Source organism: Alligator mississippiensis, chromosome 16 (assembly GCF_030867095.1).
Source record: "Alligator mississippiensis isolate rAllMis1 chromosome 16, rAllMis1, whole genome shotgun sequence".
In the NCBI taxonomy this organism is placed as follows: Eukaryota; Metazoa; Chordata; order Crocodylia; family Alligatoridae; genus Alligator; species Alligator mississippiensis.
Window position 1 is genome coordinate 20,020,490 of NC_081839.1, and position 121,896 is coordinate 20,142,385.

Here is a 121,896-nt window from a genome sequence, read left to right on the forward strand (position 1 = left end):
CCTGCATAAGCAGGAAAGAGTGCTGGGTCTAGATGACCCCAGCTAGATACTCATCTAACCTCCTCTTGAAGACCCCCAGGGTAGGGGAGAGCACCACCTCCCTTGGGAGCCCGTTCCAGACCTTGGCCACTCGAACTGTGAAGAAGTTCTTCCTAATGTCCAATCTAAATCTGCTCTCTGCTAGCTTGTGGCCATTGTTTCTTGTAACCCCCGGGGGGCGCCTTGGTGAATAAATACTCACCAATTCCCTTCTGTGCCCCCTTGATGAACTTATAGGCAGCCACAAGGTCGCCTCTCAACCTTCTGTTGCGGAGGCTGAAAAGGTCCAGGTTCTCTAGTCTCTCCTCGTAGGGCTTGGTCTGCAGGCCCTTACCCATATGAGTGGCCCTTCTCTGGACCCTCTCCAGGTTATCCGCATCCTTCTTGAAGTGTGGCGCCCAGAATTGCACGCAGTACTCCAACTGCGGTCTGACCAGCGCCCGATAGAGGGGAAGTATCACCTCCTTGGACCTATTTGTCATGCATCTGCTGATGCATGATAAAGTGCCATTGGCTTTTTTGATGGCTTCGTCACACTGCCGGCTCATGTTCATCTTGGAGTCCACTAGGACTCCAAGATCCCTTTCCACCTCTGTGCCACCCAGCTGGTCATTCCCTAGGCTGTAGGTGTGCTGGACATTTTTCCTCCCTAGGTGCAGCACTTTGCATTTCTCCTTGTTGAACTGCATCCTGTTATTTTCTGCCCACTTGTCCAACCTTGTCCAGGTCTGCCTGTAGCTGTTCCCTGCCCTCCGGCATGTCTACTTCTCCCCATAGCTTTGTGTCATCCGCAAACTTGGACAGAGTACACTTGACTCCCTCGTCCAAGTCACTGATGAAGACATTAAAGAGTATTGGTCCAAGGACCGAGCCCTGCGGGACCCCACTACCCACACCCTTCCAGGTCGAGACCGACCCATCCACCACGACTCTCTGGGTGCGGCCCTCTAGCCAATTCGCCACCCACCGGACTATGGAGTCATCCACATCACAGCCTCTTAACTTGTTCACCAGTATGGGGTGGGATACCGTATCGAAGGCCTTCCTGAAGTCTAAGTATACGACATCCACCCCTCCTCCTGTGTCCAGGCGTTTCGTAACCTGGTCATAGAAAGAGACTAGATTGGTCAGGCACGATCTGCCCGCGACAAACCCGTGCTGGTTTCCCCTCAGCATAATTTGCCCTGCCGGGCTCTCACAAATGTGAGCCTTGATAATTTTTTCAAAGACTTTGCCAAGGATGGAGGTGAGACTGACTGGCCTATAGTTGCCCGGGTCCTCCTTCCTCCCCTTTTTGAAAATGGGGACCACGTTAGCCCTTTTCCAGTCCTCCGGGACTTGGCCCGTGCGCCACGAGCGTTTGAATATTCCTGCCAGTGGCTCTGCAATGATGTCGGCCAGTGCCTTCAGCACCCTCGGATGGAGCTCATCCGGGCCTGCCGACTTAAAGGCATCCAGTTCTTCCAAGTGACTCTGCACCACCTCAGGATCTACGTATGGAAGTCTGGCGCCTTGCTGCTGCCTCTCTACAACCCCAGTGAGAGACTTGTCGTGCCCCTCACTTAGGAACACTGAGGCAAAGAACTCGTTGAGGAGTTCAGCCTTGTCCCCCCTGTCTGTCACCAACTGTTTCTGCCCATTTAGCAGTGGTCCTATTCCTCCCTGGGCCTTCCTTTTACTCCCAATATATCTAAAAAACAATTTCTTGTTGTCTTTTACTTGGGTTGCCATCCTCAGCTCCATGGTAGCTTTGGCCCGTCTAACTGCCTCCCTACAAGCACGAGCAGAGGAGGTATATTCATCTTTAGTAGTCTCTCCCTGTTTCCACTTTTTATGTGCTCCCCTTTTGGCCCTTAGGCTGCCCTGGATTTCTCTGGTCAGCCATGGAAGCCTCCTGGCCCCTTTCCCTCTTTTGCCTCGCTCGGGGATCGTCTTGCTTTGTGCCCGAAGGATCGTTTCCTTAAGGCACAGCCACCCTTCTTGGGCTCCCATCCCTTCAAAACTCCTACTCTGCAGTGCGTCCTTGACTAATCGCCTGAGTGCATTGAGATCAGCTTTCTGAAAGTCTAGCACTTTCACCCTACTAGTTACCTTACCCACTCAACGTCTTATGAAGAATTCTATTATTAGGTGATCACTGTCTCCCAAATGGCTACCGATCTGGAGGTCCCCTATCATGTCATCCCCTGTTGCCAATACCAGATCCAGTATGGCATTCCCCCTAGTGGGACCATGTACCTCCTGTGTCAGGTGGAGGTCCTGTACACAGGTTAGAAACTTGCGTGAGCGGTGGGACTTTGCTGTCTGCGTCTCCCAGCAGATGTCCGAGTAGTTTAGGTCCCCCATGACTACCGCCTCTTTAGCTTTTATGGTCTCCGAGAGTTGCCTCAGGAGCCCCGCATCTCTTTCTTCCCCTTGGTGTGGGGGTCTGTAGCAGACCCCTACCACCAAATCCCTTTCTCCTTGCCCCCCATGTAGCCTAATCCCAATCCTTCTACTTCCTCAACCTTGGATTCTGTCTTGATGAGGGTTGATGTATATTGCTCACTGACATAAAGTGCAAGCCCCCCCTTTCTTCCCCGACCTGTCCTTTCTGTACAATCTATAGCCCTCAATATTTACCGCCCAGTCGTGGGATGAGTCCCACCAGGTTTCTGTTAGCCCCACTAAGTCATAGGTGTTTAGTGCAAGCAGGAGCGCTAGTTCATCCTGCTTGTTCCCCATGCTCCTAGCATTAGTATATAGGCACTTGAGCCCTGCGACTGGTGCCTTTCTTGCCCCCCCGCTCTGAGTCCCAAGGGGTCCTTTGATTCTTACCTTCTTGTTTCTTACCTGTTCTGTAGTGCTGGCCTCCCCATGGCTTTCAGGTTTCCAATGCTCTCTTTCTTCAGGCTGGGCTGTCCTTGTGGGTGCCACATGGTTTGGTGATCCACAGCTTCCCCTGCCCTCGTACTCCCCTCCCCCCGATGAGCCTAGTTTAAAGCCCGCCGGAGGAGATCCGCCAACCTAGAAGAAAACACATGCTTACCTTTGGGGGACAGGTGAAGCCCATCCCAGCTGAGCATGTCCCTTGTCGTGATGTGCGGGTCATTGTCCAGGAAGCCGAAGCTTGCCTCGAGACACCACTGCCGAAGCCGCCAGTTGGTTTCTCAGATGCAGTTCTCCTGCCGTCTTCCTCGTCCGGTCACTGGTAGGATGGAAGAGAATACCACCTGTGCACCGAACTCCTTCAGCACGCCACCCAGAGCACTGTAATCTGCCATCAGGTGATCGGGGGTTCTCCTGGCCGCATCATTAGTACCCACATGGACTAGGACCATGGGGTAGTAATCAGGGGGCTTGATCCTGGCCTGGATTACCTCCGTCACATCCCGAATCTTTGCTCCAGGGAGGCAGCATACCTCTCGTGCTGAGGGGTCCTGGCGACAGATGGGTCCTTCTGTACCTCTCAGGATGGAGTTGCCTATGACGAGCGCTCGTCGCCTCCTCCTCTGGGTCCTCGTGGATCTCTTGACCTGTTCGGAGTGTGAAGAACGTGGTGTTTCTTCTTGCCCAAGGGTTTCCTCCTCCCCTTCCATCTCCTGCATGGTCGCCAGGGCCTCGTACCTGTTCACCAGTTGGACTGGAGAAGCTGGTACCGGTTCGCTGCGAGCTGCTCCGGTCCTGGCTGTGACCGTCTGCCACTCTGCTGTGGAGGGCACTCCCCGGGCTGCTTCTTCCTTGCGTGCCTGGGCCTGCAGGGAAAGGAAATAACTGTCAATTTCATCCTCCGCCTCCCTGATCCCCCTCAGCCTGCTAACCCCCTCCCGGAGCTCCCTCACTTGCGCCTCCAGAGCCCTAAGACGGGCACCTGCCGGACAGGTGTGGGGGCCCCCAATCTCTGCCCCCCCCCGGCCCTACTGGGGATCCCCTGCAGGCCAGGAGGTAGGGGGACATCAGCTCCCCCATGGGCTCGGTCTGGGTGGAGGCCTCAGACCAGCCCCGGGTAGCCTTGTCCCCCTGGGCAGAGGCCCTAGCAGCACTCCTCGTCGACACCATTCTATAAGCTGCTATTTGTAGACCTGTGTGGTGTCTATGCCCTACCCCTACAGGAGTCCCACTCCTGGCCCTCCCGGCCTGCCCGCTGGCGCAAATGCCTGCGCAAACGCCGGCGTGCTCTTACAGAGCGCGCCTGTTTGCGCGCTCTGTTCACGCCGCGCGGCTCCCTACCGGCTCAGCCATATGGGACCCGGGGGGCTTCCCCTCCGGATCCGGCTCAGCTGTGCCAGGTCCCTCCACCCCACTTACCTTTGGGGGATCAGCTGCTGCTGCCCCCGCTGCTGATTCCTCTGCTGCTGCTGCTGCCGCCGCCGCCGCCTCCGGTCAGTCAGTTGGTAAAGGGGCACACGTGTGCTGGACTCCTCTCCTTCCCGCTGCTGGTTCCCGAGTGCCCTGCTGCTGGTTCCCGAGTGCTTGCATAGTACTTACCAGTGCCGGCACGGAGGTGCTGGTAGGCAAACGCTGGAGCAGCAAGCTTGACAGGCAACACCGGGCCAGGACAGTTTACTGGAGCTTCTGGAGATTCTGAAGATGTGAGATTCTCTGGACCTGCAGGAGAAGAGCCTGAAAGAAAATGACAAAGGTGCTTTTGGGCAGAAACCATAAGTAAGGAGCTAAGTTCCAAACATGGGATGAGACATGACATAGGTGGTAAAGACCCCAGTTGGGAAAGGACTGTACCTTGTGAGCAGCCCTTGGGCACAGAGACAATTCAGTTGCTGGTGGAGACAGAGTTGTCCCATGTTGTGAGCAATAACAACATGAGACGGCAACTCTGAAGAGGCAGTGACTGTACCAGGGGAATAACCAGGTGGCTAAGGGTGGCCAGTGATTTGTTGGCTTACTACAGCCTGGATTGTAGCTAAGGGACCCCGGGACACTGCAAGTGGGGCCACAAGAGGCCATCCTGTAAAGAGGAATCCTAGAAAGAGGAAGATTGGTGAAAGGATACCAACTCCTTACTGTATATTACTATTTTGGTTTCCCATTATGACAAGTGTAACAACTCTTTACTTAAAGTTACTAGTTCCATTGGCAGCTTAATAAAAGTAGAGAATGAGACCTGAGGACTGCTAATTGTCATTCACTGAGCACTGAAGTTCAGAGGGCAAACAAGACCATCACACGCCCTAACTAAAAGATCTGTTGACCGACCAATGCTGTTAAGATCTGAGGGCGGAGATGGACATAGTGTAGGAGGTGGTGGAGCCGTGTACTTAGACCCCGACATCAGGGCTGCATACCTAAAGTATGCCTCCCATACTATATTTTTCCAACAAGTAATACGTCAAGATGTGGCAGGCAAGGGTGAGACAGGCTGCTCTTACAGAAGAATACCTTGCTTCTGTTGCAAAGGCAAAAGGAAGATAAAAGAGGAAGTGTTGAAGAAGAATAGACTGATGTGTAAAGAGAGGAAAGGAGAGCAATTACTGAGGGCAACTTTCTCTCGCAGAAGAAAGGAAAAAAAAAAGACTAAACAAATGTGTAAATGATTTGGGGCTACTGTGTGCACTGGCACACAGAGGCTATCCTCAGGAGGGACTGAGCCTGGGAGCTGTGGGTCCAAGAGCACGAGCTTCCTCTGTCTGAGCCAGGTAGCCAGCCCCTGAGATTGGTAGCCTCAGCCAACTCATAAACTTTGATTGCCCATGGGGAGGGAAAGAGCAGTGACAATGATTTAACAGCTGTATGAGAGGATAGTTCAGGCAGACAATGTTGAAAATTTTTGGGGTATTACTGGCAAGTTGACGGAGCAGCGCTTGTGAAAAGTCTACTAGTAGTCTATGGCTTCTCAGATGAATCCAAATGGGCCTTACCTGATTTTGGCCCCTTACAATTTTGCCAAGTTCTTTTTTGTAGTGCTGTAGTAGTCAAAGGGCACAGTCACATTTTGGGACTGAGTGCTCTGGGCCCTGGGTGCTTTACAAAAAAACATGAACATAGTGCCTGCCAGCTGCCCCTAAACTGTGCAGTCAAAAAGACAAATGCAGGTAAAGCACAGCAGAAGGGCCAACAAGATACTAAGAGAGATGAGGAGCAATTAGCATATGCCATGTGAGTTCCATGATTCATCCAGTTTTATTTACTTATATATTTACTAACCTTTTCTCCATATGCCCTTCAACTAACCGTTGCAAGTTTATGCCCATATGCCCCTCAAACTAACAACTTCCCCACACGTACTGTGCATAACCCATTGTTACTTGCTCTGCTAGGTGACTCGCCCATTCATAGACAATTAGGGTTGGAAGGGACCTCAGGAGGTAATCTAGTCCAAAACCCTGCTCAAAGCAGAACCAGCTCCAACTAGACCATTCCAAGCAAGGCTTCATCTAGCCAGGTCTCAAAAACCTCCAAGGATGGAGAGTCCACAACCTCTCTTGGTAACCTGTTCCAATGTTTTCTAACCTCCTAGTGAGAAAATTCTTCCTAATATCTAACCTAAGCTTCCCTTGCTGCAACTTAAGACCATCGTTCCTTGTTCTGTCATCTGCCACCACTGAGAACTTCTGCCATCCTCTTTCGAGCTCCCCTACAGGTAGTTGAAGGCTGCTATTAAATCCCTCTCAGTCTTCTCTTCTCTAGACTAAATAAGCCCAATTCCACCAGCCTCTTCCCAGGAGTCACGTGCCCCAGCCCCTGAACTATTTTTGTTGCCCTCTGCTGGACTCTCTCCAATTTGTCCACATCTGTGGGGGGCCCAAAACTGGACACAGTACTCCAGATGTGACCTCACCAGTGCTGAATAGAGGGGAATAATCACTTCCCTTGACCTGCTGGCAACACAACTACCAATGCAGCTCAGTATGCTGTTAGCCTTCTTGGCAACAAGGGCACACTGTTGGCTCATATTCTGCTTATTGTCCACTGTAACTCCCAGGTCATTTTCTGCAGAGCTGCTGCCCAGCCAGTCAGCCCCCAGCCTGTACTGGCTATACGTGGGATTTGTTCTGACCTAAGTTTGGGACTTTGCACTTTTCCTTGTTGAACCTCATAAGACTTCTTTTGGTCCAATTCTCCAATTTGCCTAGCTCACCCTGAATCCTAGCCCTACCCTCCAGCATACCTACTCTTCCCTGCCCCCATCCTTTACCATATTAAGGACAGCCGAGTCCTGAAGAGATGCGATTTACTGTTCCCACAAAAAGCAGCCTTCAGCAGACAAATCATTCTACATATATCAAGACAGGCCATGGCAGCAATATGCTCAAAGGAACACAAACTGCATGTGAATGTCCTTCCTAAGTAGCATCCCATGCTCAGCAAATACAGACCTCCTGCAAGGAAGGGAAAACATGAGTTAAGATAGCATTCACACCCAGTTTGCTAGGGCATGGATCTTTCCTTTAGGGAGCAGCAATGTCTCTTGTCTCTACTTCCCACACAAATATCCTGTTGAATAAAAGCCAGAAGAGAAAAATATGCCAATTTTATACACCGAATCTAGACTTTTTCTAATCCAAAGACCCAGTAATGCACTTACTGCTAAGAAAACAACTCCTGTCAAAACAGTAAAGCACTGACTTGAACATAGGTGGCTAGAAAATGCAAGTGTCCTCACAGTTCCCCTTGTCTGGCCAGGGTTCTTCCAAGATAATAAGACAGACAGCCCAATGTATGCTGCTCTCAGAAAGTTGGGTAGAGAGCTAGGGAGAGTTATTAACTGGGATTCAGAAGCTTCCCATTTTTAGTTTAAGACAAGCCTTTCCTGTTACTTTGCATTTGAAGATTTGGGAATATGCTCATTATTTCTTAGTTTTGGCATCTAATTCCTTGAAGAAAAGGATGTTGGGTTCATGAAACCAGAAAATGTCAGGTCTGACCAAAAGAAAAAAAATCCAGCAACACACAGAGCTCTGTGTATTCGGAGAGGAATTGGCAGGGCTGAGTGGTGGCAGAAAACTCCAAGCAGTACTAAGGGACGTGCCCGGAGTGGAAAAATCATGCTAATTGTCTGTGAGAGGGACCTAAAACTAAACCCAAAATGAAGAGAGAAAGAGGCGCCTTGTCCAGAGTCCTCAGCACTCCAGGTTTCACGCGTTTGATGTGCCTTCTTCTTATCCACACAGGTAAGAGAACACTAGTCTCTGAAGAATTTGTGAACGGCGAGTGGGTTTTGCAGATGTCTTGATATGTGTGGTGAGGTTAAAGAAGTAAATACCAGTGTGTTTATGAGCTTACTGTGCTTACCCATGCATGAAGAAGTGGGATTTATTTATTCATGTAGCATCTTTTAATGTCTTTTCTTCTCCCAATGTAGCAGGTCCCTGTCTTTGGAAAAAGATTTCAACGTTTTCAATGGGAATTAAGCAGTTTCTTATGGTACAAATAACTTATCTGTGCCACCAAAATCAGGATTTTGAATCCTGTTTTTGAGTGTTCTGTCTGAGTGAGTTTTCAAAGTGGGAGAGTTTGGTGATACAGTTAATCTAATACTCTTTTTGAAAGACAGTTCAAGTTGATTCAGCTTTTTTGAAGTTTGATCCAAGATAAAAGTGGTGGGAAGTTTTAACAACTGCGATTCAGATATAGACACTGATGCTGGGCATAAATGTTGGCTTGAGCCCCATGATTGTAGAAGATATAATGGACTATTTAAAAGGCAATTAGTTCCTATTATTATTCTAGAAATGTGGGGAAAGGAGTTTTATTTGAAAACCCTGCTCCTGCAAAAAGTCCTCTCTGTTTGAATCTTTTTCCAGCTCCTCAGAGAAGTGGAATTTAATGGGATCTATGTGCTAGCTTCAATACTGTATGACCTACCCAGCTGCCATGGAGATGAACTCTCTCTCTCATCATTGTTTCTTAAGCAGCCCACACATGCATATTGGAAATGATCTGGAATACACTTAGATAGGTTGGCAGGCATCTGGGCTGGGTTTTGGTTTCCTTTTTATTTATCTTTGAAAAGAGAAGATAAATATATTTTATTTATCTTTGTCCCCACTGGTACTGTGCTGTGCTAATGCTAACCCACTTGCAGGCAGTTTACAGTAGCTTGTTAGTGGTAAAAGTCCCAGTGTTTGTCTCAGCTGACAGGGTTGTTCATGAGCACATTTGGAACAGTTTGTTCCACACTTTTCAGCTGTCAGAGATAAATAAAGAACTGCATGGCTGCAGAAGGTCCTGTGCTCTTTTGTAAAAACAGCTCTATAAACAGCACTCTACCATAACAGTGATGAATCTTGAGCAAAGGCTGAGAGACTTTCAAGGAGGGGCAAGCAGGGTAAAGTGTGCATGCTCAGTGAAAAGGGCCCTTAGGTCTGAAACAAGGAGTAGGTAATACTGAACCTGTGCTGCCTGGGAGTCAGCTTTAGCACCTCAAAGTGCTTTACAGAGTCTCTAAATGCTCTTATGGCTCCTACTGCCCCAGGCACTCCATGAATCCATCCGCTGGGATTAAGGAAAGAACCAGATGCAAAATAAAGGCTTACATTACCTTTACCTGGATGTTAAATTCACCTTCTATCTACATCCACTGCCATTAAGTGTGTAGTACTTCGCTGGGTTCTGACTGGTGTTAGGGCAGTGCTTGGTTAATATGTCTGGCTCTGCTCTTTTAGGTGTTAGTCTTGTTTCTTTCTGCACAGTTGTGAATAGGTGCTATTGTCAGTAATGTAGTTGCCACTCAGCATGAGGAGCCATGGATTCCACCAAGAAAGACAGGCTCAGTAAGATGCCTTTTCCTTCAGTTGGGTCATTCAGGGTGCAGATTTGGGGGATGGGGAGGGGTCATCCCCCTGCAGGAGCACAGAAGTGGTTTTTAAGAACACTTAAACACATATTAAAGAGGAACAACACTGCAAAAATGCGACTTCTACTCTAGATTTCCAGCAGTGCTGAGTGTGAGTTCCTCATCTGTTAAACCAATTTGCTCTTTATATATTAATGGAAGCATGGCACAACCGGTAGAGTGTTTTCAGCAAATCCAGCCATTTGCTGTGCTTTCAGTGCCAGTGCCTTCTTGTGCTGAGATATAACAGGGGGAGCTGCTCTGGGCCCATGAGATCCAAGACCAAACTTTGTGAAAGTAGTACTCTTGGAGATAGGTCACTTTGTTTCTTTTGTGATAATATGAACATACTGTAAAATGGCAGCTCCATATCAACTCTGCATACCTATGAACATGGCTAGCAAGGCTACCAGAATGCCTTCCTCCCTCCTGCTAGGCAAAGGCCTAAGTATAGCTTGTCTACACTAGCATAAAGAGCCTTTACACCTGGGACAAAAAGGAGCTGACTCATAACAGCCCTGCATTGATGAAACTTACTTGAATCTAATATAGCATTACTCTGGTAGAAATCAGGATAAAATTCTCTTGATAGAAGAAATATGAGTTTAAGTGTTGCGAATCTGCAGCTTGTCCTGGGGTAGCGGTTTGCTTAAGGCAAACAGGCTTTTGCCAGCCTCGCCACCACCTAGTGGTGAGGCTCTGTAATAGCTATCTCCTGAATGCAGTTACCTCAAATGTTGTCTGTTCTGCATAAGGGTGTCATTTATGTCGGTGTACAAAACTAGTGTAAATTATATTAGTGTGATTGTCCTATGCATCTTTCTCCAGGGGCTACCAGTGGTGGTGGGGGTGTGTTATAGACAAGCCTGAGGGGTACTCTCACCAGGGGTGTTCATTGCTTAGGGAGGGCCTGTATTATGTGACCCTAAAATGCAACAGTTGTTCTGTCGTGACAAGTGACAGAACAAGAAGCAACGGTCTCAAGTTGCAGCAAGAGAAGTTTAGGTTAGATATTAGGAAAAACTCTCTCACTAGGAGGGTCGTAAAACACTGGAACAGCCAGACAGGTTGTGGAAGCTCCATCTTCGGAGGTTTTTAAGACCCAGCTAGACAAAGGCAAGGGGCTGGGATGATTAGTTGGGGATAGTCCTGCTCTCAGCAGTGGTCTGGATTAGATGATCTCCTAAGGACCTGGGCTGAGCTGGGGCCCCTAGGGCTTCTGGGCTCCTAGCTTCTTGGTGGTAGTTAGAACTCGAGGCTGCTTAGGGATCTTGTGACTTTCAACAGAAAAAGCTGATATGAAGTGATTACACATAAATGCATACGTTGCAGACTACTTTTTTCCATGGAAAATTTTGAAATTGGGAGCTTTCATTCTGATGCAAAACAAACTGTTTTGGGGTTCCAGAATTTCTTGGAGAAATTCCAGATTCTGATCAGCTTTAGTGTGAATTATTATGCAAGCTATAGGATATTTATCTGCACTGAGGCAGGCAACATTCACATAAATGCCACATAATTTTATATTAGGGGAGCACCAATAGAGATCTTGGGGCCAATATCCGATATTTAAAGAGATATATTGGCCGATACGGATCTGATTCCCAATACAGCTGCCTCCAGCTGCTAAGTCCATTGTTGGGGGAGGGCAGATCAACACCCACCACAGTGAGGGAGGAGGCAGGAACAGGCGCTGTCCAGTTGGGGCGGGGTGGGTGTGGGATGGAGCCATGGCTTGTGGCAGGGGGAGTCTCTCCCGCCACTGCTTGCACCCCGGGAGGGCATGGGAGGACATGCCCTTTGGATTTGCATGAGGTGGGGCGGGTTGCAGCTATGGGCTGGAGCCGGAGCTGCACGGGGCTCTTCTCAGCAGGGACTGGGCTCAGAGCGGGCACTGGTGGCTCTGGTAGGGGGCTGCAGCCACCCCAAATTTTGCTGCAGCTCCACTCCCAGTACAGCCACTGCCAGCCACCCGGTGCAGCTTTGGCTTTTCCTGGCACATGGATGGAGGCAGGGCATTGAGCTGGGGGCTGTGCCAGGTGGTTGGTGGCAGAGCTGCAGCAAAATTTGGGTTGGCTGCAGCCCCCTCCCAGTGCCCACTCAAAGCCCAGTCCCCACCGAGAAGAGCCCCGCACAGCTCCAGCTGCAGCCCACCCACCCCATGGAAATCCTAAGGCACACGGCCCCTCCCCCAATGCCCTCCTGGGGTGCAAGCAGCAGTGGGAGCTGCCCCCCACCCATGAGCCATGGCTCCATCCCGTGCTCACCCCCCCCCCCCCCCCGGCTGGGTAGCACCTGCCCCTGCCCCCTCACTGCACAGGGCATTGATCTGCCCACCCTCGCCCCTTCCACCACAATGGACTTATTAGCTGGAGGCAGCTCTTCAAGCTGCTGGGCTGTGCTCCTTGCTGCCTGAGTTACAGCCCCAAATACTTTCCTTTGCTGGATGATGATTGCTGAACAAGGTAGGTATCTATTTGACATAAGGGCTCTTCTAAACGGCACTGCCACCTCTGATTACTGCTGAAGCCCACTCTCCCTACTGTTTCTGTGCAGCTCACCAGGTCCATGCTGTTGTTTTGTAAATCACAAACATTGAACTTCCTGACACTGCAGCTTGTAAAACTTGAGCCAGAAAGGAATTGGCTCAACAGCTGAGTGCATTGCCTTCTGCTTTTGGCACCCTTTACTGCTCCAGACCCTGAGGTCAGTTCTGGGAGTGCAGCCCCTACACAGACAGGATAAATGCTGTAATTGTACCCTCTTGTTCAGACCACTTAATAGCAGGCAAATGGCCACCAACTGTGCTTGCCCTCCACGAACCACATGGGGTGAAATTTAGCAGTTGCCTTCCATCCCCTTCTTTAGGAAGCAGTGCTAGGATAAGGGGCCAGAAGGCTGTACCAGAGAGGTCTGGCATGACAAAAGGACACCGCTGTACTTTTGTTGTTTCTACATTCCCACACTGTCTCCTTTTTACTACTCCTATAACTGTTTCTCACCCTTTTGTCTTCCTCTTCACTTATTCTCTCTGCATCGCCTTTGGTCTGTGCCCTGACACCATGCCCTACCACAGGCCTGGCCTTACTTCTAACATGGGTGATCAGGGGTTGGGCATGGCAACTCTGACTGCCTAAATATAGTGGATGCACACCTGAGCCTTCTCTAGGCTAGTCTCTTGCAGCTTGGACTGAAGTTTTCATCTCTTTGCAAGAGATGGCTGGTGCTCAGGTAAGTTTTGTAGATAGGACAAGTAGGGGGCCACTTGTCAGATGCATGAGACAGATGGGCATTGAGGCACATATGCCTAGCTGTTGGCCCTTGTGCTAGCTTTCAGTAGGTGATGAAAACTGAGACATACCCCTTGTCTTTAAGAGCAGGCAGGATGTGGCTGAGGCAGGCTGCAAGTGTGGCAGGAAAGCAATTAGGGACCATGCTTGAGAAGCAGCCTGAAGGTGTGGTCAAGACTGATTGTAGAGTCATTTGACCCAGGAGGAGGGCTGGGCTTAGACTGGACATAAGCCTAGGCCCTGAGCTGAGCTAGTAGTAAGATCCTGGAGACTGCTGAGGGAACATCTCCTGAGCAGGATAGCTGTAGCTCCTGAGTGCCAGCACAGAGAACAGCCTGCAGCAGTTTGGAGGTTTGGGAAGGGACTATGTGGAGGAGGTCATCCCTGGTGACCTAGTAAAGGGGTCTAGGAGCCCAAAAGGGGGCTGAGTGCAAGACCAGAGCCCAGAGAGGGGCTGAGTGTGATACCAGAAGGTCTAAGAGCCTGGAGAGGGGCTGAGTGAGGGACCAGGGGATCTGAGGGCTGAACAGGGCTAAGTGTGGGGCCTGATAACCCAAAGTGGGGCTAAAAGCAGAGAGATAGAACATCAGAGAGTGATGACAGCAAAGCAGGGGGCATGGTAGGGGCAGACAGAGTCACCCAATCAGTCCTTAAGGCAGGGGTTGTCAGCTAGGGTACACATACCCCTGGGGGTACTTTGAAAGGTCCAGGGGGTATGCAGGGATGGAGTGCCACTGCCTCATAGGAGCAGGGCCAGGGTGGAGCAAGAACAGGGCTGCACAGACACCACACTGCCACCACTTGCCACGTTCCTGCTCTGCATCTGGCCGCTTGCCACCCCTCCCCCATGCCACATCCGGTCACTTGACCCCCCTCACCACATCTGGCTACACACCACCTCCGACCCCACACCACTGGGGCTGAACAGTGTGGGCTCCAAGTCGCCCCAGCTCCCAGACAGCACACAGCACCCTTCCAAGCTGTGCTACACCCATGCCATAGGGCAGCTGTCGCACTGGTGCTGGGAGGGGAGGCAATCCCACCTGCCCTGCGCTGCGTGGGGGGGCTCTGCCACAAGCCCTCAGAGGCCCTGATTGCTGCTGCCAGAGCCAGTGAGTGCAGGGCTTTTTATGCAATCCCCTCTATATATAGTATGTAAACACAAATCATGACAAATACTTTTAGTAGGTGTTTGACTTTTAGTGTATGATTTGGTTTTTTTCTGGTTCCACGATGGCAACCCTCCCCTCCCAAAAGGAGTATTTCCAGAGTGGGGCAAGGGGAAGGATGTGCAGTGGCAATGGTTAGGGAGCAGGACTTCTGGTAAAGTGTAACTGTGAAGTGGTGGGGCTACCTATGCAGCCCTTGACAACTCACCAAAACTCATTAAGCAGCCCTCCAGCCAAAATAATTGCTAATTGGCAGCTTGTTCCAATGGTTAATCCTTCACCATGTAAAACACATGCATTATCTCTAATTTGAACATGACTGGCTTATTCTTCCAGCCACTGGTTCTTGTTATGCCCTTGTCCATTAGGTTAATTGCCCATGCCTGTACTAACAAATTATTTTGGCTGAAGGGCCACTTAAGGAGTTTTGGTAAGCTGTCATGGGCAGGGTCAGCACCCCCATTCTTCCCCCCACCCCCTCAACAGCTCACCAAAACTCCCTAAGTGGCTCTGCCCCACACTTGGCTGGGCAGATGGGATGGAATTGCAGGCAGGCAGGGAGCAGCATCTGGGAGTAGAATGAGCAAGGAGGGCCGGGATCAGGTTCACTGGGCAGCGACAGTGAAGGGCTAGGACCCAGAGCAGAGCCATGATCCCTTGCCTGCATGTCCCTGTGGCAGGTGCTGGTTTCTCAGGCAGGGTCATGGGGGGAGCAGATTGTGACTCTGCCCTGGGCCCTGGTACCACACTGTCACCAACCAGTGATCCTGGGGTTTCACAGATTCACAGTAGTTTAGGGCTGGAAAGGGACCTTGTGAGATCCAGCCCTCCTGTTATGGGCAGGAAAGACTGTGGGGGTCAAATAACCCCAGCAAGGTGTGTGTCCAGTCTTCTTTTGAAGATCTCCAGGGTAGGTGCCTGTACCATGTCTATTCCAGAGTCTAGTCACATGAACCGTTAAGTTTTTCCTTATGCCCAGTATGAAACCTTCTTTTAGGAGTTTATGACTATTGCTCCTGGTTTTCCCCTGGGGCACTTTGGTGAATGGTTGTTTGCCTAGCCCCTGATGCTCTCCCCTGATATATTTGCAAGCTGCTACTAAATCCTCCCAAAGTATTTTCTTTTCTAGGCTGAACAGTTCCATATCTGTCAGCCTTTCCTTGTATGGCTTGTTCTTCAGGCCTCTAATCATATGAGTGGGTCTTCTCTGGACTCTCTCACATTTCTCCACACATCATTCTTGAAGTGTGGGGCCCAGAACTGGATGCAGGATTCCAGCTGCAGCCTCACCAACGTTGAGTAGAGCAAGAGAATAACTTCCTTAGTTTTGCTTGTGGCAGGCCAGTAGGGGGCACTCCTGCGTTGAGCCACCCACCTCACTGCACCTGACCACCTTCCAGGCTCTGAGTGCCTCCCTGGGGGTGCCTCATGTCTGGCCAGCCCCTTCCTGGAGCACACCCGCTAGCCTGGGGGTTCCACTGCCACCATGCAGGGCTCTGGCCTGATTCTGGCTCTGTGCACCCTGGGTAACACAGGCCTAGTAGCCCTCAAGGGTACTTGATTCACTTCAAGAAGTTGGGATGCTTCCCTCAGTCAGAAGCACAAGTAGTGGTCTCCCTTAGTCAGCTGAACTAAGGGGACCCCAAGACATAATCTAGACCCACTCCCAAAAAGTCTCCCACAATAGGTACAAAGGAGAACTTTATTGGTTACAGAGGGTAGGGTTAGAATAGGGTACAGGGTAGAGCAATATCAGAGAAATCCCATAGAGCAGACTCCCATGGTTGGGTAGCCTTTGATCACACATCTGAGTTACTGCAAGCTAGATATCTAGTTAGATCTCAGGTAGCTTACTCACAAGTATCATCCAGAGGCAGTTGGAGATTCCCTCTGGAGGCAGGCAGTTCCTTGATCATGTGATTTCAGAGAGAGAGAGAAAGTTTCAGATGGTCCAGCTCTTCTCTGTCTCTGAGTCTCCCTCATTGCTGCTGCCCCATCCTCCTGGGCAGTCCTTAACTTATGTAGCCCTTGTAACCTCATTTACCTGGTCCAATGGAGGCCAGCACCTGTTGGCTGTCAGCCAACTGATTTGAAATGCATCACTAGTTGCCGGGCAGCCTGGCAATCTCTAGCCCATCAGGGAGATAGCCCCTCACCCAGGTATGTGATACTAGTCACATAGGCAGGGGGAGCAGGTTTCCCCCCTCCCTCAGGAATGTATCCAGCTCAGGTTACCTAGAGATAGGGTAAAGGTGTCTCTCCTCTGCTGGGCGCATCCTAATCAAACTGTCACAGAGCAGAGTTTTTGGGGAGAAACAAAGGTGGCCTTCTGCCACACTGCTCGAATGCATCAGTTGATGCATCCCAGAATATTGTTTGCTCTAACTATAGCATCACACTGGTGGCTCATTTATTTTATGGTCAATTATGACCCCCCTCCCCCCCAATCCCTTTCAGACATGGTGCTAGCTAGCATAGCACCACCAAGCCTGTAAGTTTGTTGTGGATTTTTCCTCCCCAGATGGAACACTTTACACTTCTCAGTGTTGAACAGCATCTGGTTCTGGTCTGTGCATCTAACTAATCTGTCTAGGTCCACCTGGATCTTCAGCCTACCCTGAGGCATGGCCACACTTCCCCACAGCTTAGTGTCATTGGTGAACTTTACCAGTGTGCTTTTCATCCCTGCATCTCTTCTTAGGGGTGGCATTCCCTTATCCAGAACTGGTGTTTCTGTTGATGTCTCCGCTGGTGTTGTGAGAGGTGCATACCTGTTGCTCAGTCCCAAGGGAGGAGCAACCCTGGTACTGCGTGTCTTGGGACCTGAGACAACTGTCTTCCAAGCATTCCCTGGGTGGGGCTCCCAGCTGATCTTCCTGTTGTCCATCTTCATGTTTCTGCAGAGACCAGCCTGGAACCCTCCCAGGCAGGGCACACTCAGTTGGGTGGATGGGATGGGGCCACAAGTAGGCAGGGAGTGAATGGGTAGGGCTGGGATCAGGATCATGGGGCCATGACAGCATGGGGCCAGAGCCAGGGACAGAGATATGATCTACTCCCCCCGTGGCCCTGCCTGCGGAACCAGCACCCATCGTAGGCACATGTGGGCAACAGATCATGGCTCTGTTCCATGCTGTCACCACCCTGCAATCCCAATCTCCAGCTGTTCTTCTCCCCACCTGCCTCCAGCACCATCCCATCCACCCAGCAGAGCGTGCCCTGCCCATGCAGGTCTCAGGCCAGTCTGTGAATACCCTTCCAGCCTGCTCCATCTGCCACCCCCATTGGTGGCTGCAGGCAGACAGGCCTGGGTGCTCAGGCAGCAGGACCAGGTCCAGCAGCAGCTAAAAGGAGCTGCTGGGAAGCAAGTCCAGCCACCACATTGCCCCAGCCCCACTGCATGCCTGGGAGCACCAAGACTGGCTGCATGTGCTATGGCCTAGCCTGTCCCCCCCAGGACCCACCATGAGCTGGATAAAATCCCTTGATAGGCTGGACCTGACTTGCGGGCCAAATTTTGCCCACCCGTGTGTCAGTATCAGCTATCGTCTCCTTTAAAAAAAAATTCTTATATGTTAAGATAAAGCCACTTCTCAATCTCCTCTGTGATGAACTGAACAGACTGAGTTTTTTTAAACCTCCTCCTGGAAGGTGTTTTCTCCAGCCCTGCTAAGAGGGCTGTTAGGTGCTGAAATCAGAGCTGTTCCTCTCTAATGATTATTAGTCTTATGGTGGTCAGTGAACTCAACATTTTTCCAGGGACTTACACTACAAGACCCCCACTTATCCAAGCACAAGGGTGAGTGGAGGAGGGCCAGCTGCCTTGGAACTCTGTCCTCAGCAACCCCTTTCTTTCAGTACAAGTTGCTTCCCATCATATCGGCCCTGCAACATCATGTTCCTTATTCTCCTTTCTCCACATGAGTGTGTTGTCCAGCCCTCCCTCACTCCTTCCCCATGTCAGTCAGGACCTGCAGGGACACTCCTTCCTAAAGCCATCCCTGTGCCCTCCTCTGTCCCCATAGGACTTAACAAGGGAGACCCCATGTTGGGGCTGGTTGCTCTCTGTCTGTCTTGCTGCTCTAACTTCCAACAAGCTTGTGTTGAAACCCTGGGAGCACACCATTGTTTCCTGAGATTCTTCCCCATGGCTCTTCCCCTGGGCCTGAGCTCAGACGGGAAGCTATGAGGAAGACATCTATGAACGTGCTTTCTCTTGCTACCCATATTCCCCATCTCAGAGTTGGATGGCACCTGTTTGCAACATGTTGTCTTGTTTGTGCTTGTGGATGAAAGGAAGGGTGGAAAGGAGATGAATATGTGGCTTGCTAGGTTTCTCTTTCTGAGCATGTGTATCATGTTATTCACTATCATACAGAAAGACGTGTGTGTGTGTGGGGGGGGGGGGGGGGGCTAGGGTCCATGAATTATTTGGTACACATTTCTGGAATCAACACCCAGCAGGACCTTTGGCTTCATCACCCACACACTGGAGAACAGGTTGGGGTGGGAGTTGCTCCAAGATTTAGTGAGTAAGCACCTGTGGAAACATTTGAGGTTGGAGCCAGATGGCAACTACTCTGCCTTTTGAAGTAAGGTCCCTGCATTGCCGGGTCAGGCTTTGATTCTTATTTACAGGCTGCCAGGAATAGGAGTGGCAAAGACACAGAGGAAGAAGGGCTAGATTTGCAAAGGAACTTAGTTGCACAGAAGGTTTTTATAGCACCCTTGAAAGGAATTAGATGCCCAAATACTATTGGCTTTTAAAAGCTGTTACGAACAGGCTAGTTCTCTCAATCCCCCCTCAGTACTGGGTACCCAAAGATGGAGAAAGATGCCCATCTCACATCTAGTTCCTTCCTCACTAGGATGCATCATGAATAATAAAAGGATCAGGCAGAGGAGAAAGCCAAGATGAGATACTTTAGATAGTGAAGCATGCACCGAGTGTAAAATCTTAAGGGTTGGGGGGGTGCTTGAAGGATGGACCTTGCCCTAGTGACAGTTAGCAGCAGCACCAGTTTAGTTGGGGAACAGATGCTTTAAGTTAACATGCCCTTCAGCTCTAGCACAATCTGCTATTGAGCAAGTAAAACATGTTAATTAGGAACTTGTTTTTAAATCAGACCTTGTATTAGTTCACTGGTTATAACGCAATAGCTTTCTCTGCTGGTTGCATTGAAGAGGGAAGGCAGGAGATGGCTTGCATACTAATAGGTCTCATGACTTGCAGACTTGTTGAAGCCCTTCCTTGTGCTCCTGTGCACAGCTCCTAATCTAACACTTAATTGTCACCCAGATGAATCATTTTCCCTCTGCTGCATTTCAATAGGGGTTTTGTTTGCCTGGTGGATTACAGCATCCAGGCTGCAGGGCCATAGCTTGCTAAAGCAGCTTACCACATACTGAATATTTCTTCTTTTCACAACATCATATCTAGAGGTATGTGCCCTGTGCTGTCCATTTGCTGGGTAGTGTTTCCACAGGTCTTTTCCAGAGCCTGAAGTAAGGAGTGCAGTTAAGCTGCACTCCTCTCTGCACTGACAGGGTGGAAGCAAGCAATGTACAGCAGGGTTACAGAGGGACTGCAACAGTAAGCATTGGGTCAGGCCGAATTCCCTGAAGATATTTCCCACAAGTTACAAAAGGGCCCCCGATGCATCAGATTCTCCATAATACAGGAGATGTCGTACACCAGACAGCTAAGAAAGTTATCCCTCCTGTGTAGTTAAAAGGCCTTCAGCAGAGGGTCAATGTCCCTGCTTGCTGTAACTTCTTTCATGTCAGATTCCCAACTATGCTCAGGCCCTTATTCATTAAGGAATGTTTTCCTCTCCTGCTTTATACAGGAATTTAACCCTTACATCCCCTTGTCCATTCTGTAAAAGAGACTGGATCCACTACAGTAGCATAAGCCATGTAGTGTGTGGAGGATGCTTATTCCCTGCATATCTCCATGCAGGGCCACCCCTGAGGATGGCAGGAAAGTTGTTTCTTTCACACCCCTGTTGGTTCTTCTCAGCTGCCTAGAGTTAAATACATAAAATCAATGCCATGTGCAATTTAAGCCCATTTTAGGTTTTATTCCCAACTGCAACTCCACTTATTCCAAGCATATTCACTAGAAGGGATTCACTAGATATTTTCACTCTGTTGTGTTACTATTCCCCCTGGGCCAAGCACATAACCCTGCATAGGGTCCCAGAAATAGGTCTGATACAAGATTCACCATCTTCTTAGCCAAGTTCTTGAGGCACTTACCTAGAAAGCAGAACACTTGAGTTGTAGGGGCCTTTCTGAACAGAAGTTTTGAATCAGAACTAAGAGTCTCCTACCCAATCCCATAAGCTCTTACACTTACCTCCTGGTTGTTTCTACTGCAATTCAACAAGACAATACTTCTCTTTCCCCTGACAACAAGGGGCTGCAGCCCTTATATATTAGGTTCTCAAAATGGCTGCCACCATCAGGCACCTGCTGGATGCCTGACTCAGCCCTTAAAGTGGCAGGCACTACAAGTGCTCAGCCACAACTAGTTTGAAACAAATCAATTAAGTCTGATACCGCATTCAATCTGATTTATCTTAAACCAGTTTCAGCCATTTTGAAACTGGATTATGTGTACTGAACTTCTGTTTCAGGTTTAAAACAACTTCTGATGACTTATATTTATGTGTAACTTCTGTTCCTAGCCCTGGTTTTAAGCTAGGCAATGTCAGGAGCATTCTTTACCCTTCCTATTAAAGCTAGCCCCCTGGGACCCAGAAAGGAAGATATATAGAACCAAGGGGAGAGCAAGCCAGAGGAGTTTGGCTCTTTAGCTCAGTGCAGTGGGTACTGCTGTAAGAGAAAGATGGCCTGACTTCTGGCCCTGTCTCCTACCCTTATGCTGTGCAAATCTTTTATACAATAATTACTCCTCAGATATCTAAATCATGTCTTCATTCTCCCTCTTCCCATAACATATTTTCATTCATTCTTTAGTCTCTCTCAAGCTCCCTTCCCTCCCTACTCCTGTTATTAAAGCACCATTTGTATCCTATTTCCCAAGTTCCAATCCTATACAGCCATGACCTCTGCCACCATGAATGTCAGTTTCTGTTAAAGCAGAAGCAAGATCAGTACTGCAAACCAATTGTCTGAGGCTGTACCAGCTAATTTCCAGTTCCCTGCTCCGAAGTCCTTTCTACTGCTTCTATCTTTTTTTTTCACAGAAAAGTTTATAGCATTCAATCCTTAATTTAGTTCTGTCTCTGCTTCTTTCACTAACCAAGGGAAAAAACCATTGTTGTTACAGATATTTTTTAAAACTGTACATGGAAGGTGCTCAGGTGTTTTGGTGATAGGTACCAATGTTAACCTTCTGTCCTATACTTTGATCATGTTCCGAAATGCACTAATCCCTTCAGCATCCATCAAGGGCCAGAAGCAGCTTTTCTCAACAGAGCACTTTATCCTGGACATTACATAAATGTGAAGAATTGCCTAGTTTCTCTCTGTCTCTTGGCCTGTTTATTAGGGCTGTGCGAAGCTTTGGGTGGTGATTTGATTGGAGGAGATTCGGCCTGATTCAGTGGCTGAATCTCTGAATCTGAGTCGAATCAGGGGACCAATTAAAAGGTCCAAATTGATTTAAAGGTCTCCGAATCTTCAGAAAAGATTTGGAGAGCTTTGATGAGTCGGACAGTCCCCAGTGGCTGCAGCAGGACTCAGAACTGGTAAGTACTAGGGGCAGGAGAGGGGGTGCTGGAGGAGGAGGAAGGGGACCATAGGGGGACTCCTGCCAGCTCCCATCCCCTCCCTGCTCCCCCAGCCTTCCTATGGCTGCTCTTCCTGCCCAAGCTCCTGGCCCTTTAAAGAAAAGCCCCGGTGCTCACTGGGTGCTGCTGAGCAAGGGGGTGAACCCCACTGCCCCACCCTGCATGGAGGGCTCTGCCATGAGCCCCCCTTCCCTCCTCTTGCTCCCCTGGCCCCCCATGGGTGCCCCGCCTGGGCCAGCTCCAGACCTTTAAGAAAAAAAAAACAGAGAAAACCCTGGGGACTCACCACTTCTTCAGTGGCCTCCGGGCTTCGGCAGGCTCATGCAGAGCCTGCCGTGTAGCACAGGGAAGTGGGGGGGCAGCGGGGATCGCCCCCCACTGGCAGGAACAGTGAGTACAGGGTTTTTCTTGGGGTTTTTTTTTTCTTAAAGGGCCAGAGCTGGGGTGGGCGGGGCAGCCATGGCAGGGCTGGGACAGTGGGAGGGGAGGCAGGGGGCTTATCCAGTGTCCCCCACACAGTGTGGGGCAGTGGGGATCTCCACCCCCCCGCCCGGCAGCACCCGATGAGTTGGGGCTTTTTTTTTTTTTCTCAAAGTGCCGGGAGCTGGGGTGGGTAGGGCAGCCATTTCCAGGCTGGGAGAGCGGGTGGATGATGGACCTGGCCTGGGTGATTCGGCAATTCAGCAGGAACTGAATGTCTGAATTAGATTCAGCTGAACTGATTCAGGGCAGTGATTCCAATCATTCAGTCGAATCACTGTCCGCCGAATCGGCTGAATCCAAATCCAAAGCAAATACTAGCTGCTTCTCACAGGCCTATTGTTTATGTGTTGTGCTGCAGTATCTTTATATTGCTCCAACTACAAAGAAAGAGTTGCATGCCTGGTCACGACCTATAATGTCCAAGAGTAGGGGAACTCAGCTCTCATTTAGGTACTAAAGGAAGTGGCTGCATCTTCTAAGGAGTTCACTGCAAGCAACAGGGCTAGGAATTTTCCAGTCCAAAAAATAATTCTGAGATCTTGAAAAATACAATTGTTTTGCAGCAAAATGGGGAAGAAAAAAATCTATGGCTCCTTATGCCAACCAGGTTTCATAATCTAGCCAGGCTCTGGGCTATCTGGTGATAGGATGGCACTGTCTACAAATCAGTCAGCCAGGCTCAGGCCCAGTTAGTAGTCCCAATAGGTTAAAGAGAGTCTTTCTCTCTGCCTTGTCGTGGCAGTCTGTGTGTCTGGCTGGCCGTGCCACCTGTGCTGGGTTCTACACCAAATGCTTATGCACTTCAGTCTTTTTCATGGTTCGTGCATCTCTAGCCAGCCCATCATCCTCTAAGTTTGCTCAAATATACCTAGTCTTTTCCCTTCAGCCCCTTTGAGTTAGGATAACCTAATGCTTAATATTTTATCCCCTTAATCACAGTTCATTGTGCTTCTGTGACTGCACCTGGTAGGGATTGTTTGTTATGTCTTTAACTTCCACACATCTAAGGATGCTAAATCTCAACACAAGTGTGGGGCCCTCGATCCCCTCCCAGAATGGACTCACAGTTCATTACTCTTGCCATTCCACTGAGGCAAACGATGTCTCTTGGTGCTTCCGCGTCATGTTGTTTGCTCCTTCAGGTAGGGGTTTGGGTCCTGTGGTCTAAAGGCTCCTCTGAGCCATTAATCTGACGAGAAGATTCTTCCCTTCTCCCTTCACCCCTGTTGGGGCATGATTCACTCAGGCTCCACACTTCTGCAGCTGTGGTCCTGGGTCTCTGTTCCCTCTCCAGCTGGTGTGGGGTGCGTCCTTATGACATCAGCTGTGCACCAGCCAACCCAGATCTGGCATGACCTTGTAAACCTCAGCAGCTGCAGTGTCTGGAGCTGTCCAGAGAGCACTGCTAGCATCCTTGCAGGTGAGTCCCAGCCCCAGGGGCGGGGATCAACTGCTTCTGCACCCCACCCTTGAGGGCTGGCAGGGGTACCTCTTGGGGTCTCATCACCCCTGCATCAGTTGTCGGGGTACTCCCCACTATGACAATTTTTTTTAACTGTTTGTTTGTTTTTTTAAATTAATTTTCATGGACAACTGTGGATTTTTTGGTTTCCATGAAATCTTGAACTGCTGTCTGTAAACCCTCCCCTCCTCCTCCCCAACAACAAAAAATCCCCCACAGATATGGAGGTGCTGAGGCAAGGCTAACGTCAGGGAGGAGGAGAGCTGTTTCAGACAAATGACAGTGTTGGCATAAGACCAAATGGTTATAAACTGAGCATCAATAAATATAGCCTGGAAGCTAGAAGGAAGTTTCTAACTACTAGAGAAATGTGGTTCTGGAACAGCCTCCTAACAGGAGAAACTGGGGCAAAAAACCTAATCATTTTTAAGATGGAAGTTGATAAGTGTACAAATAGGATTGTAACATGTTGTGCCTGTGATGGCAGGAGACCGGACTCAAGGACCCAGGAAGTCTCTCCCTGTCTTATGCTGTGAATCTAGGCTGATAGGTGAGTTCTGAAAATCAAGGCTGCCTAGGGAGGTCATTAGAAGTGGCAGCTGGATATAGCCTGATCTCAGCACTTACCTTTTGCCAAAGAGGATCAGGTTGGTCAACTGTGTAAGTTATTTTATTATAGGAAAAAAAGGCTGACAGCATAAAGGAAACAGCCTCCCCTCCACAGCCACAGGGCAACCCTGCTTCCTTTGAGTAATAGGGCTGTGCAAAACAGCCCTGTTCTGCTCCAACTTCAGTTTCAAGGTCTGGATGGAATAGTGTTTTGTATCGAATTTCACTTCAAGTCAAAACAGCCTCACTGTTTCGCTTAATCAGAACAGTGAGGCTGTTTTGACGCTGTTTCGATGTTTTGCCCGACCATCGCGCTGGGGAAGTCAGTCCAGCTGGGTTGAGTTCCCATCCACCACGCTAGATTGAGCTGGGGATGGGCTGATTTCCCATCCCCAGCCTGATCTAGTGTAGGGGATGGGAAGTCAGCCCAGCTGGGCTGACTTCCTTTCCCGAGCCCGATCCTAGCCCCGGGGATGGGAAGTCAGTCCAGCTGGGCTAACTTCCTGTCCCTGGCACTAGGTCGGGTGGGGGACAGAGCCAGCGCCGGGGATGGGAAGTCAGCCCAGGTGGACTGACTTCCCATCCCCAGTGCTGTCATTGAAACGTTTCAATTTTCGAAATATTTTGACTAGCTTCTTTTTGTTTTGAGGCTGTTTCACAGCCCTTTGTTTCATTTCAATTTTGCTGATTCAACCTCAAAATGAGTCGAAATAGTATCGAAACAAAATGGCCGGCAAAATTTCACACGGCCCTACTGGGTAACCCTCTGAGTGCAGCAGCACTACTCCCAGCCTTACCTGAGGTGAAGGCAGTTCTTCTTGATGCCAAGCTGGGACAGGGCAGGGAGGTATAACTTTCCCTTTCTGGTAGCCAAACTACAGTTTGTTCAGGGAGGAAACTTTGGATCCTTACTGATTCTTGTTGGCCAAGAAACACAGCTGTCTTCAATAGTGAGCCCTCAGAACAGGATAGAGCTGGGACCCACGCACTTAGCACTACTTTCTTGTATGCGTCAGTAGGAGCCGGTCTCAGGATTGTTATGCTTTGCTCATGTGATGAAAGCCCTTTAGAGGTGGTTGCAGAAACATTTTATTTTGCATAATTCAAATCCTGCCAAAACTGTCCATTAAATGAGAATGGGACAAGAGGCACAGTCAGGCCCAAAGTGAGGATTTCATTCCAAGATGAGCCAGAAGCTTCCTAACGCTAAACTGCACAAATCATGAGGGAAACATGGTGCAAACACAACCACACATAGGATCGTAGGGTCCCTAACTCCCTTGATTTGCAAGTAACACTCCTGCTTGTACAGCCAGGTATGCTGTTGCCTTTTTGGCAACAAAAGTACACTGTTTGCTCATATTCAGCTTATGGTCTACTGTAATCTCCAGGACATTTTCTGCAGTACCACAGCCTACCCGTCATTCCCTAATCTGCCTGCAATGATTCCATCCCCCTATGCAGGACTTTGCACTTGTCCTCGATGAATCTCATCTTTTTTCAGTCTATCCAGGTCTTTCTGGACCTTGGCCCTACCTCCAGAGGGTCTGCAACTCCACCCAACTTGGTGTCATCCACAGGTTTGCTAAGTGTGCACTCAGTCCCATCATGCAAATCATTAATGAAGATGTTGAACAATACCAGACCTATGACAAAGCCCTGGGGATCCCCATTTGATACCTCCTCCCAACTAGACATTCAGCCACTGAGGATTTCTCATTGAGCACAATGATCCCACCAGTTATGTATCCACCTTGCATGTGCATGCAAACAGAAACATACACACCCCTTTAGGTCTTAACTCCTAGGTTAAACAGACTGGCACTGATAATGGACAGGCCTCTGAGGTCAGGTAGGCCTAATCCCTGCCTCGGTGTAGTCCTTCATGCAGCATTAACCTTTGACATACTATAAACTGACAGCGCCTCAAGCAGGAAGCACTTCTGGTTCTCCCATTCCCAGAGCCTGGCTTCTAAGGCCAAGAGAGACTTGGCCTTCTGAGACGGCCAGAAACTAGCTAGCCCAGTCAGGTCCAGGCACCTCTAGGCATGGAGGCAATAAAAATTGGAACATCTGCCAAACCACTGTGCTCCCTCCTTGGGGTACCACTGGAGTGGAGCATATAGTGGTTATTGTAGTTATAAAATATAACTTAGAGAGACTCCCTTGTTTACAAGAGTTGGGAATTATGAGATGCTCCCTCAGTTGGGTAGTAGCTGTTAGAAAGACACAAAGGGCCTACAGAATTTTGCCTAATGTTCCACAATAAAACTTGTTTAGTTCTTCACATTCATGTCTGTCTTTATTGAATCTGGTGATCAATAGGGGTATGCGAAGTTTCAGTTGCCAATTTGATTTGGAGGAGATTCGGCCCAATTCAGAGAAGATTTGGCTTGATTCAGTGGCTGAATCGCCGAATCTGAATTGAATCAGGAGACCAAAAAAGCTCTCTGAATCAATTCAGAGCCTCCAAATCTATTTGGAAAAGATTCGGAAAAAGACTTGGAGATTCAAAAGACAGTCTTTCAGGGGAACAGAAAGTGAGAAGAGGGAGGGGGAGCAGAGGGGAGGTGGGGAACTGACATCTGTAGCTGGCCAGTGACTGTGAACTTTCCCTGAGTCCCCTTCCAGTTATAGTGCTCTGGGGGAGGAACATAGAAACAGCATATAAGCCTCTGTTTGCAGCCTTTCTGTCCCTTTTGTGAGCTGTTTCTGCCTGAGCAAAAGAGGTGTGGGCGGCTAGCCCAGAAACAGGTGGGTAGGCAGAGATCTAACCACTATCAGGAAGGCCCCCTATTACAGGCTATCATCCCTGCTGTTTTCATCCAAATCTGCCTTAACACACATGTGACACGAGTTTTGATTTAAGCAGTTTGAGGTTCAGTTTCCCAGAAACCCCTGCACCTATCTCCATGAAACTTGGCAGGCTTCATGCCCTCAGAAGGGGATACCATCCCTGCTGTTTTCATCCAAATCTGCCAAAAAAATGACAAAATTATAGGTATTTCAGTGATCCCCCATTATAGTCTATGACTGAATCTTCCGAACCTGATTTGGCCTAATTGATTTGGGACAGTGATCTGAATTGCCAAATTGAGTCACTGTCCTCTGAATCAGCCAAATCTGAATTGAATACTTCCCTATTCGCACAGGCCTAGTGATCAATACATAGTGTCAGAGTGGAGAACGAGAAAACTTGAAAGAATTTGAGTACCAAACTGAAAAAGAAGTTGGAAACAGAGCAAGCAAAGCAACACAGCCACATGGGAGGACAAAGGACTCTGAGTGATCTTCTTGCACAGTAATACTCTAAATAGAAGGACAGTTAATCATGGAAGTGTTGCAACTTCCATCTGCCCTTCTGTTAGGCAATATAGCAGAGAACTGGAAGGTATTTAGACAAAAGTTTGAATGGTATCTAGCAACCAAAGGAGTAGAAAAAAAAAGATGCAAGTCAAATATTTAGTCTTCCCACATATTGCTGGGGAGGAAGCCCTAACTATTTACTACATCTTTACCTTCAAAGACTGCTAACATTCACAGTTAACTGCAATACTGTCCAGATTTTAAGAGTATTGCATGCCAATGTTTTGAGACCCTTGAGAGACACAAGTTTTGTTTTGTTTTTATGTGCAAACAAACATCAGAAGAAAGAATAGATCGGTAAGTTACTGAACTAAAGAGGCTATGTAAGAATTGTACTTTTGGGAACTTGACTCTATCTCTGATTAGAGATAGGATTATATGTGTCATTACAGACATTGCATTACAAGAAATATTATTACAAGAGGAAGACCTGTCCCTAGAAAAGTCTATCCAAATTTCAGGGAAGCAGGAACTGTGAAGGCTGCAGAACTAAATGTGCCATCCATGGGTCATCCATGGCATGAAATAATGTGGTCAGAAAAAGCCATGTCAAAGAGAGAAATTTTCCATTGGCTAGAAAACTGCTAAAGGAGAGAGCTTATAAGCAAGTGTGCAGCAAGGTTGGAAACTGATTCCACCTGTGGCATTTGATGAGCTATGCCATGTGTTGTGGCACAGCTGATTGCTGTAAGGGCATACCACATGTCAGCAGATGTCACCAGGTGCTGTTCCTTGACTTGAGGTGCATTTGCAAGTGTGGGGAAACCTCTCCCTTGCAGACATGCCCCCATAGTGGGAGGCAGGGGACTCCCCTATAGGGCATTTCTTCAGAGCATGCCTTTGAGGTGGGAGTTCCCCCATCCTTGCTCACACATGCTAGGTGAATCCATCTTCAGGGGATTTCCCTGGCCCATGTCTGCAAGTGCAGAGGGTGGTAACTCCCATAGGGGTTCCTCACTCTGCACTTACAGCTTATGTTGCACCAGTGCAGGGCACAGGCTGCAAATGCAGAGGGGGGACCCCCTACTGGAGGTCCAGAGGGATCCAAAGGGATTTTCCTGGTGCACCTATCACTGCTGTGCTCCAACAGGGGCACATGTCTAGAAGTGGGGAGCCTCCATTTGAAGACACATGCCCCATGTTGGAGTGAAACCCAAACTTGCCTGCTTACTTAGACATGCCCTGGAGATGTTTCTGGATAAGTGGGGAAGGTAAGACAGGCACTCCCAAGGCTTGAGGGACCTGATTCTGCCCAGCAATCTCCAGGGTACACAAGACTGGGCTTCTCAACCCTGTGGAGCCCTTGCCTGGGATAGCTGGAGAACGTAGGCAACTTCAGGCTGCCTGTGCTCTGCCAACATAAATAAACAGACATCAAACAGACATCACCTGCAATAAAGCAACTCAGTTTATCAGTACCACCTATCATGGCCATAGCACAACAGGAGGCAGGGACATCTGTTTGCTTTTACTTTGTGCTGCCAAAAACTTTTAAAGGCCACATCCAGAATTGGGAGATGGTCCCTCAGTTTGTTCATAGCTGTTAAGACACAAAAAGGGTTTGCAGAGTTTTGCCTGCTGCTCCACAATAAAACGTGCTGTTTATTTCTTCTCACTCATGCCTGATGGTCACTACAGTTATGGGGCCTCCAACAGGAGCGCTAGATAGTTGTGTGATTAAAGCAGGCCTGTTAGTTGCTGACAGCTCTAACAGGGATGCTGTATTTTGACAGCTCACTTCTAGCCAGGTTTTCAAGGGGGCTCAGCACCTTGGGTGCACATTGAGAGGGTTGAGCACCAAAAATTCTGTCCCTAGTTCTTTTTGCCTTAGTTTCATCATCTCCAAGTAAAGATGAGCTCTTTTTTGAGGCATGTTGCAATTGTGTTGATGGTACACATTGGAAGCTCAGAAGCAAGAATTTGCAAACTTGAAGAAAAATGTAGCAGAAAGAGAGGTGCTTAGTTCAGTCTGCTGCTCAAAAGATTGTGTGTGGAATAAGGGCAAGAAAAGTCAGAATCAGAAGGTGAGCAAAAAAATCTCACCCTTATCTGACGAGTGTTGAGAGTCCTGTTCTGTGCTTACCCTTCTGGAAGTATGGCCCTGGGCAGGCTAAAGGGTCAACAAGTGACCATTGTCCCCTCCACAGAATAGCTCCTAATTTAAAGGAGCCTAGGGAATCCAGTACCCTCAGGCTTGCAAGGGAGGCAACAGAGGGGACCAAATCTGTCCCTGAGTACAGGGATGACCCTTCTCTCAGAAGATGCTCTTTAGGCAGAGTTTATAAAGGTTCTAATACAAATGTTGCCTTGAACTCAAGCCCTACCCGCATACCAAACCCTTAGCTTGGGGTGGGCAAAATACGGCCCGCAGGCCAGATCCGGCCCACCAGGCAATTCTATCCAGCCTGCAGGCCCCCTAAAATTTAGAAAATTTATATTTATCTGCCAATGGGGCTGCCTGTCAAAGATGACAGGAGCAAGTGGCAGTAGGACCCAAGGCAAGCTGGTGGCAGAATCCAGCAGCCACATCAGCAAGACTGGCCCGCCCCCACCCTTGCAGCTCCCCCTCCCCCCCATCTCCCTAGTCCCCAGCTGGAAGCCTCTGCCTAGCAGGGCAGTTTGTGTATGGCCTGGAACCATGGGGCTGCATCACCAGAGTATATATATATATGTGTGTGTGTGTGTGTGTGTGTGTGTGTGTGTGTGTGTGTAATAGAGGGATGGAGTGTGCATGTGTGCAGTGAGGGAGGGACAGTTTGTGTGTATGTATGTACAATGAGGGAGGGGCAGTGTGTGTATGTGGAATGAAGGAGGGACAGAGAGTGTGTGTTTATGTGTGCAGTGGGGGAGAGAGTCTGTGTGTGTGTGTGTGTGTGTAGGGTGAGTCCCACATGTACACTCCATCATGCACATGCACCCACATCCCCCCTCACACTGCCTTACATGCAGACCCCTGCACCCACACCCCTTCACATACCCCAGCCACCATCCCCCTCCACACATGCCACAACTCTCCCCAGCCACCCCCACGCACTCACAGGCCCCCACAAACCCCATACCCACCCACACCATATATCCACACACACAGCTAAATTGCACATGTGCGCACACACATACACTCTGTCCCTCCCTCATTGCACATACACACATCCACATACACCCCCTACACCTATCCACCCCCCCAAATCTCCCCCATACACCCACACCCTCCCCCACACCACACACACCCACAGCCCCCCACAAACTTATACAACCCCCATTTCCCCCCCCAAAAATACAAGAGTAAGACTTCATTTTAAGCTATTGTGCAATCACCTCTGTGTACACTGCACAAGCACATGTAAATCAGGTCAAAAATATTTTTTGAAATCAAACTAATGAATGTTGTAGATGTCTGCTTTTTAGAATATAATTTGGTATTTTTCTGATTAGCGAAAGCCAAGATGGCAAAACCTCTTGCTGAAAGGAGTACTTCCAGGGCCAAGGGGAGGGACATATGGTGACAAAGGTCAAGGGTTACAGGGTGGAACTTACAGCCCCAAGATGGTGACCAGGGGATGGGGCACCAGTCAAGGGGCGGGGCTACCCATATGGCTCTCAACAGCTTGCCAAAACTCAGTAAGTGGCCCTCCAGCCAAAATAATTGCCTGCGCCTGTTAGGTACACACCCAGGGAAAACAGGTCATTCTGTACATCCTCATTCTGACTGTTTCTGGATGCTTACTTGGGAGAATTTAGCAGAGATCACTTAATGCAGCCCTGCTAAGACAATGGTCTTCTTTTAAATTGAATTCAGACCCCTTGCTGCCTGGGACTCACTCGGGCCCCACTCAGCACATCCAGATGAGCAGGAACGTGTGCTTTGCAGCACCTCAAAGGCTTTTGAGACACCACAAAATGCATGCAGCACACATGAAAAAGTTCTATGTGCTGCATATTTGCAGCCTAGAGACAAAATTAAATACTGGGAAATCCCAGTATTTTTTAAAAACTTCAAAAAAGAGCAGGGCCATACGTGTGGCTGCAGCATGCACCACCCGAGACTGGTATCTGGCCAGACAGAGCCATGCTCCAGCTGCCAGACAGGCTCCGTGCACCTAGATCGCTGCCACTGCAGCCCCAGCAGGCCCCCAGGACCCCAAGTAAGTCTTCCAGGTCCAGCCCAGGTGCTGGCCCCAGCCTCCCCTACCCCACCCAAGGCAGTTTGCCACATGCCAGAGCATGCATGCAGGGGCATTCCCTGGGGACAAGTAGCAGCATCACAACTATGTGCCACTGTTGTTTGTCCCTGGGGAAACGTATGTGTGTGCTCGTGGGAATGTGCCCACTGTGTGCAGCTCAATTTTTTCTCTGTAGGCACTTCAGTTTTTTCCTGTTGCATGCAGTTCAACCTCTCCCTGGTGCACATGGCTCAGTCTCTCTGCTACAGTTGTCTCAGCCTCTCTACTGTGTGGCTTAGACTTTTCCCATGAGGCAAGACTCAGTCCCACCCCAGTGCACAGAGTTTAGTCTCTCCATTGCATGATGCTCGGTCTGTCCCCACTGGTGTGTCCAAGTTTCTTTCTGCTACATGCAGCTCTGTGTGTCCCTGCTGGAAGTAAGTCCCAGTCTTGCCTTAACTAGCCCTTTTGTCTTTTTTTTCCTAGGTCTGCTGGAGGGCATCAATATCACCAGCCCAGTCCTGCTGATCCATGGTGCAGTTGGCAAACCTGCCCTGCTCTCCGTTAAATATACTAGCACCAGCTCTGACAAACCAGTGGTCAAATGGCAGTTGAAGCGAGACAAGGCAGTCACTGTAGTGCAGTCTATTGGCACAGAGATCATTGGCAACCTGCGGCCTGGCTACAAGGACCGGATTAAAATCTTTGAGAATGGTTCTCTGCTGATCAGTCAACTGCAGTTGTCAGATGAGGGCACCTATGAGGTGGAGATCTCTATCACAGATGACACCTTCACAGGGGAGAAGACTATTAACCTCACAGTGGACAGTAAGTGCAGGGCCCTTGGCCTAAAAAATTAACACAGCTGCCTTCCTCAGTGTGGATATCCTTGGAGGCTATGTATGCTTCTCTTTATAGCTATGCCTTTAAAAGATTGCTCTAGATTAGGTGTCTGTGTCAGCCAGCATGGTGCTGCAGTAAGGTATTTGCATCATCGTTGCCTAAACTTAATGTTAGAATCTAGGTCCTGGCACTGAAGTCATGAAAATGGCTTGGACAAGACTAGACCATTCTCTGAAGAGAGCTTTTATGGATTACAGCAATTTACAATTTTAAGCATAAGGCAAAGAAACAACAGAAATCTTTGCCTAAATTAAGACACAACAGAAATCTTTGCCTAAACTAAGACACAACAGAAATTTTGCATACGTTTTATATAGCCCTGAGGGCAGAGTGCCTCCCTGCAACTGGCCAGGCATTCAGTAGTCCCTGGGGCCCACAGTTCTTCTTGGCAGATGGGGTGGAGATCCCTAGTTATCGTTTTTGTTTGCTCTTTTGTGTGTGCTCTGCTCTTCCCCCTTGGTTGCCTTGACAATGTCACATCTTTTGCCCCTCTCAGAATGTCTTTCTGACCTAGTTTTCATCCCTCTCAGTCTGTTTATCTGTTGGTTCTATAGTGTCCCTGGTTTTCCCACGTTTTGTCATTTTTATGGTATGGATGGTACTTCTTACAGAGTGCCCACTTAAGCAGTTTGAAAGCTAATCTGTTGCAGTCCCTTGCTTCCTTAGATTGCATAAGTCATCAGATCAACATTTTTTTCCCCATTGGCTATAGAATTAAAGGGCCCAAAACTATTACAACTGTGCCATGCCATTTGCCAACACCTTCTGGTTGGAGTGCTAGGGGCAAAAATTAATTTTAAGTTGGGGCATGCTAATTATATTAATAGGACTACATGATAATAGGGATTGAACTGACGACCTGGTAGCTGCCTTGCAGTCCTGTTTGTACTCTGTACAAGTGTTTGTACTTGTCAGATTTTCCGTTTATTGCAGATATTTGTTCAGAAATAAGGGCTCACTGACTGCTATAATTAAGGTTCATGGAGATAACACATCATTTCCTGCTTTTTGGGGGGGGGGGGGGGGAGTGCTAACTCTTCAGTTTTCAACATGAATGCAGACAAATCAGTCAAAACCAATTGGAAAGCCTCAGTCCAAATGAAAATGATGGCCTTGGGTACCAGCTAAATCTTCATGTAGGTTGCAAGAGAAGGTCAGAACATGGCAGACATGGTGGGTTTAATTCTGGTTCACCCAGTGGATGTCTAATGGGTAGGTGTTAACAAGGTCCTAATGTAGAGACCCAGAATTAGAGGTGCACTTTACTTCTGTAGAGAGGCATGGGTCAGAATTCTAAAACCCCGGGTAGTGGTGCATAAGTGTCAGTTATACATCTGTCAGGTATTCAGGTTGTAGCCATATTGCTCTAGAGGAAAAAGCAATCAGAACTCGTGGTGGAGGTGATATCTTTTATTAAACCAACAAGTTTTTTGCAAAAAAACATTCTTTAATTGCAAGCTTTCGGGTACAAACACCCTTTATCAGGCACGAGAGAAAAGATTGTAAAAGTTCTCCTGGGTAGAAGTGAAAGTTCATATTTTGTAGGATTTCACAGAGAAGTCAGTAGATGGGAAGCTCCTCTGGGAAGGCAGTTCTTAGCTGGTGAAAAGTTTCTCAGGTCTCCTGTGAGGTTTTGTTATGATGCAAATTACCTTGAACTAAGGCAGGAGCAGTATCTCAGGTGTCAGATGGTCATGGCTGCTTCCTGCTTGGGAACATATGAAGATTTCAGTTTGAAAACCAGCTAAAATCTGATTGCTAAACAAAAATCTTGTTGGTCTAATAAAAGATATCACCTCTACCACAAGTTATACATCTGTGCATCTAAATGCAATTCTAATTCCCTTTTCCCCCCAAACTGAATTGCAGTTATGGAGGAACTGAATTGCAGGTAAGAAGGAAATAACTTCCTCTCCATAAATTAAGCTGCAGCGCTGGAGGGCAGAGCAAAGTGAACCAAAACAGGCTGAGTACTAACCCCATGGAAAGGTGAAGGTCACGTGACTGATATGTTGTGGGTTCAGCAACAACACTCTGGACACTGCTGTGTTGAACTAACTGTTATTTATTATTATAACTCTCTGGAATCACATGCAGATGGATCTTAACAGTTGTATCAGTATATGTATGCAGATCTTATACTTGCTCTGCCTCTAACTTGACCCAGTCCAGTCCTGTGGAGGGAGAAGAACCATGAATGCCTCTGGGTCCTCAAGGCAGAGCAGGTGGAGTCCCCAGAGCTGCAAAACTGCCACAAAGCAACTGAACCCTGCAGTGCTGAGCATGGGGGCTTTAGCCTTAAAGGGGCAGTGCAAAGAAAACACAATAAGACGCAATACCACTTCCCCCTAGACAGAATAGTTGCCAGCCATTTGGGAGGGCTCTGCTTCCGCTGTGGTCTTCCCATAGGACTGGACTCAGTGAGGGGTTCAGCAGATGATGGCCCTGTCAGTTTATCTGGAGACTCAACAGTGACACTTCCTTCTGACAGAGAAGGCAAAGGGTTTGCATTGGTGGAAACAGGCAGGTACTTCTCCAGTGAATCCATGTCTGCTGGCAGTGGATTGGTGCTAGGAGATTGCTCAGGTGTAGGGTTATCAGTAGGAGAACACCCACGCAGCTGGTTCACATGATGTCTCCAAACTTGTCTGTCATCAGTCTGGACTGTATATGATATGGGTCCTGTGTTGCTTACAATTTTAGATTGAACCCACTGTGGGCCACAATTCCTTATTGTGGAATGAAAAGACGTAAGGTACCAGATGCTAATGCAGAGTCCAACTCCCTTTCTTTCCTAAATTGCATGTCTCTCACAAGGTCTGGGTTAACACGGTCAAGGCACGTCTTGAGACAATGACCCATGAGAAGCTCTGATGGGCTGGACCCTGTTGTAGGGCAAGGAATTACATGTTGAGCAAACAGAAATCTGGCCAGTCTGGTAGGCCAGTCTCCTACAACAGTCCTTTCAGTGTATCTTTTGTAGTCTGCGCCATTCACTCAGCTTGCCCATTGGCCTGTGGCCTGCGAGGTGCAACGGTAACAGTTTGAATGAGGCTGCGGCTGGCAAAATCTTGGAACTCTGCTGAAGTGAATGCCCTGCCATTATCAGAAATGATAGTGTTGGGCACCCCGTGGGTTGCAAACAGCTGACGGAGAGCTGTTATAGTGGCAGTTGATTTAAGAGCTGAGACAGTAATCATCTCAAGCCATTTTGAGTACGAGTCAACAACAATTAAGAAATTCTTACCTTGAAAACGGCCAGCAAAATCAGTGTTGATGTATGACCAGGGTTCCTTTGTCATTTCCCAAGAGAATACCAGTGCCTTCAGTGGATTATGACAGATTGCTTGACAAATGCTGCACTCCCTCACAACCCTTTCTATGTCATTGTCCATACCTGGCCACCATATATAACTTCTAGCCAGCACTTTCATCCTCACAATGCATGGGTGTGCTGTGTGCAGCATTGTCAGTATGATTGGCATCCTGCTTCTGGAATTATGACACAATTTCCCCACAAGAGGCAACCCTTGTGGGCAGACAGCTCATGCTGATGTGATGAAAATGGCCTGAATACCTCAGCCAATTTGTATGTAGGCCAGCCCCTCTCAGTTGAGAACATGGGCAAGGATAGGGTCTTTTGCAGTCATCTTTGCTATCTGATCAGTTTGAAGAGGAGCTTCTGGCATGGATTGCAGCATGAGGACTTCTGCTGGTGGAGGAGTAGCACTATCAGGTATTTGTAGTGATAGGCAGCTCAATGCATCAGCATTTGCAATCATTTTCCTAGGCTTGTACACAAGTGTATAGTCATATACATTTAGCATGATGCTCCAGCATTGCATACAGGGAGACAAAATAGGAATTGGTTTGTTCGTAGTAAAAATTCCAAGAAGGGGGTTGTGGTCCATTTGGATTTCGAATTTGTGGCCATAAACATAATTGTGAAATTTTTTAACTTCTGCAGTGATTGCCAATGCTTCTTTATCAATCTGTGCATAATTCCTCTCAGTTGAAGTCATTGTTCTTGAGTAAAAAGCAACGGGTGCATCCGTGCCATCAGGCAATGTGTGACTGAGGACAGAGCCAACTCCAAACAGCAAGGCATCACAAGTAATAGACAGTGGCTTCTGCTCATCATAGTGAACAAGGACAGAGTCTGATGTCAGCAACTTCTTGACACCCTGGAAGGCTTCGTTGTGCTGGCAAGTCCACTTCCACTGAGCTCTTTTATTCAGTAAGCAATGAAGTTTGGCAAAAACCTTCCCTTCTGAAAGGACAGAGAGTAACTGGTTAATGCCAGGCACTGAGTGCGGGTCCTGCTTAAGTGCTTTATTAACAGTGCATTTGTAATCCCTACAGATGTGAACACTGCCATTAGGGTTTAAAACAGGAACAATTGGTGTGGCTCAGCTTGTATGTATGATTGGCTTGAAAACCCCTTGCGCGATAAGCCAATCTAATTCTGTATCAATTTTTGGCCGCAGTGTGAAAGGTGTATTCCCAGCCTTCATAAAGATGGGGGCTAGCGCAGGATCCATTTGGAACATCACAGGTGGACCAGAGTAAATTCCTAATCCCTCAGAATACCTGGGGAAATTCCCTTGCAAGCCCTTCCAGACTTTCTGTGCAGAGATTGTGTACACCTTGAATACTGATTCCCAATGGTGAGAACCAATTTGTCCCAGAAGACTTTTGTGGAAGCCCTTAGTGACAATGAGGGGTAAATGCTGTCTTAACAGTTCCATACTGGACATCGACACTGCAGCTACCCAAAGTTTCCACAGTCTGTCCATTGTAGTCACACAGGTGACACTCAGGTTTCACTAGCTTGGGGAGAGGGTGCCGAAACAACTGGAAGAATGTGTTTTCATCTATGAGGGATACTTCTGAACCCGAGTCCACTTCCATTTTGCAATTCTTTCCATTTATTACTACTGTTGCAATCATCTCAGAACCTTGGGTTTCGACAACACCAACATTTCGAATCAAATATGGTTTTTGTACCTCATGTTCTGGGGAGGACTCTACTCTGTGAGTGGTTTGGGAATGAATACACTTGCCACAGTCTTTGTCTCCTGGAAATGGTCTTCGAGCAGCAAACCCTCTTTATGTGGCCCTTCTTTCAGGCATGACACTCCACATTCCTAAACCTGCACTCCCTTTGTCTACGTTGGCCGCCGCAACTCAAACATGTCTGTGGATTAATTGGCTTACGGGGTGCTGTTGGTGAGGGTATAATCCACTGAATTTGCTGGTGATGATCTAATTCTTGAACTTTTTGGAGTAAGTGGACATTGCTGGAGAACGTCTGGCAAATTTCTCTCACATTATGGGATGGTGCTTAAGCTGCCAACGCTTTTTTTTGTGCAGTAGCCAAGATCAAATTTGGTTCAGAGAGCAGGCAACGTTGGATTGCTTCATCTTGAACCCCATAGATGAGACGGTCGCGAAGCAGGCCATCCAAGAGATCACTGAACTCACAAAATTCGGCAAGGCAACAGAGCTCAGCCAGCTAATCTGCTATGCCTTCATTGGCCTTTTGGTTCTGTTTAAAAAAAATGAAATCTCTGCAGGGTAACAGATGGCCTTGGGTAAAAATGTGCCTTTAGCAGGGCAATTAGTTCAGCATAAGACTAGTGTTTGGTAAGGCAGGTACTGTGAGCGAATGAACAATGGCAAATGTTTTGGTACCACAGACTGTCAGGAGGATCGCATGCTTCTGTGCTGGGTTTTCCACTTCGTTAGCTTCCAGATAATGGGATAGCCTGTCAGCATAAGAGTCCCAAGAAGAGTTTCCCCTCGGGATTGAGTTTATCTTTGGGGTTTATCTGTTTCAGATCAGATACTTATCTGTGACTTACTTGTATCTGGAGTACTGGTATAAGGTTTTATGGCATTTACCCAGAGGGTATTGTTTATGTTACTGGTTTAGATATCGTATAAATATATATATATATACATTGTACATATGTTTATATCCATGTTCCTTTCCCTTGTGATAAGTTAATGTAAATGAATGTGTATATAGTTAAGTCCCCTGACTGCCCTGGCCTGGTTCTATAGGGACAGAGGGAAACTGAGCAGTCTGCAGTTCCCACCCCACAGCACACATGCCAGCTAACAGTCCCCTTCAATTGGAGAAGGTGAGTATATACCCAACTTACCTGGGCTACATTCTGGGGGCTCACCCGGGATTTGTTAGCAGGTAATTTTATATTGTAAGGTGCTGTGTGTGTCCCTATAGAGACCCAGACAGAGAATCATGTTGGATCCTGCTAGTCCTCAACAACCTGGGGGAGAGGATGGGCAAGGATCCTCTGAGCAAGGAAGGGACGACAGCCTCCCCCAGTGTTACCTTTGAATGGATTGTGGCTTTGCAGCAGGTCATCAGGGATGTAGTAAATTCTTCAAATGACCGAGCTGCATATAAAAGACTGAGGAACTTCTTAGGAAATCTCCCAGTCCCTGCAGGAGAGGAAGGGTTTGAGTCCTGGACTGCCCACATACAGGAAACTCTGATGACATGGCAGATACCAGACGAAGAGAAGCGGCAGCGTCTTTTTGACATACTAAGGGAGTCTGCCTTTGGAGTCATCTGGACTGCTAAGCTCCAGAATCCTGGTATCACCACACAGCAGTACCTTCAAATCCTACAGGACGTTTTTAGACAGCCATCTCATGGCAGGGAGCATACTATGAACTGCTTAGCATGTTCCAGCACAAAGGCGAGGCTGCATCCTCGTATTTGTTACGCTTGGAGCAGGTGTTGCAAAGAGTGGTTGCACAAGGGGCCATTAGCCCGAGCGAGGTAGATCATGTGAGGCTCTGGCAGGTCCAAATAGGGTCCCGATACAGTCTGGCCCTTATTAGGAATTTGAATCTGGCTGGTCAGAAAACCAACCCTCCTGGGTTCAGCCAATTAGTGAAAGAAATAAGAGAGGAGGAGGAGATCCTTCACCTCCAGGATGCCATGTGGGTCCAGGAGGAAGTCTCCTCACATCAGGGACCTGTTAGTTGGGTAATGGCAGTGACCCCACAAGAAGAGGGCCCCTCAGAGGTTGAAGAAGAGTCCTCCCAGCCAGTGTGGGCAGCCACGGTCTCCAGGGCTCCTCCTGGGAGGCAGCCCCGGACCCGATCCTTTGCCCCACCCCGGGCCAAGACCAAAGCTGGGACTAAGATGCTGCGGATCTGTTATAAATTTGGGGAATATGGGCACTTGGCCCGAGAGTGTACACAGCCGGGCAACCTGGACCTAGTTTTTCAGTGGCTAAAGGCCCAATGGGGGGCAGGAAACGAGGGGCAGGTGGAGCAGGGGAGTCAGCTCTGCCCCAGAGCCTGCCAAACTCCCGAGCCCTGGTCTCAAACTCACTGCCTGAAGGACTAATAGGCCCTAGGCCAGAGGTCCCAGTGGCAGTGAATGGCCAAAGGTATATGGCCATTCTGGATAGTGACCATCATATTTGAGTTCTTCTATAAAAAAACACCTTCAGCACGTGGTGTTGCATCCTCTTACTGGGCTGGGTCTATGTGGGCTTAGCCAAAACCCATACCCATGCCATGGGCACTTAGAAATTTGTATTAAGTTCCCTGTGTCTGTGGCTGGGGTAGAGAAGGAGGTGAATTCTATTGCCCTAATGTGCCTGGACCCAGGTTGTATAAAGGGGGCCTCCCTCCTCATTGAGACCAGCTCCAGTATATTCCAAGTCCTGGCCCGATATTGTAGGCAACAGGCTGGCCCGGACCATCAGGAGCAGTTACCAATGCACGCTCTATGTTCCGAGGCCTATACCCTCTGGGAGAGAAAGTGTATGGGGAAATCCCCCCAAATATTGGGAGCTTTGCATTTCTCTGGGATGGGCCCCCAGAAGATCCCTGCCCAAAGCCAGTGGGCCCTACTCAGTACATGCAGGTGAGGGGGAGAGCCCCAGCAGCTAGGGCCCCTTGTGGTGGAGACCCTCTCTGGAAAAAGGGGATTGGGAACTTTGAGAGTCCTCAATGGAGTATTCAAGGCTTGAAAATTGGAAGGGGAGCAGGTCACTGTAGTGGTGGTAAATCCTTCCCTAAGAGATTTAGTCATGCACCCAGGGCAAAAAGTGGCCACTGTACAGGAAGCAGAGGTGGTGAATCTCGCAAAAAAGGACAGTGCCCTGCACATCAATCCTAACCGTTTTTTCTTTGGGGATTCCCCCGCACCTGAGGAATGGAGGGCCCAATTATGGAAAAAACTACAGGGCTGGGCCAATGTATTTTCCCTGCATGACTGGGATGTAGGGGAGGCAAAAGGAGTTGAGCACCAGATATGCCTCCATGATCCCAGACCCTTTCGTGAAAGGTTGCGTTGCATACCACTGACTGAGATGGGGGAGGTCTAGCACCATCTGCAGGAGCTCCTCGACCAAAAAATCATCACAGAATCTAAAAGTCCCTACACCTTGCCAATTGTGATCGTGCACAAAAAGAATGGGAATCTGCGGATGTATATCGACTACCGTGTATTGAATGCCCACACGGTGGTTGATCAATATACCATCCCTCGAGTGCAAGAGGCCCTGGATTGTCTTGGGGGCAGCAAATGGTTCACCATACTGGATCTCCGCAGTGGATATTACCAGATCCCATTGAGAGAGGCAGATAAAGAAAAAACTGCATTTATCTGCCCACTGGCATTTTTCTTTTTGAGCGCATGCCGCAGGGCATCTCAGGGGCCCTGGCCATGTTTCAGCGCTTAATGGAGAAAGTAGTCGGAGATATGCATCTAACCCAGGTGCCGGTGTATTTGGATGACCTCATAGTGTTTGGGAAAACCCTTGATGAGCATGACAAAAGACTTCTCTGCGTGCTAGACCGTCTTGAAGCTGCTGGGCTTAAGTTGGCGCTTGACAAGTGCAAATTTTGCCAGGCTTCTGTCAAATATATGGGACACATCATATCCCAAAACAGAGTTAGCACTGACCCAGAAAAGGTCAAGGCAGTGACCACTTGGCTACGTCCTTCCAACTACAGGGAACGCGGGGTTTTACAGGAGGTTTGTACCAGACTATGCAGCCATCACTAGGCCCCTGAACTATCTCACCCAAGAGTACCAAATAGGGAAGTCTTCTAAGAAGAGGGGTGGGCAGGACCCGACCCAAGGGGTTCAGAAGGTATGCAGCCCTACAGAGCCTTTCGGGTTGCGGTGGGACGCTCAGTGTGAGGATGTGTTCCACAAAACCATTCGGCACCTTACGGAAGTTCCTATGTTGGCATGTCCTGACTCAAATCAGCCATTCATCTGCACACAGACGCCAGTCTATCAGTATGGGGGCTGTTCTGTATCAACTGCATGAAGGATGGCAATGCACCAGTAGCTTATACCAGTTGAAGTTTGGCGCCCAGTATGACCCGATACCCAGCACACAAGCTTGAGTTCCTGGCTCTTAAGTGGGTCGTCACTGAGAAGTTCAGGGATTACTTGTATGGAACTACATTCCAAATATGGACCGATAACAATCCCTTGCCTTACATACTGATCAGCGCAAAGCTGGATGCAACCGGGCATCAGTGGGTGGCTGCTCTGACAGACTATTAATTTAGCCTGCACTACAGGGCAGGGCGGCAGAACATTGACGCTGACTCCCTCTCAAAACTGGCATCCCCAACTGACCAGGATGGGCTGCTTCCAGAGATGGTCCAGGCCCTCTATGATCTGCCTGCGCAAGACCCTGTGGCTGAGGGAGTCAATGCAGTCTGTGCAGCTGAGACCCTAGGAATACCACCCAATGGGATCCCACAGGCGTGGATACAGTATACGACCCTGACCCCTGCCATTCTTCCCCAGATGACAGCAGCTGAATGGTGCCGGGGCCCATGAGCAAGACCCTGATGTGAGGGACATGTTATGGGCCCGATGGAAACCACTGAGCACCCTCCCACCATTGGGCAAGTCACCCCTGTGGCCCGTCTCCTGGTGAGAGAGTGGGAAAAGCTGCGGCTCTTTGACAGGGTGCTGTACTGTGAAGTACAAGACCCAGAGGGAAGGATGCTGCTGCAACTGATCCTTCCTAAGGAGCAGTGAGAGCTTGCGCTCAGGGACCTGCATGATGACTTTGGTCATCTGGGTATGGAACGCACCCTGGCTCTAGCTAGGGAACGTTTCTTCTGGCCACAGATGGTGGAGGATGTGAAGGATAAATGTCTCAACTGTGAGAGGAAGACCCTGCCAACTTGAACAGCATACTTGCACACCATAGAGAGCTCACAGCCATTGGAGCTGGTGTGCATGGATTTTTTATCCATAGAAGGGGAGGGAAATCAAAAGGGCAACATACTCATAGTGACTGATCACTTTACCCGATATGCCAAAGCTTTTTCCACCTGTGACCAGACTGCTCGGACAGTGGCAAAGGTGCTTTGGGAGAAGTACTTTTTGGTGTTTGGGCTGCCCACACGAATACACTCAGACCAAGGCCGACATTTTGATAGCAAACTACTAAGAGAGGTGTTTGCCATTGTGGGGATTCGAAAGTCCTGAACTACCCCTTACCACCCTCAGGGGAACCTGCAACCAGAGCGATTTAACAGAATACTCCTGAATATGCTTGGCACCTTAAGACACAAGCAGAAGGCCGCTTGGAGCCAGTATTTGGCTTACCTGGTACATGCATACAACGCTACCTGTAATGACGCCACTGGGGTCAGCCCGTATCTATTGATGTTCAGGCGACAACCCCGATTGCCCATAGACTTGTGTTTCAGGGTGGAGAAGGCCTATGAGCAACACTTAACCCATGGGCAGTATGCCCAACAGCTGCGGAACTGGTTGAGGCGAGCGTACCAATTGGCAGCCAATGTGGCAGGGAGGAATCAACAGCACCACAAGAAGAGCTATGATGCTCGCGTACAGGAGCAGGGACTGTCCCCAGGGGACTGGGTGCTTTTACAGTCTCAGATTGACTGGGAGACATAAGATTGCGGACCAGTGGAGGGCCCTACCAGAGGTTGGGACAATCTTGGGGATAGCTCTGTCAGGCCTTCAGTCAGTGCAGATGTAGTTAGGGATCTTCTGGAAGGGCTAGACATTTTTAAATCCTCAGGTCCAGATGCCCTCCATCCAAGGGTGTTGAGGGAGCTGGCAGGGGTCATCGCGGAGCCCTTGACCTGGCTGTATGAGCATTTGTGGTCATCTGGCCAGGTGCCCGGGGATTGGAAACTGGCTAATGTGGTTCCAATTTTCAAGAAAGGGAGGAAGGAGAACCCAAGTAACTATAGGCCTGTAAGCCTCACCTCAGTGCTCAGGAATATCTTGAAGAGAATTGTCAAGGAGTACATCTGTGGAGGGCCTGCAGGGGAGATCATGCTCAGGGGCAATCAGCATGGGGTCATCAAAGGCAGGTCCTGCCTGACCAACCTGGTTGCCTTTTATGACCAGGTGACTAAATCTTTGGATGATGGTGTCACTGTGGACAGTCTTTCTAGACTTTAAGAAGGCCTTTGACACCGTCTCTCACCCCATCCTCATCAATAAATTAAGCGGCTGTGGCATTGATGCCTACACAGTTGGATGGGTGAAAAATTGGCTGATGGGGCGCACCCAGAGAGTAGTGGTGGACGGGTTGTACTCAAACTGGCAAGATGTGAGCAGTGGGGTACCCCACGGCTTGGTCCTTGGGCCCGCACTGTTTAACATCTTCATCAGCGACTTGGATAAGGGGGTGGAAAGCACGCTGTCCAAGTTTGCTGATGACACTAAGATGTGGGGTGAGGTGGACACACTTGAAGGGAGAGAGAGGCTGCAACTACATTTAGACAGACTACAAAAGTGGGCAAGCGAGAATAGGATAGGGTTCAAAGTAGACAAATGCAGGGTGCTGCACCTTGGGAGAAGGAATCCACAGCATACACACAGGCTGGGGAGTTCCCTTCTTGAAAGCAGAGAGGTGGAAAGGGATCTCGGAGTCATTATTGACTCCAAGATGAACATGAGCCGCCAATGCCAGACCGCAGCCAGCAAGGCCAGCCATACCTTGTCGTGCATCCAAAGATGCATCTCAAGTCAGTCCAGAGAGGTGATACTCCCCCTCCAGGCGACTTTGGTCAGGCCGCAGTTCGATTACTGCGTCCAGTACTGGGCACTGTAATTCAAAAGGGATGTGGCCAGCCTAGAGAAGGTTTAGAGGAGGGCCACCTGCTTGGTGAGAGGGCAGCAGGACAAGCCCTATGAGGAGAGACTGAGGGACCTGAACCTGTTCAGCCTCAGGAAGAGGAGGCTGAGGGGGTACCTGGTGGCTGCCTACAAACTCATCAGGGGGGAGCAACAGCAGATAGGTAGAGCCCATTTCTCCCCAGCACCACCTGGGGTGACGAGGAACAATGGTCATAAGCTGATGGAGAATAGGTTTAAGTTAGAGATCAGAAGGCAATATTTTACAGTTAGGGTGGCCAAATCTGGAACCAACTTCCCAGGGAAGTGGTCTTCGCCCCTACCTTGGGCAAATTCAAGAGGAGTTTGGATGATCAGCTGTCTGGGGTCTTGTGAACCCAGTATTCATTTCTGCCTGTGGCAGGGGGTCAGGCTAGATGATCTGTTCAGATCCCTCCTGACCCTAGCTACTATGAAACTGTGAAACTATAGTTTGAGAAACGGGGAACTTACTGGTACATGAGATTGCCCCAGAGGCCAGGCCTGGTTGAAAGCGAGTCGTACACAGAAACCTCTTGCTGCCTATAGGGGAACTGATGGGGCCTTGCCCACCGGCTCAACAACCTCCACAAGCCCAGCCCCGACTCTCTTGCCAGGAGGGTGCACCTGCATCTGACCCTCCAGCTGCCATAGTGCCAGAAGATTCTGACTCCGACTGTGGTGGGTGATATCTGTCCTAGTTCCACCCCAACCTGGGGCCCCCTACTCCAGAAGGTGAACTGGGTCTGGGGCCTGTCGTGCCTGTAGCCCCACCCACTGGAGTTGCTGGGGAGGGCGATCCACCTGCAGGCTCACACAGAGAGACATCTTCACTGCTTCCATCCACCAACAGAGAAGGCATCGTGGGTAACATGAGACCCACACTGCCTGGGCCTCCCGGGAGCCCAGAGCCTGACCACACTCCTCGTCCCAGACATGACCGCAGGCCTGTGAGGCGGTTACGTATGATGCCCCTGGCATACCGGAAGAGGTACCCATCACCGCCCCATGGGCCCAGTGAGAGTTGGGCTTGGGGATGTGACCTTCACCGGGGGCAGTGAAGATTCCCACAGGGGAGAGTGTAGCAGGCTTGTCTTTTGGAGCTTGGGTTGAGTCCCAGGCTTGAAATCTTGCTGTTTTGATTGGTGGAGCTCATCCCCCAATCAGGAGGCAGCAAGAGTTCACTCATGCCCCTTTCCTGAGGGGAGAGGGAGAGGAGTTCCCCCTCCCCCCCACTGGACCTGATTGAAGACTGCAACACTCAGGTCTGGAAGATTTCAGGGGCGGAGCCCTGGAGCATATAAAAGGAGCTGCGTGCCCAGCATGAGGGGAACACATCTGGGAGAGAGAAGAGAACAGAGCGGGGCTTAGAAGAGCTGAGGAGAGCTGCAAAGCAGAGCAAAGCAGTAGCCCAGAAACGCCCCTGAAGACTTTCATCAGCGGGGAACAGCAGATGGCTCCAGCAGCTAGGCTTTCAGTGTGCAGCACGGCACATGGCATCCAGACCTTGGGAGCTGCGTGAGACAGCTCAGGTCTGCAACCTCTGGCGTGCGGCCAGAGACACGGTGCACAGGATGGTGCACAGAGTAGGACCTTTGGAGCGCTTGGGCGGCTCAGGTCCTCAACCCCGGGAATGAGACTGGGAGCTTGGTACAGGAGGCGCTGAATGGAGGATCTGGGAGCAGACCAAGCCTGGTGCTGCGTGAGGCAGCCTGGGCCTCCGACTCATAGCAAAAGGCTGAGTCCAGAAAGCCAGACAGTGATTGGGCTACTGAGCCAGCAGAGAGGGCCAAGCCAGAGACCGCAGAAGCCCTGCATAGCAGAGCCCTGTTCCAGGGGACAGTGACCCCTCCCCCCCGAAACCCACTGCAGGTGAGAGAGCAGCCTGGCGCAGAGAACAAGGACCACCCTCCAAGCCTGGGAGCCATGAGTTGCAGGGAAAAGAGGATTCCCACAGGGGACGGGAGTCCCCGCCCCCCCCCCCCGGTTTAGTTAAGGGCTCCTGAAAGGGGAGGTCCCACTGAAAGGGCCCCCCTAAAGTTACCAGCTTATTTATAGGGCTTGGGAAAAGCCCAAGGGCTTTGGAGAAGGGAAGTATGTACCCAAGTTACCTGGGCTACAGCTATGCTCCACAACCAATTTCTGGAAAAATCCACAATATTTTTCAGCAGCCTCATGATCAGCAGATTTTTTTTCTCCAGACACATCAAGCCTCCTGATACCATGGTGAAGTTTGAAGCAAGACAGCCATCCATCTGAAAAAACACAGGCCTCAGTCATTCCCATTTGTTGATAGTCTTTTGCTTTTTCAATCAGCATTGGGCCAGAAATTGGAGCTCCCTCCGAATGTTTTAAGGCAAACCATTCATACAATATCTTGTCTAATTGTTCCAATTTTGGTTTGTGCAGAGTACGGCATTGCTCAATTGCTTTATTTGTCTCAGAATTCGTCATGAACTTGAGTAACTCTGCCCTCTGTACCTTGACGTCATAGATCATAGATGAGCCAACATTGAATTCCTGCATCAACCTGTTCCTGTTTTCTACTTTTTCCAGGCACTTAATTATGTCCAATTTCTGCATAATCTTCAAAACAACATGCTTTCACTTCTGTCCTCTGTTTGTTGATTGATAGCCATAGTTGAGGATAGGCGAGATATTCAGCAATAAAGTCACATCAAAAGCACAGGCACAAGCTCAATGCAATCACAACATGATCAAAAGCACAAGCACAAGCTCAACGTGTTCACAACATGATCACAATGGCAGATGGAGGATGAGACTGCTGCTAGCAACACCACTCAGCTGCGTCCCAAACAGCAAGATGGTGTCTATGATAGATGCCAGTTAATAGAGAATTCCGGATGGTAAAGTGCCAGATAATGCAGTTTTTACTGTAGTACAGTTTCATAGTTTCATAGATGTTTGGGTCGGAAGGGACCTCAGCAGAGCATCGAGTCCAAACCCCTGCCCTGGGCAGGAAAGAGCGCTGGGTCAGGTGACCCCAGCCAGGTGCATGTCTTGCCTCCTCTTAAAGACCCCCAAGGTCCATCCCAGATTCTGGCAACCCTCACTGTAAATAAATTCTTCCTGATATCTAACCTAAATCTGCTCTCCATCAGTTTGTGGCCGTTGTTCCTAGTTACTCCAAGGGGTGCCCTGGTAAATAGAGCATCTCCTATTCTTTGCTGTCCTCCCCAATGAATCGATAGGCAGCCACAAGATCACCTCTCAGCCTTCTCTTGCAGAGGCTGAAGAGATCTCGGGCCCTCAATCTCTCCTCGTAGGGCTTTGCCTGCAGGCCCCTAACCATACGAGTGGCCCTACGAACCCTCTTGAGGTTGTCCACATCCCTCTTGAAGTGTGGTGCCCAAAACTGGACACAGTGCTCCCTGCAGCTTGACCAATGTCACATAGAGGGGAAGTATCACCTCCCTGGACCTGTTCGTCATGCACCTGCTAATACATGATAAATGCAGTTAGCTTTACTGATTGCTTTGTCACATTGACGACTCATGTTCATCTTGGTGTCAGCAATGACTCTGAGATCCCTTTTTGCTGTTGTGCTGCTGAGAAGGTCCTCCCCCAGCCTGTAAGTGTTCTGGTGATTCCTTCTCCCTAGGTGCAGCACCTTGCACTTGTCCTTGTTTAACTGCATTCTATTCTGTTACGCCCACATTTCCAACCTGTCCAGATCTGCCTGGATTCATTTCCTATGCTATAGTGTGTTAACTTTACCCCATAATTTGGTATCATCAGCGAATTTGGACAGAGTGCTTTCCTCGCCTTAACCAAGTCCCTGGTGAAGACATTGAACAGCACGGGTCCAAGGAATGAGCCTTGTGGGACTCCACTGCCCATATCTTTCCAGGTCAATACTGATCCATTCACCACCACACCCTGGGTGCGACCCCTAAGCCAATTTGCCACCCACCTGACCGTGTAATTATCTACTTCACAGCTTCACAGTTTATCTGTGAAAATAGGATGAGATACCATATTGAAGACTTTCTTAAAATCCAAGTAGATGACATCTACCTTGATTCCTGTATCTAAATATTTTGTGACTTGGTCATAAAAAGAAACAAGGTTAGTCAGGCAGGATCTACCTGCTATGAATCCGCGCTGGTTGCCTTTCAACATTGTTTTTTTCTGCTGGACTCCCACGAATGTGATTCTTAATAATTTTTTCAAAGGTTTTCCCAAGGATAGAGGTGAGACTAACGGGTCTACAGTTACCCAGATCCTTCTTCCTCCCCTTCTTGAAAATAGGGACCACATTGGTCTTTTTCCAGTCCTCTGGGACCTGACCTGAGCGCCAAGAGTGCTCAAACAGCCATGCCAGTGACTCCGCTATGACACTTGCTAATTCCTTCAGCACCTTTGGATGAAGATCATCCGGGCCCGCTGACTTAGTGACACTTGGAAGGGCTGGATGTGTTTAAGTCAGCGCTAACAGTTGGGCTGGTTTCCCTTTTGTGGAATGATTCAGTTGGGAGATTTGTCCTGATCCATGTTCAGGAACACAGAGGCTAATTGAAGAGCTCAGCCTGGTCCCCCACTATCTGTCACTAATTGCCCTATTTTATCCTGTAAGGGTCCTATGCAACCCTGCACCTTCTTTTTACTCCCTATATATTTAAAGAAGGACTTTTTGTTGTCTTTAATTTTTTTTCTGACTGCCTCCTTGCAAGTGTAGCTCAGGTAGGTGTACTCCGCCTTGGTAGCTACCCTGTGCTTCCACAGCCTATATGCCTCCGTTTTTGCCCCTAGGCTTTCCTGGATTTCCCTGTTCAGCCAAGAGGGTTTCTTGGCCCCTTTGCCCCCTTTTCTGTGCAATGGGATTGTCTCCATCTGAACCTGTAGGATTTCTCCCTTTAGAAATGACCACCCTTCCCATCTTACCAGTACTTCAGTGCCTCACTAGCTAATCTCCTGAACGCACTGAAGTTAACCCTTCTGAAGTCTAGCACTTCTGCCCTAGTGGTTATCTTTCCCACCCTACCAAGGATGGTGAAGTCGATTAAGTGATCGTTACCATCCCCTAGGTTACCTTCTGTCAGTAGATTCCCCCACCAAGTCATCCCCTGGAGCTAGCACCAAGTCCAGTAAGGCATTTCCCTTAGTTGGAACCGTATGCCTCCTGCATTAGGTGAAGGTCCTATATGCAGGTTAAGAACCTATGTGAATGGTTGGATCTAGCTGACTCCTCCTCCCAGCAGATGTCAGGGTAGTTTAGGTTACCCATGACCGTACAGTAGTTTAAGTTACCCTTGACTGCACAGCTTCTGAGAGCTGTCTGGAGAATTCCAGGTCCAACTCATCCTCCTGATGTGGCAGCTTGTAGTAGACCTCAACTGCAAAGTCCCTTTCCCCCGACCCCCTTGCATTCTGACCCACAGTACCTCAATTTACCTCTGCTCCTATCTTGATTATGGAAGATGTATATTGCTCTTTAATATAGAGAGCAACACTCTCCCCACCCCCCCCCCTTTTTTCCCTACTCTATCTTGTCTGTATGGCCTATAGCCCTCAATGCTTATTGCCCAATCGTGGGTAGGGTCCCACCAAGTTTCAGTTATCCCAACTAAGTCAAAGTTCTTGTTTGCAAGCAAGAGTGTGAGTTCCTCCTGCTTGTTTCTATAGCAAAAATACAGCAGCACATGAGAGAGGAGTCCCCACAGGAGCTGGGCGGGGAGAGGCAGTGCTCCAATCCCAACAGTTGCCAGACCCTATAGGGCAGCATTTGCTCTGCTCTGCTGTGGAGGCAAACCCCTGTGACATTTGATCAGCATGAGACCCAAGTACTTTTTACAGTGACTGTTAACAACAATTCTGCAACCTACTTCTGTTACTGAATATATCAATATCAACAGAAGGTATTGCCGTTGCACACTGTAAGCACAGATGCAGGCAGGCAAGATCCACAGAGAGTTACAAGGGATGAGGCAGGCACGAGCAAGTCCCATGTATACTCCTGTGGCCAAGTGGCCAAACCTGGTCCCAGTAGAAACCTGGGTCTTGTGGGCCAGGCCCTTGTGCAGCTGGGAAGGGGTACACTGAGAAAGGGGGTTTTCTTATGGTCTATACACTCTGCTTCTAACAAGTCAAAACATGGGAATCAAAACACCATGGGTGTGGCTTCAAGAACAGATACTGCAATGCCTTCTCCAGCCCCGGAACTGACCCTTTAGCTCTTTAAAGCAAGTCACAGCATCCCTCAGAGCACCTAGGCCTCGGAAGTGCCTGAACTGAAATGTGTGATACTGTCCAGAGCTGCACTTGCTGGGATCAAGTAGACTGGGAGTAGGTGACAAGGGCTTTCTTTGCTCAACCTCTCCAGGGAGGAAAGAGATGTGACCAGGGACTGAGCAGATCGGTATCCAACCAGCTAGCAACAAAACCTGAAAGTGTGAGCCTCACCTCATGCTGCTCCACGGATTACTGGCACCTCCCCCCCACTCCACAATGGAGCAGCACTGCCAAGCATGGCTTCTACTTCCACACATTTCCTTGGCACCAGTTCCTAGGAGCCATCCTCCAGGAATGGGCAAAAGGTAAAGTCTGCCAGTCAGGCCAGTGGCAGGAACCACATTTCTGACATTACTGAAGTCTGCAGAGGGCAGGGTCCTGGTAATCTGCTTGCTCAGGACAGCCTGGGATTGGCAGGGAATGGAGCTGCCACCCCAGGAGTCTCTTTCCTTAGTATCTCTAAACTTTCATTAGCATTGTAGGGTTCATTGTAGGGAACTACACAACTACAGATTAGGGACTAAAGGGAAGGAAGCAAGCCCAGGCTAGGGGCAAATTGGGCATCCAGGCAGGAACTAGCTACTAGATGCACCTAAGCAGACAGAAGCAGAAGGCTTGGAGGGAATCCCTACGATGGCTGTAGGTGAATGGGCAATGGTCTAGAGAGCAGAGTGGACTCTCAAGGGAGGACTGGATGGGGGGAGCCTGAAGGATGGTGGAGGATGTTCCTTGGAACATGCCACAGGCCTGCATTTATCAACCCCACCAGGATTTCCAGGGCCTGACTGTTGCCTCATGGTAGACAAAGGTCCTAACTTAGTTTCTGGGTGCCTTCATCCCACACACCCTGGACTTACCGTGTTCCTTGCAACTCTGTCCTGCTTGGGAGTGTGAAGAAATCCCACTCTGTCTGCCTCTGGGTTGGGACATTCATACAACCCTCTAGTTTCACTCTGGCTACCTGGTTCAACCTGGTCACCTAGGCAACCGGGCTGTAAAAATTTCTGAGGGGGGGGAGCTTCCGCTCACTCACTTCCTGTGGCAGTCATTTTGAGACACAGAAGCATGGCCTTCCAGAGTGAGTCTCTCTCTGAATGAAACAATAAGTGAAAACTGGTTAGTAGATTAGAACAAAGTATTGCAGTTGCATATTAAAGGCCATATTTGCAAGCCTCAGTTGATTAGAAATTGCTCAAGGTGCTTTCTCTTAGCTTCCTTTGTTCTACACGCCCCCCCCCCCCCCCCGATCAATAAAGAGCTATCTGGTTCAATGTGCCTGGCTGTGAATTCCTTAGGGGAGAGACAGGCCTTTTTCACCCCTTTGCTCTGCTGGCTAAAATGGGATAGGCAATTTACTTTCCTCTGGTACAGGACGCTACCTTTAGATGCTTCAGGCTGAAAGAAGTACTCTGAAATACCACTGTGGGCAAAGCACCCCCAAGGCTTGCAGGGTTTGTGTACCCTGGCCTACACAGAGCCCTAACAGAGACCAGTGCCCAAGTGGTGGCAACTTTACCCCAGGCTTGTGGGCATTTTCCAGGAAGGGGGAATCGCCAGATATAGGCTCCCCAGGGGATATTCCCAAAGCGTAGTTTTGGGCCTGGCATCATGAGGTTAGGGGCTCTGCATAGTAGCACCCCCTACAGTGCTGCCACAGGGAGCAATGGAAGGGACCTGTGTGAACATCCCCTCTAGCCATGGCTCCTATATTTTCCTTTGACTTCCTCTTGAAGCCGTTCCTATTCTTAGAAAACCCAGAGGTTCCTGGCTGGAAGCCCTGGTCCTCAGCCCAAAGTGATACCAAATGCCAGACTGGGGTCAGGAAGGAATTTTTCCCCTGGGTCAGGATGACATAGGCTATGGGAGGTTTCCCCTTCCCCTGTAGCCTAGGGCAGGGATGTCCAACTTCTGAGCAGCCAGAGACCATATGCCACACCAGCTGCAAGCCCCTGGCTGCATGCCATACAGGCTGCATGTCATAGGGGCCACAAGCCATGCAGGTTCCATAAGCCGTGCAAGCCCCCCACTTCTCCCCCCACCCTTGCCATATAGGCAGCATAAGTCCCTTCCACCTTCTGCTGCCAGCACTTGCTTGGGCCTTTTACCATGTTGCATGAACACCACAAGGCCCCCTTCTCCCACTGTGCTGCTGCATGGAAAGCAGGCTCATTGGGGCCCCTTCTACTGTGCGGTCCTGCCTCAGAGACCCCAGCCACTACAGTAGCAGGAGCAATGTGGGGTGTGATTGCCTGGTGGGAACCCAGAGTTGGGGGGAGGGGGAGGTCACATGTTAACTAATCCCTTGCAGGTCTCATGCGGCTCACAGGCTACCAGGTAGAGAGCCCTGGTCCAGCCCAATGTTCCTGTATCCCTATGTGATTTGCTCTCATTTTTCTATTCCATTAGTGTGCCAATACTACTGCTCACACATCTTTAACTAAAGAGCTGGTTGTAATGCCAGTCCTTCCTTTCCCATCACACCTCACTTGTTATGTTTCAATTTCTTGTTTCTCCTTGCTCTTTATAAGCCTGCAGTCCATTGTCAGTCCCTATCACCTTATTTTTACCAAGTATTTGTCTTTGTATTTATTAAAACACAGTAACTCTGTCCTTCCAAAATCTGACTGGCTCTTTCTTGGTATATAGAGCATTACAAAATACTTGGCCTTGGTTAGTACTGGAGATTTTCCCAGTGTTCACTGTGGGGAAAAGCAGCATGTTTTAAAAGAATAGAAACATGATTTTGAGGTGTTTAATGTTTTGTGGTGTCCCATCTTCATGAGTTCTGCATTAAATGCATGTTTGGGCAGAGTGGTGCACAAGTAATGGTCCCCAGAGACCAAACTGCAGCTGTAGTGGCCAGTGTTTAGAGAGTGGAGAGGAGAAAATGCTTCACAGACACAGGAATGGAGAGATAGTCTCTCCTTGCAGGGAGGAGGAGGAGAGAGCAGGCTTCCATGGCTTGGAAACAGCAAGTGATTGGAATGTTGTATCACATGGACTGAAATTGGCAGAAGGACAATAAACAAAACCTGCCTGGCCTGGCGTACCAGGAGAGAAATTGTTGCTATCGCTACGTACCTGGAAGGCAAGAGCACTTAAATAGGGAGGGGAATTACTGTTTATGATGATACAACCAGCCGAATGAAATGGGGAAGAAAAGGGGAAGTGTTTTGATGTTAGAATCCAGACTGCACAAATATTGGCCAGGAAAGTGGGTTGGAGTCTCATTAAATGGCTCTTTTAAAGCTAAACTGGAGGCAATGTTAACTCATTGCAAGCTGGGCCACATCAGGGGTGGATCCAGGAGGGGGTTACCATATAAGTGATCCTGGAGTTTGTGTTGGTGAATTCCAGAACATTCCAGGGATAGGGAGTGAATGTCCCTTGCCCCTACCACCCCCCGCCCCCTTTCCCTCTGCCATTGAATTCGACAGCAGGTAAGAGGACGACTCCTTCATCTTCTCATCTGTAACAACTGCATGGAATCCAGAGGGAGGATCACAGCCTGCTGATGCACCAAAAGGTTGACCTGTGTGTACATATAAAGCAATGTAAAGCTCCATCTGTGGTTGCTGTGATTTTTCCAGAAGCCAACTGAGTTCTAAAAGTGAATTTATCTAAAGTTACTCACCAGCATTGGTGGCATGAAACGTCACCTATGGCCCATGTTTTCTCTTCAGTAATTTGTGTGTATCTGTTGGCTGCCGTTTCATATAATTCAAAGACTTGGCATTGTAAAAAAATGGTAGGGAAGAAATACCCAGAATGGACAGAGCAGAAATGTTTTGAGATGTTTCCCAAATCTTCCACAAGAATCAGTAGGTTTCTAACACTTTGTGCCATTTTTGTGGGTCTGGTTCCCATGTCACGTGGCTTCATTTGGCCTTGATGCTCTGGAAATTATTAATTTGTCATTTTGTTTTAGAATGGTATGAGAAGGCTTCCTGACCTTGGTACCCACTATATTTAAAAAGCAAAATGCTTTTAAGTATGTGTTATTGCTTCTCACTAAACACCATTACTACCTGTTGTAATAATTTATTGTTAGACATACGACATACATTCTTATGGTCCTATAACACATGTCCAGCCAGCCCCGTGTATGAATGCAAGAATATTCAGTATGTCCTTAGATTACTAGTTGATTTTACCACCTCAAGGTTATTGGTCCAATAAAAAGATATCACCCCCTCCTACCCCCATATCCTTGCCTCTTGCATATTTCTCCATCTGGCAGAGTTCATGATGTGTATGCTATAGGTCTTATCCTGCCATCATACAGAAGACCACTCCCAACTCATAGGAGGATGTGTCAGCCACAATGATAGTTGGTTTGGTTGGGCTGAAAACCAAGAGAGGTGCAAAGGGTATTTTTGATCTCCCCATAAGCCTTCTTCTGTGCAAGTCCCTATGTTCACTCTGTATTAGAGTTGCAGGGAGCACAAGGAGCAATGGTTTCAAATTGCAGCAGGGGAATCTTAGGTAGGGTAGTAGAAGGAACATTGTATGTGAGTGGTTAAACACTGGAACAGACTACTAAGAGAGTCTTTGGACTATCCATCCTTGGAAATTTTTAAGGGTAGGTTAGACAAACACTCGTCTGGGATGGTTTAGTCAAGCATGATCCTGCCTTGAGCAGGAAGCTGGCTAGATGATCTCCTGAAGTCCCTTCCTGCCCATTTTTCCTATGATTATATCTGCCAAGACCCTGCGTTGGCTTCAGGTTTGCTGAAAGTTTTAGTGTTTTGCAGCTGGTCAAATGTGTGCTCAACTGCTGACATGAGGTGATACTCACATTCCACATTCTTGGTGATCCCCAAGATGTCAGTGCAGATAAGCACACCTCCAGAAGTCTTGGCCACAATAACCATGGGTGCACACTAGTTGAAAGGGGCACCACCTGACTTAATCATTCCCTTGTGGGCCATGTCTTGGAGCTGCTTCTAGACAGTCCTCATCAACAGTAGTGGAAATTGATGAGGCACTGTGGGTGCAAAAGGCTAAGCATTGTTTCTTGAGATTGATCATGTTGTTTCACTTTCTCCAGTCTCTTGAATGGCTTTAGGAATTTTTGGACTAGTTTTATCTTTGCAGTTTGAGTCTTGAGCTTATTTAGCTTTTGTATGAGATATGTTTCTTCACTCATCTTACAACCTAGCAATGCTCATTCGAGGTCTTTGGTTATATAAATGTTTTCCCATGTAAATGCTATCTTGCACTGGAGCTGCTCATTCTTCAACCTAGTGGTTTGCAGGGATCTCTTCTCAGGTACACATAGGTTCTTGTCAGAAGGATGAAGTTTGACACATGCCAGAGCAGACCTATACAACTCAGAAATTACTGTGACATCAGCTCCTGCTTTGATTTTGAAGCAGATGGTAATGTCTCAGAGTATAATGTCTACAGTCTAGGAACTTAACTCATATACAAGAATTAGAATGTATCCCTAAAAAGCAGTCTCATTCTAGTAGCTAGCTCAGAAACATGAGAGTTGCCCCCTGAGCATTGTATATGTCCTTAGTGTGCCCTATTGGCATCTGCCACATGTCATTCTGACTTGGGTATTCATTATGTGGATGCTTAGAGGTAAGTGTGTACCAAACACATTCATTGGTTTTCGTTGTTTTATGCTCACCCTTAGTGATGTGGTCACTGTCAGACTGTTCTAGAAATCTGTTGCAGACTTCGGTTGACAATTGCTGCTTGACAGCTGTTATTGGACAATGACACATCAGTGTTGCATACAATGGGGAAGTAATCGTTCCTTCCACCTTTTGTCTGCTTTAACTATCAACCCTTTGGGGTGGGAGCTGTCTCTTGTTGAGCGTGTCTGTTCTGGGCTGGACACAAGATGGCTCAATCCCATTTGAGGTTTCTGTGCACAACTATAGTACAAGCCAGTGACACTAACAACATGTGAGGGCTGGTAAAGAATTCAGATGTTCTGTGTCACAGTGACTGAGTATTGAGAATGTGGGAATACCTATGTGAGCTGTCTCTCTTCTCCAAGGGGAGAGGCAGCTATCAGGAATTTTTCCATATATCTGTTGCAGTCTGATTTATTGGCTGAATTTTTATTTTACTTTCAGTGATGCCACATTCTCTGCCTGGCACTGGAATCACAAATCAGTTGATAGCAGAGCATACAGTGAATCTGAAAAGAAACTCCCAAAGAACTCTGAAGTCACCAACTGTAACCAATAAACAGGGTTCTGCTCTGGGTATTCCAGTCCCTCTTTGGGCCTGTATGAAAAAAGCTACTAGAGCAGAAAAGTATGTCACACTACTGAAAAGCACTTCCTCTTTGATAGGGTTAATCAGAAATGTTTCTGTTTTTTGTTTCTTTCAGTTCCAATTTCAAAGCCTCAAGTTGTTGTTCCATCATCTACTGTGCTAGAGCTCAGTGAATATTTCACCATGAACTGCTCCCATGAGAATGGTACAAAGCCCACATACACCTGGCTGAAAGATGGCAGGCCTCTCAGCAATGACTCACGGCTGCTGCTCTCTCATGATCAGAAGGTGCTCACCATCACCAGAGTCCTAATGTCTGACGATGACATTTACAGCTGTGTAGTTGAAAACCCAATTAGTAGTGGGCGCAGTGCCCCAGTAAAGCTAACGGTATATAGTAAGTATTTCTAAAGCATGGACACTTTGGGGAAGGTATAAAACTTGTGAAGTGACATGTTTGTTCCACAGGCTTCAGAAACTCTCCAGAGCTGGGTAACAAGGGAATACAATCTGATGGTTTTAAACAACACATTTAAGGGAGGTGGCTTTGCTGTCCCCATGTAAATCTGCTTGGATTGTCACCCAACAATCTTTATTTCCTCATGCTCACTAGACATTTGTTAAACTGGCAGCTAATATCTTAGACCAAGTGTTCCCAAAGTTTGGCGTCTGGACTAAATCCAGACTGTGAGCCCCTTTGATGTGGCCCACCATCCAGCACTGTCCCTTTGAAATGACCCTCCTGGGGCAAAACTGTTCAGTCACATTGAATAGTGTCCAGGGCTGGAGCATAGGGAACAGTAAAACTATTCTTGCAATTGCTTCTCCAGATCCTTGGGAATCACTGTGGCACTGGGCATCAGAACTTACAGGGACCAAGAGGCGCAGAGAAAAGAAGCTGCCTGGCCACAGTGCAGAGGCATCATAAGGGAGGGAGCTAGAACAGAGCATCTGGATCTGTATGGACTGAGAAGACCAGGCTTGGAGGGATGGGAACATCCTGTGAGGCAGGGGAATTAGGTTGGTTGGGGGACTAATGAGAAGGGAAAAGAAAATTTTCCTCTTATTAAGGAATCAGGAGTGAACCTCTGGCATGTGTCCTGCCTTCACTAGGAGTAATTCCCTTCTGGACTTTTTGTTGGTGCCCATTCCTGCAGTGTTTGACTGCCTATACATATGCTTAGAGGTGGGGGGAGTGGGGTGCCATTGCATTTTAATTAAAGCTGTTTCCAGGCAGCCGTTCTAATTAAAATGCCACAGCATCTTGTGTATTAAGCCCCCGTGCATTTAAACATGACCATGGGATACTTTATGTAAACCTCATTCTCTAATTAGAATGCGTCAGCTTAGAATCAAAGGATCATAGAAAATTAGGGTTGGAAGGGACCTCAAGAGGTCATCTAGTCCAACTCCCTGCTCAAAGCAGGATCATCTCCAACTCAACCATCCCAACCAAGGCAGCCTTTGAGCCTTGCAAGCTGTAATGCTGTAGTTTTCACAATGTGTACAAACCCTGAGTGTTCCATACTTTTGCAAAACAGAACCCAAGCCTCTCACTTGACATCCAGAAAATGGGGAATCCATGGGGAATCCACCAGGCCAGCTATGATGAGTTTGGTGCAGCATCACACAGATGGTCTCTGGTCAAGGCAGGGAGAGAATTCAGTTGTTCATGGCAACCTTCAGCTGAATTAGCTGAGATGCAACACACACATGCACATGCATATATACTCACACAGGAACAGTGATAATAGCCCAGTAGTGCTGCATCCCAGTGCACATGTATATGTGCACACTTACATGTACATGGATTCACACACACATGTTTGCAGGCACTAACAATGCCAAATGGCATATGCTATGCAACCTCCTTTGTGAGCACAGAGATAACAGCATAATGGCGCTGTACCTAAGTTTTTTTCCACCGTAAGCTTTATTTAAATAGCATAACAACTTCTGTGCTATGAGTGATCCTAGTGCAATTAAACTGATAAAACAATCCATTCCTGGCACAAAGTTCCAGTGGTACAATTCTGGTAGGCAGGTCATACCTCTACACCTATCTTGGAGAGACAGACCTGCCTTAAACTTTGTGCATAGCCCACACACAAATATAGTAATAGCAAATCTCCATTGCCTCTTCTGGCCAGTGTGGTGGCTGGTGCCAGGGCTGTCCACACCCAGGACTGTGGAAAGCTGCATGTTCCCACCACATGCTCTCTGAAGTGGGAAAGACAATAGATGTGTTTACCTCCACATAACTAGATTCAGATTGAGTGCCATGCACATAGTACTTACTTGAATATAAGAAGATTTTTCCCCCAATCAGCATGTGGAAAAAAACTGCTCATCCTAAATTCACATACAAGAAAACCACATTAAATATTTTACCAATCGTTGAACTGCTGCTAAAAGCAGCATGTGCTCAGTAATGAAAAACAACTAAGAAGTTGATTAAATGTAGCCAACGCTGAGCATGATTATAAAATACATGGCTCGTATAGGGCAAATATGCTGATGGGAACTTTTTTTGTGTGTGGCCTTTAAAAAAAAAATGGAGGCAGTTATTCCCCCAGGAGGGAAAAAGCAGAGGACCTAGAGGGGACACCCTCCCCTGGTAGCAAAAACACTAATTGGAGCCTCTTCCAGGCTGGCACCAGGAGAGCCAGAGGCAGCCATGACACCCTCCCCTTGGTATAAAAAAACTATGATCTTAGTCAAAAGACCAAGATGCTGATGGGAACCTTTTTTTTAAAAAAAAAAATTTAATTCCATTTATCACCCTACACTTACAAAGCTTCACATATTGAGCACCCTTGTTTTACCCAAATTTCATGTTGCAAAAACAACATATCCAAAAACATACAACTATATATATTAAACCGTTAAACAACATACATCAATTTCCCACAAAAGAACCCCTTACAGCAGCATTTTTCAACCCATGGGGTCATAAGAGTAAAGGTCACAAGAATATTTCAAAGGGTCGCGAGCTGCAGCAGGGCAGAGGGATGGTGGGAAGGCACCTGCCCCTTCTATTGGGGAAGCAGGGCGGGGGATTGTTGCATGGCCGGGCTGGTGGCACCAGGGCCAGTGCCTCTGCTCATGGGGGTGGGGCAGCTGGGAGATGCTGCTCAGGGGATGGGAGGGGCCATGACCAGGCTGCCTGACGTGGTGCCCTCCATCCCATGCCAGGGCCCAGACTTGCTCCACTACTGCCTGCATGAGCCGGAGGCAGTGCATCCACCACATTCCAGCCCAAGCAGGGTAGGGGCAGCTGGGGGCCCTGTGGCAAAGCTCAGGGGAGTGGGGGGAAGACAGGGGGCTGCAGGTTGGGAGTGAGGAACACCAGCGTGGCCCAGGGGACTGGGGGTCGGGCATCAGCAGGGCCAGGGGGGTGTGGGTCGAGTCAGGACAGGCTGTAGATCTTTGCAAGTGGGTCCTGGTAGGAAAAAGGTTGAGAACCACAGCCTTACAGAATTCTTTTTCTTCATACAGAAAACCATGAAAAACTATTTCCTCAGCAACCACCTGAAACTCTCTGCCCCTCCCATCACTCCTATCTGTTGGCTTAGTAAAACAAGTGGGTCCATTCTTTTTTACTTCACCCCTCTCCACCTCTTTCTCTCCAATCTCTTCCTTGTCCCCGTCAATGTAGTATTTCAGTTCATGCAGCCCAAGCTTCAGGCACTCTCTTTCAGTGAAAGCCAGCTGCTTAAAAAAATGGAGGTTTCTTACTTCCTATAAACTAGTTTTAAAACATGCTAATAAAGTCCTTAATAACATTTCCTCTGGTCCCTTTGGTATGAGTCCATATAGGACTATCTCCTGCACTAACAAATTTATTTTGGTGATGCTCAGAAAGTGGCAGACACTTGCCCACACCCCCTTGACATAGGTATACTCCCAAAATACATCCCCACCATTTCTTTGTCCCTGACCCTCTTTCTTGGACACCTAACCTGAGCTTGTCAAGCCCCATCTGTGTTGCACTTCTCTCACCAGTAAGACATTTATTACAATCATCCATGCTAAGACAACATGTTCTCCTTTTAGTTGTTTACCCGCCACAGTTCCCCACACCTTCTTCATTTGTCCTTCAGTGAAGTTTCTCACCAGTGCTATCATGTCTCTCTCCCTTACCACTTCCATCAATTTGTTATGATCCTTCAAGGCCTCCAGCCCTACCTTGCCTACTGCATGAAACCTTCCATCCTGATGTAATGATTCTGTGGTTGCCATGCCCATGGACTCTTCAGAGAGGTCTGATATGCTCCCCATTTCCTCAAAATTGCAGGTGTATGAAATTTGGTGATATGCGCTGCTTTCCCCTCTCCTTCCACTGTTGGCTTGTATATCATGTAGGGCTGTGCAAAACTTTGGGTGCTAATTCAATTCGGAGAAGATTTGGCGGCTGAATCTGCAAATCCAAATCGAATCAGGAGACCAATTAAAAGGCCTGAATCGATTCGAACTCTCTAAATCAATTCAGAAAAGATTCGGAGAGCTTCAGAGATTTGGGCAGTCCCCGTTCGCTGCTGCAGGGAACTGGACACGGACTCGATGCTGGTAAGTAGGAGGCAGGAGCGGTGGGGCTGGAGGAGGGGGTAGGGGACCATGGGGGACCCCTGCCAGGCCCCATCCCCTGCCTGGTCCCCCAACCCCCCTGAGTGCCCACCACCCACACCCACTCTCCCAGCACCCCCATGGCTTCCCTGCCTGTCCCCAGCTCCTGGCTCTTTTAAAAAAAAAAAAAAAGCCCCACTCACTGGCTGCTGAAGCATCCTCAGGGCTTCTGGGGCTTCTGGCAGTGCCCCCCACGCACCATGGGGCAGTGTGGGGCAGCGGGGATTGCCCCCCTGCCTAGCAGCAGCCAGTGAGTGGGGGGGGGAGAGGTTTGTTTTGTTTTTGGTTTTTTTAAGAATCAGGAGCTGGGGCTGGGCAGGGCAGCCATGGTGGGGAGAGGCTGGGAGAGCGGGTGGGGGTTGGGGATCTCATGGCAGAGCCCCCACATGGCGTGGGGCAGCAGGGATCGCCCCACCATGCCTGGCAGTAGCCAGTGATTGGGGATTTGTTTTTTTTTGCTTTTCTTTTTTAAGAGCTGGGCCTGTGAGAGTGGGTGGGGGATGGGGGCTCATGGCAGAGCCCCCCACAACATGTGGGGCAGTGGGGATCTCCCCCCCACACCTGGTAGCAGCTGGTGCATGCTGGGCTTTTTTTTTTCAAAGAGCCAGGAGCTGGGGCTGGGTGGAGCAGCCATTGACGGGGCTGGGAGAGCGGGCGGCGGATAAGACCGATTCGGCCAATTTACCAGCAGCTGAATCTCCGAATCGATTTGGGACAGTGATTTGAATCACCAGATTGAATCACTGCCCCCCGAATTGGCTTAATCCGAAACTGAAGTGAATACTAGCCTCTTCACATGGACCTAATATCATGCTTACATATTTCACATAGATGAAGAATGCCAAGTCTGGTAGTCTCCTCCCCACCACCATCTCTCTTTCTTTGAACAGTTCAAATCTAGCCACCCTTTGTCTTTTGGCATTCCAGAAGAACACACACATTTCTCTCTGTACTTTTGCTATCTGCCACAACTTCTGGGAAAATACAATTCTTGTATGTAGAATAATCAGCAGGAGCACATTCTTAAAAAATGCCACTTTTCTAGCAAAGGACAGTGTCCTTCTCAACCATAACCAAAGTATTCACTATATCCTTACTGTCATCTCTTCCCATGCTGTATTACCTTTCCTCTTGGCATCCATCTGGATCCCTAGCACTCTGATTTTCTATCTACCATTTGAAGGTCCAACTTCTCCAAGTCCCTAAAGTTCCCCACTCCTGTTATGGGGCTTTTCAATCTATTTAGTTTAGTCCCTCAAAGTAGTCTCCATACTCTGATGTATGCTTTAGCACCATTCCCATCCAAGGTCTGTCTCTAATGACTACACTTATATCATCCATGTATAATACACATTTGACCTCTCCCTCTCCCAGTATCTTTACTCTGCTTATGTCTTTGTTTTTTCTTATTCTTTGGGCATCTTATTCTTTGGGTTCCATGCTGCGCACAATAGTAGTGGTGACATGAGGCACCCTTGTCTCCCCCCTGAATGGATTTTAAAGGCCCTGTTCAGATGCCCATTAATTTAGACTTGATTCTCTGCTTCTCTATACAATAACCTTATCCAACATAAATTGCTCTGGGAACTCTATTTTTCCTACCACTTCAAATATGTAATCATATAATCATGATCCATTCTGTGGCATTGGCTGCTCCTGGGGCAGGTGCAGCAGGGAGCAAAGTGCAGCACACAGCAACAGCCACCTTCACCCTGCAGACAGGCTGGGGGGGCACATGCCTCCTAGGCTTCCACTTGTCACACCACCTGGCCTGGCTGGGGCCCCACTCACCCAAGCCCCTGCTCCTGCCTGGGCCCCACTCCCTTCCTGACCGCTGGGGCCTCAATCACCCCACATGCCATGGCTGTGAGAGATGGAGTGGAGTTGGGGCAGGGGCTGGCCCTGCACAGCTGGGGTGGGGCATGGAATGGAGCCATGAGTGGCTTGTCTGGGAGGGGGCATGCACCCTGGGAGGGCATGGGGGCCATGTGCCCTGGATCTGTACATGGGGTGAGGGTGGGCTGCCAGTGGCAGGATGCAGGTGGCATTGGACTTGCACTGCTCTCAAAGCAGAGGCAGCGAGGCACAGAGGCAGAGCAGAACCCAGCCCACAGTGGCAGCCCACCCTTACCTCACACACAGATTGAGAGGGCACATGCCTACCCCTTGGCTTCCCTTGGTACACGCAGCAGCAGGAGCTCCCCCCCTCCCCCCCCCACCGGCCCATGCCCCTGGCTGTGCTGCCAGGCTCCAATTGACCCACCATGACCCAGCCTGGCTGGAGCTCCATTCACCCTACCCCGCCCCACTCCCTCCTGCACTGTGGGGGTCTCGATCTGCACCCCCATCCCCCTTCCCCTTTACAAAGAAAGTAAACTGAAATTTACCTGCCATGCTGGACAACCACATGGGCTGTGATCCTGGCTGCATATGTACCAGAGTGTGCACACTCTTCCCCCCGCTGCAGCATCCTGTGGCTGGGCTGCCCTGCAGCCATACCTGCTGTCCTCCATGCAGGGGGTGCTGAGCCCTGGTAGCCTCCCCCCCCCCCGCGCCGTGTATGCTGCTTCCCCTGTTTCCACTACAGGTTTCCTTCACTTTACATGCATTCCTGGAAAACGGCGCGTAACTTGAATTCGCATAAAGGGAACCTACTTTACAATGTAACAACTAGGGATAGGTTCCAAGACCATGAGTACTGATCCCCAGACCTGTTTCTACCACTTTTACAAGACAATTTTTGTACTCACCAACAACAAACAGTACACACAAGCACAGGGCACTATCGTAATGGGGATGGCAACTACAGAAACACGTCGTGGACAATGAGCGAGGAGCATAGATCCACACAGGAGACTATACTTAGGTGCACATCACTCCCACAATGCACCGCACAAAGCAGCTGACTGCAGGCTTCCATCACACCGATCACATAAGAGTGAATTTACCTCGCATATAATGAATTTTTGGTATAAAAAGGGTCATCCCATAAGAGCAAATTTGAACATACAGAATCCGCATAAAGTGAGGGGAACCTGTATTTCCTCGAATACTTCCTCTACATCCCTGTCTACCTCACCCAAAACTTCTCATAGAATTTCATAAGTAGTCCATCTGCTCTTGGTGATTTCCCTCTTTTGAAGGTTTTTAAGTACTCCTCCACTTCCTTTAAACTTGTCTTTTCTTTCATCATCTTTGCTTCCTCCTCTACTTTTTCTTCAATCTCTTCTTCTTCCTGTTATTTCCTTCTTCTGGCATAGCTCTTCATAAAATCTTTCTGTTGCCTCTAACACCTTCTGCTGTCCTCCTGGCTACCACCTTCTTCCTACACAACTTTTAATTCTTTTGCCATCTTCAATCTGGCCAAAAAGTATCAGAACCACTCTTCATTTTCTCCCACCCAGGGTACTTATGCTAAAAACATTGTCTCTCATCTTTCCTTTAAACAAGCTTTCCATCTCTTGCCTTGTTTCTTCTAGTTCTTCTCATACCTGTCTTCCTTCTGTGGCTTCCTTTAGCAGCTCCTGAATCTTAGCTCTCTCAGCTTTTTCATTCTTTTCCAAATGGGTCTTCAGCCTTCCTTCCTAAAGAATTCTCCTGTCCCCTTCTTCACCATTATCCACCATTCTCTGATACTCTTAAAATATTTCTTCAGTGTTGCCCGCCCCTCATACTGTCTTGTGTATGCTTGACATATTTCCTCAACAGTTGCACCTTTAACTTCTGCACTCCCCTTCCTCTTATGGGACTCTTACCAAGTGTGGGAGTGCGCCTCCCATGCTCTGAGAGAGTCCCAAATGGGGACTGGCAGAAAGAAAGCTGTTGAGAAGAAGAAGATTGATGGCCTGAGAAGGGCCGAGAAGAAGATTGATGGCCTGAGAAGGGCCATGGGAGCTATTCACAGGCAGGCAGATGCTTGGGCAGTGTCAGACGAGCAGTGGACAACAATGCCCATGCAGTCTCCAGCATGCTTTAGAAACGTTTTCTTGCTGCGCGCGAGGGAGCAGTCAGCTGTTTCTGGTTTAGCCAGAAGCAGCAAGCCAGCTTCAAAAGAAAACCAACAAACAGCTTAGGGGAAGCAAGCCGGGGAAGACTGGCAGAGGCAGTCATGCCTGTGAGCCAGGGAAGACTGGCATCAGAGCAGCCAAGCTGGGGAAGACCAGCATCAGAGCAGGCAAGCAAGGGAAGATCCACACAGACTCAGGAGCCAGGAAAAGGAAACTGGCTGGCCAAGGAACCAGGAGTGGCCTGGCATGGGCAGTCTACCACAACAAGAGGATAGACGCCGAGCAGTCTAATTCCAGTCACTGGGAGAATTGATTGGCTGACAGGACTCCGGAGCAGGACCCAGACCATGGCATTCCTAGAAAAAGCACATGATAAGGAATAGAGAAACAGTATCAGAAAACACCTAATCGTGAGTTTATTGGTAATATGGTTTTCTTTATAAATTATGATAAGACTTTATTGAGTTTATTAATTAGATATAAATACATTAGTACAGAATTGATATAGCAGGACTTTGAACTATGTACATAGTAAGATCTGGTTGGTGCATGGCTGGGGTGAAGGGGGAGGTAGGAGCCCCGAGGAAGCAGCCATTAGTCTCACCTGAAAACCCTAAGCAGTGGAAGCCTCCCAGTTTAAATAAAATAAAATCCAAGTTGTGGTGGGTGAGAACAGGGGCCTAGCATACAGGTGCAGACATTAAGTTCAACATTGGCTCTTATGAATAAGTTCCCAGAAGGTGAAGACTAGAGCCCCACGTACCTGGTTGCACGCCGTCAAGTGAGCACTGGTTACACCAAGACTCAGTTTTGCCTTCAGCATCTGGTGATCAATAAATGCTACACACAGTTTATTTTTTCCTTATCTCTTTTTGTTTTAATACAAACACTAAGTCAATTCTTTATTTCTTTTCCCTAGGGTCAGTTTTAGTGAAAACTTTCTCCCCTGTCCACACATCTCTTAGTGACTCTTTAATTATTTATTTGTTACGGATCTAGATGACCTGTCTCAAGTTTCACTTCCTCCTTCCCCTGTTCTGTTCTGTTACATGCTTCTATTATGCAGTTGAAGTCTCCTGCTATAATCCATGGTCTCCCTCCAACCACAAACTGCTGGCTTTCTAAGCCAGAGCCTTCCTCCCCTCCCACTCTGGTGATGCATATACACTGAAAACTTCTAATTCTGTATTCCCCGCTGATATTATCATTCGCTGCAGTCTGCCACTGATGATGTCTTCCACCTGCTGTGCTTTCACCTCTGAATTCTTGAATGGTATTGCCACTCCAGACACTTTGTTTTCACTTGTTCCTCACCACCAAGATGGTCACCATCTCCACCTCTTCTCAAGAAGTTTATAATCCCTCTCCCACAGTATATCACATTCTTGTAGGCAGATTACATCTGCCTTTACTTGATATAACATTGGTTTCACCTGTTCCCTTCTTTAAGACACTCCTGGCATTAATTGAAACTATAGTCAGTGAAATTGTGCTTGTGTTAAACTGAATGCGCCTGGCCCTTTAAGTATCCTCTGTGTTGCTGCTCATCATGGTTTAGTCCCCCTCATCCCCTTCACATGCCTGTTGCTCTTACAAGCTTTTGCAGATAAGAAAGCTTCCATTTTTCCATCGCCCCACCACTTCCCAGTTTCTGCTTTCCACCCTGAGCTAGAGACCAGGGGAGTTAATAGCAGGAAGCTGCTTTCTGGCTCTGACTCTGGCTCTCCTCCTTCTTTATCAGGTTTCTTTTTCCTGACTTTTTGTCCCTACACTTTCTTCCTTTTCCCCCGCCTGTCTCTCTGGCTCTTTTCCTTGCTCCATCTCCACTTCTGTTGACTGGCTCCTTCTTCTTTCTTCCCCTCCCCCATCTCCATGTCTTTTGATCCTTTTATTGCTGTTCTCTCCTCCCCTTCCATATCGTCTCCAGTTCTCTCATGTGCAGTCTCTATTACAGAAATTCTACTTCCCTCCATCTTCATTTTCCCCACCCGTGGACTTTCCTCAACCATTTCTATATTAGTCTCTCCCTTCTCCTCTTCCTCCATTGTACCTTTCCAATTCTTGTGGATCCTGGAGTGGGGTGTCACCAGTTAATGTTGGCCTTATCAGTAGTTTCTACTTTGAACCAGCATCCTGCAGTCCCTCTTCTGTATCTTCCTGCTATGCCACTCCCAGTGGGCTGACCTTTTGTTGCTTTTCTTAATGTGCATTAAATTAATAATGTGCAGTAACAAATGTGCATGGTTTTTAATTGACCCTTCATGTGCACTAACCTATTTTACTGCCCATTAGTGGACTCACACATTTTTTAAATGATGCTTTAAAGTTCAGTAAAATAGGCTACTGCACATTAAAGCGCGTGTGTAGACACGCCTACCAAGTCATAAGCAGGGATCATGGGTGTCTGTTTAAAAATCCCTGACCCCCGCAGCCCTGCCAGTGCTTCTCACTCCTAACTCTCAGTTCTCCATCTCCACCAGTGCCCCACTCCCAACCCACAATCCCCTACCCCTCCTAGCCCTGATGGTGCCCCTCACTCCCTACCCTGTTGGTGAGGGTCACCAACAGGGTCACCCCTGGCCCTGTTGGTGACCCTCACTTCCAACCCATAGTCTCCCATCCCTCCCAGCACTGCTGGTGCCCCTCACTCCTGACCTGCAGCCCCTGACACTGCTGGTGCTCTCACTCCGAACCCCCAGCCCCCAGCCCTGTTGTTGCCCCTCACTCTCAACCCACTGCTTCAGGTCCCAGCCCCCCAGAGTGTGAGGAAAGGAATGGGGTTGGTGTGTGGGGAAGGAGGGGTATAGTTGATATGTGGTGGGGTAGGGGGGCGCAAAGGCACTATGTTGGAGGGGGGTGGGGGAAGGCATGGGTCCCTGCAGATTTCTGTGCCCACAGTGGGGCACAGAGTATGGAGTTGCAGCCTGGCCGGACCCGCACTGGGCAGGAACAACCCAGTGGGTGGGAACCAGCATAGGAGGAAACGCTGCATTGCCATGGCTGCCAAGGTTCAGTTCAGGTGGGTTCAGGGTGGGTTGAGCAGTGGGTGCTAGTGCATGGGAGTAGTGCACACACGTGTGTTGGGTGGTGGGGGTGGGGTGGGTTGAGCAGTGGTTGCAAGTGCACAGGGGTGCTGCACACACATGTGTTCAGGCACATGTGTGTGCACAGTGGGGCAGCAAATGCCTAGCCCAGCAGGAAAGTTGCAGCTGGGCGGCTCCTGCCCCAGCACTCGGGGCTCCAGCCTCAGCTCCTGGCCCCTTCCCCTGGGGGCTCTGCCCACCTGGTCCAGGGTGATGAGCAGCTCCCTGTGAGCAGCCAGCCCAGCCCAGCTGAACCCCCAGGGAACGGGCCAGAGCTGGAGCTCAGGGGGCAGCAGCTGGTCCTGGCTGGCACCCGCTGCCCAGTGCTGTCCCCACAGCTCCCCACGCTGCCGGCTTCCCAAAGTGGGGCAGCAGGGGCAGTAGAACAGAAGGAGCCACTGGGGCCTGGTGGGGCCAAGATGGGGCTGCCTGAGAGTGGGGGCAGGTGCAGGGCACAGGCTGCCACAGGCAAGGGGCACTGTTGGGAGGAGCCAGGGGAGGTGGGATTGGGATTGGGGCCGCCCTGGGCCAGGGAGTGGGGCAGCACCCAGGTCAGCTTGTCCCCCTGGGGACCAACCATGACCAGAGCCCCTGCACCCCACAGGCCCAGGCTGATCCTCATAGTGCTGGCTCTGCTTCAAACCTCAAAGACCATTTCTGTGGTAGAGGAAATGAAGATACAAGTTTGGAATTTGATAGGGGGCAGAGACTGTTAGTGAAGGTGAAGGTGATGCCCAAATCAAAATGCAATATGGTGGATTTAGAACTGCACACAAGGCACTTCAGCTGTGAGTCCAGAATCTCTGGTGTGGCAAAGCTGATCAGGTAGAAGTGAATTAGGAGTCAGAATTGGAGGCAGCTTGTGCTTCCTGGAAGACTTTGTGGTTGTTTTCTCCACTTCTAAATTTAGTCCTTCAGTTTATGAATGTGCTTACTGATTGTGGCACATATAAAACATAACATACCATTCATTTCACTTCGGTTCTCACCTCTTTCTAGTTTACTGACTGTTCCTTATTTTTCTTTCTGACCTTGTTCCACAAAATTATTGCAGACTTGGACAAATTGCCATACTTAGCAGGTACAACACTAAGAGATTCCCTATCAATTCTAGCAATTAGAACAGGTAGGGCATGTCCAAATGAGTGCATGTGCCTTTTGCAGCATCCAAAACCAGTTTGAGATGATGCAAGAGGCACGCTGGGAACAAAAAAAGTTCAGCTCAGGGTCAAAATTTGATACCTAAAGATCCAGGTATCAAAAAATAAACTGGGGGAAAAAAGCAGGGCAGGGCACAGTCATGGACCATGTCCTGAGGCAACCAGAGGCTCATGTCCTCCATAGAGACACTCTGGAAGCCACCCACAGTGTCTCTATGGCTGGCCCTTGCCCCAGTGCTGAAGCACGCTGCCTGCCCGTGCAGGGCAAACAGTGGTGTGAGCTGCAGCGACCTGGACCTGGGCTCCATTCCAGGTAAGTAGGGGGGACAACCTAGGAGGGGTGGGTCCCCCACCCCCCGTAGGGCCCACATGCCCCCAGCTCCCCCACCAACACCACCGCCTGACTCCAGCCCCCCTGCACTACCTACAGCTTACTGTCAGCACCAATCAGGGCACTCAGGGCCTCATGGCAGTCCCCCACGCAGCAGGGTGCAGCACAGCTTGTCCCTGGCCTCCTGGCTCTGCCACATTACACAGGTACCGCCCTGCTCAGTGCCATGCCTTGCAGTACCAAGCGCTTTCAGGCAGCTCAGGGCCACTCAGGCTGTCACCTGGGGACCTGCGCTGGTCACAGGGCCCTGCATGCATGGGCCCCATGTGCCATTGGGCTGGACTGGTTCCATGCATACTGGACCTGGCTCGTCATGGCAGGAAGTCCCCACAAACGGGGAGGGGACCCAGGTGACAGCCCAAGTGACCCTGAGCTGCCCAAAAGTGCACAGCCCTGAGCCAAGCCGCACCTGCGTAATGTGGCAGAGGCAGCGTGGGTGCCAGGCGGGCATAGATGAGCCACGCTGCTCCCTACTGCCCTGTGCCACATGCTGGAGCTGTGCCATGAGGCCCTGAGCACCCCAAATCACTGCTGCTGCTAAGCTGCAGGCAGTGTGGGGGGGCTGGGGGTGGCGGGGGGCTCTTGGCCCTGTGGGGGGACTGGGAGGAGCCACCAGCTGAGATCCATGGAGGAGCCACTAGCTGAGGTCCCCAGTGGCTCATGGGATGAGGGTGGAGTACAGACTCAGCCACTGTGGTGCCCCAACCATGCCCTCGCCGAGTAGGTCCCACCACTTGGTGTCTGGACGGGACATGAGGGCAGCATAATGGATAGTGTGGCACACGAGCATGTAGGAGGTGGCACTGATGGACGGTGGAAAAAGCAAACCACACTGGTGTCCTTGCCCTGCAGGTGGGGCAACCCATGTGCTGTGGGGGTGGGAGGGGACCCACCCCTCCTAAGCAGATCTACCCAACAGTCTCACCACACCCACAGTCCTCCCACATCCCTCCACACACCAATCCACATCCCCCAACCCCCTTCCTGCAAAACCCACATCCCCCATCCATCCCCCCATCACACACCCATCATGTGATAAGAAAAGCGGAAGTAAACATCAAAACATAGATATTTAGAATTTAACATTGTAAATATAGCAATAAAACATTCCCCAGCTGATATCTCTCTCTCATATATATGAGACCTGAGAAATATATATATATTTTAGTTAGTGGTCTTTTGTTCTAATGTGGAAGAACATAGATTTTGAGGTATTTTAACAAGTCAGTTTGGGATAATGCTTCAGCAGTCCATCTGGCACAAGGGATAGTATACCCAGCTACCAGGTGGCTGGGCCCCAGAAGCTCTTGTCTATTTGTAGCATTCAATTACAGTGGGTCCTCAGGCCCACCTGGCTGACTAGAAATCCCTATTGTATGTGGGTTATGGGTGAATGATACCAAAAAAAAAAAACCTGATCTTGGGACAAGAAAGGCAAAAAACAGGACAGGAGTGATGTGAGGGTGAAAGGGTCAAAATGTGAAAATGAGCACTCCTGAGGGGGATGCCAAGCGCAGTCCCCTGGGCCACCCCAGAAACGCCGGTCTATTTGCATCTTCCAGAGATCGTGGGCCTTAAGACGCACCTAGTTACCTAATAGCACCCACTACTGTGTGGGGCCAAAGTTTGAAAGATGAAAAAAAAAAATAGTTGTGTGTGGGACAACTGAGGAAGAAAAGGGTAGGAGTGACATGGGGGTTATAGGTTCAAAATGTCAAAAGAAGTTCACCAGGGGGAACACTGAGCAGAGCCCCCCAGGCTGCACCCACCGGTCCTCAAAGGCATCCAAGGAGCTAGTGGACACCACCCACTGGTGCTCTGCCCAGAAACGTGCACGGACAAGGGAGAGGAAAGTGGCCCCACAGTCTCTCCCAGCCAGAGCCTCCTTCCTGGTCTAGTACAGGGCCCACTTGACCAGGGCCAGGAAGAGGTTGACCAGGAGGTCCCAGGACTTGGTGGGGAGACCAAGGACAAAAAAGGTGGGGGGTGAAATTCAACCAGAACCTTAAGAGGAGGTCCTGGAGGTGGAGGTGGAGGGGCTGCTGCCTGGCGCACTCAAAGGTCATGTGCGCCAGCGTCTCCCTCTGCCTGCAGAAGGGGCAGGAGACCAGGGTGTCCATGATGCTCACCACATGCACAGCCGTGGTGATGGCTCCATGGTGGAGCCACTAGCTGAGGTCCCCAGTGGCTTGTGGGATGAGGGTGGAGTACAGAGTCAGCCACTGTGGTGCCCCAGCCATGCCCTCACTGAGCAGGTCCCACCACTTGGTGTCTGGGCAGGACGTGAGGGCAGCATGATGGATAGTGTGGCGCTCAAGCATGTAGCAGGTGGCAGTGATGGACGGTGGAAAAGTAGACCAGTCTGGTGTCCTCCAGCCAGCTCAGGTGGTGGAGCAGGGAACACCATGAAGCTGGGCAAAGTGCTGGCCCCACAACAAGCTCCAGTAGGCTGGAGAACAAGCCGGGGGGTGGGGGGGGGGGGAGCTGCCACCGTGCAGGACCTGGTCAAGAAAGGCAAAGGCGTCAGGAGATTGGGCACATTTCACCTCCCAGACCAGACGGCGGGTTGCACGTGTCGTGGGTAGACCCATGTGCTGGGCCAGTGCAGCGGGGTCCACCCACTCCCACGTATCATAGTCCAGGAGGTCTCCAATACGGGTGACACCAGCCAGGATCAACCTCTGTCACAACCAGGGTGCCTCTGCCATCGACACCTCCAGCTGGGGGTTCCAGAGGAGGAGCTCAATGAGCAGGTGGGCACCGTGAGCGACTGTTGCGGGGGACCTGGAGGCAGAGACCAGCCTCCAGTCCTGGAGAAGGTCCTGGTAGAGATCTGGCAGCCCTCGCAGGGAGAATACCCACAGACTGAGGAGCTGCCAGTCATATCAGGGCTCCCGAAAGTGGCAGAGGAAAACACGCCCCAGGTGGCCCCATGCCATGTGGCCACTGACACCATATAGCAGTCACTGCAGGACCTGAAGGTGGAAGGCCAAGACCTGGCTGCACAGGCAAACCAGACCCTGGTTACCCCCGCAAAGGGAGGCTCAGGACCTCTGCAGCGACCCAGTGCTGTCCCAGCCAGAAAAACTCCAGCACCCATCTCCAGAGTCCCACCAGGACCTCACAGGGCACAGGCAGGGTGTGTAAGCAGTGCCAGAGCATGGACAGAACCAGCTAGTTCAGCACCAGCACTCTCCCACCCAGGGAGAGACATCTCAGGAGCCCTGCCCATGTCCAGAGCTGCTCCACCACCCTTGCCTCCAGCTGGTGCTAGTCCTCCAGCAGGGAGGTGTCTATGGGGGACAGATAGATCCCCAAGTAGACCATCGAGCGCGCGCTCCAGCAGATCCTGCAGAGCATGGGTGGGAGTGAGTCCACCTGCCACCCATCACCCACTGCCAGGCCAAAGCTCTTGACCCAGTTGGCTCAGGCAGAGGAGGCCACTGAGTACAATGCCTGGCAACCTCCACCTGCTCCAGGTCGCCTGAGTCCTGGACCATGATGTGGTCAGCATACGCTGACTGGACCAGCTGCACCACCGGCTCCCAGAGCATCGACCCCACCACCCGTTTCTGCAAGAGAACAAGGAAGGGCTCTAGGACCAAGGTGTACAGCTGGCCTGACAGCAGGCAGCTTTGATGCACCCCTCTCCTGAACAGGATGGGCTCCATTAGGGTCCATTTGGGCTTGACCAAACTTTCTGCAGAGGTGTACAGCACCTGGAGAGCCCACGTGAAGCGGGGCCCAAAGCCAAAGGCCTGCAGCATGCCTGTGAAGTACCCATGATCCACTCTGTCAAATGCCTTCTCCTGGTCCAGGGATAGGAGGGCGAAAGACAGGCCCTCCCAGCGTGCTAGCTCCAGGGTGGTCCTGAATCAGGTAGAGGTTGTCAAAGATGGAACATCTGGGCACCATGTACATCTGGTCAGGATGGATCACGTCCCTCAGCATGGACCGCAGGTGCAGCAAGATGGCCTTCACTACCACCTTGTAGTCTGTGCAGCGGAGGGACATGAGATGCCAATTCCTTAGGTTGTGGGGATCCCCCTTCTTCAGCAGGAGAGTCAGCACGGCCCTCCAGCACGACAGGGAGAGCTCCCCACTTCTCTTGGATTTGGCCCAGTCCCCGCCAAGGACCAGGTACTTGCAAGGGTTGAGGGTGCCGATGTATGTGGCCACCTGGCAGAAGAAATCTGCCAACTCCAGGTCCCTCGCAGGGGCATACATATTCAGAAGGTTCAGGACCAGCCCCTTCACCTAGACCTGGAGGTGCAACAGGCAGCCCAGCACCACCTCAACATCCTGGAAAACCTCTGGCTGCAGGCCTGGGGAAAACAGGGTGGCCACCCCGCATGAGGTGGCTGAGAGGTGACTAAAAAAGACCCTGACTCCCCACTCCAAATGCCAATTTGGCTCATCGGCTGGAGTCATCCGGGTCTCCTGTAAGAATGCCATGGGGTACCCTCCCTTCTGAATGAAGGAGAGCACCCGGCACCTCTGGAGACCCTTTCTGCAGCTGTGGACATTGAGGGTCACAATCTTAAACAACCTCATGGCTGGCAGGGTGGGGTAGATGGTTCAGCAGGGACCTCGTGCATCTCAACGCCCGGTGCGGGGCCCGCCAGTTTGTGTGGTGCTCTCCTATATGCATAGAGGGCATCTCTAAACTGCAGGCCCCACCTATAGATCCAGGCATTGCAGCTTTTGGGCACCTTGCCTTCCCCCACCAGTGCCCTCGCAGTGGCAAGGATGCTGTCAAAATCTCCCCGGCAGTCCACGGCTAGCTGTACCTTGCTGGCAGACAACCAGGTGTAGTCATGGTCAAGAAATGCAAGTAGCTCATCCCTGGGGACCGCTGGGACCAAGAGGTTCCTGGGCATCCTCCTCCTGGTCCTGGGGCTCAGAGGGCTCCTTAGGCACCATCTGAACCCCTCGGTTAACCAAGACCCCGGACTCTGGTTGGGATTGGGAGAGTTCTGCAGCCCTCTGGGACAGGGGTGGGGGTAAGGCTCCTTCACAAGATGGTGAGGTAGACCTGGAGCTCCAGGGGGTCTGTGCAGGGTCCACGACAAGATCAGCCCATTGATTAGGGGACCCCACCATGACCCCGTCTGGTGTGGGACTATGGGGCAGTTTTCCTGGGAGGGGGAGGGAAGAGACCTGCCAGGCACTAGGGTGGCTCCAGCATCTGCCTCGGGCACCTGAGAAAGGGGATCTCCTCCCTCAGGACTCACCAGGGTGAGCCCCAGGGCCTCTGTATCCCCAAGATCAGAGGGAGGAGGCTCTGCTGCCAGGCCTTCCTTTGGGTAGGCCTCAGCACCCATGGTTTCAGGGACTAGGCCCTGGTCAGAAGTATGAGGAGCTTCCTCCATGGGCTCCTGTTCAGGACTATATAGCATCCATGAAACCTCCTCCACAAGGACCACCCATTTGATCTTTCCTGGGGGTGGTGTTTCAGGCACAGCTAGGGAGGTCCCCTGTAGGCTGGGTTGCTCCTACCCCGGCATGTGGTGGTCTTGGGAGGGGGAGAGGGAGGAGTCCTCCACGTCAGAAGGCTCTAGCTGTGCCCGGGCCTTCCTCTTGCCTTTATGCCCAGAGGGGACCTGTACCCACTCAGCCATGGGGTGATTCTCAGGTGGACAGGTTCCAGCAAGAGAAGATGAGGGTTGGGGGGGTGGGGCAGCCATGACAGGGCTATGACTAGGGGCAGGGGGGCCCTGCTCCCTCTGTCCCCACAGTTGCTGCTGCCCTCTCTGGGACTCCGCTAAACTTGGTTGGGGGTCAGGGTCCCTTGAGCTCATGGGGGGCTCATAGTTGCGGCTGGGGTGCCAGGGGAGCCTGAGGGGGATGGGACACTGGTGGTAGGGGCACCCCTCTTTCCAGTGGGACCTGCAGATGCCCTCCCTGCCTGGCCAATGCAAGTGCCCTGGGGCATGGCACCGGAAGCACTGCAGGTCCCCCAGTGTATAGAAAAACCTTACTAGAGCCCCCTGATAAAAATTTGCCAGGTACCGCTCAGCCTCCAGTCATACTCCTGCCGCTGGCAGGATCACGACCCGGCAATGGAAAGAGCGTGTGTGGCGGAGGTCAGGGTCTAGGCACCCCAGTGAGAAGGCCACCACTGGGGAGATAACTCTTCCCAGGGTTTGGAGCTGGGGGAGCAGGGCCCAGTTGGGGATATAGGGAAGGACAGAGCTGAGGACCACCTTGGTCCCCAGCTCTTCTAGAGGTTTGAGCAGGATGTATTTGTCCTCCACCACAAGCCCCCTCACCACCGCCTTTTGTGTAGCAGCCTCTGAGGCAAGGAAAAAGACCCCCTTGCCATGAAAGCAGGAGGCTGCCACAATCTTGGGGGCCCCCCACTACCTGATCCAGGGCCTGCATCCAGGTCTCAAAGTGCAGGTTCTCCTGCTTGGGCAGTTGGCACTTCACCTCAGGCCTGCAGGCAAGTGCTGGAAAGGGGGCCCCGCTGCCCAAGCTGGAAGGGCCGGCGGTGGAGGGTCCAGGCCCCCCTGCTTTGGGTCTACCTGCAGCTGCCTGTGCATAGCTGCTGTTCCCCATCCTGGGGGGGATCACATTGGTGAGGCTGGGGCTAGGGCTAGGGACAGGCTGAGTGGGTTTGCTGGCTGGTGTAGTGCACCTGGTCCCCTCAGGCATTGGTGGTCTAGGCTGGGGGCAGGGCCCTTGCTTTTCCCACCCCCACCTGTGGAGGAGGCTGAAGCAGAGCCCTTCCCACTGCCCTTGGCCCTAGTTGTCGATAATAGGAGAGGGGGCTTGGGAACCCCTCCAAGGGGGACCTGGCCAGGGGAGATCCCCTGGCTCTGTTGGCTCCCTACCGGAGTCCCACCTGCCCCTGCAGCAGAGGTTGCAGGCTTCTCCGCCCCTGGAGGACATTGGTTGGACTCTGCCTCCGGGGTGGAGGCTGCAGGAGCAATGTATACTCTTGAGGGCTTGGCTGGGATCCACCCCCATAGTGGGGGCTGCAGGAAGCTCTGTGGGGGCATCTTCCCCCCACCCCCCAGAAGTTTCCTGCCCTGCCATTGTTTCACATGAGGGCAGGGAAGACAATAAAGAAAAACAAAATATCCTGTGGGGCTGGTGAATCTAGTAGGGGCAGGCTGGGGTGTGGGAGAGAAGGGGGATAGGGAGGAGGAAGTCTGAAGCTCACTGAGCTACAGACCCACAGGAAAAAAAAATGGGAGGCCTATGCTTTTGAGAATGTGGGGGGAGAAGGAACACAAGGGCTGGGGAAACTCGAGCTGGCTTACTCAGCCACACAACAAACACCAGGTTGAGGGGAGTGGACCACAGGACTTACCACACAAGGGCAAAAACATACAGGGAAAGATGCTGAGGCAGATGTAAAAGATGGCTGGAGCAGTGGAAGGGCCTTGTTTGTGGAAGATCTGTCCAGCAGCCCCTCAGGCCTCCAGCCAGGCATTTCGCAGCAGAGCAGCAGGCAGGAAGACAAATCAGGATTGGATGCAGTGAGGTAGCTATGGGGGTGGGCAGGAGCAGCCAGTCCATTAGGAAGTGATCCAGTGCAGGTGTGGTGTCAGGTGGTGCAAGGCGGTGCAGCAGGAAATCTCCCTCTCTCGTGAGAGGGGGCAGCAGCAGAAACAATGGCAGTGATAGTAGGAGCCGTTCAGTTCAGCCACTCAAGGTGTGCTTCTGGTGAAAGTCAAGGTGAAGGTGGGGGTGGCCTGCCAAGGTAGCTGGGGCAGGCAAGGTACCTTTAGGCTCTGGCAGTGATGGTGGGGGAGGGGTCCATAGGCAGTGCAGGCTCCTTCCCCAGGCTGTCCCCCGACTGTGGCTTGGCAGCAGGCTGGGCAGCAGGCCAGAACAGGGATGAGGAAATTGGGGTGCAGTGCTGGGGTGCAGTGCAGTGGGCCCCTCCCTGAGGGGCATGCAGCAGAGGACCCCCCCCCCCTTGGGTAGGGGTAGCAACAGCAACAGCCCAAGGCAGAAAGGGGTGCAGCCAACTTACTCCAAAAGCTCTGAGACCAAGTCAACAGCTAATAGTAGCCAGAGGCAGGAAAGGGCCTGGCCATTTTCTTCCCAGAAGCTCCTGAGACCAAGCTTGCAGCAACAGGAACAGCAACAGCAGCCTGAGACAGGAAGAGGCATGGCCAACTTCCTCCCAGAGGCTCCTTCCCCAGAAAGTCCTGAGAGCAAGTAGCCCTGAGCTACTTGCCAGGGTAGCTTTTTATACTGCCAGGGCCAGCACAGGGTACACTTTTATAGTGCTGGGGCCAGGCTCTAGCTTTCCCTGGCTGCAGATCCCAGAGGAGCTGGGCAGGGTTATTTTGCACCAAGTGGCACAACTTGCCCCATACCAAAATGCTTGTCCAGGCATGTACGCTGAGGTAAAAATCCCTGGCTCAAATTTGTGCCACTCTTATTTGAGCTGCTGCAAGCGCATGTGCCTGCATGTGTGGATGCGCCTGTAGAGGTTAATGGCTGACCCAGTACCACTTCCATGCACAGACAAACAGATCAGTCAGACTTGTAACAAAAGCCATATTTTGTAACATATGTGCTCACTGGGGCTCCCCTTTTTGTTGATATAATCCAGACATCTTGAGAAAATAAGGCAATATTTGTTCTTCCCTTTAACGGGTCAGCTTAGTTTGCTTTGTCCAGGAGATTCTAGGGCAGTAGCTTAAACCAGTTCTTCAATGATCCTGAAAAGATCTCGGCTGCGAATACACGGTTTTTCTGAGGGGAGATCTTTTACTCCCTTAACCACCTCACCTGGCACCAGTACTTATTTCATGATTGTATTAGTAGATTTTAAAAGTTCATCTACCCTTTGGCTCTTTCATATCTGAACTTGTCTCAGAAGCATGTGGGAAAGTTAGCTTGGGTTCGTATAAATACATAACAATCTATAATAATAATGGGCTTATGCTGTCTGTCCGGAGCACTCTGATTGGTGTCTTGGCAGCCAATCACAATGCTTACCGAAACAACCCATCAGAGTGCTCCAGACAGACAGCCTAAGTGTGTTATTATTATAGATCCTGAGGCATTTCAAACAGATATGCAGGCAAGTCAGAGCTAAAATGAAGCACCAGGGCCCCCCGCCACGGAGCGGGCAGGATCTGTCAAAGGAAAAAAAAAAAAGGGGGTGATGGGCTGGATCCTTTTTTTCCCCTGGAGCCTGCCCGCCTCCCGTGGCCGTGGGGTGAGCTGCTAGTGGCCCCTGAGCTGCTGGGGCCCCAGTGTTTCCCTCTGTGGCAGCGGCTTCCCCTGGAACTGCCCGGGGGCACTGCTGCCATGAAGAGAAGCACCAGGGCGCCCCGCAGCTCATGGGCTGCACAACTCACTGGCAGCTCACTCCCCAGCCACAGGAGACACAGGCAGGCTCTGGGAGAAAAAAAAAAGATCAGGACCCTCACTGCTTTTGTTTTATTTTTTCCCTCAGTGGAGCCTGCCCACATGAGCTGCCACTGGGTCGCGCAGCTCCTAAGCTGCAGGGGAGCCCGGAGTTTCCTGCCACAGTGGCAGTGCCCCACTGTTAGCACAGTGGGTGCTAACTGCATGGGTGCAGCCCCAGCTCACAGGCAGCACCTGCCAGATCCAGCAATGCATGGGGCACTGGAAGCCCGGGCATGCTCGGGAAAGCTCCGGCTTGGTAGACTTCCAGCACCCCATGCACTGTTGTTGCTGGATTCCCACTGCCTGGGACCATGTAGGAATGGGCTGGCTGCCTCAGGAAGGTGACAGGAGGGCATCTGGGTGTGCTGCTAGCTGGAAAAGGCAACATGGATGGTGCACAGGGCACCAGAAGCCTGCCAAGCCTGAGCTTCCCCAAGCATGCCCAGGCTTCCATTGCTCTGTGCACAATCCCTACTTCCTTTTCCAGATAGGGCCCTTATACACATGAGGAATATTGCTTTTAATTTGTTACATAGCAAACTAAAATACATGGGATGTGTTTTAATTTGCTATGTAAAAAAGTCATTTAAATCAAAATGCACCACCAAACGTGTACACTGTTATGAAATGTAATCATAACATGCCGCCGAACATGTACACTATTACACAATTAAATTGTTAAAAAGGTCAATTAAACCACTAAAAGGGGCAATTTCCTCACATGTACAAAAGCCCTCTTATTCTATGAGTATAAACAAGTCACAAGGTCAGACTTTTGACAAAATGCGTATTTATATTCCTAAACCTGTGTCAGCTTTACGTAGCCTATTTGAGGGTGAGAAGGTTTGATTCTGTTTAAGTATTCGGTCAAAGGATAACTAAAAGTCCTGTATTTAAAGAATTACTTTTGCAATAAAAATTTAATTGGAAATGTTTTGTGGATTTCAACTAGTATATGAATTACACAGGATTACATGGTTTTATAATTATTGTTCATGTAATTAAAACTACAGCATGCACCTTATGTGCAATTCTGATAATTTGTAATGCATGTTATCAGTCTTTGAGAGTGGTGGCCTCAGGTTCAGACTGGCAGGCTTTGTAGGTTGCTCAGCCTTTCCCAGCAGAAAGGCTCTGTTGGAATCTTCCCATGATACTTATGGTTCAGGGCCCTGGTAATGTGGTAATTGTATCACGCCCTATCTAGCAACACCATCTGGACCACGTAAAAAGGATGTGACTAGCATGGAGTAGGAGTATCTCCAAACAGTTGTGATGCAGTTTTCCAGGGGATAATGGAAATCCCACAGCATTTTAGTCTGAGTGAGTTGTATGCTATCTCACACTGGGTGCAGCAGCAAATGCAATTAATGTGAAGTAATAAACTCCAGAACTTATTGCTATTCAGATGTATGCCCAGGACTGCAGCACGCTGGGCTGGGCCAGAGCAGTCCCAGCTGGCAGAGGGGCCCTGGGGGTCAGCTTGCCAGTCTGAGGTTGCTCCCCCTGGCTCAACGGGCTGCAGAGGGGCTGGCTGGGGTACAAGGGTACTTCAGTGCAGGGCTAGCCAGCTGGCATCTGGGGTAGTGTCTACACATGTGCTGCTAGCTTTTTACTCTACAGCAGAATAGTACTTGTATTTACCAGTAATATCCTACTGTGGACTAAATTAGTTTACTCCAGCCTAATAGAGGCACATGTGTAGATACTGAGACATTTACTTTGCAGCTAACTAGTCTACTCCACGGTAAACATCTTGTATAGATGTGGCTATTGGGTAGTTTGGGCACAAAGCCCTCTCTGTGCTGTTCTTGTGTACATATCTTTTGTAGTGCTGTCAGACTACTTTTGTATTCACATGTGGCAAGGATGGAGTCAAATAGATATTGCACATCATGTGGCTTTGTTCCACAATACATCCTTGTTGAGCTTGTTGCCAGTAGCATGTGTAATTGGAGCACTCCTCCTTGGCCATGGGCTGTGGCAGAGTTTGGATCCCTCTATTCCTTGCATTTGCTTATGGAGCAAGTCACTTGAGGTGAAACAGCCACAGAAGTGCTTCCCTGCAGAAAACAGGGTCATTCACACTCCTCTGATTTTTGTTTGCACATCAGTATTAAGTCATCATTATGAGGAATTCTTAGTTAATGAGGAAAGGAAAGCCTCTGGAAAAGTGTGTGAAAGTGCAGAAAAAACCACTGATCATCTAGTCTGACTAGCAAACAAAATCTTACCTAGGCATACAGGCTTGGGGCTAATCATATATTTTTAACTAAAGCCTGTCTTCAAGAAAGGCAGATGGTCTTGAGCTGAAGACATCAAATGATGCAGAATCCACGTCTTCACTGGAAGGTTTGTGCCAGGGGTTAATCACCTCCCTGTTAAAAATCTCTGCCATGTGTGTAACATGAATTTGTCAGGCTTTATTTGTTAGGGTGCAGTTACACATTACAGTTAGTAGGTGTTCACTCTAAGAAATGCTAGTTTGTACTAAATTTAGCACATGTTAAAGTTAACAGTTGCATAGTAATGGTTAATACCCCCTCTAACATGCGCAGCTCTGACCTGCTGCTGGAGGGCTGCTGAGCAGGGGTGTGGCTAGTAGCTTTCAAGTCTGCTCTGCCCCTGCACAGCTTGCCAACTCTGGCTACAGTAAAGGCAAGGTGGAAAGGTAGGAAGTGGGTGAGGGAAGAAAGGGGGTAGGGCTGAATTGTCCCCCAATCACCCTCCTGCAGCTTGGATCACCCCTCCGCTCCCTAATGTCCCACCCCCACCCCTTGGATCCCTGCTTCTGATCACCCCCCTACCACTCCCTTGCTGCTTGGATCACCCACCCCCTGCTCAGATTACTCCCCCCACCATTCAGATTGCCCCTTGCCAACTGGTCCCCCCTCCATGCCTGCTCCCAGGCTCCTTGTAGCTCATACCACCCCTATGTGCCCAGTGAGCCAGCTCCCTGCCCCTGTCAAGCCCTGGAGCCTCCTGCTCCCCCCCCCCCCCCCCCCAGCAACTACCTAGCAGCTCCCTACAAGGCAGAAAAGATAGTTCATGCTGGGAGCAGTGCCTCCTGGGATGCTGGAGAACTGCAAATTGGTCATTTTATTTCAGTGAAGCAGCCAGAAGTTAAGGTAACTTTAGTTAGATAGCAGGGTTCAAAAATAATCTTTGCCCAATGTGTCATAACTTTAAGATGCCTAGAGGGACTTAGCATTTGTTAATGAGCCTTAATGTGCAGACATAGGGTTGTAAATGCCTTTAACATGGTCTAATTGTAATGTGTAACCTCCCCATTAGATTGGATAGTGCTTGATACCGCACATGAAAGTTCTTATATGCTATGACAGAGTCCACAGGAGAGCCACGTGTATGATTAGAGGTCAAGAGAGCAGGCCTTATGAGGAGAGGCTGGGAGGCATGGGACTCTTCAGCCTATAGAAGTGAAGACTCATGGGGGACTTAGTGGCAGCCTATTATCAGGAGTGTGCAGCAGGATCTGGGAGAATGTTTGTTCACCAGGGAACCCAAAGGGAAGGCAAGGTCCAACGGTTACCAACTGCTAGAAAACCATTTTAGACTGGACATAAGGAAAAACTTCTTTAGTGTCCGAGTCTCCAGAGTCTGGAATAGACTCCCCACAGAAGTGGTGCAAGCACCTACTCTGGACACGTTCAAGAAGCATTTGGATGTGTATCTTGTTGGGGTCATCTGACCCCAGCTGACTTCCTACCCTTTGGGCAGGGGACTGGACCCGATGATCTCACGAGGTCCCTTCCAGCCCTAATGTCTATGAAATCTATGATTAAGTCACCTCTCAATCTTCTTCGTAACAAGCTAAACAAACGGAGCTTGTCTCTCATTCTGAGGCATTTCCTTCAGGCATCAGGTCATTTTTGTGGATATTTTATATTTTCAATTTTTAAACATTCCTTTTAAAATGGGAATACCAGAACTGTACCTAGTGTTCCAAAATTAATCTTACCAGTGCCATATATGGAGATAAAATCGCCTCTTTATTTAACTCATTACCTGCCCACCCCTCATTTATACATTGAAGGATTGTATTGGGCCGTTTGCCACACTGACCTCACATTGAGAGCTTGTGTTGAAATACTTTTCAGTTCTGAGTCCTATATGTTTTTTTAGAATCTCTGCTTTTGAGGAAATAGGCCTCCATGCTGAAGAATGCCAGGCCTGCATTCTTCCTTCCTAGATATACATCTTTGCCCTGTTCTGTATAAAAATCTGTTTTGATCTATGTGATCAATTTACAAAGGGATATTAATATCAACTTGACACACATGATCTGAACTCAAAGCTCTCCAAAAGTTAACAGATGCAAGTGATTCCCAACCCAAGCAACCAACCAAATGTCAGCCACTCTGCTGATCTCTTCCGTCATATGAAGAACCCTGCTGGTCCCAAATAGTATGGCTCCATTTTGGAAGTAGCTGAAGAAAAGAAACCAGGAGTCTGCATTCTCTTTAAGTCTTCTCTGGAGTGAGAAAAAGTCGGTGTTGTGCTGAACTTGTCTTCAGAACTGCAGGGTACATAGAGCTTGACTTACACCTTTGCTTGCTGTAGCCTCTTTCTTTTCACTCAAGCTGTTTCCTGTAGCCAGGACACAAAGCCTGATTTATGCTCAGGGCTTCTCTGGCAATGGTACAAAGCCAGGGGAGGGGTGTGAGGGGAAAGATAGAATGGGGGGCCTTCTCTTTTCTTTCTGGTAGAAGAGCCTGTCCAGTCCCAAGACCCATTCACCCTTGGCAGCGTCATGCAATCGGACTCAGAGTAACTCTTGGAACACAGACTGTTACATTTCTTTCATTGCCAGCCAACAGCACCCTGGGTTAGCATGAGGGATCAGGGCAGGGTCTCTTCCCACATTCTTAAACATAATGGAGTAGTCAGACTGAAGTATTGTCTCTAGAAAGAAGTGCCAGTTGTAAATCATGGGTAATAGGGGACTAAGCAGAGTGTTTGCAGAAGGATGGGAGGATGGCAGGATTGTCTGGATGCTGCTCTCACATGGAAGGATCATCATGCTGAACTGATGCTCTCCACAGCCAAGTCTGGCTGGAAGACAAGTGAGATGAGACTTTGTATATTTTGAGAAATTATGGCATTGAGCCAGGCTCTTGGGGGCAGATAAAGTCTCAAGAGAACAGTGGTTTGGGTCTGTCCCCCTGGAGCCTAGCACTTCTGCCATGTCTTTTCTTTCAGTAAAGAAAATGAGGGCAGGAACACCACCCTTATCTCTGGAGTGAACTGAACGGTGCCTGCAGGAGGGGGAAGAGTAATCACAAGTTAAACAGTCTACAGCAAGGGTCAGCGACTTCTTGGTTCCAGCCCAATGACATGGGGCTTTGGCAGCATTCAGCAGGCAAGGGTGGGGGGGTCTTCATTTGTGGGCAGTTTCCCTGTGCCACCATTGGGAGAAACAGTAGCTGCAAACAGGTCCTAGTGCCTGCTTGTCCACCTCTGAACCAAGGTGGGTCATTCCAACCTGCAGCCACAAAAAGGCCACCTATCACTGGTATTCAGGCTTTTTAACGAGTTATGTTAATGGTATTATCTATGTCATTTATGACAATCTAATAGAAGAACACATGCACACACACAGAGAGATATATATATATGATGCCTGGCTAGAAATTGTCCCATCTTTAACCCCCTCTAAATATATTTGCAATTATTTATTGACTAACTTATGGGATTGTAACTGTGGATTATAACTGTGGAAGATGCCTACTGTTGTTTAAATGATTAATTATTTGTATTCCGCTAGTGTCTAGAGGCTTGAAGCAATATCAGCCTGCTTTGTGCAGGATACAGTACAGAAACAGAGTGAGCTCCTGCTCCAAGGAGTTTTGAATTGGACAGAGGGTCGCTTACCCAGTTTTGGCAAGCTGTCAAGGGCCGCATGGGTAGCCCCGCCCCTTGACAGGTGCCCCGCCTCCTGGTCACCAGCTTGAGACCAATGTCCCAGGGTCAGCGCTGACGGGGCTCAGAGTGGGGCACAGGCTGGCAGGGGCCTGTGGAGCCAGGCTGGGCTGCACCAGCAGGGAGAAGGGGGAGCTGGTTTGGCTCCATAGAGCCCCTTCTGGCTGGGACCCTGTACTCCTGCTGCCCTGCTCTGGGCCCTGCCAGTGCTTGCCCTGGGACACCAATGTGGACCCTGTGCTCCCGCTGGCTCCTGTGCCCGCTCACTCCCAGTGCCCCCCTCATCCCTGGGGGGTGCAGTGTGCAGCCCTGACCCCATGCTCGCTGGCAGGGAACAAGCTGGTGCTGAGTGCGGGGGGGGGAAAGCAGCACCTCCCCTGCCCAGTGGCCAGCGCTCCCTGCTGCAGCAGCACAAGGGCTGTCCTGAGCAGGCACAGGCAGTTCCACATGGGCTGTGAGTGGCTGCAGTGCAGGGCACTGGCCACAGGGTGGGGCGGGGCTGTTTTTCCCCCCCCCGCACTCAGCACCAGCTTCTAACCTGCCCCCGCTGCCAGCCTGGGCCCTACGCGGGCTCTGGGCTCAACCATCGGGGTTGTGCCATGGTGGCAGCAGCTGCTCAGTGCAGAGGAAAGCAGCCCCCGCACTTGCTCTGCTGGGCAGTGTTTGCTGCTGCTGCCTGTCCGGAGCTCACACACTGGGCAGCACAGAAGCAGCGGTGGCAGCCACACTGCAGCCTACTGCGGCGCGAGCTGTGGCCAGGCAGAAGCAAACACTGCCCAGTGCAGCAAGCGGTTGGGGGGGGGGGGCACAGCTGCTGCCACTGCGGCACAACCCTGGTAAGCCCAGCGCTGGCGTGGGGCCCACCCAGGCTGGCAGCAGGGGTGCGTTACAAGCTGGTGCTGAGCGTGGGGAAAAGGGTCCCCTCCCCCGCCCTGTGGCTGGCACTCTGTGCTGCAGCCACTCAGAGCCCATGTGGGGCTGCCTGTGCAGGGAGTGTGGGCCACGGGGTGGGGGAAGTGCCACTTTTCCCCACGCTCAGCATCAGCTGTTCCCTGCCCTTCCCCCCACTTACCTGAGTTTCCTGTGCTGGTGCAGCTGAGCAGCCACATAGTCCCAGGCCAGAAGCCCCTGCTGGGGCTTCCAGCTGGTGAGGCAGGGCCAGGTGGGCCCTGCTGTTACAGGCGCTTTCCGGGGCTTCCCCTGGGTCCTACTGCCCCTGGTTCCTGTCATCTTTGACAGGAACCAAAGACAGATCAATATTAATTTTCTGAATTTTTTTAGGGGCCCCGCGGACTGGATAGAATGGCCTAGTGGGCCAGATATGGCCTGCAGGCTGTATTTTGCCCACCCCTGGTCTACTTCATAGACTTCATATGAGCCAACAATATGCCCTTGCACCACCTCTGGGAGAATTCTGTTCTAGACCCTGGACACTTGGATTGTAAAGAAGTTTTTCCTTATATCTAGTTTAGTTTGTGGCCGTTACACCTTGTTATCCTTTGGGGGGCCCTGGTGAACAACTATTCTCCCAGGTCCTGATGTACTCCCCCTATATACTTGTAGGCTGCTACCAACTCACAGGAGGAGGAGTGGATATCGTATGCTTAGACTTCAGGAAGTCCTTTGATACGGTATCCCACCCCATACTGGTGAACAAGTTAAGAGGCTGTGACTTGGATGACTACACAGTCTGGTGGGTGGCTAATTGGCTGGAGGGTCGCACCCAGAGAGTCATGGTGGATGGCTCGGCTTCGACCTGGAACGGTGTGGGCAGTGGGGTCCCATAGGGCTCGGTCCTTGGACCAATACTCTTTAATGTTGTCCCAGGGGAGCGGGGGCACCGGGAGACCCCCGCGGCGGCCAAGGGGTCTGCTTACCTCCCGCAGGGCCGGAAGACCCGAAGAAACTCCACGCGCCGGCGCTGCCGGCACGGGCCATCAGCCGGGCGTTTATCCGGCTGCGGCTGAGCGGCGGGGGCGGGGCACGCCAGTCGGGAGGAACAAAAGGCAGCCCCACCGAAGCAGCGGGGCGGCTGGAGGGAGAGAGCAGGAGCACGGAGCTCCAGCGAGCAGGGGATCAGCCGCCACCCGCGGAGTGCGGGACGCCGCCGGATAGAGGCGGAGTAGGCTGCGAGCAGCGCAGCGGAGAGCCCAGAGGGGCAGAGACAGGGGGAGAAGTCAGCCCCAGAGGTGGGACAGCAGCCGGCGGGGAACTCGCCACCCGAGGCAGTGGGAGGCGTAGCAGCTACCCCGAGAGCAGGGCCAGCTGTAGCCGGTGTTGCGGAGCAGGCTGCGAGCAGCGCAGCGGAGAACCCAGAAGGGAAGAGACAGAGGGAGAAGTCACCCCCAGAGGCGGGGCAGCTGCCAGCGGGGAACCCAACACCCGAGGCAGCGTGAGGCATAGCAGCTACCCTGAGAGCGGGGCCAGCTGTAGCTGGTATTGCGGAGCCGCCGAAGTGGGTAACGGCAGCTGAGACTATTGGGGGAGGCAGAGAGGACGGCTGCCTCCCAAGGAAGGAGGGATCAGGGCAGCACCCTCCAACTGGGTGAGGCATACCTGGCCCGAAGACAGCCTGTAGGGGCTAGGGTGCCCGAGCCGAGAGAGAGGACGAGACGAGGACGGGTGAGAGGCCAGGACAGGAAGACCTGAGGTGGCGTATGGCCGGGGTGTAGGGGAGGACGGAGCCCCGAGAGTACCTGCGAAGAGGCGTGCCGGCACCAGGGGATACCCCAAGGGAAGACCCCCCACTGAGAGAGTCATCAAAGTCGTGGCAGGTGAGTTCTGGGGTCCCCCTTAATACCAGCCGGGGTAAACCCTGGGGCGTACCAACGAAGCTCAGGGGCACAAGATCCCGAGCCCGGGCTAAGGCGGCGCGCGAGCTCCTAATCGAACGGAGGCGGGTACAAATGTCTTCATCAGTGGCTTGGACGAGGGAATGAAATGTACTCTGTCCAAGTTTGCAGATGACACAAAGCTACGGGGAGAAGTGGACACGCCGGAGGGCAGGGAACAGCTGCAGGCAGACCTGGACAGGTTGGACAAGTGGGCAGAAAACAACAGAATGCAATTCAACAAGGAGAAATGCAAAGTGCTGCACCTAGGGAGGAAAAATGTCCAGCACACCTACAGCCTAGGGAATGACCTGCTGGGTGGCACGGAAGGGGAAAGGGATCTTGGAGTCCTAGTGGACTCCAAGATGAACATGAGTCGCCAGTGTGACGAAGCCATCAGAAAAGCCAATGGCACTTTATCGTGCATCAGCAGATGCATGACGAATAGGTCCAAAGAGGTGATACTTCCCCTCTATCGGGCGCTGGTCAGACTGCAGTTGGAGTACTGCGTGCAATTCTGGGCACCACAATTCAAGAGGGATGTGGATAACCTGGAGAGGGTCCAGAGAAGTGCCACTCATATGGTTAAGGGCCTGCAGACCAAGCCCTACGAGGAGAGACTAGAGAAACTGGACCTTTTCAGCCTCCGCAAGAGAAGGTTGAGAGGCGACCTTGTGGCTGCCTATAAGTTCATCACAGGGGCACAGAAGGGAATTGGTGAGTATTTATTCACCAAGGCGCCCCCGGGGGTTACAAGAAACAATGGCCACAAGCTAGCAGAGAGCAGATTTAGATTGGACATTAGGAAGAACTTCTTCACAGTTCGAGTGGCCAAGGTCTGGAACTGGCTCCCAAGGGAGCCCCCCTACCCTCGGGGTCTTCAAGAGGAGGTTAGATAACCATCTATCTGGGGTCATCTAGACCCAGCACTCTTTCCTTCCTATGCAGGGGGTCGGACTCGATGATCTATTGAGGTCCCTTCCGACCCTAACATCTATGAATCTATGAAAGTCCCCCCAAGCCTTCTCTTCTCCAGGCTAAAGAGTCCCATGTCCCTCAGCCTCTCCTCATAAGGCTTGTTCTCTTGGCCTTTGATCATATGGACGGCTCTCCTTTGGACTCTCTCAAGCTTATCCACATCCCTTTTGAAGTGGAGGGCCCAAAACTGGACACAGTATTCCAGCTGCAGTCTTACTAAGGCCAAGTAGAGTGGGAGGATGACGTCCCTAGTTTTCCTTGAGATGCATTGGCGGATGCATGCCAGTGTTTGGTTTGCTTTGGCAGCCACAGTATCGCATTGGTGGCTCACGTTCATCTTGTGATCAATCAAGACCCACAAGTCTCTTTTGGTTGAGGTGCTAGCAAATATAGCACTGCTGAGCCTATAAGTATGCTGCCGGTTCTTCCTCCCAAGGTGGAGCACCCTTCACTTGTCTACGTTGAAGGCCATCAGATTTTGCTTCACCCACTTTGCAAGTATGTCCAGGTCAGCCTGTATCCCCAGCCTGTTTTCCAGTGTGACTACCTTCCCCCACAGCTTAGTGTTCTCTGCAAACTTTGCTGGTCCACATCTGATGCCCGAATCCAGATCATTAATGAAGATGTTGAAGAGTACTGGCTCAAGTACTAATCCCTGAGAGTCACCACTGGTCACCTCATGCCATGTTGATTCGCTCCCATCAACTAGTACTCTTTGGGTCCGACCCCGGAACCAGTTCCCCAGCCATCGGACCATGATATGGTTGAGGCCGCAGCTCCCCAGTTTAATCATGAGGACATTATGGGAGACGAAGCTAAAGGCTTTCTTGAAATCCAGATATCAATCTCATCTCCTTTGTCCAGGCAATGTATCACCTGGTCATAGAAGGAAACACAGTTGGTCAAGGAAGACCCACCAGTAACAAAGCCATGTTGGGCTGGCATTCAGAAGGTTGTCTTCTGTAAGCCTGTTGCTGATGAATCCCTTGATGATTTTCTCCAAAATCTTTCCAAGAATGGACATCAGACTGATTGGCCTGTAATTCCCTGGCTCTGCCTTCTTTCCTTTCTTGAAGATTGGGACCATGTTGGCTCTTTTCCAGTCTTCCAGAACCTCACTGGAGCGCCATGAATTTTCAAATATCTTCGCCATAAGGCATGCTATAATGTCCTCCAGCTCCTTCAAGGCTCTCAGGTGCATTCCGTCAGGGCCCACAGACTTATAGATGTCTAACCTCTATAAGTGTTCCCTCACCAGATCTATGTCAATTGTGGGCCCATCTCCCACTCCCTGGGTATTTTGCGTCCTGTCTGATAGTGTGACCCCCTTGGGCAGGTGGAAAACTGACACAAAGTAATCATTTAGGAGATTGGCTTTTCCTTGGGCATCAGACATCAGGTTTCTGAGGGGCCATCATCTCTTAATGCTTGACTAACCAGTCTCCTGAGTTTTTGAAAGTCAGCCTTCCCAAAGTTGAGTATTTCTGTTTTGCTGAGGGATTTGCCAACCCTGCGTTGGACAGAGAAAGTGATCAGTTCATGGTCGGAGTCACCTAGCTTCCCCTCAATCCTCAGATTGCTCACCAGATCATCCCCTTTGGCCAGAACCAGTAGGGCTGTGCGAGGCTTCAGACCACGCTTCAGATCCAGGACTGCTTTGGCCACTTTAGCATCCAAAGCAGCATGCCTGGATCAAAGCACGGGCTCAGTTAAGCTGTCCAAAGCGGTTCGGAGTGTCCAAAGCACTTCAGAAATGCTTTGGATGCTTCAGACAGCTTAATTAAAAGTTAGAAGAGGTGGGGGGGGGGAGCAGGGGAGGGAGGGAGGGAGAGTGCGGGGGGGGGGGGGGAGGAAGACTGACGTGTAGTTGGCCAGTGAGAAGGATTAATCTCTGGCTGCCTTCCCAATTACAGCATCTGTGGGGTGGGACTAGAAACAGCATAAAAGCCTCTGTTTGGAGACATGCTGTGCCTTTTCCCAGCTTGTTCCCTCTCTGGAACTGTGTGAGAAAGGAACCCTCAGACTGAGGCACTGCAGCTTGCTTGCTGTACTCAGTAGTTGAACTTGCCTGCTCCTTGTTCTTGTTAGAAAAGATTGGGTAAGATTTAGCTTATCTTATCTTAGCTATTCTATTCAATTACTATTACTATTACTATTACTATTCAATTCATTTCTTTGAATTTATATTTCCTCTTTTTTTTTGGAAACTTTGAAAAAAAAAAGCTGTGTTTTCCCTGCCAGTGTGATCCATCACTGTGCAGGGAGGCACACAGATTGCATGCACGCACGCATACACACAGACACAGACACACAATATAAAGAAAAATCAGATATTCATAGGAGAAGACGACAGACAGAGAGCACACAATGTTTACATAACTCTTAACACTGAAGCAAATAATCAAATAAGAGGCCAGTGCAAGCACGCAACAGAGGGAATAAAACACACAATACAAAAGGATTGACACACACACAGAGACCTTTTGCACCACAGCAAAGATCAATATGAAGCATACTGAAAAGGCAGGTGCCAGGTCTTCTGGCAGGGGAGGGAGAGGGAGTAGGGGGAGAGCTAGAGCTGCAAGCCACCCCCCCCCCCCAAACACAGATGCATTTTCTTCCCAAGCAACCATGACATCAGTGCTGCCAGTGGAAGCCAGGAGGCAGGAGCAGTGTCTGCACCTGATGTCCCTGTACTTGCACCACCTCCATTCAGTCCAGAAGTGGGCACCAGCAGTGGAATCATTGTCTCCTCCACCCCAATTTCATCTCTCAGCATGAGCCTCCCACTGCCAGAGGAGCAGCTGGAGCTGGAACCAGGGATGCTGAGTGCACTGGCTCAAGCAATTCTGGGGGCTGAGGGGGAATCAGAGTTTGTGCGCCACACATCTCAACTTTCCCCTAGACCCAGGTCTCCTCCGGAAAGCAGCACCTTCGAGGAGGCTGAGGTTGTGGAGGCAAGTGGCTCAGCTGAGGCAGCTCCTCCTACTGTTGAGCCTCAACCTGCTGAGGAGTGGGATAAGGCAGGATCCTCACCCTCAACCCAGAAGCAGGGGAATAGTGTAGTGTGGGAGCATTTTGAGCTGGCAGATGATCCCAGGTTTGCCATCTGCCAGCACTGCCAAAGGCACTTGAGCCATAGCAAGGATGTGAGACACTTTTCCACCATGGCAATGCTGCCGCATCTGAGGAGGCAGCACCCCCTTGCCCTTCTTCCTTCTCAGCCTGGTACCAGTGCGAGTGTGCCAAAAGGGAAGTCCCTCACTCGCTCCAAAGCCCCCTTCCCCCCAAAGCAGAGGCAGGCCACCCTGGACCAGTGAGGGAAAGGGGGGTGCGTTCCCAAGGCGAGCAAGATCACCCAGAGCACTGGGGAGATGCTTGCTCTGGATAGCCAGCCCTTCTCCCTAGTTGAGCAGCCAGGGTTCAGGCGGTTCACAGCACTTCTGGCCCCATTTTACAAAGTGCCCTCATGCACCACCCTTAGCAGGATGGTGGTGCCCTCCCTGTGTGAGGCATGCAGGGAGTACTTGAGAGAGGAGCTGCACAAGGCAGGGCTGCAGGTAGCCTTGCACTTCACCATCTGGAGCATCTGGGGTGGCAATCATGCCTACCTCTCCCCCACAGGGCACTGGTGCGATCAGTCAGACCGTCGGTGGGCTCTTCTGCAAGCCAAGGTGCTGGATGAGTCTGACACGGCAAGGGAGATCATGGGGGCCATGAACCGCATGGCACAGGAGTGGCTCATTGGGCAGACTGAGCTCACCTGCAGGTTCATGATCACCGACAACAGGACAAATATGGTGAAGGCTGTCCATGATGCCAACTTTGTTGGCATCCGCTGTGTGGCACATAGGCTGCACCTAATAGTGAGGGATGCCTTGGAGGGGGACAGGGCTGCCGTTGACAGCACCGCCACCACTGCTGCTACAAGCCAGCTGATTTTGAAATGCAGGAGGGTTGCAGGCTACTTCCACCACAGCATCAAGGGGCAAGATGCTGTGGGAGAAACAGGCAGAGCTGAGCATCCCGCAGCACAGAATCATGCAGGATGTGGAGACTCGGTGGAACTCCTCATTCTTGATGCTCAAAAGGTTGGTGGAGCACCAGAAGGCCATCCATGAGATGGCATTGCTTGGGGAGTTTGGGATCAGCAGCCCCTGAACAGAGCTGAGTGGGGTACCATCTCCCAGATCTTGGTGGTCCTCAAGCCCTTCCTTGAGGCCACCGAAACCCTTAGCACTGGCGAGGCCCTCCTCAGCCAGGTGATCCCCCTAGTGAGGGAACTGGAGAACCAAATGGAAAAGTTCCAGGGGATCAGTGTTCCTGGCTGGGGCAGGCTGCTATCACCAGATGTGCAGGCACTGGTGAGGTGGCTGAAGGAGGGCAGCAGGAGACGGCTGGATCCCTTGTGGTCCAGTTTGGTCCACATGATGGCGGGCACGTGTGACCTGAGGGTGAAGGGGAGCATGTGCACTGGCAGCCCCAAAACCCTTGATCACTGGACACAGGTGCTGATGAATGAAGTCAGGGAGGCCAAAGTGCAGAGGTGAGGGGATGTGGAAGAGGGGTATCCACTTTCCCATGCCAGCACTCCCAGCGCCGGCACTGGCACCGGTACCGGCACCAGCCAGTCTTCTCCACGCCAGCCACTGCCAATGTGAGCCATGGGCATGGTTTCAATGCTAGGGTCCAAATGCACCAGACCCCAGCCTTAGGCAGGTAGTGCCAAGGCTTCGGTGGCTACATATCTTGCTGAGGATGTGGAGCCACTGGACTGCGACCCCTTGGCCTACTGGGCAAACCGCAGGCAGATGTGGCAGGATCTGGCCACGGTTGTCCAGCAAAACCTGTCCTGCCCACTGACCAGTGTTCCAAGCGAGAGTATGTTCAGCATTGCTGGGGATGTTGTGACACTGCACCGTACCTGCTTGGATCCTACATTGGTGGAGCAGCTGGTGTTCCTAAAGGTGAACCTCCTGCTGCTGGGGTTCCCCAGGATGGACTGAGTGCCACCCTCCTCACTCTGTCTACACCAATTTCCTTTTTTGAGTTTTTTAAAAGCCGAGTAATGCCCCGCTCTCAGCTGAAGGGAGCACCAACTGCATCACCAGCCAGCAGGGGAAGAACATGTCCCTGCTGAGCTCATTCCCCTGCTGTGACGAACTTGGAGGTATGGGATTGGGGCTAGGAGGCCCCAGGGACTGGGCATGACCACTAAAACTGCACCCTGCCAGGGTAGGGAGGTCTGGTGTGGCTGCTGGCAGTGTGGCAGCCCCATAAATGCCAGGAACAATGATCCCCTGGTGAAAGGCAGGTAGGAGGCGCCATAACCTCCAGTTAATGCACGCGCACACAAAGTCCTGGCTGGGGAATGCCCAGACCTGTCATGTCTTTGACAGGCCTAACGCTTGCTGGTTGCAGTGCAGTTGTGAGGCTCCCAGTGAGCTCAGCTTAGCTGCCTGGGATGCCAGGCAAACCCCTTGGTCCTGGATGGAAGGAATAGTAAAGAAGCCAGAGGCTGGTCTGGCCCGCAATGCAGGCAAGGAAGCCAGTCAGTGAAAATGGAAATGGAAGCATCAGGGGGTGAGGGACAGGCTGGAGTGGGGAATAAGGGGAAAAGGGGGATGTAGCAGCACAAGTAAAAGTGTAGAGGTGCCTGGGGTGTCAGATGTCTGGCGGGTCGCAGTGTGCCAGAACTCCACTGTGTATATTGAGTCCATGAGTTTCTGTATCCAGCTCTGAAAAGTGGTTTGCATTGTAATTTGTTCCCTCTCAGGATCAGGCCTGAGAGACTGGAGGCAGATTGCGTTTTTGTTTTGAGCTGTAGGAAGTTGGCTTCAGTTCTGGTGATGAGGTTAGGTGCTTGTTTGAATGTACAAACCACTTTTCAGAGCTGGGCCTATGAACTGCACTTCATCAGCCTCCTAGGTAGTAGGTACAGAAACTCATGGACTCAATCTACACAGTGGAGTTCTGGCACACTGTGACCTGCCGGACATCTGACACCCCAGGCACCTTTGCACTTTTACCTGAGCTGCTACATCCCCCTTTCCCCCCTACCCCCCACCCAGCCTGTCCCTCACCCCCTGATGCCTCCATTTCCATTTTCACTGACTGCCTTTCTTGCCCGCATTGTGGGCCAGGCCAGCCTCTGGCTTCTTTACTATTCCTTCCATCCAGGACCAACCGCAGGTACTTCCTCAGCCTGACAAAGGGGTTTTCAACCCTAAAGCTTCCAAAGATACATTTTTTTAAGTACTCCTTTTTTTTCTTCATAATGCACATAAAAACACAAGATAAGCCATCACACACCATGAGTAACATCATATGTCCAACACAACACAACACAACACAACACAACATCTTTACTTCTTGCTGTCGATTGCTTTATAAAAAGACAGGCTCTGTGACACTTCCATTTGGGTACCTTTGATGCTGCTGCTGATGCTACTGGTCTTGAGCCAGCTAAGTTATTTTACCTTTTGTCATGTAAAGTGGAGGACCAGGCATGAGGCTGTAGGGGAGGAGGAGGCCTCACTGGGGTACACTGCCATGTTGTGCAGAGGCCCCAACGCCAGGAAGGGCACACCTTAATACATACACAATGTCACCCACCCACATCATGAGTTTTGCCTGTCAGCAGCTTGAGCTGCAGGGCCCCAGAAGACAGACTCCCCCAGTGAGACACACACACAGCTGGCAGGCTTCATGTCCTGGCAGGGCCCAGCACCCAGACCTGCACTAGGTTTCACCCCCCTGTGCCCCAAGAGAGATGCAGTCGCCCAAGCACCTACCTACATCACGAGTTTTGCCTGTCAGCAGCTTGAGGTGCAGTTCCCCCCAAACCCTTGCACTGATCTTCTTGAAACTTGGCAGCCTTTGTGGCCTGAGCAGGGGCTATCATCCCTGCAGTTTTCAGCCTGCTGTGCCTTAACACACACAGGGTCATCTGTCACGAGTTTTGCCTATCAGCAGCTTGAGGTGCAGTTCCCTCCAAACCCCTGCACCTATCATCTTGAAACTTGGCATGCTTTGTGGCCTCACGAGGGGCCACCACCCCTGTAGTTTTCACCCTGTGGTGTAACACATAGATGTGATGGGATTTTTGCTTTCAAGAATTTGGGGTGCAGTTCCCCCAAAACCCTTGCATCTATCTTCTTGAAACTTGGCAGGCTTCATGCTCTCAGAAGAGGCTACCATCCCTGCAAGTTTCACCCTAATCAGAGATAAAACAGCAAAGGTATAGCTATTTCATTGATCCCCCATTATAGCCTATGGCCAGATCTCCGAGGCGGGATTGAAGCGGCAAACCAATCCAGAGCTCCAGATCGGATTGCTGACATCCGAAGCAGCCGGATCTGAAGCCAGATCGAATACCTGTCTACTCGCACAGGCCTAAGAACCAGATCCAACAGTGCATCTCCTCTAGTCGGCCCGTAGACCTCTTGCATTAGGTAGAGGTCATCAGTGCAAGCAAGAAAGTTACACAGCTGGTCAGATTTGGCCATGTGCTCTTCCCTAAAATGGTGGAGAGGTTGAAGTCCCCCATGATGACCATGCATCAGAAGCATGAGGCCTCAGCCAGTTCCCTATTGAATTCATAATCCAGTTCTTCTTGGCTGGGGAGTCTATAATAGACTCCTACCATTATATCCTCTTCCCCATGCTCTCCCTGTATATTAACCCAGAGGGTCTCAAGATGTCCTTCCTTGGTTAGTGGACTCAATTGGAAGGGAAGTAAAGAGCTATACCTCAACCCTTCTTCCCAATGCAGTCTTTCCTGTAAAAGGTATAGCCTTCTATACCTACAGAACAGTCATAGATGGAGTCCCACCACGTCTCTCTTATGTGCAAGATCATATTTTTTATAGCACAAGAGAAGGGACAATTCCTCTTGCTTGTTTCCTAAGCTCCTGGTATTTGTGTACAGGCAGTTGAGTCTGCCATGGGAAGCCTTAGGCTTCCTTGTGTGATGGGATGTGACCTTTCCTTGGGCTGTCGTTGGAGTGGATTCTCTTGGGACTTCTCTTGGGCTACCTAAACTGTTACTACTGTGGTTGACATGACCTGGGCTAGAACTGTTAATTGACCGCCCATCCCCCAGTGATCTTAGTTTAAAGCCCTGCTGATTAGGTCAGACACAGAATCAGAACTCACGGTAGAGTGATACTTTTATTAGACCAACTAGATTTTTGCCAAAAAAATTCTTTAATTGCAAGCTTTCACACACAACCACCCTTTTTCAGGCATAGGAAAAAAAGATTGTAAAAGAATCTTTTGCAACCCGGATACCTGACATCATCTACACATGCACCTGTATTATTAGGTTGCAGTAAATTAATTAACTGCTGTAGGATAGTAGCACCTTTGCACCCCAGCCAGCCCCTCCACAACATGTTGAGCAAGGGTGACCCCAGGCTGGCAGGCTGACCCCCTGGGCCTCCTGTCAGCTGGGGCAATAAACTCCAGTGAGAACTGCAGGCAGGGATTATTGCTACATGCTAATTGCACATGTGGATGTGCCCAGTGATCCCTTTCAATCTGTCTCCACTTCATAGGTGTTAACCACCCTCTATCCTTTTTAATGATCTTGATGTTTCACTATTCAAGCTATCCTTTCTTCTTCAATTTAGCTCTCTGTTAGCCAGTCCTAGTAATGCCCTCTGTTAGCCAGCCCTGCAGACTGGAGCTCTAGCTAAAAAGCTTAACTTAGGTATGGTAATATTAAGTCAGGTGTAGAAATAATTGACAGTGAAGAATTGAAACACTCTCAAGACATTCCAGAGTACTTGATTTTGTTTTATGAAACTGAATAAGAGATGTACATTTACCTTATTATGACTACAGGAGTCATGATACAATATACAGTGACTATTTTTAACCTAGTTGTTTAAAAAAAAAAACTTTATATATACGGTAGCAAATTTGTGCACATTTCAATAGTCATTTGTTTTTTGCTTTGTTCTTAAACTGAATAATATAGCACTAGCCCAGCGGTTGGTCATATTTTTGGGCAGAGTGTCAAAAACACCCCAGCCTCTACTTGGAAGTTGTTGGCATGCCAGGGGCAGATAGTGAGGGAACTGCGAGGGGCCTGATTCTTGTTGTGGCAGTGCAACCTGGGCCCCTTCCCCGCCATCTGCCTGGAGGTATGAGTGCACCTGCTGCCAACAACGAGCCAAGCTGGGGCTCCACAGACTTCGGTGCAGCATCTTGCAGCCTCCCTGCTGTCTGCTGCAAGTAGCCCAGGCTTCTTGGTGGGCAGCAAGGGCATTCCCAGAGCCCAGGCAGACTGTGGCAGGCAGCTGGGAAGCTGCAAGCTGCTGCACCAGAGTCTGCAGAGCGCCAGCTTAGCCCGTTTGCTGGTGGTGGGTGCACGCATGCCTCCAAGCAGATGTAATACCATGGAAGGGAAGCCTCTGTCAGATGGGGCTGTTCCTTTTGCTGGATTGGTGAGCAAGCATCACAATGGTTTCTGGGATGAAGACAAGTTTCCAGTTTCAGATTTTGCTTTCATAAATGTTCTCCAACATGCCCATGTGCTGACTTGGCTCTACCTGGGCACAAGAGTTACATGCAAAAGAAATGAAGTGTTTTCCTGGTTGAGGTGGGAGGGGTGGGCTGTGGCTCAGATCTTGCATTGTTAATCCTTGCATCATTTGGATTAACTGGGTGTAACCCCCAGTTGGTCAGGGTACCCTCAGAGTCATCTGGGCCTCCAGGACCCCAAACAACCCCACTGTCCAGCCACTAGGGCTGCTCACTGTCAGCCACTCACTGACCTTTGTAAACCAAGCTACAGTCCTCTATGTGGGGGTGTGGACCATAATCCTGCTCTCATGTTTTCTCTCCTAGGAAGGAGCTCTCTCTACATAATCCTCTCCACTGGGGGCATTTTCCTCCTCGTCACCTTGGTGACTGTTTGTGCCTGTTGGAAACCCTCAAAAAAGTAGGAATTTTGAATAGCTTGAATAAAATGGTTGTGACTTGCTCCCCATTCCAGGCTGTCAGCTCTCTGCCTTGCCTTGGGATTGCACTGGAGCCTAGCTCTTCCTATGCTTCTCCCTACTGCTATGCTGCACTCAAGGCAGGAGGAGTTTCCCACAAAGGCATGGGATTCATCTCTACAAGTTATATACCTGCTAGTGCCTCCCCAAGCCACCAAGTCAAAAATACCTTCAGCAGTGTGTTAATGGCCCACCCCTACTCCCTGGGTTGTCTTCTTCTGCGCACCCCTCCCCAGTCAGACAGGATTTGACCTACTAGGATCCCCTCCACACTTTCTCTGATAAATAAGAGCCTGTGAACATGAGCCTGCTGACTACTTCCTTCTCCAATATTATGTGGGAAGAGAACAGAACACTATTGGGACCTGAGGCTCAGAGCAGTTAGGTCCCTAGAAAGAGGGAGTTGTTTGGAACCAGAGAGGTAAAAGTAGAAGCATAACAATGGAGCCAGATGCTTGGGGCAGCAGGCCACATGGGGCAGCCATGACTTGCAGATGCTGCCATACCCTCGAAAGCTGGGTCATATGACCAGAAGGGGTCTGGGCTTGGGGGTATATAAGCTCAGCCTCTGGATCTGGGAGGTGACCTGATCCTGGCTGTCATAGAGCAAGGAGCTCTGTGTGGAACTTGCTTCAGTTTGGAGTGTGGCTAGCCCAGGTGAGGTACCTGGTGGGCTGTGGGGAAACAAGCCTGCCTAGGTAGGAGGGCTGGAGAAACCAGAGACCCAAGGAGAGATTTATATTTGAGTTAGAACTGTCTGGGTTGGTGTTGTGTGTTCAGATTTTACTGGAGGTTTGGATAGTGGCTGACAGGGTGTTAGGGGTGCTCTGCAGGAAGAGACCTGCTCTTGGCAGGGACATGAATGGCTGAGACTGGGGAACCAAGGTCCGAGACAGTGGACTGGGGCTGAGTGCTCAGCTAAAGAAAAGGGGTCTAAGACTGGGACAGCTGAAGCACCAGCAAATACTCTGAGGCCTGAGTGGAGTTGCCTTAAAGAGGAAACACTCCTGGCAGAAGAATAGAAACCCCTAGCCCTATTTGTGACCTTTTTTGTGTGGGCAAGCCCACTAATTTACACTTAGGGGTGGTGAGAGAAAAAAAGGATCGCAATTGATTATGGGGGACAAAAAATGACAAAAAGGAACATGCAGGTGGGTCAGAAGTTCAAAACAAGTGCACCCTCAGGGGACACTGAGCTGAGCACCCCAGACAGTGTTCACCAACTCTCAAAGGCAGCCAGAGAGCCAGTGGCGCTCTGATCAGAGACAGGAATGTAGGAGGCCCAGGAAAAAGGCCCCACAGTTCCTGGAGACCCTCCTAGCCAGAGTGTCCTTCCTGGTAAGATTCATAGATTCATAGACATTAAGGCTGGAAGGGACCTCGGAAGATCATTGAGTCCAGCCCCCTGCCCAAGGGGCAGAAAGTGAGCAGGGATCATAGGATCCCAGCAAGAAAAATAGGTGGCCAGCTTGGCCAGGTCCAGGAGGAGGTTGACCAGGAGGTCCCAGGGCTTGGTAGGGCCACAAATAGGGTATGAAAAAATTCACACACATGGATAGGGTGTGAAAAAGCGTGGGGAAAAGTGCAGCCAGAACCTCAACAAGAAGTTCTGGGGGAGGAGGTGCAGCGGTTATAACCTGGTGCACTCAAGGAACATGTGTGCCAGGGTCTCCCTCTGCTCATAGAATGGGCATGTGTTGGGGGTTGTCATGAGCCATGCCAGACACACGCCCATGGCGATAGCTCTGTGAAGGAGCAGCCAGCCTAGTTCCCCGGCTAGAGAACCCTAGGACTGAATGTGAGGGAGAGAAGCTCAAGGACAAAGCCAGGAAGGAGTAGCACCACATAAGCTATTCCTGGCTTCCAGGGACTGCCTCCTCAGTATAACAACAATAACATCAAAGACCAGGAAAGAGAGAGACCGGGGGCGGGGGGGGAGGGGGTGGCTGGGGAATGTAGCAGGTGAGTCAGACCCCAGAGAGCTCCATGGCTAGGGACAGACATTCAAAATGTGGAGCCTGAATTAATTCAATCTTTGCAGGTTAGTCTAACCTGCCTAGGTTGAACTGATTTATAACTATACAGACATTCCCTTTGGACTGAAGAAATGCAGGCACATGCCTGCAGTTGCTCAGACCAGGTGCCAGGCAGCGGTAGAGTGCACCCTTGGCTGCAGGGAAGCTGTGCTGGGGCAGGGGAGGGGAGAGAGATTGTGGCCAGCCCAGGCAGTAGCCTTGGCTGAACTGGCCAGAGAGGGATTTATTTCCCCTGTCCCACTGGCAGGGACCCAAGCCAGGTCTGCCGGACATTCCCCCACGCTGCGGCCAGATGCTGCAGGGATGGGAGAGCTGCAGCAGACTGCGTGGCAGCACTGGGGTTTGGAGGAGGCCACAGCCCCCCACCTCCCAGTGCCGCCACCACAATCTGCAGCAGCCTTCCCTTCTCCACAGCTGCGGGAAACCATGGCAGACTGCTGGGAGTGGAGTGCCATGACAGGGACAGGGAGTGCCTGGAAGACCCAGCTTGGGTCCCTGCTGGTGGAACAGGGAGGGGGGAATTAAACTACTCTGTGGCCAGTTCAGCCAAACCTACTGCTGGAACTGGCCATGCCCCCACTGCTGGAGCAGCCAGCATGGAGAAGTGGAGGTCCATGCTGGTGGGACAGGAGAGGGAGGGGAAGAATAAACTTCTTCTCTGCTCCCTTCCAAGGCCAGTGTTTGACCAGCGTGCGCACCCCCCCGCCCTGCCCCATCCCTGCTCCAGCTGGGGAGCAGAGGGGCGGGGCCAGCCCTGCTGGGTTGGAGCAGAGAGCCCAGCCCAGAGAGCATGCCAGGATGCTGGGGGCCTCTGATTTAACTTAAACCAGCAAGGGATCTGGGGCAGACATTGCATAAACTGGTTTGATCTCAATTGGTTACGTCTGATACTACATTCAACCCATTTTTTCACAAACTGGTTTTAGCCATTTTGAAACTGGTTTATGTGCACTGAACATCTGTTCTGTTACAGATTTAAAGCAGTTTCTGATCACTTAAACCAGTTTATGTGTAATTTTTGTCCCTAGCCCAACCCACGCCAGCACCTGGGGTGGATCCATAAGCATGCTACAGGATCATCCTTATGAAACAGCCCAACTCTGAGCCTGTTTTGTTCCCTAGTGGGACTGGCCCACTAGGGAACCCAAGCTCCAAAACAGGATCTTGGCAGCCCAGCCAGTGTACCCTCAGATGGACCTAGCCTAGCTCATTTCTAGTACATACTCTGTAACAACCATTCTCCAATCTTTCCAGCGTTCCTTTCTCCCAATATGGAGCTAGGAGCTCTCTTTGATCCCAAACAAATATTGTGCCATTGGTACAGTAATCTAATACTTAAGCCCATTAGTTTCTCCCTGCTCCCTTGCTGTCTAACCTTGAGGAGTTTAAAACCATTGCTTTGTTTTAGGAATTTGCTGAATGTTACTGCAGCAGAGGAGATAGGCCCAGAGCACCAAGTACACTAACTTTAGGCTGCAATCACCCTCCTTCCATTTTGCAGGTCTCTGACTTCTGTTCCACTCATCCAGTGAATTCACTCCCCAGCAGAGGCTTTTGCTTTGTGTACAGCTGGGGCAGTCTTCCAGACAGCAGCATCTCAGTGCTCATTGCTTCCTCAGAACAGATGTGCTACAGGCCTGGCACAAACAGCTGGCACACTGAGCAGAACTTCTCCCAGAGATGCTGGGGCCCAATGAGGAGAATGTGAAAAAAGCTGTTCTGAAAAAAACTTTTCCACACAAGCCTCCTGCTTTGTTCTTCACCAGGCACCTTCTACATTTTACAGGGACAAACGGAAACTGGATCAGCAGAGCTCTTCTGAACATGTGGATCAGAATGAAGAGCACTTAAAGCATGAAGGTAAATAATTGCTCCATGAATCAAGTATCTGTGGAGCAGGGCTGGGGCCTATGTAGTCTTTGTTGCTAATTGCAGCCATTAAGTACTGCTCCTATATGAGGGGTGGGTGATTATTTTAAAGACTCCTTAAGGAGTACTTAAAGAGCTTTGGTGAGTTGTTGAGGGGCAGGGGAGGGGAGTGGGGGGAGCAGGTGCTGATTTAGCCTGGGTCCCCCCATCATCGGTGTTTATACCACCCAGTGCGGAGAGTGGAGAAGGAGGAAGATGGAGAGATGTCGGTTGATCCTATACTACCCTGGGCCCATCTGCCCTGCACCCACTGCTGGGTATGCTGGACAGAGTGGGCAGGTGGGCAAGGTCTTCATGGAGGCCAGCCTGGGACCACTGCGGACAGGATGTGCTCAGCTAGATAGATGGGATGGAGCCATGGGCAGGCAGGGAGCAGCATCCAGGAGCGGGACGGACTTGCAAGGCCAGGCCTGGGATCACGGGGTGCTGACAACACAGGGCTGGGGCCTGGGGCCTGGGGCCCTGGTATTAGGGCAGAGCTGCATTCCCCGCGATGAGTGCCAGTTCCATGGTTAGTGGCTGGCACACATTGCAGGGATGTGCAGGGAGCAGACTGCAGCTCTGCCCCAGGCCCCAGCCCTGTGCTGTCACTGCCTAGCTCCTGGAGGCTGCACCCCACCTGCCTATGACCCCATCCCACATGCCCAACCAAGTGCAGTATGTCAGGGGTCCTGAGCCACACCATGGAGACCCCACCTGCCCACCCACCCACCCACCCACTCCATCTGGCACCCCCAGCAGTGAATGCAGGACAGATGTGCCAGGGTGCCTGAGCAGCGGGGCTGGGTTCAGTGGCAGTGGCAAAGACATTGACAATGGCAGCCAGAAGGAGCCACCACCATGGGGGCTGCCAGGAAGCTGAATCTGGCTGCTGTGCCACCTCTGCCCCACTGCAGTGCCACTCGCCCAGCAAAATACATGTCCTGGCATGCCCAAGAAACATACGTGAGACCAGGGCAGACTGTGCTTCATGCCAGGTAGCACCCTCTGCACTTGGCAGCTGAAGGACCTGCCGCAGACTGGATAGAATCACATGGTGGGCTATATCCAGCCTGCGGAATGTATTTTGCCCACCCCTCCCCTATACAAATGAGGGACATACATAGTACCCACCACCTAGTGTCAGCAAGATCAGGTTCTGGGGTAGTAAAATTAGAGATTTTGCCCCTGAATGTCTAAGGGGGACTCAAACACACCCTGAACACTAGTTGACATTCAAGGTTTGTATGAAAAAGAAAATTAATTTAAGAATAATAATAAAATAAAATCACAATCCAGAATCATCAATGTGTTTGTAAAGCCTCCCTGCCAGGAGGCCCTGGATGCAGTTCAAAGTAACAGAAACAGGTCAGTGGGCAACAGATTTAATCAATATCTTTTTTCAGGAAGTCAACCCAAACCAATCAAATAAAATGGACAGGTGGGGAGAACAAGGCCAGGGTTTCCTGCCACATTTGAATACTCAGTGTACTTTGTGTTTTCCATGCACATTCTTTTAGTTGTGCTTTCTTTCTGCCGCTAATTGTAAGCTCCTGGTCTGGAGCTGTCATGCAACATAGCACTGCTCTACATTTTGGGCACAGTGGGGATATTTGATAGCTGAAGCTATGGATGAATCACTGTGGCACCGAGTTCTTGCAAAAACTCTTCTCAAACTTTCCTGGCAGCTAGCTCATATGTCCTATGCATTATTCTAGGTGAGCAATTCCAGGCTTCTCGTTGTGTGCACAAAGCAAGAACCGTCGTCCTTCCAGTCTCTTCTGTGAGACCCTGTTCTGTTAGAGGTGACTCCAAAAACCTGTATGAGGAATAGAATCATAGAAAAGCTGGGCTCGACTGGTCTGGTCATCTAGTCCTGTGGGGGCAAGCTTTTTGACAAGCATGTCACAAATTTGCTCTTACCCTACCTTCTTTGAGTGCCACTCTGAACTTTCTCCCATACCTGATCTGCTGCTCTGCTTTCTGCTTCCTGCCCTGTTGCTTTTATGCTGCCTGCTCCCTCTGATTTGTGCCACATGGAAAGGCTGCCCATGCTACTTGTGGGACTTGAACTGCATTTAGGCCACCCCAATCTAGCCTTCCCACCCGCTCAAGACAGAGTCATCCCTAGCCAAGCTATTCTAGACAATATTTGTCTAATCTAGTCTTAAACCTGCACAAACAACTCTCTTGTACAACTACCAAAAACATCAAAACATCCTAAGGTAAGGCAGGAGAATGAGAGCACCAGTATTTCAAGGAAAAATAGGAGTTTTATAAAATACACTTCAGAGATCCAAAGAAGAGGACCATGCCCCTCATTATGGAGGAAGACAATCCCCCACCCTGCCAGCCCCCCAACCCCACTCCCATCCATGCTGATCTGACTGCAGGGTACAATTCCTCCCTGATCCCAAACAGCAGTCTGACCCTGAACAGAGGAGTAAGGCCCTCTAGCCAGGAACCTCTGGGTTTTTTAAGTCCCAGAAGTACCACTGGCACATCCCAGTCAAAATCTTCTGCCTTGGCTACAGCCAACAGACAGTGCTTCTGATAAAAGCAAAAAACCTTGACACCTATAGCATAGGAGGGGAAAACAATCTTCCCATCCCCATAAGGTGACCAACAAAGGCTGGAATCATGGGATCACCAAACATCCTCTACTCTGCACTGGAACCTGGGGACCAGATACACAACCCCATGCATCAAACACTTTAACTGGAGAGCCAGAACTCTCCTTTTTTCATCCTATTGCCCCCATAAACTTGTCCTTGTTCTTTAATCTTTTTTCATAACCAAGTCAGTTGTGGAGCTCTGCTTCATTCTTCTGTGGCTGAACATACTCCTCCAATTTCTGTTCAGGGCTGCAGAGCTCTTCTCATAATCTCTGAGCAATGCGTGTGTGGGGGTGTCCTAATCTTCCAGTGGTTCCTCTCCATAGCCCCATTCCAGGCATCTCTATTCCTAAATCGTGTCTGACCAATGCTTATCCAACCTCTTCTTGAATACCTCCAATGATGGAGATTTCACAACTTCCCTAGGTAGCCTATTCCACTGCTTCACTGTTCTAAAAGTGAAAAAGTTTTTCCTGATCTCCAGTCTAAATCTACTTTGCTGCATTTTCAAGAACAGGAGCCCACCCAAAGCTAGTGTTGTGATGAGACATGTTTGATGGGTCCCTGCTCCAGCTGGGGACACCTGTTTGCTAGCACATAGAACCTAGGATCATGTTTACCTTCCCAAATTGCTTTACAGACCATACATTAGTATAAAACACCCCATTTCCCTTACTGGGCCCATTTCTTCTATGAGGCTCAGGAGTGGAGAGGTTTCTATACTTCTTTGGGCTCTCCTAGTGCTGTTCTTCCCCAGCCTCGGCAATGAATTAGCATGATCTCAGGCTCCTGGTATAATGCCTCTGCTCTTGTGAGGCCTAATGGCCCTCAACCCCCACCCTCATCATTTGTTTGACACTGGGCAACTGCCCACAACCTTTACTGAAATTTACTCCCTGGAGCTGATGCTGCAAGCCCTAACCTCTCCTAAGCTATTTTTTTGTGGAGTCCAATATATATGGACATATTTGCCTTCTCTTTGTAGATGATCTTGTTCTAGGCTGCCCATGCCTACCCCCTAACATGTCACTCTCTCCTCCAGGCAATTTATACAATTGCCAAAATTAAGCTTGGGAAGCCTGAGATGCAGGAACCTGGAAGATGGGTAGGAAATTGCTCCAGGAACTCAAGGAGTACAGGAATATTCCAGCAGTTTTCAGCACACGCCCTCACCCACATCCATACACATGCACATACATGTTGGGTGTGTGTATAGATTACTTTTCCCATCAGTAGGAACATGTCACAAATATTTTCTGCTGTTTTTGTGCAGTTGAGATTATCTCCCGCACTGGAGAACATGAACGCAAGAATCCAGTTGCTCTCTACATCCTAAAGGACAAGGTAAGTGTCCAGTGTTGTACTGCAAAAAACCTAGGACCTGTGAGCCAGTAACGAAGCAACTTTCCCCTAACAAGGCAGAAGGGGATCTTTTGTGACATGAGGGGCTGGAATAGCTTCATTCTTCATTCACAGCAAAGTCAAAGAGAAAACACCTGCCTTGGCTTCGCAGATGTGGCTACTGTCATGGGGCCTTAAAACCATATGCAGTCCCAAGGGCCATATTCTGTCCCATCTATTAGGCAAGTAAATGGACTTAAGCAACTAAGTCCATTCTACTGCACCCTGCTCAAATCCCTGAAAACCAGCTAATGCAAAAAGGCATGGGTTCACCTTCTACTTACTGCTTTTAGTCACTATGGTGGGGGCTGTGCACCATGGGAAGGAGAGTGTGTGGGGGCCCCCACACATCCCTGCCCTCCCTTATACCTACACCCTGCCTACCCAAGCTCCGTGCTTCCACCACCCCCCTGGGTCCAGGCTCCATGCTCCTGCCAGCTCCATGCTCGCACCCAGCTGCAGCTCCCCTGACGAGGTGCGCAGCCTGGGCAGGGTACAATTAATTGGTGGGTGCCTGCAGGCCAAATGAAATTGCTTGGTGGCCTAGATCTGGCCTGCAGGCTGTATTTTGCCCACCCCTGTTTTAGTGACTCAATCCTAAGGGTAGGACAATGGTATGACAAAACCCTGAGGTGTTGGGGTGCTCCCTGAGATGCATCCAGAGCAGGTTTGTCTTGGTTGTCTTGGTCCTCCACTCTGCTGAATGGATATACCCAGATTATTAATTTGCTCAGATGTCATGATTTAGCACATGACTCCCCAGCCCAGCCCAGCCCCGGGCTTCTTTACTTTTCATTCCATCCAGGAAGAGCACACACCGACTGCTGAAACTTCCTTAGCCTGACGAAAGGTTTTTGAACTCAAAAGCTTGCTTAATAACTATTCTCCAACTATTTTGGGGTTGGTCTATGTCGCAGGGCACCTCAGTGCCTGCTCCTAGAGAGGAGAAACTGCCAGGGAGAGAGCCCTGGCAGAGCCAATTGAGCGCAGCTGCGGGTTGCCGGAGCAACTAAGGGGGAGCCAGCTGGCCAGAAGGGGGCAGGGCCTGGCCCTTATAAAGCCCAGGGCCGAAGCCAGGTTAGCAGTTCTCTGCCAGCAGCCAGAGAGGCAGGAGCTTCCGAGGCTAACAGCAAGTACTGCTCAAGCGAAGGTTAAGCCATGATGTTAAGTTATAGCCGGGCGGCTTTGGGTTGTGTTTGGAGTTATAGCCGGGAGGCTTGAAGTTGTGTTTGTGTTATTACACCCGGAGGCTTGGGTGAGGCTGTAGGGGTTGGAGGAGGCCTCAATCATAGGGACCCCATAGGGGTGGGGTGCTCTAGCGCCAGGAGGGCGCAGTGTCCGCATCGGGAGCTCACAAGGGAGTGTGAGGCCCCGGCACCAGTGAGGGCGCACTAGGCCCTGAGAACTGCAGGGCAGAGTTGTGGGCTCAGTTGAGCTCAGAGAAGAGCAGCTGAACCTCATATAGGGACCCCAGAGAGTGTGGGGAGCCCTAGCGCAGGAGGGCTCATTGCCCACATAAGAGGGCGCATTATTTTCACAGCACCAGTGAAGGCGCAGCTCGCACGCCAGTGCGGGAGCAACTGGCGGCGAGGAGCGCGGCCAGTGGGTCACGGGCGCAACCAGTAGGTTGCAGATGGGGGACATAGACCCTGGATCGCATGCGGGGTACATAGACCCCAGCCCCAGAGCGAGGGGTGATTTCATTGAGAAGCCCAGGGTGGGCGTGGCAAGCCCCAAAGAGGGGGAGTGCCACATCATATTATTGAGCAGCCCCGTGGGGGCACGGCGAGCCCCAAAGAGGGGGAGCACCATACTGAGCAGCCCTAGAGAGGGGCAATTACTGAGCAGCCCTAGAGAGGGGCGATAGTGAGGAGCCCGAGGCGGGCATGCCCTAGAGTGGGGCGATATCGAGGAGCCCGAGAGGGGCCATATCGAGGAGCCCGAGAGGGGCATAGCGAGCCCGGCTGCAAGCTAGTGTGGCAACACCCCTCAGACCGAGGCAGGGCGCTGCGGTTGCCCCCGAGAAGACGGGGAGTAGCAGCGCGGTGAGCCGGGGTCAGAGAGGGCATCCATGCGGTTGGCCAGGGAAGGGCCGGGGCCTGCTAGAGAGTTCTTGAGCGGGACCACACCGTCAGGGAAGGCCCAGAGTGGGCTGGTCAGGAGTCCCAGTGAGAGGCTGGGTACTAGAGAGAGCCCAGAGTAGGCTAGACTATAGAGGAGGCCCAGGAAGCGGGCGTGCAGACATACCAACGTCTATTACATCTGCGAGGCTTGGGGCGTGGTATTAGGGGCTGGTAGGAGCCACGCATAGCCCATAAGGCTAGGGTGTCCGAGAAATACCCACCGTATCGGGAGACCCCAGGGGTCCCGGAACACACGGGGACAGAGGTCCCGAGTAGCCATGCCCAGGGAGCCATAGGCAGCCTCCCTATTACATTTTCCAACAAAACGTGGCGGGCGAGAATTAGAGGGTGCCTTGGGCCGGCCCTGACACGGAGCGAGGGACCTCGAGGAGATCACGGCCCTCCGCGAGGACCCCGCCGTGACAGTCTAATAAAAGATATCACATTCACCCAAGGAACCTTGTCTGCCTATGTCCTTAGACCAACACGGCTACAACCTACACCCCTGCATGATTTAGCACAGTAACTTTGGTAAAGAAACCGAAAAACAAAAGGGTTTATTACAAGGAAGAACAAATGGTATGAAAAAGAAAAAAATATTATCAAATGCTTGGACAACAGTGTGGTAAAACAAAACTGACAAAATCCTTACCCTATGTTCAGACTACCATTGAGCCCCCATAAAAATTCTCTGGGGTAAACCTCTCCTCAGTCACAGCTGTCTCCCTCCACTGGGGACTTCCACTTTCCCTCTCCTCAGTGGGACCCCCCTCTCTGCAGCCCCAGAGCATCCTACCCAGCCTCCCTGCCACCTGCCTTCAGGGGAGCCACAGAATCCTCTCGAGTGTCCCTGCCTGCGACTATGGGCACAGCTACACAAGATGTTTACTGTGCAATAGACTAATTAGCTACTCGCATGCATCTACATGTGTGCCCCTATTAGTCTGGAGTAAACCAATTTACTTTGCAGTAGGCTAGTACTTGTAAATACAAGTGCTATCATGCTGCAGAGTTTTTTTTACTCTGCAGCAGCACACGTTCTAGATGCTGCCTTGGCTGGTTGGGGCATGAGGGTGCTTCAGTGTGGGGCTGCCAGCTAGCTAGTCTCACACTGAAGCACCCTTGTGCCCCATCCAGTCCCTCCACATCATGTTGAGTCAGGGGGGAGTAGACCCGGCCTGGTATGCTGACCCCTGGGTCCTTTGCCAGCCACTGCTGCTCTGACCTGGCTTAGTTTGCTGCAGTCCCAGGTACATATGAAGACACAGTGCCTGAGAGCCAAAAACTCCTGAGCAGTAATCTCCAAAGAGATTCCTCCAATCATGCACATTAATTGCACTTCTAGAAAAACCCCATGATAGCATATTACTAAAGTAAATGTGTTAATAGACTTTCAGGGACTTTACCAAGATAGGACAGCATATCACTTAGGTGTATAAGTCCATTTGGATGCCCACTAGCTGGAACAGGATCTGGCCCCAACAGACTTCATTTGCAGACCTGCTTGGAGGATGCCTCTGAACTGTTTGGAAAAAATGGGCTTTGTGATGCATGCTTCAGTCAGCTTTTTGCTTGGCACATAGGCCCAGGATTGAGGTTTCCCATGAGGCCAGAGGAAGCTGAAACATTGGACAGCTTCATCCTGGGATTTTGAATGTATTTGAACTAGAAACTTAGAGCAAAATCTGGAGCCTATCAGCTTAACAGGTGGCAAGCCCTAAGGAGTGTCCTTTGCTGTTCTGCACTGCAAGCTGCTGAGCTACATTTGGCCCTGGCAGGGAAGCTGCTTTGTCAGTATGCTCCAGGTCCATGTACTAATGAGACTCATGGGTCCTGTGACTTATATAGGAGCCTCAGAGTAGAAGGAACCTCCTGGGTCACTGAGTCCAGCCCCTGCTATCACAGGCAACGCTGTCATGTCACTCTGCTCATAAATTTTGTCTTCAAACTAGCTTGGTATCTTGCATCTATTCCTCCTATTAGAAGGCTGTTCTATAAATCACTGTGATGAAAGAAACCCTTCTGTGTGTATATGTGTTATTTAGTTGGTCAGAGAAGAACATTTCACTCCAAATATTTAAACGCTCTGTTCAGGACTTAAATGCTGACACACACCATAGAATCATAGAAAATTAGGGTTGGAATGGACCTCAGGTCATCTAGTCCAACCCCCTACTCAAAGCAGGACCGTCCCCAATTAGATGATCCCCTTTGTCTAGCCAGGTCTTAAAAACATCCATGGATGGGGATTCCACCACCTCTCTGAGTAGCTTGTTCCAATGCTTTACTACACTCCTAGCAAGCAAGTTTTTCCTAATATGTAACCTAAACTTTCCTTGCTGCAAGTTGAGACCATTGCTCCTTGTTCTGTCATCTGCTGCCACTGACAACAGTCTAGCTCCATCTTCTCTGGAACCCCCCTTCAGGTAGTTAAAGGCTGCTATTAAATCCCCTCTCAGTCTTCTCTAGGCTAAATAAGCCCAGGTTCCCTTACCTTCTCCTCAGAAGTCATGTGCCCCAGCCCCTGAACCATTTTTGTTACCAATGGACTCCCTCCAATTTCTCCATATCCTTTCTGTAGTGAGGGGGCCAAAACTGGACGCAGTATTGCAGATGTGGCCGCACCAGTGCTAAATAGAGGGAAATAATCACTTCCCTTGATCTGCTGGTAGCACTCCTACCAATGCAGCCCAGTATGCTGTTAACCTTCTTGGCAACAAAGGCATACTGTTGGCTCATATTCAGCTTATTGTTCACTGTAACCTCCAGCTCCTTTTCTGCAGAGCTGCTATCTGTAGTCAGTCCCAACCTGTACCCATGCATGGGATTGTTCTGTCCTAAGTGCAGGATTTCGCACTTGTCCTTATTGAACCTTATTGAATCTCATGAGATGCGAAGTACAGTGCAAACACTTTTCTGCCTTTCTTTCACTTGTATGCAGCTCCAGAAGCCCTCTCTCTGTTTCTGTGGTATCGTTGCACAACATATTATGCATACAACGTTAGTGCTTCCACCTTGGGTTAAAAATTGGGCTTCTTGGACATTGGCCACCAGGCTCTTTTACTTCATACTCCTGGGACTGTGAGCTCTTTCAGTGCTCAGTGAACATAGGAGCACCACAATTGCACAGGCAAATGAGAAATTCACAGGGGGGCTCAAGGAATGCAGCGGCACCCCCCATCTTTGGTAGCATGCTGCATGCTCAGCAAGCTCTCTGAGCTCACTGCCTCATCATCACAGCTGCCAGAGCCTGCTGGTGAGGCTCTGCAATCTAGGGAATGAATGTTGCCACCACCCACCCTCTCCTTTTCACACGCTGCCAAATTTGGCTGTGGGCAAGGGAACATGGGGGTGAGCGGTAGTGGTGCTAACTTCCTGGATTTCAGAGCCACACCAACACAGGGTCTGGCAGCCATGCTGAAAAGCTGGTGAGCTGAGAGAGAGTTCACTGCAGATGAAGTACATTGCCAAAGATCTACCCATAGTTACAGGTGGATCCACCTCCAGATCTGCCCATGGTCACAGGCTATCCTGCTCTGCTCAGAGACACCTAGCCAAGCACGTTCTAAAACTAACTGTCAGACAACCAGGGCATTCCCAGCCTCCAGCCCAGACAAACACTGGGGAATCATTGAACAGTGCAAGATGGTTAAAAACTGAAAATCCACCAAGTTTTCAAATTCCTTCAGCTTCAGAACAGCTCAAATGGCTTAGCCCAGGCTCTCTTCCACCCCTCTGTCCTGGCCTGAGGCATTGCAAACAGAATAGACTTTTTACAGGATGTTAGAAGGGAGGGATAGAAAACTTGCATATATAGGCCCTGATAATGTGGCCCTCATGCTTATGCCCATAACCCAGAGAATGACTTGCAGTTACTAAAAAGACTGCAGGGGGAAGGAGTTCAACACTGCCAGCCCAAAGTGCCATGCACACTGTGACTCATGAGTGACATCTGCTGGTAGATGTGCTGGGAGTAGGGCATTGTAGAGCATTGCAGAGCAACATTACAGGAGAGCAGCATGTAACCTAACCCCAATCTGCAATCTGGCACTTTGTGGGGAGCCGGGGAGAGAAGACTACAGTTCGTGAGATTGAAAAAGACCATCTTGACCTGAATTTAGAGCTGACACCTGCTGGGAGGTGTCTCTGAGCTCTTGGGGGTCCTGTATTCCAGTAAGCACAATTGCTGGTATTTAGGTATGGTTTCTGTAACACTCAGCCTTTGCTTCCTGACAGGGGAAGGGAGATGTCTGCAAGCAATGGCTGAGGTCATCAATAGCAATGAATACTGTGAATGCAGACTATGTCCACAGCTTGACCTCTTGGCTTATTTAGACACATTGGAGAGAAGCCCTGGGTGGTGCTTGATGCTCTGGCTGAGGCAGAGCACCTGGCAAGAACTCTTTCCAGCAGTTGTTTGAAGCCAGTGCCAAAGGCAATGGTGCTTCAGTCCTAGTCTGGCTCACCTGCAATCACCTCCTTGCTCTTGTCTCTGCAGGATTCCCCTGAGCTGGATGAGGATTCCCCTCCAGAATCACAAGGCACAGCCGAGCTGGGGCCGCCCAGCTACTCCAGCTCCCCAACACCTCCTGGCAGATCCCCCAGACCTCCTGCACGATCAGCTCGTAGATACCACCGCTCCCCAGCCAGATCACCAGCTTCCTCCAGAACACACAAATCCCCACCACGGTCTCCAGGCTCCCCTGTGCATTCCCGGAGTGCCACGCGCATGGTGCGGACTGCTGGGGTTCATATAATCCGGGAGCAGGAGGAGGCCAATGCTGTTGAAATCAGTGCCTGAGAGCATCCTGCAGGTGTGCCATGGAGACACCACTGGTGAGGGAGGTGTCTCTGACTGGTGGCAATGTATGTGCTTCAGACGCGTGTGTGTGTGTGTGTGCGTGCACGCGCGCGCGTGTAAAAGTCCCATGTGCAGTGAACAGGCCCCAGGCATGGCCTATAGATCAAGGTGAGTGACATTACTCAGCTGGCTGAATGAACCCAGTTAAGAACTTACAGTAGCTTCTATGTTCAGACATTTAAAAGTTGCTAATTCCTATTTAACACCCTAGTGATCACATGGAGCTCGCCTAAGCTTTGGCCTCCTGGGGTATCAAACTAACTGCACTTCAGCTCAAGAGTTTTCCTTCTGTAGCTTTCCATTCATACATGTGTGTGCCTGAGTCAGCCTTCAAGCATGCATGGCAGAGAGCAGATCAGCGAGCACACGTGTTTCCAGTGTGAGAGTGTATATGTCTGCGTGAACATTCATCTCTAGATGCAAGGTCTCATGCTTGAAGAAAGTGTGGAAAAGTGTGCATGCAGCACGTACACAAACAGAAGCATCCACATTACTGTATGTGCCAGTAAGCACTTGCCTAGAAGCACTGGTGTGGAAATCTGCACGTATGTGCATCTAGTATGACTGCACATGTATGCCTGTGTGGAAGGACAAGGGGAGACATTAGATGAGATCTTTTACATGCACACGCACGCGCACACACCCCCTCTATGTACGTCTTGCTGCATCAAGTGATCACATGGGACAGGAGTGCATCTTTTTATGCACACACCTCTGGGAGGCTGTTCCCAGGTATTTGTGCACAGGTGTGCCCCAGCACAGAGCCCATCTTTCTATGTGTGTGCAGGCATCACTGTGCGTGGCTGCAGACTTTTATGAAAAAAATTGTGATGCTGGTTTCAGAGCTGGGGAATTATGGAAAGGGTGAGGAGGATCTGCCCTTTGTAGCCTGGGAAAATTCAGGCTCAGTTTGGGGAGTGAGAGTCATCAGCAGTACAGGGCCAGCACAGCCCTGCAGAGGCAAAGCTCTATGTGGGTCAGTCCCTGGGAGGGGCAGCTTTTGGCTGGATTGCTGTGATCAGTATGGTTACACCGTGTGTCCTGGCCATGAGAAGCATGTAGGCCCCTGGAGATCCTGGGATGCAAATTGCAGGATGGATGACAGTCAAGACCTGGTTAATGAAGCCTATATTCACAGCTTAGCTTGGCAGAAGGGAGCAAGCCCCGGAGTGGCTGAGTGATGCTTTCAGTGTTCAATGATATCAGCATCACCCCTACTAACTCTCTGGCTCACTTTCCTGTACTTGAGCTACAGGCAAGCTGGTGTGTGCCTGCTCTGAGTTAGCAATGTTGGCACATGGCATAGTACTGACCCCCCACTGCTGTCTGAGCATCTCCTTCCAGCAGGTACTAGGCTGGGAGGCACCTATAGAGGCACTGTAGAGAGCCATTCCGGGAATAAGTGCAAACAGGCCAAGGGCAGATAGAATAGAAGCCAAGACAAGAGCCTTGGTGAAGGGTAGTTGGAAGCTCCTGGTCATGTGACTGGTTCTGGGCTGGCCCAAGTCTGTTCCCTTGTTCAAGCATACTTTAGAACAGCATCTGGTCTCAAGGCCACACAGTGATCATAGCCCTGAGGGACCAGTATGCCAACTGAGAAGATGGGCAACAGCAAGCCATTCCTGAGGACCCTTCAACTGGGGAGTCTGTAGCTTGCCAGCTTTTTGAACCAGAAGAGGAGCCAAAAAGCAAAGAAGTGGCCCAAATCATAGTCAGTGCCTCAGCAGCATGGATTTGTTTTGTCCCAATGGAGCTACTATGGAGCAGGCCCCACCAGGGTCCCTGCCATGCTTGGGCAGGAGAGCAGGTCAGTTCTGCAACCCGAGCCAGTAGTACCATGGTGTCTCTGTGCTAATGGCTGCACCTGCTGAAAGGATGCTGCAGGCTGCTATTTTAAATTTCTTCTGCCCACAGGGTCAGTCCCATTCAGTGTCACTGGTTTCCTGTCCAGAAGTTCCCTCTTAAAGTTCAGGACCATCTATTGAGTAACTCGAGGTATGGCACTCAGCTGAAGATCTGCTCTGAGTTTCCACCCTCAGTAGAGACTGCTGTGCTTCTTCTGTGTTTAATCAGCTGCTGAGCGCTTCCTCTGAACCTGCTGGGCTCTGAGCCCTGTCTCATCATAGCCTCTTCTTCCTCCAGCTCTGTCATGTCTTTATTTTCTGTGAAAATTGCTTGTGATTTGCATGCATGCTCACATTTTAAATGTTGCCTTTCTATTAGATTATATTGGGAAACAAATGTAGGAGAAATATGCCCCACAGCTGCAATGGAAGAGAAGCTATTTAGTCTAGTGGGACTGTGTAGGGCACTGTACCCCCACCCAGGAGCTTGTGCTGCACAGACCTGTAAGAGAAGACTTTACCAACTAATAAACTAAACCTACTACCCTGTGGCCTGATCATTTTAGTGGACACATCTGCTGGGACTTGCCAAACAACCCCCTGCTGTGCTTCTTATAGACAGATGGGTTTGGCCCAACCAAGACCTCTGGGGCATCACCCCTATTGCTGAGAAGGGGAAGGCTACCCCAACCCATTGACTTGTGCTGGGGGAGCCTGCAGAGGCTGAATGGAGACCCACTGGTTCACTCAGTCCCGAATTCTGGGTCTCAGGGGAGTTTTTCAGACCTCAAGCTTCTCAGTAGCTCTGCACCCATGTAGAGGCCCTGGACACACACTGCCAGCTTTGTGGCCAGGGCATGAGACTGGCTGTATATGTAGCAGCCACCTAAGGGCTGCAGGAGGACCCCTGAATCTGTGCCCATTTTGCTTCTGTGTAAGGAAAGGAAGTAAGACACTGAGAAAGGAGGCAGGTACAATTAACTGAGTTTGGCCTTAGATATTCAGATTCAGCCCATGGCAAACAGCAAGCAAAAAGTGAAGAGACCATATGGGGGAAGCAGGTACTAGTAGCAGTACTCAAATACTTGTCAGACACTGGTAACTCTGGACTTGTTTGTTAGTAACAATCATTTAACTCCAATGCCTGATTGATATTCTGAATGAAGGAAACCTTTGTCAAAGTTTCAGCACCCTCCCCCTTCCAGAACCTATTCTGGGTACCCTGCAAAGCTCGACAAGGTTTTGTTAATTCCAGGATTAAAAAGAAATTCTTATTTGATCCAATTTTGCCCCTCACAAGGAAAAAAAATCCTTGGTGTCACCATTAGGACTGAGTAAGGGAAAAACTATTCTCTGGTGGGAGCAGAGACCATTTGTTCAGGGGGCTTAACCTCCATGCACACCCAGAAAGCATGGCTCCCCGCTCAGCAGGGCATACTGTATGAGAAGGTCTTCAAGATTTTTCTCCATACCTACAAATGTTTTCTGTTACAAACAGCCATGACTTTGTGCCTGGAACAAATCTAACTGCTTTAGGCAGGAGTAGAGAGCTGAGAAGAGGCATAGCACAAGCACAAAGTGAACTGGGAATCTGAGAATGGGTATTCTTGAACCTGGCACAGGCAGTTGGCACTGAGGCTAACATAAGGAGCTGAGAACAGTCATGCTCAATGCATTAATGGGCACACAACACAGAGACCTGGGTGGAGAGCTGATAATGGGCATGCTCAGGGCACAGCAGAAGTATGCAATCTGAGAGGGAGGTGGGAGTAAAGAACAGAAATGCTCATCATGTGATACAGAAAACGTGTTGAGATTGGGTGGAGAGCTAAGGAAGCATGAACTTGATACATGGCACAGAGAGAGCGTAGAGACAGGTGCAGACATGGGCAAGTCATGCCTCTTAATACTGGGGAGGCACCAGCAGCCCGATCGCCGACCAGGGGGGTGGGGGGGAGGGTCCCAGCAGCCAATCACCAACCAGGGAGGGGAGAATGGCTGGTCACTGCTGCCGGCAGAATTGCTGGCAGCAACCCAGAAATGCTGCCAGTGCTTCTCAGGGGGTGCACATGCACCTGCATGCACCCCCTGTGTGTCACCAGTGGGTGTGGGTGTTTGATACATGGCACAAATAGACCTGAGATGGGACAAAGTTAAGAACAAACATGCTTAGTACGTGACAAAGCTCCACACTGCTGCATCAGGTTGGTAAGCTAGGCACATTCTTATTACATGGTACAAACAAAAAGCACTAAGAGGCATGAGGGGACAAAGCATGTGTATGGTTTGTACCTTGTGCAAGCATCTAGTACTAACACAGGTGTGGGAGCCCAGAGACTGGGCAGGCTAAATGTAGTGCATCAACACAATGTTGAGAGGGCAATAGGGCAGAGAACTTGAATTACTGCTGCATGGAAAAGTTAACACTGAGAAAGGATGGGGAACTGAGAACTCAAATGCTTGGTGCCTGGCACAGAAACACTGCAACACGTGCACAAACAGTGCTTCTTGGTACAGATACTCTGTGCAGAGCCAGGAACATGGACCTGAAAACAGATACACCTGGTGCCTGGCACAGATGCACAGTGCTGAGATCAGGTCAAGGAGGTGAGAGCTGTCAGGCTTGGTGCACTGTACATACATATCCTTCTAAGACAGAAGTGAAGGGCTGAGGAAGGGCATCCTCACAGTATGTCAGAAACACCCATCATAGAGACAGGATAGGGTTCTGGGAACAGATGCATCCAGTCCAAGCATTGAACATAAATTCCTGACAACTAGAGAGTGGGGTTTGTTTAGTGGTTACAGCTGGGAAAGCTGGCAAGGGCTGGGAGCCAGGACTCCTGCAATGTGGAAGGGGATTAATGCTTAGAACTAGGGAGGGGAGTAGATATCAGGATTCCTGGATTCTATTCCTAGCTCTTTAAGGGGAATGGAAACTAGTGGTTAGAATGGGGGTCTTGGAGCCAGGTCTTTTGGGTTTTATTTTTACATCACAGAAGGCAGTGGGATCTAGTAGTTGGAAGTAGGATCTGGGAGCCAATACTCCTGGGTTCTCCCTCAGCAGAATGGCAGGGAGTGGTTATCTACTAGTAAAAATAGATGGGGGCTGGAAGGTGGAAGCTCCTCAATGCTATTGCAGGGTTTGAGAGAGCAGTAGTCTTCTGAGAACGGAGGGGGCTGGGAGTCAGGATTCCAGTGCCAGCTCTGGGTGGGAATGTGATCAGTGACTAAAGTGGGGTCTGGGAACCAGAGTCCTTGGTTCAATCCAAAGTATAGTCATCAAGCTTATCTGGTGGTTAGAGCAGGAGGGGCTGGAAGTAAGTACTTTGGAGTTCTATATGTTTCTAGGGAAGAATGGGTTATATAGTAGGGAGGGTAATCGAACTGAAAGCTAAGAGTTCAGGGTTCTGTACCGTACTCTAACTACTAGGCTGCATTCTTCTAGAGCAGGGGGCTAGGAATCAGAACTCCTGGGTTTGATACCCATGTCTCAGGGGACACTGGAGTCAAATGGTTAGAGTAGAAAGATCTGCTAGAAGTCACAGAGGCAGTGGTGTTCTGCCTAGGTCTATCTTTGTGTCTGAGAGTACAAGTGGGTCTTGTGGTTGGAGAAGTGGGGTTGGGAGTCAGGAATCCTGGGTTATATCTCCTATTCTGGAAAGGGAGTATGACTAGCAGTAGAACATGGAAAAGGCTAGGAGTCAGGTTTTCTGTGTTTCAAGCCTTCTTTTGGAGGATAGCATTTAGAGTAGGGGTTCTCAACCTTTTCAGAGTCAGGGCACACACTGCAACTATTTTGACAGATAGTGCAAAGGACTGTGGCCAGAGCTCCCACTCTTCCTGTGACCCAACTCAGTTCAACCTCACATGCTCCTCCTGGAAATGAAGGGACATAAGACACAGGCAACTGCTTCCTGATCTGCTTTACAGGAAGTATGTAAAGCATATCACCTTGGCTGTGGTATCACCCACATTGCAACACCTCTGGAATGCCACAGCAACCCAAGTGAAAGAGACTGGTTTAGAGCAAATGGAGGATCTAACTGGAATAGGATCTTGGGGCTCAGAATGGATCTGTTCAATGTTTGCAAGACAGGCAGTGCTAACACAGGGCAGAGGAGCCGGGAATAGAAATGCTAGTTGCAGGCCAACCTTCAGCATATTGCCATGAGTGGCACAAGCAGCCTCTGTGCATGGCACATGGCAGATCAGGGAGGGAGCAGGGAACACAGCAACAGATCAGGCAGGGAAAGAGAGTGGCACTCAGAGGGTTAAGGCTTACCTTGTGGTATTGCCTGCCTAAAAGGTTGGCCTCTACTAGTATAGACCCAGAGCGCTGAGATGGGCAGGTGTAGCAGGGTCCCCTAAGCTCAGCTACTTGAACAGTTGAAAGCTGGTATCAAAGAGCTGTACTCAGGTCAGCTGCTGAACAGGAATTAGCCTCTGAGTAAGTAAGTAGCCAGGGGAAGCCACAAATAGGAGTTGGAAGTGCAGCAGGGGACTGCTGGAGTACTAGCTGTATGGGCATAGGCAGAAAAAGCTCTAGGCAGGTAAGAAGGAAATAACTGCAGCCCTATAAATTAAGCTACCATACCTGAGGGCAAACCAAAGTAAACCAGAACAGGCTGAGTACTGGGCTGATTGCAAACCCCATGGAAAGGTGAAGGCCACATGACCAAAAGGGGTAGAGTTACAGCATACTAAAATCCTAGTTTCTGAGCTGGAGAGCTCAGTCTGGTCTTAATTTCTGCTGAGGCCAGAATGCTTACTGGCCTGAGCTGAGAGAAGGGACACCCAGGTGACACAGGTACCTTTGGAAGCTACAGAAAGCCAGCAGTTACAGGATAGGAGCTTGCTGAGACCCAGTAAGGGGCTTATGTTTGAATAGCAGCTGGCATAGAACTGGAGGCTTGAATGGTAAGGAGGCCACAGATGAAGGGTGCCTGGGAGGCACTCTGCAGTAGGAAAGACTAAGGCCCAGAGGGAGGGGGAGAGAGAGTGAGTGCTGCAAGGGTCTGAGACCTTGTGGGCTGCATGGA

At 50.2% G+C, this 121,896-nt stretch overlaps 1 protein-coding gene across 1 annotated transcript; it reads left to right on the top strand.

The window, feature by feature from the left end:
• The first annotated feature begins 7,727 nt into the window (after nt 1–7,727).
• HEPACAM (hepatic and glial cell adhesion molecule) lies at nt 7,728–117,403 on the top strand. Its single transcript, XM_019490201.2, has 7 exons — nt 7,728–8,147; nt 32,597–32,938; nt 57,778–58,059; nt 99,915–100,008; nt 103,889–103,962; nt 107,899–107,969; nt 114,648–117,403. The coding sequence occupies exons 1-7, from the start codon at nt 8,063–8,065 to the stop codon at nt 114,948–114,950; spliced, it is 1,251 nt and encodes a 416-aa protein (XP_019345746.1). The 5' UTR covers nt 7,728–8,062; the 3' UTR covers nt 114,951–117,403.
• Nucleotides 117,404–121,896: the final 4,493 nt, after the last annotated feature.

Coding starts and splice junctions, on each gene's coding strand:
- HEPACAM (XM_019490201.2), top strand. CDS start 8,063: ATGAAGAGAGAAAGAGGCGCCTTGTCCAGAGTCCTCAGCACTCCAGGT. Junction 58,060..99,914: donor AGTAAAGCTAACGGTATATA/GTAAGTATTTCT, acceptor TTTCTCTCCTAG/GAAGGAGCTCTCTCTACATA. Junction 103,963..107,898: donor AGAGCACTTAAAGCATGAAG/GTAAATAATTGC, acceptor GTTTTTGTGCAG/TTGAGATTATCTCCCGCACT.